This window comes from Microchirus variegatus, assembly GCF_963457635.1.
Source record: "Microchirus variegatus genome assembly, chromosome: 2".
In the NCBI taxonomy this organism is placed as follows: domain Eukaryota; kingdom Metazoa; phylum Chordata; class Actinopteri; order Pleuronectiformes; family Soleidae; genus Microchirus; species Microchirus variegatus.
The window spans coordinates 21,977,143-22,093,190 of record NC_139803.1 but is presented as its reverse complement, the minus strand read 5'-3'; the positions used below and the strand labels follow the sequence as shown (position 1 = coordinate 22,093,190).

The 116,048-nt window shown below is 41.2% G+C and overlaps 4 protein-coding genes across 6 annotated transcripts; 1 reads left to right on the top strand and 3 right to left on the bottom strand.

The window, feature by feature from the left end:
- Positions 1-1,854: 1,854 nt before the first annotated feature.
- rbpjb (recombination signal binding protein for immunoglobulin kappa J region b) lies at positions 1,855-48,687 on the bottom strand. 2 transcript variants are annotated; one of them, XM_083910377.1, is made up of 12 exons: positions 48,629-48,687; positions 21,684-21,722; positions 11,535-11,630; positions 7,936-8,101; positions 7,669-7,843; positions 7,260-7,295; positions 6,134-6,271; positions 5,030-5,142; positions 4,747-4,887; positions 4,255-4,410; positions 3,996-4,099; positions 1,855-2,307 (listed from the first exon to the last, which is right to left on the bottom strand). In XM_083910377.1, exons 1-12 carry the CDS (start codon positions 48,646-48,648, stop codon positions 1,983-1,985), a joined length of 1,509 nt encoding a protein of 502 aa, XP_083766503.1. In that variant the 5' UTR covers positions 48,649-48,687; the 3' UTR covers positions 1,855-1,982. The 2 variants fall into 2 exon arrangements, with proteins under 2 accessions (XP_083766503.1, XP_083766504.1); XM_083910378.1 differs by lacking the exon at positions 7,260-7,295.
- Positions 48,688-82,550: 33,863 nt separating this feature from the next.
- smim20 (small integral membrane protein 20) lies at positions 82,551-84,561 on the bottom strand. Its single transcript, XM_083904229.1, has 3 exons — positions 84,406-84,561; positions 83,784-83,840; positions 82,551-82,777 (listed from the first exon to the last, which is right to left on the bottom strand). The coding sequence occupies exons 1-3, from the start codon at positions 84,512-84,514 to the stop codon at positions 82,734-82,736; spliced, it is 210 nt and encodes a 69-aa protein (XP_083760355.1). The 5' UTR covers positions 84,515-84,561; the 3' UTR covers positions 82,551-82,733.
- A 168-nt stretch (positions 84,562-84,729) lies between these two features.
- On the top strand, positions 84,730-90,491 carry man2b2 (mannosidase, alpha, class 2B, member 2; the record flags this gene model as incomplete). Of its 2 annotated transcripts, none has more annotated exons than XM_083910297.1 (19): positions 84,730-84,864; positions 85,612-85,758; positions 85,960-86,065; positions 86,154-86,326; positions 86,413-86,528; positions 86,714-86,891; positions 87,006-87,204; positions 87,284-87,474; positions 87,551-87,722; positions 87,830-87,966; positions 88,058-88,335; positions 88,430-88,621; positions 88,691-88,934; positions 89,069-89,179; positions 89,268-89,460; positions 89,632-89,778; positions 89,875-89,987; positions 90,064-90,184; positions 90,282-90,491. In XM_083910297.1, 19 exons carry the CDS (start codon positions 84,730-84,732, stop codon positions 90,383-90,385), a joined length of 3,057 nt encoding a protein of 1,018 aa, XP_083766423.1. In that variant the 3' UTR covers positions 90,386-90,491. The 2 variants fall into 2 exon arrangements, with proteins under 2 accessions (XP_083766423.1, XP_083766424.1); XM_083910298.1 differs by having other exon boundaries at positions 84,796-84,864; positions 85,615-85,758.
- A 6,873-nt stretch (positions 90,492-97,364) lies between these two features.
- Positions 97,365-99,630, bottom strand: LOC310944255 (low density lipoprotein receptor adapter protein 1; the record flags this gene model as incomplete). Its single annotated transcript, XM_083909972.1, has 2 exons — positions 97,365-98,879; positions 99,033-99,630. 2 exons carry the CDS (start codon positions 99,628-99,630, stop codon positions 98,800-98,802), a joined length of 678 nt encoding a protein of 225 aa, XP_083766098.1. The 3' UTR covers positions 97,365-98,799.
- Positions 99,631-116,048: the final 16,418 nt, after the last annotated feature.

The window sequence follows — 116,048 nt, the reverse complement described above, 5'->3', positions numbered from 1 at the left end:
CATACTACACTCACACACACACATACACACAGATATTTGCTGGCTGGTGAAGTAGTGCTCAGGCAGACAAAACATGATGAATTGACCTGTACAATATTGCTGTTCTGTTTGGAATATTCTTTTTTTTCTTGATAAAACACATTTAAAAGGCCTTTTCGCGGTCGGTCGGTCGCCATGAACACAGATGAGTGCAACTACTCAGTGGGACAGTGAGTTAACAAAATGTACATGTTTCTGCGAAGAAGACAGGAAAAAACCCACAGTTTCTCGTAAAAGAAAAAAAAAAAGGAGCTTACATCGCTCGCGAAGACTTTGTACCAAAGGTGAGAGAATAGAAAAACATAGGGAGGAGGAGGAGGAGGAGGAGGAGGAGGAGGAGGAGGAGGAGGGTTTGAAGGCTGCTTTCGCTTTGCACGAGAGGAAGAAGATCTGCTCTCAGAGCTGCGGCTGATCATTTTTTTTGTGCTGTGCACAAGGTGAGTAAACGGCAGATAAGAAACAGGTGGAGCTATTTTTTTTTCTTCTTTTTAAACTTTTCAGTAAGGCCACATTCAATTAAAAGTGTCTGTCTATTTTTTTTTTTTTTTTTTGTCTTGGGATGAGATGAAAGAGGAAAAAACTACAAAGAGGAGTTTTTAAAAATGCCACCAGAGAACTACAGCACACACTGAACGCACCTCGCTCACACGGTGCAGCTTTAAGAAGAGACTAGTTTCACAACAGTATTAGATATGTGACTGGTTTGACTGTGTACACAGTAAGAACATACAGTACTAAGGCTATCCTTTGTAAGTCAATGACTACGCTTATTACATTACTTTGAAACCCACTTGTGTTCGTAACCACTGAAGTCTATGTTGTTTTTCTTTTTTTTAAACGTGTTCTGCAAATGTTGCTATGGCTCCACGTGAGATGTACTGATGTGTATATTTTCCAAAGAGACATAGCGCACATAGAGTATTGCAGGCAAGGCAGAGGCGTTGCTTAAAGCTTTTCTTTTTAAAGACTTCATAAAAACCAATGATAAAAAATAGGCCCTCTGAGGTTATTTCCCCAATTTTTAAAAACAAACAAACAAACAAACAAATAAACAACCTTCCCTTATGTAAATAAACAACCAAGACTTCTGATTTTTTTTTCCCCCAGAAAAAAAAGAAGAAGTGAGAGTATCAAAATAAGAGTTCGATCCAAAGACACACGTCTGTCGAAAGGTTGCAAAAAAACATACAGGTCAGGATTTTGGACCTCAAAGGGGGGAAACAAAGCCCAAGCTCAGAGGAAGAATAGAAACTATTTGGTAACAAAAGTGTACTATATGTTTAATACAAAAAAAGGTATGGAGAAAAATGTACCTTTACTAAAGCTTATACAAGATCCTTGGTCCATAAAAACTATGTCATCGTCACGATTTATGTGTGTCCCTCTGCATCCAACAACAATACATCCAGCCCCTTTCTGGAAAACACTAATTAATGCAAAGAAAATCACTATAAAACAAGTGGTGGGAGGAAATGAGGCGAGGGGCACGGGAGAGCAAAAGTAGACCATTTTGTTTTCCTTTGTACACGGTGGATGTATTGTTGTTGTTGTTGTTGTTGTTGTGGTTTTCCATTCTCACAGCCGTAGAAAGGTGCTGGTGCTCTGAGCCGGCAGGAACTTCACTCATTCCAAACACCAGACGAGGACAGGTGGGTCCCAACAAGTTAACCACAGGGGAGAGGAAGGAAAGAAGGAAGGGGGCGTGGTCAGGGACTGACTGACCACGTGGTGATGTTACTCCTCCTTCAGATTTCCCCTGAGTTTTGCTCCTTTGTCCCACTGATTTTTTTTTCCACTTCAGCTTCTTTGTATCCAAAAAATTAATACACAGCACTTTAGAGTGAGTCAGTTTTTTTGTTTGTTTATTATTTCCCATAGTCTTTATATACCCTCAGGTATATTTGCTCTCAAGGCATATTGTATTCAGCGGCCTCCTGTGTGCGTTAGGAGACCACAGCTGCGGCAGTGGAGGATGAAGATGTGACTCCTGCGTTGGATGAGCTGTTGGGGCCGTAGATGTTGGCGCCCGCCTCCTGGCTGTTGCTGCTCAGCAGACTGGAGTTCCCGGCTCGCAGGATGGCGCCAGCGGCACTGCAGTGTGGCCGCGGCCCGGGCTCCGGCGTGTAGGTGAAGGTCAGTGTGGTGGAGTAGATGATGCCGTCGTTCCTCACCAGCGTGACGGGCACCTGGACGGGCTGCCGCACCCAGCGCCAGCCCTCCCGGAAGGCAGAGATGTCGGGCACCACACACAACATGCTCTCCGCACACCTGTAACAACAAAAATAAAAAAGACGTTAGATGGTTTCTGTCATAAATGAATGAAGTAAAAACATTTAAGTTCAGGTGAGTGGCATCACGGCTGACTTACATGTGAAGGAAGAGACTTCAGCTGAAATTCTTCTCACTCACTTTGAGTAAAAAGGTGTCAAGCATGCAAATATTCAAAATAGTTTTGCTATTATGTACACTACTCTCCAAAAGTTTGGGGTCACCTACACAATTTTTTGTGTTTTCCATTAAAAGTCACACTTTGAAAAATGAATGCAAAATGAATAGGAAATATAGTCAAGACACTGACTAGATCAGAAATAATGTAGTACTTGGCGTGTTAAGGCGTTAGCGGCGGTTAACAGCATCACGTTAACCCTTGACATGTTTCCATGCCGACTGACCGGAAAAAGACGCGAGTGACGTCATGTTTACGATTGTTAAAATGAGTCTCTAAAGTAACGCTAAACTTTAAAAACAGAGGCACACATACACAGTACACAGGTGCGCTGGTTATTTGTAGTGTTTAATAAACAGACTGCTCCAGTTAGACTGTAGCGAGCTAATGCAGCTAACGGAGCTAACCGGTAAGCGGTGCCTGGACCCCGACGTCGTGGCATGTAAACATAACGTCACGTGTGTCTTTTTCTGGTCAGTCGTCATGGAAGCGCATCATGCCTTAACCTAGTGCCCAGCACTAAAATGATGATTTTAATTCCAAATAATAATTTTGCCCTTTCGTCAAAGAACCAGCAAAACTGTTTTTAGATGTGCTAACATAATTGCACAAGGGTTTTCAAGGGTTCTCTAATCATCCAATAGCCCTCTAAGGCAATTAGCAAACACAATGTACCATTAGAACACTGGATATGGGCCTATATACACCTATTTACATATTCCATTAAAAACCAGACGTTTGCAGCTAGAACAGTTGTTTATCACAATGTATAGAGTGTATTTCTGAAAATTTCCTTCAAAAATAAGGACATTTTTAAGTGACCCTAAACTTTTGAACGGTAGATCTTGGTTTAAAAAAGGTTGGGCACCCCTGATCTACGAGGTACCTCACTCACAAAATCTTGCCTTTAACTTCACGTGTGTTGCTGGGGTTGATACAGCTAAACAAATCCGATCCATCTATAAAACCCAACATTTTACTGGAGCGTAACCGTCTCTCCAGTCTTTCGGGTGCACAAGATGAGTATTTATTACGAGCATTAGGCAACTCCGCCGCGAGGCGTTCGCGGTACCTGCGGCTTTAAATCTGACTTGGAACCCTGTGAAAGCTTTCATCAATTTGGATTAGAATACTAATAACTTGCTTAAATTGTCATTATATTCCTTGAACCTAAAGCACAGCGTCCTCTGAAGCTTCCCAGATAAAATAAACCTTCAATTAGTTGTTACTGAGGATTCAAATTGGCCACAGTGGTTTCGTCTGTGCAGGCAGGCAGTGGATCTCATTTTGTGCAAGAAAAGGAAAAGTGGCCTCCAAGCAGCTTGGTAAATTAGGTTTAAAGCTGCAGAAGAAGGCAGGATTGATAGAAAAATAGATGATTGAGTGTAATCCTCAAGTCATTATATAACCAATACTGTGAGTGAATATGTACGACGTGCATTCAGGACAGACTGACATTGTTGACTTTAAACAAGCTTTAAAATTAAATTAAATAAAATAAAATACACACCTGTACATGGTCTCAGCCTCAACGTCGCCGAACCAGACCCGAAGATTTGGAGTGAAGTTCTGTCCCGTGAGCTCCAACATGGCGACATCGCCACCACCATTTAGCTGCAGATGAAGAAGACACTGAGGTAAGGTCACACAGACAAACCTGAAATCATATTGATCGTGTGTGTGTGTGTGTGTGTGTGTGTGTGTGTGTGTGTGTGTGTGTGTGTGTGTGTGTGTGTGTGTGTGTGTGTGTGTGTGTGTCTTCAGTGCACCTGTAAGCTCTCTACTACAGGCACGGGGGTGACAGGCGAGTGGACAGGGCCCATGCCCTCGTAGAAAGTGTATTCAGCCTTGTCTGTGCTGATGATTGTCCAGGAGGCGCCATCATTGATCATCTCCTTGTTTGGTTCCTTTGGGCATGGAGTGGCCTGAGAGAAAGAGGAGGAAGAAAGAGAGAGAGACGTGAACTTTAATGCACACAAGCAGCAAAAACGACAGTAAAAATGGTGGAGGTGAGTGGGGCACATGCTGTTCTTTAAAAAAAAAGGTCATCCTGAACTAAATTACCGCCATTACAGTGAAATAAAGAGCAAGGGAACTTAAAAGATTGAGCTCAAATTCCCTTTGAGTTCTGTTCACTCGCGGTCTACTTCTGCCACAATGAAGCAATCTTCTTCAATCGTATGTGAGGGGGAAAATGAGATTGACTTTGGCTCTGGGTTTGAGGTAAAGAGTGTTTTGGGAGGGCGAGACTTGACACTGACTTGAAACTGGATGATCCTTTCTTGGGAAAGGCACAGGTACATGCGCTCCGTGTCCTTCAGGTAGAAGGCACACTTGTGGAGCTGGGAGACCGGGTCGTCTGCGTCCAGCAACGCCGTCTGCTTGTCAACCTTTCGGATGATCTGGAATAAGAGAAAGTGACAAAAATGTGGTTTTACACTCATTCAAATCAACCAGAAATAAACAGACCACAAGCTAATCCCAGGCTGACTGAAGTATCTGACTATTCCTTAAAATGTTCCAAATATTTGGTGTTGGGTTTACCAATCTGGGCAGGGCCATGCCAGTGACAGAGCAAACCAGCTTGACTGTCTGGCCGTAGTGGATGTAACCGTCTCTCACAGTGAACTCTTCTCCTTCTGACTCCTCGTCATCCACTGAGAAATGAAAAACAACACCGCAGGAGAGAAGTCAGTTCTGCCACTGTCCACTCACAAAAGAGCAATCAATCACTTTCTTTGTCGCCTTTTTCCTTGTGGAAATGTTACCTGGCAACAGGAGATCAAATACTGCTATACTGAGAAACACACAGAGTCTGAATCAATACTGTGTGGACACATTAGGAAATGGATTGAATGGAACAGACATGTGTGTTTATTTAAACGTTATGCAGAACAGCTTCAACAGCAACAAGTAACATGAGAAAACAAATCAGTTACTACATCCTTTATAATCTACGACGGGGTACTAGGGCCAAACAAGGCCAGACAAAGAATTAAGTCATAATATTATGAGATTTTGAGAGACTGCGTCGACGCAGAGCCTTTCGAAGAGCCTCTGCGTCGTCTCCGACTGCACAAAATATTTTTTAAGTGTCCGTCACTCCGTCAAGGGACAACGGAGACGGCAAGGGCTGCGATTGGTCCTCAGGACAGGCCGAGCGAAGCTACTCTGTGTCGGCTCACAGTGCGCACTGAGCGTCCACAGACGCGGAGCTGATCCCCGCCGATAACGCCGCTGCCAAACTATAAATACGTTATATCTTCACAAATGGCCAATTTCTCGCCTCAAATCATCTTAAAACTGTGTTCCGTGACACAGAAAAGTGAGAAACGGCTACTGTTTCAACAACAACAGTCTTTCTCTCTCTTTCTCTCTCAACGCCATTGCTCACTGTAGCCTGAAGCACAACAACCTTGCGCAGCGACCCCTACTGATCGGGCGAGAAATTGCAGCGCGTGTCCGTCACCCCGACGCAGAAGTATGAAGGCTCGAGTCGTCTCCGTGGTGACGCAGTCAGATAACGCATACGCAGTCGGAGAAGTACAATGTGGCCTTTACTTTAAACTGATGCAGATTGTGAGACAACATGTGTTGGTGTTTGTGATGCAGACAGCGTGACCTCAGGCCACACGTATACAAACGTACACAGGTGGATGTAGAAGGCGCCCCACTGCTGAGAGCTGGCGTGAAAGTTGCCGCCCTCCACATGTAGATAGCGCGTGCTGACCGTTTGGGACCGCAGTCGGTTGAACAGTGCCACTTTGGTCCCCGACGCGATGCACACTGTGGACGGACAAGAACGACAACACAGAGCAGACACAGGTCGGTTAAGTAACGGTGAGACAAAACATGACCTGACCCTCTGCTCTCAGGTCGTCTGAGTCAGCAGTGACAAGAGTCTGAGCTGAGGAGCTGATGTGTGCAAGTGCAGGGGTGACGTGACAGAACTGGGCTAACAACACACACGCAAAACATTGACCTATGCTGCCCTCTAGTGGCTAGACATTACATTACTACATCACTGCTCAAAAGAGGGGTTTTAGATGAGAGCACTCAACATTTGAAACAAATATGCAAATGTAGGTCATATTAATAAACAGATTAGAGTATTTAATTAATAATTAAATTCAACGTGTCATCAGCTAGTATCATTTCTAATTATTATGAGTTATATGTGTATAACTTAATCAAATGTGTTGACATTTATTGATATTTCACACTGTTTATATTTGGATATTTAATATATAATATAATATATATATATATGTATATAATATTATATTTTTATAATCGTAATAGTCTTTCTATAAAGTACATTCAAAATGCATGTTGATTATTTATATATATTTAGATATAAGTCACTGAGCACTGTCCCGTTTTTGAAACTATAATCAACATAAGCATTGACTTGTACATTTTTTAAATCCATTCAGGTTTTACATCTTTTTGTGTTTGCTTCCATTGCCATTTTAATTTTCCTTTAGGACCAAATATCTGCCGTCTCACTAGTATCAACCATCACAGCTTAATAAAAAATAGACTCAGATCTCCAGATGTCATCCTGGTTAAATAAAAGCTCCCACAACCTAATATATTGATTTTGAAAGTAATAAACATGTGTCAATATAACCATTTTCACCTAAACTGATATAGTGAGAATAACTAGGGCTGTAAATAACGATTCTTTTCATAATTGAAGAATCTGTCAATTATTATTATTATTACAGAATGTCAGAGAATGTTGAAAGATGTTGATCTGTGTTTCTCAAACCTGGAAGTGATGATGTTCTCAAATGTCTTGATTTGTCTACAAACCAAAATGATTCAGTTTTAATGATTCATTTGTTATATGGAGCAAAAATATTCACATTTAAGAAGTCAGAGTCCCCTTTTTTAATAGTTCAAAAAACACTCCTACTGATAAATTAACAATTCATTTAGTATTTGATGAATAATCAATTAATCAGTTTAATCAAGTTTTTGCTCATTAATATCATCCATTATTCTTTGCTAATATACTTTTATAGGCATACAACAGTTGTTGGAGCTAAATACTGAGGAAACTTCCTCATTATTCACAATGTGGAACCAAGCAGCACTACGACATCTGTTTCAGAGGGACTTTTAACTGCAACACATCCTGTAGAAGTGAAGTGTAGTGTGTGTTTCTGCAAACTTACAGTCAGCATTTTTGAGGGACTGTTTCTTTTTGGAGGGCTTGGAGATGACTTTGATCCTCTTGCTGAGGAAGACACCGATGTCAGCGCTGTTGCCGTAGAACATCTTGACGGACAACATGAAGTGCTTTCTCTTGTCAGAGTCGGATATGTACAAGGTTTTCGCTGTGCAATAATTCTATGGAGGGAAAGAGATTCGTAATTGTGTTAAAATAAACAAGAGAGTGACGGCGAGTCCTTAAAAGGACAGCTGTGCCAAACGTCTCTCACCTTTCCCTCTAAATTGAGCTGTTGCATTTCTTGGTCGCTGTTGCCGATGCCGATGAAGGCACACGGTTGCGACTCCTGCTCCGAGCAGCCGTCTCGCTCCATCTGCTCCTTCTTTTTCTTCCAGCCGCTGCCCATCAGGTACACGCAGGGGGGAGGGCAGAAGAACCTGGACACGGGGAGAAGATAATATTTATCAGTTTTTTTACAATACAACAAAAATGTGTCTGGCCTGATTTACGCATGTAAATTAAATGTATGCTGTAACTGCAAATAAAACTAAAAGGAAGTGCCAACTGAACAATGTGTATCTCTTTATTCCCACCAGAAGAGGGCAGACCTGCACCAAACTTCAACAAGATAGCCAGAAACCTTTATCAATACACTTTAAAATACAATCCATTGCGGTCTTCTTTTGTCCAGCTAAACCTAATTTAACAGATGTTACCACGATCCGTCCAGCTCACAATGATTTGTTGGGGAATACAAACAAGCTGTTTTTTTTCTCCCCCCCCCTGAAATGCTTGGTCTCTAATGTCGGTAAAATAGGCCCATAACAGGAAAATGACACAACCTGGGCCTGGTTAAATGTGAATTCAACTCATTGGTGAAGCGGCACACTTCAAATTAATTCATGTGCGTCAGCGTAGAACTGGAAAGCGACCTATTTCGCAACAGCAGCGTCTGTCTCTGTGGGTGTTTGTCTGCTTTCACCTCCTATAAAAAGCTCAGACAGAAAGAAAAAAGGAAAAAAGAAAGGAAAAAAAGGAGGGGGAGACGGCACATTTGCATTCGCCTTGTGCCCACTTTTTTGTGGCTCACTTCTTACTGTATAGACGGGAGTAATCAGAGGTGAGAGACAGACACCAACACTGCAGGGGTTTTCTGGAGGGCAGAGGATGGTGAATGATTCATGTGCACACAGTAGTGAGTGGCGGAAACTTCAATATCAGACTGTGACAATGATACAGTAGAAATCCCTTTGGGACTGTTACAGGGAAATATGTAAAATATGTACAACAGCGACCTTTAGGGTTTAAAACAGAAACTGTAAAACACTGAAGTTAAGCGCTGTACTTGTGCTGTTTGTGTGCATATACACAAAGATAACTGCCCTATATTCTGTTTTATTTTTATAAAAATGTAACCTTTTTAGGGCCACATGGTGGAGCAATGGCTAGTGTTTGAGTTAGCATGTTCTTTTGTTCTGCCCGTGTGTATGTGGGTTTTCTCTGGGTACTCTGGGTTCCACCCTCAGTCCAAAAACATGTAGAGGTTGATTGGAAATTCGTTTCTAAGGTGAGAGTGAATGTTGTTTGTCTCTGTGTGTTTGCCCTGCGATGGACTGGGGACCTGTGCAGTGTGTACCCCTCATGTGGAGGATAAAGCAGGAGAAGATGAAGGAGTGAGTGTTCAAAGTCCTGTCTGCTTTCAGACATCTATATCTTTAACACATCTTGTTTTCCTTCTCTGGTTGAGATGTTTTTGAGAAGGGTAGTGAGGCTTTTTTTTTGAATAGGTTTGGTAACCTTTGGAATTGTTGACCCATAGCTGCAGCCATGTGTGTTTAAGAACTACAAGCTTAACTTGTTTTCTTAATCTGTAATTACATATGGTCATTTTGCAAAGTCACAAAGAAATTTCTTACGTAATTAAACAGAAAACAATAACTAAAGCCTTGTCAATGAGAAACTCGCAAACAAGAAAAACCGATCGCCAACAAACATTATGAGGAATTCCTCTCTGTCACCACCTCTCCCCCCGTCCCATCTTTGTCTCCTCTCTGCTCCAACTCTCTTAAAGGTGTCTGGCTTGGTTTACCAAGAGACAGCGCTGATGAGATCTGAGCAGTCAGGCAGAGGATGGAGAGAATTGAAGAGAGTTTCAAAATGAGCAAGAGTCAGGGGGAAGGGAAGAGGCTATAAAAGGTTTGAGAGTGAGGTGGAAAGGTGAAAGCTGAGTTTACAGGAAGGGTTTGAGGAAGAAAATAAAAGTGACAGAGTTCAAGAGAGCAAAAGTGAGAGAAATAAAAAAAGAAGAAGAAAGGTTGCAGCCACTGCAGGGAAAGTACATGAAAGCAAGACTCATAGGAGTGAAGTTGCACTGTGACCCGCATGCTCTTGTCCTTGACCCGAGCACCGTTTGACCCTGGTGTCTGATCTCGTTTATTGCCATTGCTCCCATTTCCTGTTCCTTCTGTCTCTCTCCAGCCTTCACCTGAACACACGGGGGATTTGCGCTCGTTTCCTTCTCTGACCTCCGTTGATACGGGAGGTCAGAGAGGTCAAAATAAACACACTGGTATACGTGTTTGCGTTTTCTAACCTGGCCATAAATCCTTGCAATGAAAGGGTTAGTCTTCTCAAAAATGAACAAGGATTAAAGGATTATTATTAAAGGAATAGCTTTAAGCATGCAGCACTAAAACTGCAGTGCGTAACTTTTAAATATTAACAAATGTGTGTTACTTTAAAGCCATTGTCAAATGAGTTCAAACTGACCAGGAAGAAAATGCTGTAACAAAAGTGCAGTGTGAAAGTGAACCAAACCAAATGAAGGTGTGACATTTTTCAGCATTTCCCGCCCAATTGAACCGAGTCCCCCAGATTGTCCTGATGTGAATGTGCCTAAAGTCTATCAGCTCCACACAACTCTCTCCCTGCTTCTCAGAATAGCAGTGTTTAGATCTTATGTCTTCCAGTGACACAGGAAGTGATTTGTTTTATGTCAAGACGAACAAAGGCAACAGCAACATTGCTCTAGGAAAGTGAAACGACTGCAGACAAGTTGGAATTTGACCTAAAATACAAAGAAGCATCCACAAAAAGTTTCAGTAGTGAATTCTACAGCTAAACCTCTTAGGAGCCGGATGACATCGTCAAGATCACCACCAACATCTCTCTGGAAAACTTTTACTTGGTTTGTGATCATGCATAATATGAAGTATAAATACTGTAGGGTTAGCTTACGCTAATTCTCGTCTGCAGTTCAAACATTACACACTGACAGAAGTGCACTAAACAAACGAGATGTGCAACACAAAGTCAGACACAGTAATACATCACACACTCGCACCCACACTCACACCCACAAGTGTCAAAGTGAGGCTACAGACGGCATCTGTTTTATTTAGCTTAGCATTAAGCCTGCAAACAGGTGGAAACTGCTAGCCTGTTCCAAGAAAAAGTCGGGGGGAACTTAACAACAACCCACAAAACCACAACTTGTTGTTTTTACACTGTGTTCAAATTAAACAAGTGAGATAACAATGTGCTGGGTCTCTGTTTTCTTTGGACAAGGCCAGTGTAGATGTTTTCCTCACTTTCCAGTCTGCTACACTAAGCTAAGCAGCTGCAGAGTGTAAGCGCTTCACTTGTACCACAACTATCTCTCTCTTCGAGTCCAGTTTCCCAAACTGAAGAAATATTCCTTCGAGAGCCATAAGAAATAAGTCTGAATGTGTGGTGTTAATCTGAGATTTGAAAATTGTCCAGAGAAATCATGATTTTCTCATACAAATATGTGTATTTCCCATCTATGAACCTCTAAATCAAAGTTTGGAGAAACAGTCACAATTGGATGAGACTCCAAGAACAACTCACCTTTTTTCATTGCCATAAGATTTCTGTGCAACTTTTGCGTGCAGGATCATGACAGTTTGGTCGCCTCGCTCTTTCAGGTAATTCCTCATTGCTTCTCTGCAGGTGAAGAAAAAAAAGGGAAAAGAGAAGTTCATTCACAGGTCATTTTGTGTGACATGATATAAAGTGTGTTGCAACCACGCAGGCACATTCAACATCATAGATACTATACGCAAGGACCTTTCTTAAGGTTCCCACACCTTGGTTGACATCAGACTTTTCAAGGATTTTCCAGGAACATTTCCCTCAAATTCAAGAACCGAACAGAGCTGGGAGATGGGAGGGCAACTTGTAGGACAACGAAAGAGCTGCTTCGTCTATGCTGTCCACTTTTATTGATCTGCAGCACAAATCTGCATCTGTCCTTGGGATCTTGGGCAAGCCAGTCTTTGTAATTTCCTTTGGTAAGCCAGAGATCTCGGAATTACCATTTCCAAGGCATCAAATAATTTGCTTGCCCTCGCTTAAAGTTGCTCATTCATTGTTCTGCAGAGAGACGGCATACCGTGTCCACAACACCGCTAGTAATTACAACATAACAAACAAGGGCGCATCAGCAACAGAAGATATTTAGCTTAGCTTCTTACTTGCAAAAAATTCAAGCACGGACTTCAAGGATCCGTGGGAACCCTGCTTTCTTTCCTGGTCAGTTTTACCCAGAAGAAGAAAACAGTTATTGACCACTAGTGTTGGAGTAAAGTTAAAGAAGCATTGTGGATAACAATAAATGAAATAATATTTTTCAGTGCAAGTTTGAGTTGGGTCCGTTAGACCCAGTCAATTAGGTAATTCTGGTACGACACCTCAGAGGCTTAAAGCACATGCTTAGCCCTACTGTCGCAATGACCTCTGCAGAGCCTCCGAGCCAAAAAAAAACATGTTCTCCCCCAGCTGGGTTCATTTGAGCTGAACTGTTGATGGCTGGCTCAGAGGGACAATGAGGAGAAAGGGAAGAAAGAGAAAGAAAGAGAAGGCCAAGAAAGAGATGGGATTGGGAGAAGGGAGGTAAAGAGAGAGAAAGGGGGGGAAAAAACAAAAACACCAGAGCTGAAAAAACAAAAACAAGAGCGCTGAGCTCACCAGCAAAGATTCCTCATCCAGTGTCAGAATGTTGCAACGTCTGAGCTCCGATTACTTTCAAACCCTCCCACCTTTCCTGCAACTGCCCACCTACTTTACACAAACAAGTCGAAATTTATTTAGATTTTTGGTCAGGCAAGCAGTGAAAACTAAAGGGGGAAAAAAAGGGGAAGAGGAGGAGGAGGAGGAGGAGGAGGAGGAGGGGGTGAGTGTCAAAGATCAGGCTGAGATGCACAATTAAGACGCATCACACGCAGGAACACGCACACGAACAGATGTCCGTGACACCTGACACGTGAGGGCTTCCCACTCAGACACACAGCTTTCCACTCTGCCATGCAATAGAGTGCTGCACACTCGCTGTAGACAGGGCCTTTTGTTATGAAAAGCAAGGGGCCCTCAAAGTGTTGGTGTGTACGTCTGACTGTGTGTGTGTGTGTGTTCTTGTATTTGTTACTTCTTTAGGACCTTTTCTGACATAAACACTGACCCTGTCAGGACCAGTCGTCCTCATGGAGACCAAAAACAGGTCCTAATGAGGCAGAACCCCATTTTTGAAGAACTTACTTAGGACTATGATTTAAACTCTGGTTTTAAGTTAGAGTTAAAGGTCCCATATTATACCCTATTAACCCAAGTTAAACTAGGTCCTGGTGCCCTAATGAACATGTCTGTGTCATGCTTTAGTCAAAATATCATAAGGATGAAGCACAATAGCAGTTCAATAACCCTGCCAAAACAGACTTTTCCAGAATGCTCGGTTTTGTGCCTGATCATTTACATGTGAATGAGACCCAGGTAAACACACATCCACTGCTTCCAGGGGAGTGTTGATCTAACTTACTATCCACAGCCATACTGTCACCACTTATCTCCTATTGTCATGCACCGTCGTCACAACCCCCGCTCCATATACCCCATAGTAATGTCCGTTTACCCGTTGTTACTGTGTTTCACCGTAATGCATAGAGTGACCACGATTTTGGCTTCTCGCGATCATAATAACATTAAAATTGAAGAAAAACGATTAATGCGCCGCGCGGTGCGGCGTGTATGTAAATTCCTATGCTAGAAAAAGACCTTGAATGCACCAGTGTAACTGCGGCTCCAACTGACGCGTGTGGATCAATAATATGAGAAACCCGACAGAAAGGCAGCCTTTGGTTGAGAAGAAATGTAGGACAACATCTACATCTTTCTGCAGTGCTTTCAAACGCATGCTCTTCATATTATTGATTTACACATGTCACTCGCTAACTGCAGGCACGTAACTGGTGCGTTCAAGGTGTTTTTCTAGCATAGGAATTTACATACGCGATCAACAACAAAGGGCTTGTGAAGCTTGTGAACATTTTTTTCATAAATAAAATATATCCACTGGAGACAAAAATCTGAGGCTGGAAGTTTGTGTAAAACACTGTGCTCCGCTGTGCAGCCACTCTTCCTCCCTCGCCTGCACTCTCGTATTTCACAGGGACAAGGGGGAGCTACGGTGGAGCTGTGAAGTACTCTGCCTGGCAGGGTGCCAACATTCACGGTGAAATGTCCGCACTGTCGTCACTTGGTCGGGAGGTGTAAACATAGCATGTTTTATCGCCTATACTTACACAAAGTGGAACCACTAAAACATGACTGAGTCTTGTTTTTTCACATTCTGGGGACTGGTATGGCCCCCTGAGTCCCAAATATCAGTACTAAAATATTAAAGAGTTGATTTTGCACAATAGGGGACCTTTAAGATTAGAGATTATGTTTTGTTTAGATGAAGGGAGGACAGTGCAGGGTCCCAAGAAGAATAGCTGCACAAACGTGTGTGTGTGTGTTTGTTATGGGGGTCAGAGAAGGCTGAAAGGGACTGTGGATGAGCACAGCATCCCCACATTATGCAACCTTGAACCTTAAAACCGTTTAAGTTCTAAATTTGAAGCCTAGAAATGCATCAGACTGTCTGAAGTAATAGCCTATCACTTGATATATTGTCACAACCTCAATTTAATTTCAGAACTCCAAATACTTGAGGCCACTTAACTGATTCGATGCACTGTCACACCAGCTCAGCAGCACATGGAGAACATTATATCAATATCGAGAAAACAATGTTCCGCACAACTTCAGCCAAACTCATTCACTCGAAAACATTTCAGAGCTTCAGAGGATTTGCATGGATGTGCTGTTTTTCTTTTTTGTTCTGTTTACATTACGTGACATAACCTTCCTCTGGGGGTTGACGTGAACGATACACTCACAAGTACAAACACACTTCACCCAGGGAGACGTCCTGAGCTATTTGCTGATTAATCTGTGTGAAGAACACACTCTGAATCTGCTGATGTGAGGCCTGCAGGGCACATGTCACCCAACGCCTGTGACGATGACTGTGACCTGCTGGTCTTACGGGAAGGATGACATCACGGATAAAGCAGCAAACACACACACACAGTGCTCACAGCCATTTATCTGTCTGCTCATTACAGATACCATGGGAATCACACGGATGTGGCCCACGATAATGTTAATATCACAGTACAGAAGGATGATAAATCACCATGTGCATCTGAAAATGTCCCTAAAACAGTCAAGTGCACGATTTAGATGAGGTGCAATTCCACCTCTGTCCATTTTCTCAGTCAGTTTACTTTGGTGTCTTGTCAGTGTGCCTGACATGTGGTGCTGGAGGGGGCTGTCAGAATTAGACAGTGAGAAGCAGACCAATGTCTGTCATAGGTATGGACCGATAACCCGTGTCAAGGTATCAAAATTAAACAAAAAAAATTTCTGTCATAACATGTCTAAGGTGTGAGTTGTTTTTACAACACAATGAGAATCAGAATTTAGTAACATGACAGCTGTAATTGCAATATCATACCATGACATTTTTGTTTCAGATTATCATTCCGTCCCATGCCTCGTCAGACCTGCTGACTTGTTGCAAGAATTGTTGAAGCAATAGCAACTAGGTGTCTGCCGTGTTCCCTGCAAAAACACTGGCAACGTGGAGAACAGCCTAGTTTGGAAGGTTTATTGTTTGAGCTTAAATTGATAATCATACAATAATACAGTTCTACTTGACTTGACTCTACTCAGATTGGTATCAGGCACATCATTTTCAATTACTATAGTAACTCCACGATGTGGACGGGGTCTGCGCGAAACTGTCGTGACTCTGACGCAGTCACCGAACTGAAATACGGTTGAAAGGGTTGCGATTGGGCTTATGATCACCAGCTTTCAGCAGTGCTGTCGCTAAATACACCAGACCCCTCTGTTAAATATTGAGATTTTAGACATGGCCTTGCTAAATGTTGGAGATTAAGTATTTTTAACTGATCTACACTTCGTCATTGTTCAATTCTTGTGTCGGACGTCACACTCATAACTCTTCCTTGCTTCAGTGGCCGGCAGTCTGTCAGACTTCACATTTTAGTATTGGCTCAGCTCACTTGGAACCCTCGTCAGAGCAGGTACTACAAGAGAACTTGGTACCATCTCTAATGGAAAAGCCAAAAACGTTCAGTCGGGTCGCACTGAGCTAGAGCTGTACAATGGAAAAGTAGTAGTGAAGGTAGTGACTGTAACTTGTGTGAAATATGCCTAAAATGTAAATATCAATAGCTGATGCCAGTGCTTAATCATTAGATAAATACTAATTAAATTAAAATCACAAAAGCACACACAAAGACCAGAATCAATCTTTAAGAATGAAAAACAAGAGTAGCAGAGGAAATATTATTTAAGCAGTCTGCATAATAACAACCATTTTTTTTTTTTTTAAGTAATTTTTAATCTAATTTCTTCCTCTAATTTCTTCCTCCATATAATTGAGGTACAGGAAACATGGAGACGCATGAATGAGAAGCACAATTCAGACTGTATATATTATGAATGAATGGTGTGCATCTTACACAATACCCCACCTTGACGGAGTTCAGTTTGTCACCAAAATGCTGCTGATTCACAATTGTGGTTTTCTCTAAAGTACATGACAGGAATCCCCCCAAAAAGGCTCAATACAGAATCTGCGACGCATCTCTGGTTTTTATGATCTATGTCATTTTACATTCGTGACATACTTGTGCCGCCACATACGCTAGTTACTCAAATCTCTCTTGTGTAAGTGAGGTTTTTCGTGCGACAGCTTTGGCTTGTGGTTAACAATGTTTCAGTGCTTACCAAACCATTCCACTGTCGCCGAGTACATGGGGGAAAGACCGTCGTTCCTTGTCAAGACTTTAGCTTAAGCTTTCACTCACAGTGGCTCTTTTCTATTGTCATGTCTTCTTTGGCACCGAAATGCACTCTCGGGCCCATAAAATAACCTCTGAATCGATAACAAAGATGGCCAACATGTGTCACTAATCAAGTGTCGTATAAACCCAGTGGTGGGTCTGGCTTTGAAAACTTTTGTTGTTCTGTTGTGTAGCCAAGCAGCGTTCAGAACCACACAACTTCATAATAAATTCTAGTGAGGAGCACAAGGTTTTTTCTTTTAAAGAAGACACTAAATATCTCAGGATGAATTTTGGGCAAGTGTTTATAAAACACAGAAATACTCGTCTAATAATCTTCTCTCATTGGTTTGAATACAATAAAATATATGCGATAATGTCTTGAAATGGGACATTTAATCGGGGCAAAATCCAGACATGAGAGATTAAAAAACATATTGAAAAAAGGGGGCAAAGGTCAATTGCATAAACAGGAATTGGTGGCAATGACACCAAAAACTTGTGATAAAAGCAGGGACTAATGTCACCAAAGGGTAACAAGTGGGACGTCTGACTAATCACTCATCTCCTACACACGCACTAACACACACACGCACACACACTCAGACAGAGATTAGGTCTCTTCCTGAAAACTGATGACGGGAAGGAGAAGTGAGAGAAATGGTGACCAGAGCACAGCTTTACTTCCTATGCTTGCAGACACACAAGCTGACATAACTGTTACAGCTGTCTTTTCCCTTTTTTTTTTTTTTACCAAAATTCGGATATCCCTTTGAATATGAACAAGGAAGTTCAAACTCAAACCATAAAAACACGATTGAGTTGAAATATATAGCCTATAAACTGCTACAGACTTTGTGAAGTAGGACAAAAACAAACTTCAATGTCCTCCTGACAAGTATCTGTCGTAATTAATTGTTGGTGTTCAACAGCATCAAGAGTTGGGTTGAGGCCATCATGTTTTTACAGTAGCCCACAATGAACATATTTTGAGATTTGATGCTGACTGAAGGCTAAGGGAAGGGTTAGGTGATGGATATTCAGTCATCAATAAATGCTACATTTTACACACTGTACTCAAAATATTAATATTAATCATACAGTGAAATTGACAAAAAAATACCACTTACTGGAAATTCAACACCTCCTTTAATCTGATTTAATCAGGAACTGACAGCGGCAGTAATTTCAGTCTTGACTGAACCCACCACACACACACACACACACACACAGAGACACACATATGCAGCACATGTATTAAAAAAAGCTGCCATGCAACAGAGCAAAACCAAAACAAAACAAACAACAACAAAAAAAAGGCGGTTAAGCAGCCACTGCAGTGTAAGCAGATTTGTGTTGTAGATAAGGTTATTTACTTTTGCCTGTTACACTGAACCAACAACACACGCACACATGTATTTAGGCCATATATGCGACGACATGCAGGTAAACAAAAAAAAAGAAGGAACTGAATCAGCATAGCAAAGAAGCAAACAACCACAAAGAGTGAGCTGTCAGACAGTATGAGAACTGCTTACAAGAAACAGGTTCAGTTTGCAGGATTTTTTTAATCAAACTGAGTACATTTTGTTAAGAAGGATTGGACTCTGGATAGTAGACTTTTAAAGACTAATATAATAATGTATAAAATAAAAAAGTCAACAGCAGAGTAATTACCCAACAGCCCACTACCATTTCACTCCACTTGCAAAACGAGATATAAACAAAGCAAAAAGGAACGGTTGAGAAAATTATGATATTCTTATAATATGTCCTGTTTTGTCCACAAAAACAAGACATATATAACTATATTATATATAATATTTTCTGGTTTCTATGTTCAGGAGTAAAGAGACAAACAATTGATTGTCAAAATAGTCGTCTCAACCACTTGAGAGGTGAGAGCAAAAAATGTGCCAGACAAATTTACAAAGAGCCAAATGCAACAGCAGGTGTTGCTGGGTCGTGTGTGTGTGTGTGTGTGTGTTTGACAGAGAGAAAGCTAAGTGGGGTGGGGGGGGCTAGTTTAAACTCAGCTACAGATGCAGCAGAGCAGACAGACATCTGTCCTGTACATCTGCCACAGCGACTACAGCAAAGCGGGGCCCCTGTGAACACACACTCACACACACGCAGAAAGCATGAGGGAGACGAGGCACGCTAAAACACGTGTGCGGTGAAATAGCTCAATTAGTATGAGTCGACTGGTGTGTGTGTGTGTGTGTGTGTGTGTGTGTGTGTGTGTGTGTGTGTGTGTGTGTGTGTGTGTGTACACATCCATTTTGTCAGGCCCCGTATTCAGCCACTTCAAACTACTCAAGTCCCTGTTAAAAAAAAGGGTATCTTAATTTGTGACAACATGTAAAATGGCTAAATGCTTCACATCTGACCTCCAGATATTTTCCCTGCGAGCCCAGAAGCACTAACTAGTCCAATGTTACATCACAATACATAATTTCTTTTTAAATTACCATGCATTACAACAGAGAGAGGATTCAAGACCGCTCGTGTTTCTTTTTACACAAATAATGTCAACGCACCCTAGTATTATTTAGTGTGTCATGTTCTTGGATTTATTGGTGTCATGCTGGTATTTACATAGCTGATGCCGCTAACTATCCAGGCAACACACCCACGGTGGGAAAACCAAGCCAGATCAGGATTTACCAATGCAAACACTGCTGTGGTGAGCTGAACTGCTCTGTACTGCTTGGTAGAAGCGTAGTTTAATAGGCTACAGCATCGACAACCAATGAGTAGGAAAATAAATCAATATTTTGAATACTGAATGGAACGTGACGCCGATTCCAAGACGTAATATTCACATTTGAGCAAACAGTGCATCATCAAAAGAAAATCATTCACAAATGAAAAGAAGCAAAAAAATTGAAGTTCAAGCATGTGATTTTAAACTAAACAAACCGCCCATCACTGTGGGTCCTATCGCGGTCTGAATTTAAGAATTTCTGACAAAGAAGCAGATAAAAGAAGAAAAAAAAACACTTTCTATTGAGTGTTTCCATCTGAGGAGTTGGGGTCTGCAGAGCTGGTTCTTCCTACGTTGCCTGGATGAGTAAACCCTTGTAGGGGTGGCTCCTCTCACAGAGAACACAGCTTATCCAGATTGTACGTGCACGTGTATGTGTCTAAATCAAAGATGTCTGTATGTCTTTCTGTGTGTGTGTGCTGATTTTTTTTTCCAGTGCGCATGTGTGTGTCATGCATTGTATTTCCAGTCGAGTAGCCTTCCTGACAGGGCAGCCCTGCAGGACCTAGGAGCTTTAGCTGCTGTAAAAAGACCCTGCAGGACACCGTTTTAGCTGCCTGTGCCACTGCCTGACAGAAACAAAAAACAGTGGGCTGCTGTTGCTGCAGGAAGGGGGCCGATAAGTGAGTGTGAGTGAACATGAGGACACTGCACACACAAAGAACAAAACACCATTACACACACACAGAGAGAAGGGGTTGTGCCTTTCAGCTCCTGGGTAAAAGAGTGTTTTGTGTCCATCATTTTTCTGGCCATCGAAACCATCAGACAAATGCAGGGGCCACTGGAAACAGAGGACTGGCAGCACATGAATGAAGGGGGGGTGGGGGTGGGGGGGGCACTTCAAAAGGTGCTAGGGCCCCTTTTTTCCAAAACCAAACTCGGCTTTTCCAGAAAATATGCAACCCCTCATTTTCCCCACTGAGTTACACGCGCACACACACACAACACAACACAAACCCCACAAACGCCAACAAGCAAACAAGTGCATATGCATGCACTCATTTACCCCACGACACGCACGCACACAGACCTCCAGAAGCAAGCCACAACATCCATCAGCATTCTCCATTCACCCAAAATGTTTCTGCAAATGACTTGGAACAAACATGAGAGGAGAAGAATAATCAAAAACTTGCAGCGCTCCTCGTCCCAGTTCTGCTGAACGCAACACGCACGGCACAGTGCAAACAGAGTTTAGACTGCGTGTTCCCGGGAAAAGGGTGAATTATTGCCCTACTGGCTCGTTTCTCCACAAACAACTGCGAGGCATGGGGTTTATTTCGACATATTAAAGCACACCCCAGAGGACTTTGGAGTGAAGGACGACAGACATCCAACTCATAAACAATCAAGAGCATAATAAAATATGGCGTAACGTGACGCGGATCGATAGATAACAACAGTCCATATGGGAGATGTAAGGATGCTTAGTTACAAAAAAGTAACAAGGAAGCTAGGAAAGTGTCAGCGGTGTTGTTGTTTTTCATGGCTGATTTTAGACTCATGACTGATAAGAACCAATCAGGAAGTGGATGCTGGTAACTGATTCATTGTCCCCGTTTCTGTTAATCCACATTAAAACCATAGTCCGTACACAGTCCGAAGTTATCTTCCAATTGACCAGGATGTAACAATTTATTAAACGGCCACTCTTCTCACTTGATTTATGACTTCAGTAAACATTGGCCTGCAAAGTGAATTGGTCTCCATCACTTGTTTCAGGTCTTGTTCGATAGAACGTGGGGTCAGTTCTGTAAATTACGTTCCCATTTGGAGGACAAAAGACGATAAAACACACAGGAGTAGAAACCAGTGTGAGTGACAGCTGATATTGTCCAATAGCAACATTATAATAGTTGAGGCTTCAAAACAGGAGTTTGTCTTGTAATAAGAAGACTACGCCCACTTTTCATATGTAGTCTATGACGTTTTTAAACTAAAATGGAGCTCGCACATAGAAAATGAGAAAAGAGTAGTGTGGATGTGGCTTAGGAGGAACACTATGAGTATCCTACAGCACTTGCTTTCACTCACCTTGTTAGGCGCTGTGGCTGAGGGCGCTCCCCGAACTTCCTGCAAACACACAGAGTGAGAAGAAAACATGAGTGGGCTGGTTATCAACCACACACACAGTAAACACTGCATGACACAATGGTGCACACAGAAAAAACACACTGGTACCCAAACCGTGGCCTTGACAGTGGAACAGTAATAGAGGCAAACGACCGGGCATGAGTGTGTTTTGGTATTTGTTACCTCTTTAGGACCATTACTAGCATAAACACTGACCTCTTTGAGGCCAAAACCTGGTGCTAATGAGGCAGAACCTCATTTAGATTTCAATTGTGGTTAGGTTAAGGGTATGCTTAGACCTTAAGTGGTTAATGTTACGAGATAAGGCTTTGATTTGGCTGCCAAAATGAATGGAAGACAATTCAGTCTCCTACAAATAGCTGTGTGTGTTGTGCTCATGGCTGCTGGCAGAATTAAAGCAGGAGTACAGGCACCAAACTTTATTCAAATGAATTCCTGAGAAAGCCGTGTCAAAATAAGTTAAGCAAGAGGAAAAAAACAAACAAAGTTTCCCTCGTTTCAAATTTCAGCAAACATAATATTCATAGTAGTCATGGTTGTGATCAGACTGTAGGACCTCAAGTGCAGGAGAAACATCTACAGCGCATAGACAGCAAGTCACAGGAACCACAACTATAAGGTTACAGTGACTTGCCAAAATGCTCAAAGGATAAATACACACAATTCATAAGAAAATACTAACTCTTAAGAAGTTGAAAAATCAGAGCGCTTGTTTTAATTAGTAAAAAATATACTCAACCCGATAAAGAGATTATTGTAATGGCTGGCCATGGAATTAGTAATTGAATAAACGGTTAATTAGTACCATAACATTAGAGAAAAAATTTAATTACCAACCCATCAACTGCATTCACACACTTATCTACAGAACAATCAAAGAGCTCGCATAATAAGTCATGATGGCAGGATGTCATATTAAATTGTTTTAGTCCCCTCCCCAAACAGCAATGTGAAATCAAAACATAGACCATAATGATGTTAAGCTGATGAATTTCTTTATGAACCTTTGATCAAACCTGTCAATGAAAAGTCTAAATGACTGATAAAATAGTAAGAATTCAACTCTTTCCTCAATGATTCTGCCATATTTCTGCTCAGTATTTAACACAGCCTCTGACATTACAGGTGTTTGCAATGCTGCAGGATATAAAGCTGGTCTGAGGCCCCCACACAAGAAGAGAACTAGAGGGTGACGTGTGTCACTTATGTGGAAAACTGGGCAGAAGATAAAGCATAATGGCTCATTTCTCCCATTAAGCCACGGCACCTGTTCAAATTGTCAGTAGGGGAGTCACGCTTCAGATTTCTTTACTGCAGTCAATTGAACCTTTCATGTGTTACCGCTCAGAATTACAGTCTTAATCCTCTCATTATTGCTTGATAGATTTTTCAAATAAAAAGTCGTCACACTCCCACACACTTGCTCTGCTCTTTTCTTTTCATCGAGACCAGTTAGTTTCACAGCCAGTTAGGTTTCACTTTGCGTTTCAGCGGAGGGTCGGAGAACGACTGAAAACACAAAGAAGGCGTCCGCAAAGTCTCACAATTCATTACTACTGCTAAAAAAACAACCAGTCAGTTTGATGGGATAAACACGTCTTGCCCCAGTGCTGCTGCTGTATTCCCACATACGCTCCGTCAGCCAGGTCTGATAGTATTGCTTGACAAAACGCAGAATACAAATAATTCTATGTCACTTCTGTTTACAAAACCCAAACGGAGGAAGAATGACAGCATAAAGGTCACCTAAAGTTAGGCACGACTGCTGCAAATAAGAATTATTTTCTTTATCAAATTGCTAATTAAATAGTGCCAGAACACTGTAAAAAAAAAAAAAAAAAATGAAGATTAGATTCCCACAGAACATTTTGTTATGTCTAAAAACAAAGAGATCCAGATTAGTAGTAAGGCATAGCATTACGCATATCGTGATTTATTTATAAATTAAAGCATGAATCTACATGTTTCTAACACCACCGAAACGCTTCATTTACAGGGCACATGGCAAGTTAATTACTTCTAGTGACAGTAAAGGTGTGCATGTCTACAGTGTGAGCAAGTCAGACTTTCTCCTGGTGTCGGATGTGGTAGCGTTGCATGCTGCAGATAAGTGTGTCAATAAATCTAGCATGCCATCAATAAACAAACAAACAGTGAGTCACACGGTCAGTTAGGTTTGGCAGACGATGTGATATTTAAAAAAATAAATAAATAAAAGCAGCACACAAACACGAAGAGAGGGATGAAATACTAAAAAAAAAAAAGGAATAAAAGGCAGGAAAGTAAAAACATGATTGGTGCAAGAGCCCGAAGGAGGGAGTGGAGGTGGAATAATTATAAAGGAGGACAATCAATAAGGTTCCCACAGTGAAACACTGATGCCTCAACAAGCTAATGGATTCCAGACGGCTCTCTTCTTTCTCGCCTCCTCCCCCTTCGAAACCTCTCCCCCCTCAAGTGCAAACAGTGAGCGATGGAGAAAGGGATACTGCAGCAGAGAAAGTGTAGAGAGAGATCGAAGGCGAATTGAGATGAGGCGGGAGGGGGAAGGCGGGTAGGTGGTGTGTTGTGGACAGAGGAAGAATTAGTTCTAAGCAGAGAAGTGCAAATATTTACTGGCAGTTGTTCAGGTAGAAAAGGTAAGTGATAGCAGGGGAGATGCCACGTGTCGGCAGAAGAAATGTTTCAAATTTCTGGAACATCCATCGCACAAAAGCAGTGATATGCAAACATCAGTGGGTTTTTTTGTTAGGCGGCGCATAAAGAGGCGCCAGTTTCTGTGAAAAACCACAGTCCGTGTTTCCGGTCGCCTCCTGGAGATCACGTCGTAACGCGATCGCTCGAGGCACAAACACCAACAAGAAAACACGACCAAACACAGGAAACCACCAAAGGTAGATGCAAAGTTAAAAAAGAGGCACGTCGACTGCTGCATGTGCAGGTTCTGAGGTAGCGCAGTCAAGTGCAACCACCACCACCAAGTTCAGGACAGTTCAAGGTGATAAGTGGAGCAAAAATCACCACCATTCCTTTGAGGTAGAGCTGAAACAATTACTCCATCAGTGAAATTCTGATTGTTTTAGCTTCTTAAATGTGAGTATTTTCTAGTTCCTTTGCTCCAGATAAAGAAGAAATCATTAAAAACATCAAGATCATCATTTCCAGGTTTGATGAACATTTTTTAACATTTTCTGTGATTTATGGGCCAAATATTTACTCTGTGAATCGAGAAAAGAATTGTTAGTTGCAGCTCTACTTTGAAAACACTATTATTGCTTATTGCGTTTTTTTCAATTTTTCATTCTAATTTTAATATAATATTAATGTACCCCCCTCACTTGAAAGGAGCCAACATTTACAGGTTAATCCGCATATTTGCATGTTACCAACGTGCCAAAAGTATTCCCATGCATTGTATTTGAAGAAGCTCTGGTGTCGTAATTCTCAAGCTCGGGAGGACAGTTGAGCTCGTTTGCGTCCTCCATTCTCACAACCACATTCGAGGTGAAGACGTTAACCCCACTTCTGAGAAACATAACGTCACCGTCTCATCTTCCTAGCAGGGCAAGAGGGCGTTCAAAATGGATCTGAGGTTACACTACGCTTAGGTTGTTTGTTTTGAACTCAAATTTTGAACTTTCTCCCAAGTTCACACAGATGTGAAGGCTAACAAAAAGCCAACCCATAGCCTACAGTAGGAGTAGGTCACAGAAGTATAAACTATTTGTGAATACTTTTTTAAAAAATCCCTCACGTGGTGCCCCATGACCTGTATCGCAGCACCAAATCCTGACTGACATCAGTAAAACTACCTGACTCGACTGTGACCTTGCGCTGGCCTCTCATGCAAACACAGACAGACTGAGTGCAGGTCAGCGGGTCGGCAGAGGAAAAGGAAGCTCTGCGTGAAGAGACGTTTCGTCTGATTTTGCTCTCAGTCCGTGAGGACTACTCTCCCTTCCCTCACTCCTTCCTTCCTTCTCCTCCACACCTCCTGCCTACTATCACTTATTCCACTGAACACAATGAGGGTTAGAGACACAGCGGCGAGAAAACAAACCATATAGGACTGGCTATAAAACAACAGATTGCAAGAGGGGGTTAAAGGTTCATTAAAAGGTCTCACTTATCAGTTTCAATAAAGATCACCATAAGGACATGCAGTTATGTACACAGGGGAAAATAAATTACTTATTTAAAGCTGGAGCAGTGTGTGATCCAGCATGTTACTAAAAGGAGCATGACACAAGTGGAAACATGATTTATCATGCTAACAAATGCAAATTCTTACTTGCATCTCAGAACTACATGATGTAATACTGGTGGAGTTTCAGCCACAGAAGCCATAAAAAGAGAATATGAGGAAGCAGTGTTTTCCATCCGTGATCTTGTTTATTGAGCATTTTAAAAAGCGTCTTGCTGCGTTTAAAGCACACACTTCTCCTTCTCCAGCATCTTTTAATATTAGGTTTTTAGTTTCGAGAGCCTTGGAGTGAATATCTGCTGGAAACTTTAATTGTCATTTTAAAAACCCCAAACCTGTGGCCCAAACCACAATTGCTGCATTGTTCTTAGAGAACATAGAAATTAATTTAATGCTCCATGTTCTCCAGAGAATGACAGTTTAAACAAACTGAGAGAGCCACCTCCAAGTGCACAAATCCAGACTTGTGTCGGGCCAATCTGCTTTTCCAACGTATAAACTATCAAACTAATTTCCTTTACTTTCCTCAATCCTTCAAGGTCTGTTTATGAACCCTGTAATGAGGCTTTTTTTGTACTTTGGCAATCTCCTATTAGTAACCTGATAGGCCCATTAAACTGCTAAGCCTATGCGCTGTTAGCTTACCCTGGCACATTGACTAATGGTGTGTAACCATTAAAAGTGTGCCAAGGCCAATGGACTGGTACAAGACAGGAAAGTTGTTCCAGTCACATGTGTGCAGTGTGAGTGAGGATGTCCTGACTGTGCTTTCACTGGGAAGTAAGCGCAACGTCACTGTTGGCTTACAGATAACGGCGACAGTGTAGAGCCTCTGTCGATCAATCAACAACACTCGCACTTTTGTTTCAACATCACTGAAAGACGCTCGCGCTAACGTGCTATTTGGTCAATACAAAAGCAGGGCAGTGCAGACTGCGAGCTGAGCAAATGTGAGGCAGTAGCACATTACTTAAGCCTATTTCACGCTAGAATTTGCAAGTATATCCGGGATTTGTGAATGAGCTATCAAAGGATGATTAACACAATTTCCATTGCCAGTGGTTTTTCTGCCTGGTGGTATTTTTTCACCTACACATGAATGAATTATGCCTTAAATTAACCAGAAATATTTCAAGGGCCATTGTATGGCTATGAATTGTTAGCAGTGGATTCCAAGATATGTTTCACATGCGATTAATTTTTCCCCACAAAATAGAATTTCGATAATTTGAAGCTTTGCAGAAACACATTGACAGCGTTGTGCCCGGAGATGATGAAGGGATTCACATCACTGCCAAAAATGAAAGAAATTAGCATGTTCAACCATGTCTCATGTTCCCACTGAAGCCGCAAAAAAAGTGTGCAATGCCGAGTCATTTTGCCAATTAAAAACATCAAAAGCATGTTTGAATAGTTTTTTCTACCAGTGGAAATGTGGTAGTCGGAGAAGAAAAAAAAAATCATGATCGGTGATGAAATGTTCCTAAGAGAGCTGTAAGGATGAATATCAATTAATCAAATGATATAACAGTTATCTGCAGCGAGCTAATTTTCGAGCCAAAAGGGCAGGAAATTTGAGGAATGACGTCGCATGTGAACTGTAGACAATGAACTGTAGTATTGGAATTACTTTCAATACATATAGGGCAGAGTTTGGGTCTGACATTTGTGTTCTTGTGCACAACTCCTATTATTAACGATTTGATTAGGACGGAAGCCCTTTTATGAACGCATTAACTTTGTGTCTTTGATGACTGTTACATACAGCTGTAGTCAAATTTGCAACTATCAAAAATGTTCAGAGTGCTCCCTCTATCCAAAGAGACTTAAAAAACAAACAAAAAAACACCAGACGGGAGTTCTAGGCTTCGTAGACGTACGGGTATCATGTATAATTGGATATATTTAAGTGTAGAAATACAGCTAAATGTGTTTTTATTAGTGCTGTATTTCTAAATCTGTGTTTCTTCACCAATTAATTTTATGGGCTGCAGCTGCCAGCTCAGACTGGCTTGTGACCGACAGACTGTGCGTTATCCACTGGTCCCAAGTTTTCAGTGGAAGAAGGCGAAGAATAAGAATAAGAAGAGGTCTTCCCTCTGTTTGTTATTCCTCAACTCACAGAGCAGGAAACATACTTCACACACAGTGTAAAAGAGCTTGATTCTGATGCAACCTTTGTAACAGCGGATGACATGCACCAGAAGAACTGTTCTCAGTGCGGTTTGGAACAGAACTGTAGCTTGAGAGCCATGGGAAAATTGATAAAAGCTGCTCTGTACTGCCAACAACAATATTCTGGGGGGGAAATAAAATGTTGATAATGTTATTGTTAGTAAGTGACCAATAAATGTTATGACTGAAATATATATATAGAGATTGATATTTTTTAGTAGATGCACTACTGTATATAGATGTACCAGAGTGACCTTTGAAATATATAAACATGGCTGCGAATTCTTAGCAATAAAGCCCAAGATATTTTTAACACAGTTCTTCAGTATGTTTATTTAATTAATTTTGCCTCCTTGCTTTAACCGCTAAATGAAATTTCTATTACTTTTGCAGCGTTGCAGACACGCATTGACATCACACTGGCACTTTAATTTCTCAGAGGCTGAACTCAAGAGCAGCCAGAGGGTGACAGATACACCACATATTTTTGTGGTAGCTAATTAAAACCCAACACCTCTAACCAGCAGCAGATACGACTCGAAGACGGAGTGAAACTCCACACCAAACCTCCCCTCAGGCCTGTTTCACAGAACACACAGACACATACACAACCGCAAATACGCGAGTCAAAGACAGCATCGTGTCTTGGGGGAAGAAGAAAAAAAACTCTCAAATCTCTCGTCAAATCTGGACAGAGGCTGACCGAGGATGAGGCACAGATATTCAGGCAGGGTGCACAAGCTTGTTACCTTCAGTTAATTTGGAGTGATTAACATCCTCACAGCACCACATTTACGCCTTATGTCTTTGTTTGATTTCAGGGTTTCAGCCAGCTGCTTCACATTGCTTGTAGCATTCAGTAGTGGAGATTTAAAACACTTCTGCACATTACCTTGATTTTTTAAAGTTGCACATTATGTAATAAATCTAAATCAACTGGCCATAAAACCCTCCTAATATGTCACAGAGTCTCAGGAATAATGTTCATATAACAAACTGAACTCACCAACAACAACAGTACAGACAAAATATTTGCATTAAAAAATATATTTTGCAGACTGCAAATCATGTTTATGTTTTGAAATCATGTTTTGGCATGTAGCGCCACCTACCGCTGTCTACCAATCATTGCAGTCAGTAGAGTCTCAGCTACCGAGCAACCACAGGTTGCCAGTTACGTCAGAAATCGAAACCTAAAAGACCTCGGTATTTTGAATTTGAATGTAGTAACCGTTTTTTTGCCTCATTACTTACATATGGCATAAGTTTTTCTTCATTTAAAAAAGTGATCACATTAACATTTTTGACAAGCAACAATCTGACATGTAAGCTTAAGATGAAGGAAATTAAAACAGGCATGTATTTCTATATAGTACAGACTTTAATATAAGGCTGCAACTAATGATTATTTATGATAAGTGTTTCCAGAACGTTGAGATTATGATCTTCTCCAATGTCTTGTTTAGTCCACAAGAATATTTCTTTGTTATATGAAACCATCAAAAATATTCAGTAAATCAGCAAAAATACCACAGAGCTTGTTTGAATTATTGAAAACACACACAAACCAAACCATTAATGATCGATTAATCGTTGATTTATTTTTTTTAAATGAATATTATAATCCAAATTGCTTTGTCTTAGCTTGTCTTTTTGACTGTTTTGTTCTCCTGAAAAGGGAAAATTTTAAATAAATAAAACATTTAAATAATAATAATAAAAAACTTAATATTCAGAACTCCTACTGAGAAAACAGTTCAACTTTACAAAGCAGTAACAAAAGTAGATTTTCAAGTTGCTGGTTAAAGAAATACTGTAAATAAAAGAAAATACTCTGGCTCCAGTTTAATCTCACACACTGCTCCAGTGGCAGTCAATCCATGCCCCAGGAATAAATACAGACCATTAAATGCAACCCAGAACACAGTTTCATCCATACATCACTTCTGTGTTCAAGGTAAGTACTGTGCGACTACATGTGCAATGCAGTGATACAGAGGTAAGTGAATGAATCCAACCTCTGCATGGAGCTCGGTGGGGGAACAGAGTAGGTTCTCACTTCCTTCTCTGACATGTTGTATGACATATGACTGGTATAGGTGACAAGAGAGGGAGGTGCCGGTTGCTATGTATAGATCATCGACCACCCAACGACTCTGCGCGATAACACACAAACACCGTGAAGGCACGTCAACACATGCGAAAGCAACATGGAGGCTCGACTGAGGGATTGTGAACCCCGGGCCTGTCAGTCATACAGTTATGTGTTAGACAGCTGTGAGTGACAGTGCAAACACAGTGCTGAGGGAAGGGGGGGGAAAAAACACCCATCAACACCTGAAGTCTCAGAAGACACAACGAGACAGGAACCCTGACATGTCCTCAGTGTTACACGCCAGGGTGAAAACGCACATGCTCTAAAGAAGAAACTCACATGTGCTTTCTGCTCTGATTGTCACAATGTCTGTTTTTTGGCCCATATATTTTTCTCTGAAAAACTTTATATTAGGGAACACATATCCACCATTAACTAGGTGCTTACCGACATGGATATAAGTAGAATACTAGCCCTTTATTAGTAAATATTTAGCATGTATTAACACCTTATGAAGGAAAAATCTGCATGCCATAATAGAGGTAGAATAAGGTTATGTAGAATAAGGTGTTAATGATTACTAATAAAGGACTAGTATGCTACTTATATATGTTACTAAGCATCTAGTTAATGGTGAATATGTGTTCCCTAATCTAAAGTGTTACCTTTTTTCTTTTCTCATCAATCAGATCAAATATAATGGTTTAATATTAAATAATAAATAAATTATGAATAACACGAATGGTCTGTCATTCCAATTCACATTTTATATCTGCACTGTAGTGCAACTATATGCAGTATGTTGAGTACAATTAATGTATACTTAATATTAAATTCATGACACAGGTAAAAAAAAAAAGAAAAAAAAAGAAAAAAAAAATTTGTAAAAACTGTCCGACTGATAAATAATTTCAAATAATCTGCACTGGATTGATATAATTGAATTAGTCATTAATTAGTAGTTAATAATTGATTATTAATAAAGGAACAGCAGGTGCCATTTACATTGTTAAAATCATTGACGTAAATCACAGGGTGGAGCAAAACATTTCCATGATGATGATAGCTATGGGAAATCATGCAATGGACATTTTTAATGTTAAAAGACACAAACCAGCAAAGACTCATCAGCTTTAACATTAAAACGTTTCTGTTGGAGCATCTAAATATAGTAGCTACAGTATGCCATAGTTAAACATCTACAGGAACTATTCCTTTTCGAGGGAACTGAGATATAAAGCAGGAAATTATTTCTGCACTCAGGAGTAGAGAGCCACTGGAGCAGGGGTCACCAACGTGGTGCCCGCGGGCACCTGGTAGCCCGCAGGCAGCCAATACGGTGCCCGCGGGCTCACTTCACTTCACTTCACCTCACTTGCATGTATCCGTATGATCGCAAAGTGAAATATCTTTGATATTGTTTATAAAAACTGGTAATCGTTAGGATTAAGCACTGGAATGAATGTGTATGCAGTTGAATGCATAATATTAATCATTTAAATGGTAAACAAACAAAAAAATATTATATGGTAGCCCTCAATATTATTTTTTACCCTTAAGGTAGCTCTCTGTCTCAAAAAGGTTGGTGACCTCTGCACTGGAGCATCAGCAAACACTTCAGACCTTGTTGCCCCTTTTCAGAGGCAAAGCTGACAAGACAGCACAGACTGCTGTGCCGGACTGCAACATGGGTTACGAGAAACGTGTGAAGTGCATTAAAATGGCTGCTCTTTAAGGTGACATCAACTGATTAAACCCTTCTCGACTTACGGAATTTAAAATCCAAACTAGAGCCGTCACTTTTCCAAAAAAAACATGTTCGAACACATTATGTGACGTTCTACTCCAATTTTAATATTGGCTCTGGAAACATTTTCCAGAAAAAACAAAGTTACAGTCAAATCATGACAAATTCTGTACAATTTCGTATTCTGCATCGTGTAAATCATAGGACCCCAGTTAAGTTTACTTGTCCAAAAACATACGTCATGTTATTGTGAGAGGTGTTAAAAATGCAGTGGTTCATTTACAATAACGTCCTGCACTCTTTCAATGTAAATATTTTTCTAACGTCATACTGTGAGGGAATGGTCGATATGTCTTTTTACTACAGGAGTTGCAAAATAGAGCTCCCATAATGGAATTATATTGGCATTTTTGTGCCTGAAGGGCCAACGAAAACAGACAAAGGCCCAGTAAAACTGATCTAAAGACCAAGTGAGCCAGTGTGGGGAAAAAATAAGGCATCAGCCATGATAATGTAGTAGCTGTGTTGCTCAAGAATGACTGACCTCAAATGAACAACCTGGGTGTTGGCATTAACCTATACCGGTTTGCGAAACGCAATCTATATTAGATTACACAACCGACGAGGAAACAGGAAATGCTTGCGTAAAAGCCTGATGACAATCTAATACTAAGAATGAAAGAGTGTATTGTGTCAATTTAAAAACATACAGAGCTCACTGGAAATCAGAGCTGCCCACTATGCTCAAAAGAAAATTATATTGATTATTTAGACAGGTATTGCCATTGAAATATAATTAATAATTGGTAAAACACTTTTTGTTATTTTAAACTACCACCACAGTGGAAATACCTTATCCACGACAGGCTCTACTGGAAAATACTGAACCGACACCATTGTCTGTACATTTTCATGTTTTGTCTAGATTCTACATAGACAAACAAATATGGACACACGTACATCCATCTTTTGTAAGGCTGGTGATTCCCCGAGGGACTGAAACACAACACACAGACACCAGACGCCGTCATTCATATGCTCAAGGTCAAGGGTTAGGAGGGGTGACCTCCAGGGTCAACTGGCAGGCAGAGTGTTGAAGGCCTGAAACAGATTATACTACCACACATTGATGGGTCAAAGAAGTGTGAAGTTAGTCCACGTTCAGTGTCAGAAAAAAATAAAAAACACACTTTGTTTTAGATGCAGAATGAGAGTGAGACAATAGTGGCACCAAAATTGTTATAAACAACGATATAATTTCATTATTGATTGAGAAATTATCGATATAATCACAAGCTTTTCTATGCAGGCGCACAATATCTGCCATCTGCCAGCTCTGACTACGGCTGCTGATGAGGAACAGCTCAATACTCCAATCACGGCCTAGAGAATCGACCAATACCGATATCAATCCCTTGTAACCAGCAGACGTGTTTAAAATGTAAAACTCAGACAGTGTAACAGATATTAGAGTTGGCTTGATACCCAGACTGATTTTCGGACACCAATATCAGTCCAATACAGTCTTTTTTCATCTTTTAAAATTACTCAAGTTTATTTCGGAAGCCACTAAGCTGTTTGAGCTTACCAAAAAACAATGATACAATTACTTATATTATATATATATATAGATTTGGGAAACACCGATTGAGATTTTTCACCATGTTGTGACATTTTTGAACCAAACAACTAATCAATTAATCAAGACTATAACTGACTGTAATGAAAATAATTGTTAGTTGCAGCTGTAATCATATCTGTGCATTCCTACTGCTGATTTAAAATCATGAAGTGGAAGGCCACTCCATAATTTTCTCTTCAATATAATTGCCACACAAAGCAGCTTCTTTCATTTATAATATACTTAAAATATACTTGTGATAACCTATAAAAAAATCTGCTTAGGATTTGGTCTGCATGTAATTAACCTGTTTTTCACACATCTGTCATGCAGGGTGGGTCATCACACTCTCTGAATATGAAACCAAAGTACTGAATGTGTGTGTGGACACACACAAACACAGAAGTGCGAGGAGAAAAGGGGAGGGCGGATAAGGGATTAGGGCCTATAAAATGGTGTCTAGTTTCCCAGCCTGAGGGCTGATAGCAGATATCACAACTCCTTGGAGTGGCTGTACACCTCATTATCAACACCATGCTTTCCTCACAGCTTCCAACTGGCCTTTATAGCCATGGGCCATCGTGGTGACACCGAATACACCAATACTGCTTTTACTACAGCCGAAAACAATGCAGTCATGTACAGTTACATGGGGAAATTAATCTGACACAGGCTTACTATCAATTAAAAGTCCCATTATGTCTGATAGTACACATACACGTTGAAAGCAAAAATGTCATACTTGCATAAAAGTATAGCGTAACTATGAGGTAATGCTAATGTGGAAATCACATCTATAACATGGTATGATGCTTGATTCTGAATGTTTCTTACATCCAGACTCATCATTAGTAGCAGATCTGATTTTCATCTAGATGCATTCTCTCATCTGTCAGGTGCCTGGGGTTCATGTTGAAGTATGCAACTGACAACCATCCTTTGTATACATAATAATTGACATTTGTCAACAAGCTTATTGATATATGCCAGACACAATAAGCATTGCAAACCGATAGCCTGTTGTCATCAAGCAAACAAGTTAAGGGGCTTAAAAAAGACGTTTGAGCAGTACCAACAAGCCTTCAAGCTTCACTCAGTGAAGTCCTGCCAACAATCAGCACGATATGAAAGACAAAAACAGATTGAGACATTGTGCTGCTTCTTAGTTACCTCTGGATGACGTGTTTTCAAAGCCGTCAAGACCAGACAGAGAAAAATGGGTGGAAATAACATGTCTCACCAAGCAAGTGAATGTGTTGTGTGTGGATGGGACTTCAGGCGAAGTGAGAGAAATTTGGAAATTTGAGCCTGCTGGCTACATTAGCCCTGGCAGCCTATTGAAAAATACCTGCATACTGATGTCACAGCCCCAACACACACACACACACACACACACACACACACACACTGTTATGCAGCAACAACACCAACATCAAGCACAGGCATCAGCCTCAAAATTGTCTAATACACACTTGCTTCCCCTGGCAGCGCGGTGCCATGCCGAGTGTGGCCTCAGCAAGGGTGTTACACACAAACACCCAAGTTTGGGCACTAAACTGGAGTCCTAATTCAACCTGAGACAAGCGTTTCAAAGAAAGGGGGTTGGAGGCAAGAAGGACAATGACAAAGACATAATTGGGGGTGAGAGGAATCTCCAAGACAGAGACCAGAGAAGTGGCTCAGTTGGAAGCTTGCTCTGTGCTTGGCACATGCCAACAATCGCATCGGCCAGTTTCATGTGTTTAGGGCACGGTCACTCAATTTCACCTACTTTGCTTACAAATACCCTAGGGCTGCAACCGTTAATCGATTAGTAATTGAATACTAAATAAATCGCCTCGTATTTTAATGTCTGATAAATCAGTGCAAGTTCTTACAGGTTCGGTGTATAACATTGAGGAGAAATGGACAAAATTGAATATACTACCCGTTAGCATGCTCATATAAGTTTATAACAACAATAAATAAAAATTGTTTATTAAAACAAGCCTTTCATATGTGCTCAAGGCAAGGAGCTGTCTTTGCAGACAATGTACTGGAAATAGTAACTATCACTGGTGGACAAAACCTTCAAATATCTCTAAATTTGAGGTTGTTGCGCAAAGCCACAGAAAAAAATGAGTTACTGCATGAGTGTAGGAAGAACATTTCCTTTAAATCTACTTCCTATCATTTCCCCACTCACATTAATCCACCCTGCATGGCCACCCGCCAGAGAAATTACACTGCAAGAGAAGAGGGAGAAGTGGAACACAATAATGCAGGGTGGTGTGTGTGTGATCAGAATCGCAAAGAGCCAAAAGAAGAAAAAAAAGAAAGATGTTTTATTAGAAATAAGTTAAATGTTGCATGAGTAGATACAAGCACGGATGAGGAGAACTGACTCTTGATGAGCTGTCCGACCCTCAAGGTTGACTGACTGCAGATGGCAGAGGTCTGGTAGCTGCTCTGAGACGCCCCACTGGGGGCAGAATCAAGGGCAGGGCTCGGTGGTGTGTGTGTGTGTAAAGTTGGGTGGATCACATCAGTCTGCACTTGCAAGTGCCTGCATACACACGCACGCTAACACACAAGGCACCAGCTCCATCTGTCTTTGACATGGGAGAGCTTAATGACAGAGGCAGAAAAGCCAAAGAAAAGGCTTCTCCGTTTTCTCTCTCTCTTCCTCTTTCCCTCTCTCATTTTCCTTCCCTCCATCTCTCTCTCTCTCCCTCTTGACCGCACTCTCCGACATCAATGCTCCATATGGAGCTCTCTGGACAGACTTTTTAAAACCAGTCTTGGCTTGGCACACAATCAATAAGACATCCAGACGCACTCACACTTGCACACACAACTGTATGTGTATTAACGTGTGTAATCTGGTGCAGCGACCGGAGCATACACAGAAAGTACATAATCCATTACTTTTTGGCATATGATACGCCCTGTACATGGAGTAATTGAATTTTCTGAAAGTGTGCTGTTGAGCCAACCTGGACTCACACACCCACAAAAATACAAATGCCATGCATTTTTCTTAAACAATAGTCTGTGAATATTTTTTTCAGTACACTTCCATGTACAATTAAGTCTATACTGTTTAACTGGATTACTATCTTACAGCCAGTAAACAAACTAGTGCTGGGCAATAGCTTAACGCACGTTAACGCATGATGCGTTTCCATGACGACCGACCGGAAAAGACACGCATGACGTCATGTTTACGTGTCGCAACACAGGAGTCCAGGCACCGTTTACCAGTTAGGTCCGTTAGCTGCATTAGCTAATTTTAGCGCCGTTTGGCGCACCTACAGTCAAACTGGAGCGGTCTGTTTATTAAACAAAAAGAGCAGTGCTACAAATAACCAGGGTACCTGCGTACTGCATATGTGTGCTTCCGTTTTTAAAGTTTAGCGTTACTTCAGAGACTCGTTTTAAAAATCCGGAGTCTTGTAAACATGACGTCCCACGCGTCTTTTTCCGATCAGTCCTCATGGAAACGCATCATGCGTTAACGGTGACGCCGTTAGTGCACATTAATGTGCCCAGCACTAAAACAAACACTAGTGGAAACTCAATTTGTTGAACGAAAAGTGTCCACCTCTGCTATGCTAAGTAGCAAGATGCCCTTGTTTCAGCCTATTCGCAAACTAACTATTAGACACTTTCCTCTTTAGTTGATGGCTGGTTGGTAGTATGTATGTCGGGTGCCATTCAGAGTGTCCCACTCATCCATTAACTTTAAAATACTTAATTCTTTGAACTGGTACAGCATAATCTCTGAAAAGTACCGGTCCGGATTTTGCCACATTATTGTTGCTGTTATTTTCTTCTATTATTTCTGGGTCAAAGCTTGAGGGCGGGAACTGAGTGCATATGCCTGTTTGGATCCTTTTGAACATATACATGCAATAGTAATCAACTCCCAACAGCATTATCTGGGCGTCTTAGTCTGACTTTGAGAAATTCCATCAGTACAATTTCTGTAAGACTAACAAAATTACGTGTGATACAGACATTATCTCACTAACTTGGATAAACTAACCTAGTGTGTTTGCATTCTGCCACTCAATTTTGATTTATTAAACATTCCTAATGGCAATTGATTGACAAATGGTTAATCATTAACATCCTGTCCCTTAATGCTAACTTTGATGACAGACTCTTGACTCTTTTGTCTATAATGCCTGCCACCTGGCTCCGTTCAGTCCTTGGTTAACATGGTGTTACCTAAATTTAGATTAGTCTGACACCTAGATCTACATAGAGGTCATCCCTGAACTGATGTGTCTCCATTCCACACAAAAAAATCAATAGCAAGCATGGTTTCACTTAACATAGGGTTAGATCCTTTCCTCAATTGTCTGCTAAAGTTTGAGCTCTGGATCTTTGGACAGGCACATAACAGAGGAAACAGTTGAGAGATGTGCAACGCCACATTATCACACATGAGACAGGTGAGAGAGACAGACCGCAAAATATCACCTTCTTTAAACCAGATGAGATGCCAAATATAGCCAATGGTGTGCATATGGCTGCTAAAATGACGCTATCATCACCTGCAAACAACCCTCTTTCATTATCGTATTTTAATTTAAGTAAAATAGTATTGCTGCTGTGTAGAAAACAGAAACCCAACAACATAGTTCAGTACGAACATGCCAGAATGTCAGCACACAAAAGTGGAAGTGGAATGGAAGTTTATATAGGATCAGAAAACATATAATCAAGTCATAAATCCAACCACAACAGCATACACTTTTAACACAAAGTCAAAATTAAATTACCTGGTGGAAAAGACAAGCTTTTTAAATCACTGAGTCTTGAAGTATTTGCAAGTCTGCTTTACTCACATTTAAGTAGCAGCATAAAAAAACAATTCAAGTGCAGTGCAGTGTGGGCAGTTTTAGGTTTTCGGCAGCCACATGAGACACACAAGACACATTTTCAGGCTAAGCGCAAAGACGTGCAGCATTGTAATCTTACAAAATTAGACACTGGTGACCAAAAAAAACTGCAGTGAAGTGACAAGTGTGACTGTAGCCAAAGAGAAGCACAGAACGGCTGGGGATTGGGGTTGAGGCAGGTCAGGTGCTCGGGGGAAACTGTCAGGAAGGAGATTGAGAGGGGTGTGAGGCGAGGGAGCCTTGAACCCTGAATGAACCACACCGCCTCGCTCCCTTCTCACTCTGCTGAGCCGATGACTCGATGCTGGAACGAAAGGGAATCCACGGGGAAGGATCGGGAAAAAGTTGACACGGACTACAGCAACAATAGTGAAGCATTGTGCTCAAGCACAGCCCAGTCTGTCAGTTAAGGAGCAGGTAGTGGTTAGTGGTGCTGTGTTAGCCTGAGTGCAGACAACGCTGCTGAAACACAGTTCTGACCACAAGCCAAAGTGTCAACATTCTCCGTCTTGAATTTTGAAAAGAAAAAAGACTTGCAAAGTCCTACTGAGATGCTGCAGCTTGTGTAGCTGCTTGCAGCAGTTCACTTATCTTGCTTTTTTTTGGTATCTAAATTGACAATTTGACCGCTGGGTGTCAAGATCAATTCCTGGCACAAGCACAGCAATATGATTTGGCAGTGCACGTGGTTATTAAAATGTGCTGCATGCTTTTATTATTACGACTTTGAACTGAAAGAACTACACAATGGTTAATCCTGAAGTCCGTCTCTCTTTCTGCAAAGGACACTAAGAACCTGACGGATAGAGCTGGAAAACAAGTCTATAATAAGGCAGTGACGCAAATCAGGGATCATTAATGTTATAAAAAATGTTGAATAGTTTCTGGTTGGGGTGACAGATGGCTAACCTGGTAGAGCTGGCGCCCCGAGCCCTTTTGCGGTGACATGAGTTCCAGTCTGGATTTCTTTCATTTGAATTATTATGAGACGATGACAGGACATATTAAATTGGTGGCCAGCTATAATCTAAGGAATTATCTTCCCAGAAACAGAACTTTACCTAGTATTAACTAGTAGCAGTATATATGCAGGCATGTACTGTATGTGACGCTGCCAGAGAAATACACCAAAAACAGAGAAGATGGCATGGTACATATCCTTGTGCACTATAAAGCTTGTGCAATGTGTACAACTCCAAACACAAGACAACGACAACAACAAAGATGGCAACAGCGGATGCAGGGCAAGAGAGATCCTCACTGTTTTCCCAAAGTTGCATGTGCAAGCATGGTGTTTTATTGTTTTTTCACTCTGGTACCAATTTTCCAAAGACTGTGCTTTAGGACTCCCAAATGCTGGTTCCATGTGGATAAAAATCCGATAGAACACGAAAGATTTGCAAATTCCTCTGTGTACGGGCCTTAAGAGACAAGTGGGTGTGAACTGATGTCGATCAATATGTAGTAAAATTATGCTTCAAAGCAGCAAAAGGAGAAGTTGTAACCAGAAAAATTTTGACAATGTTATCTGAATATGACTTTCAGTAAGTGCTGCAAACAATGAAAGATGGACAAAGAAATATAATCTTAACGAAGCAAGGAGCAACTGTATGAATCAGCCCAAAATTAAATTCACTATATACACACCGTCTTGTAAGGTGCGCATCAGTCAAATCAAGCAAATTATCCCGTGTCTTGCCCCGTCATTGCCTAAAGCAACCAAAAAGACTACACTGCCTCGAGATACATAAGGAGTAGAGAGATGGAGAGAGGAAAGCGAGTATGATCTTCAGCTCACAGCTCACATGCTGTGAGATGATCCTCAACAAACCAAATCAAATGTAAAAGACAGCGGTACACTTGAGTGTGTGTTTACAGTTTGGCAATGACTGGAAAAAAGTTGCCTGGTTTCAGTGTTTTTATCACAATCATTAGGGATGGGGAGCTTTTCCCGCTACTTGTTCCTTGTCAAAACATGCCATCTTTCCAAAGTAGTCGAGGCGAGAGGTGAAAGGTGACTTCCTAAACCTTAGCTACACAAGCAGTTGTGAATAATGAGCACAATTTTAATGCTGGCAAATTGAATAAGTTATCTATCAGATGCTTTGAAAGGCTGAAAACCCCGATATGGTGATAAAGACACATTGCTGCTGAGTTATTTTGGATAAACGATTAGATATTAAACGCCAAGTAAGCTTTCTTCCATGAGCTCATGAGAAACCTCATGTACATTCTTCGGCAGTGTGTCCAAAGTGATGGCAACAGCAGAGAACATCAAACTGCGGCCACAAGTGCAAGACGATCAGCCACAACACGAACAACCCTTTCTTCAAGGGGGGGGGGGGGCGCATTGTTTGCTTAACCGCAATCAATAAACTGTTCCACACAATGACACACTCGTCTATTACTTCATTGTGATTCTAAGCAAAGGCCAAAACCTCCTGACGTCAACAGCCACAGGAATGCCACCAGGCAGATTCTTTACTCAAACTCTGCGGCAGCCTTAGTTAAACAAGCAGACAATGCAGAGAAACATTTGAAGATAACAGTTAGTTTGCCTTTCCTGGAATCCCAGCCGCAATTTATGTTCCTTTCCTTGAATATCCCTCCTGACACTTGATAACTCCTTGTGCCCTTTGTGTTCCTTCTCTCTCGCTCTCTCTCTGGGTTAACTCTCTCTTCCTTCTTTCTCTTGGAGTAAGGGTTTGGTCTACTTGTGTCACCAGCAGTGATGGAACTTGGGTTTGGGCAAACACCAGCAGGTGTCCCTGAAGTGGGGCTGGTTAATGATTAAAGGTTTTCTGATGTGGAATCAATAACAATATCTGGACATAATGGAGATTCAGAATGATACTTTTTTACATGATCTGTTTTCACAAAAAGTTAACCTTCAATGACATAGCTAGGAAGGATCAGTCACCAGCACAATCAAGAGCCATTTGTCTGAAGAGAATGGGACTCATAGAGCTCTGTTGCAGAGTCCTTCATTAACAATCCCAAAGATGCACCAACAATTTCTTTCAGGAATGGGTTACTGCTGGCTCACTGCCCGCCACTCCCTGCTTATCTACTACAGTAATAGTGGCAGTTGCTTACAGCCATGGGAGGTGGTGTTCTTAGGGGCTTTCCCAACACGGGAGATCCTGTGTATATTTGTGACATTCCTCTGAATGGATGAACCGACCCTGTGTCGAAGGAGAGACAGAATGAGACGCTTAAACAATGCTTCAGAGCCCTCAATATCACATGTGAGAATAATAACTGCGATTTTCTGGGCCAATAGCATGAGAAAATAGTGCTTTTCTCACGAGTGTGGTTCTCTGGTGGATTCTATCCGAGCAGAATATTGTCTTTTTCTTGCAGTATATCAGGCCTGGTATGAGCCTCATGTTTTCAAAAAGACAACTTCTAAATACAGATCCCTTCTGCCATCCCCGAGGAGAAACAAATGAACAATCATAAAGGAAAAACAAAAGGGGAGAGTGGAACTAACACACTTGTGTCAACAGCGCTCTGTTCTCAACATTTTTTCCTCTTGATTTCAGCTGCGCTAACATCAGCAGTATGTGAGCGTTTGCTCACTGAACTTGAATGAAAGCAAACAGGAGTCAGACAGGGGGGAATCAGCTTGTGTTTTCTGAATGAAACATCCTGAATGTGAAGGGACAGTGGGAGCAGAAACTGCTGACACATTAGAAACCACCGTTCCCTTAGCAAAGATGTAATCTATACAAAGAGAAAAAGAACAGGGGAGGGAAGAGGCAATGTTGAGACAGAGGAAATGCTGAGGGAATGCAAGAAAGACGTCAAGCAAATGCAAAACAAGAGTCTGCGGAGAGGGACGTGCTTCCACTGTCTGTCACATTTGCCTTGTGCTAGCTTGCAGTCTCTCTGGTCCGCTTGTCTGTCTTAGCTAAGCAGTTCAGCCGACGCCAACAACAACACCAAGAGGACTTGGGCCTCTATCAAACATGACGCCAAGGCTGTTTTTAAAACCACACTGGCGTTAGATTTTCATCAGAATGTTCCGTCCCATCCCGTTTGAGGAAAACAGCAGGGACATTTTTTCGGGAAAAGCAAGAGATTAAAAACAGTATGGCCTGAATGCATTTCAAGCCTTGAACAAGTAAATAAATGGCCCCTTGTTGTGGCTCTTGTGCGTGATATCTAACCCTCTAATCAGGCCCCAGGCTTTGAGAAATTAGGTAACACAACCCCCCCTCCAAGCTACATGAAAAGAGTCACATTATCAATAAAAAGAGCTGATTGCTGAGAGTAGGGTTGGGTATCATTTGGGTTTTTCCAATACCGGTGGTAAACTGATACTTTCAAAGCAGTATCAGTTCTTAAACAGTGCACTTTTTTGTTCGTAAAACACAAACAATATTAAAGCTGTAGTGCAAAGCTTTAAAATATACAAAAATATATACAAAAATCCCCTTTACATTCAAATTATTGTCAAACGGGTTCCCACAGCGCTACTAAAGCCTATAAGCTCCAAACTATTCTGTCAGTTTTTCTCAATATGGTCATGTTTTGTTTTTGTTTCACCCAGTGACATTTCAGTGCTTCTCAGACATTGAGACCTGGGGTCATCCTTTCCAGAAAGTGCTGCAGGCTCACCTCCTTGACTGATAATGCTACGAAGCACTTATGAAAAGCTTCATCCTAATCCTCACTGGCCTAACTTGTGCTTCTCTGTCACTCACTGCAGAAGCTCAGTTTATGTCTAGCTGTGTTTTGGCAACAGAAGTGAAAAGGTGGTGCTTCAAAGGTGCTTTTTTTAAATTATTTGGACATCATTAATGCCTTAAACCTATAACTTAAACAAACAATAAATTGACATAATAAATAAAATAAAACAGAACCCAGTTCCAATAATTTTACAGTAAATAACAGTTTTGTAACATATTTAGGCTGGATCAAAATTAAAATGTAAGCAAGTGGGCGAGGCTGCACTGCTGCAAAGCATGGATTCTTTTAGGAAACAAGTTAGTTTTTTGTGTCATGTTGTGATCCAGTCCGGTAGATACCGATCACATCGATACTGATGCCATATTAGCACCAAGTTTCAGTATCCATGATGTGAGGAAAGGTACGGGGACATACTATGCTGGTATTTCTCTACACACTTAAGCATGCGACTAATGACCAAAAATAAGTAGTGCCGAGCAGGCCCCAATCCAAGGCAAATTACAAAAAAACATGCATTTTACATGTCTCCTGTGGTTGTTACCCTTGAGACACGTGGACACAAAGATGAATGGGAAACAAGATACTGAAAACAACTGAGTCAATGAGGGCGTGTGTTGCTTTAAAAGCCCCATCATCACTCTACCAAACAAGTTGAATCTGAACCCTGGATGGAACCATAAGCTTTAGGGGATATTTCAATCATGTGAAGTAATGGGCATGCATAAACTTCCAAAACAAAAGGCTACTGTACGCAAGAGAATAAATCCCCCAAAAGATGTCTGGCGGTGGCACATTCGCTGCGGTGCTTTGCCCGTGTCTTCTGTACAGCTCAACCCCCTGGCTTGTAACTCCTGCACGGAGCACACTTTGAAGGTTTTCACAGCTCTGGGTGGATGTAAGGGAGGCGTCCGAGGGCCGGAGGATCCTGAGGTGACACAGGGACCATGTAAGCTTTTATCATCTCCATCATTTATCTATCCATTTGCACTGGAGCTAAGGTGGCAGACTGAGAGTGTATGTGAGTGTGGGTGGACATGGGGCGGCTGCTTTGAGGGCAGTGGTGGGGTGGGGGGGTGCAACTCAGCATGTCTTTTAACTTCGGTCTAAGCTTTTGCCACCATAAAGGTCAGTGCTTTGACATCTGCTGCTCTCTCTGAACCTCTACTTTCATAAAGGGAAGCAGGGAAGAAGAGACGACCCTGGGGAATGGATGCACGCGCACACACACATTAACACATAGACTTGTTCAGCGGCGACACAGCCACAGAGCTCAAACCACACGTTCCTTCTAACAAATACAAGAACACAAGGTTTGTGTCTCAAAGAAAGAAAGGCTCAGTCGTATCATTACTCCAGCACAGAGACGCTTGGCTTTTGCTCTGAAAGACTCCATCATTCCTTTTTTTGGCAGAGGGACACAGAGGGTTGAGCTAAATGGAATCCTGTCCCTCCGGGGCACAGCAAAGGCAAAGCAGTGTTGAAATAAGTGATTCATGCTTTTATCATTCCAGGTGAACAGTGCTGCTCTTTGCGCGATCACAATCGGTTTCTCTGGCAGTGTGGAGGGGGAAAAAATACAAAAGCAACACTGTGATTTTTTTTCACCTCACCTTCATGGATAATTATTTGGATATTTTGCCAATTTGAGTTAATGTGACAATCTATGCTGCTATACATGCCAAAAGTGCATTAGGATACAGGTGTGCAGCATTCAGATAGTGTCATTTAGAGCTAAGAGAATTAGACAAATGAGTGGCAACTAATTAGCAGTCTTTTTAATAAATTGTTTAATTACACAATACGGTACTTTAAAACCAAAGTGATGGAACACTTGTGAATCTCAGCTTCTCACATTTTAATATTGCGATCCCGGGCTGAACAATTTAAGTTAAATATCCAACTGTGATTTTTCTGACATTTATTGCAACTGCGATTTGATTTGCAAGCTTCCTTTAGCACTTTAAAACCATTGAAGCATTAATTCATGCTACCGAATAAATATTAATATAATACTCTTTTCACTGCTTAAAGGATAAGAAATTGAGGATATAAACTGTACATATGCCTGTTTTTATCAATTAATCTTTTATTATTTTCTCATGTAATCAATCAGTTTTTGTCAATAAATGCAGAAAATGTTGTAAAATGGTGATCTGAGATTCTTAGATTTTAGGATGACTATGTCAACATTGAGTTAGCTGTCATATAGGAGCAGAGAATACAGAACATATTCATAGTTTGGGGGGCTTAAATCAAATTACTTGCCTAGTTAAAACCCACTTTAAACTATTAACAAAATATTTAGCAATGAATTTAGTGTTGTAATCCTATAAATGATTATTTGTGTCTTGGGGATTTGCAATTACAATTTCAAGACAATTAATTGTTCAGACTGACTTCTTGCTCATTATGAGATTATGTTGTAATAAAAATAAATACAGAACTAGTCCTTTAACTGTTTTATGAAAGTGTTGGTTTAAAATAAATTTTAAACTTTGAAATAAACAGTAGCTTAGTCCATGCTGAAAAGCTCTTGCATGCATAAATATAGTCCTTCATAAAGCAAATGTTTACTGTAAATGGTCAGACTGATTAAGTAACAACTAAGTACAACCCTGCACTTCCTGTATCAAACAAACATGAGGATAATCTTCACCTGAAAATCATTTGTTGATAAACTATTTTCCAGCAACAACCAAATTAACACATATGTCCATTTACAATTTAAAAGACAAACCTATACAACTACAGCCTCTGTTAGGCTGCTTGGTCATAATACCATTAACAAGCCTGTGGTTGTGGAGCCCCTCCCTATGTAAAGCCAGAACCATTAAACAGTACATGGGGCCACAGGGCTGTGGTCAGCCTCTGAGATGTCTCCAACTGTTGTTATGAACATGGCCTGCCATCAGCTAAAAAAAAAAGGACCCCTTATGGCACTCTAATTTTCGGATAAACCTCTCTGGCCCAAGCACACCCACCCCATCTTCCTCCCACACACTAACCTCCCCAATCCCTCTTCCCCACTTGCAAAACACACATGAATCTGGAGATATCATCTGGACAGGTGGCCAGCCACACAGAGCTGACCCGCATGCCCTCTTGCTTGCTCCCTCCCTCCTCTGCCCCCTCCCCCTGCACACCCCCAGCCCAACTGAAATCAGTTCAGGTCTGCTGGAAAGCCCCAAAGGAACATGCATAGTAAACCACACTCAAATCCACCTCCCTTCCTCCTCCAAACACACACACACACCTCCATCAAGCCGAGCTAAAGTCTGTCACCCACTGAGCTGTCTGTGGGGATTATTGCCAGGACAGGGGAAAAATAGGTCTGTTTCTAGCAGATGTGAAGGTAAATAATGTATCAGTGTTTAGTTTACCGACACCAAAGCAGAGGAGGAAATATAGGCTCACTTCAACACACCAGTGTATTGAATAATATTAAGCAGATTTTACCGCGTTTGGTTTAAAACGCGTACTAAATTAGTGCATAATAAACTAAACAGAAACACAAAAACATGGGGAAAAAATCTTCAAAACATTGCATACATAACAAAAAAAATGCAATACAACAGACTAAGCCAATAATGTTTAGAAATCATGTGACTGGAATGTAACTTTCTCTTCCACATTTTTAATGGAAATATGACAAACAAGAGGAGATGCATGTGGATTGATACGGAAACCACATTCATAGATGTAAATACGACTTCATTATTGGATGAAATGTGTCAACAAAACAGGAGCACATGTACAGAGCTACTGTAGCTCTTCCTTCACATCATTTATGTGGTGACCTGGGTGGGGTTGCGCCAATTCAGCAAAAGTCTACTAAATTCAGGATTTAGTAATTAGAGCCTTAAGAATTACTAGCTAGTTTGCAGCTAGTACTTTACTAATTTTGGTGGCACCACAACATAGCTAGTAAATACATAGTAATGCGCAGGTGGTTACTCGTCACAAAAACTGACAACAACAACAAGCCGTCTACCCAATCAGTATGCAAAGCAGAATGTAAACAGTGGCCCTGGATGCCCCCATTGATATCCTTGTCAACATCACAACAACAAAATGTTGACTACCAGCCAGAGCAGAGACAGTTTCTAGTACCGTAAAAATTAAACATCATTATAACTGTCATGTTGTCATTTTGGTTTGCATATGCATTGTCATTAAAAACTTGTGGTGGCAGTTACCCATGGTGAATGACAGTAGTGACCTCGTACTGGGGGCTTGTATCTTGAAATGTGTCCCATCCACAAATCCTACCACATCAGGGAAGGTTGTGAAATGTGTGTCTCACCACATCCTGTCGGGGTCATCTTGACCATGTCCACATATCTAAAATGCATTCAGGCTCTGCCATATGACTGGCTGACTACGGCAGACAAGTACAAACATGTGGGACCATTATAGCAGAAATCATGTTATTGTCCAACTGATTCAGTGATAGCTCAAGACTAATTTTCCCATTTAGAGCCTTAACCGACTCACACAATTAATGAACCAGTTATTCACACACTTTAAAATTAGAAACTGCAACAATGTATGGCTAATCGTGACTTGGAGACACATCGTGACAAACCAAATCGATGGCTGAAGATCAGAATCGTGCTTTGAGATAAAGCACACAGCGGTTGTTTATCGTGAATTTCAACCTTAGATGCACTAAGTGTTACGATGTGCTTTTTCACCACCTTTCTGTTTACACAGGTCAGGTCTGTTCGTGTAGTAAATACTACTTCCAGCACAGTCTGCTCTCTCTCAAACGTTACTCGCGGAGCTGCTGTTGTTTCAGTACACGCTCTTCACTCACTGTGTTGTAGTAGTGTCGGCTCTCAGTATTTACAGCAGCACGCCGTGTGTAGGTTTAAAAACACACAGGCGAAAGAATTGCTGCCTCTTCCACAAAGCCGCAACGTGTTTCAGTGAGACACCGCTAGCCGATGCCTATTATCGGACAGCTAGCTGTATAAAGTCGGGGAACCCGATTCCTGAACATGTTGCCCGGCTAACTGCTGAGCACGTTTCGCCAACAAACGCAAGAACGGGGGCTCGTACGAGTGCTTTCTATGCAAGGAAAGGGGAAACCGCGTGTCACTGTTGAGTTGTTTCCAAACGGGGGTTGTGTTTAGCTCCCTGGCTAGCCTGCTAGCTAACAGCTTGCCGTTGTCTGGGGGAAAAAGCAGACCACCGAGGGTGAAGTATCGTTTAGCTGGGGCTAGCTCGCCAAACACTGCAGCAACAGTCAGCTCAGGCAAGTAGCGATAACTGTGCTGAGGGGGGGAACACTCGCACGTAAACACACAAGCGACTTATTTGGGCTAAAGCAGGGGTTTAAACAGTGCGGTGTGACCAGGCGAAAGCACGGCGGCTTACCAATGAGCATTTTCACATCATTAACTTCATATTCTCCACAACTCCGCTCCCCACTACCAACCCCTGAATCTCAGACTCACCCTGTCACAACAGGCGCCATCTTCCACAAACTCTCACCAAAACTCCAATACTCGCGATATCCTTCTTCTCCCACAGTCCAACAATCCGCCGAGACAACAGAAGCAGACTGGAGGTGTAGGGACGAGGGAGACGGAGAGAAAGGAGGTGGGCGAGGAAGACAGAGAAAGGGGGAGGCGGCGGGTAGTAGCAACAGAGAGAGGGAGAGAGAGAGCAGGGCAGACGCCACAACAACAGGCGTGGGAAACTTCCAAGATCGCGCGAGGCTTGGAAAACTCTCACAATAGGCGAGCACAGAGGGAGCGTCGCCTATCGCGAGATGTTGCGTCAAAGCATAGTAGTTGTTTATCTTGTGGCGTTGAGATACTATTCCCACGTGTTTACCAGGTAATAAATTACAGCTCCGATAGGTTTAGAGGGGGAAACACAAGTGGTGAGGAAACCCTCGGTTTTCCCAGGCTCTCTCTCTCTTACACACACCACACACACACACACACACACACACACAAGTTCGTGCATACATTCTTCTTAGAGCACCGCATTGATTTCCAATCATGTGGACAGTCTGTGCAAAGCGTTAACCACAACAAGTTAATCTGACCACAATTTAAATCTTAGCCCTAAACTGAACCAGTTCCACAGGATTGATGTTCTGTCTCATACCAGAAAACGTCCCAAAGAGAACATACACACAATAATGCACACATTTTATAGCATGCATCCTGTTTCCTTATGGTCTCTGCAGTATTCAGCATCAGCAGCTGCAGGGCTGTAGCCGAAATATCACTTTTATTACCTCCCAATGGAATAGAGATTGAGGCTGAAACAATTACTGGATTAATCAATTATTAATCGATTACTAAATTAATCGTCAACCATTTAGATAATCGATTAATCGGTGTGAGGGTTTTCTCATTATTAAAACAAGATTTCTGATTGTTTCAGATTCTTAAATGTGAATATTATCTGGAGTCTTTGCTCCATATAACAAAGAAATCATTCAAACTGAATGCTTTTGGTTTAAGAACATCATCATTTCCAGGTTTCAGTAAACACTGATCAAAATTTTCTGACATTTTATGGACCAAATGATTACACAATGAATTGAGAAAATACTCGACAGATCAGTTGCTGCTCTAATAGAGATAGTAGAAGTAGGGAATTAATATTTTTTTTACTAAAGTTGCAGTGTACAAGTTCTGGTGATATTTGTCTCTATCGGCGTCATCTGTCAAGCAAAACTATCACACCTGACTGAGGGAGCGCTTGTGTGTAAACAGCAGCAGCACAAAGGCAGGCGGGGATAAGAAGCACTTATCTCATCAAACTGCTGAACAATCAGGTTTTTTGTCTTCTGAAATTTTTTATGGGCTCTTCTTTTACTTCCAGTCTTACCCCAAAACCTGTTTGCGGTTGCATCACTTTACTTGCGCAATGTCGTCGTTGATGTTCAAACCCCTCCCTGTGTGCAGCGCGGGAATGTCGCCGGGTGACAGAAAGTCTAAACACTGCCAAACTAAACACAGACAAAGAGGCGTGAAGCCTAATCAGCATTGTGTGAACTCATTTGACAATGGTTTGAATGTAACAGACGTTTGTTTGTTGTTTATTTGTTTGTTTAGAAGTTACACACTACAGCTTTAACTGCTCTTCTATGACAATTTGTGGGCAAAAGGATTTTGTCATTTTGAGGTGCAGGAAACAATGATAGGTATATTTTACGATTTGCTGACATTTCATTTAAAAAGTAATCAACCCATTAATGAAAATAATCATTAGTTAGCCATAATTACAAGCACCAAAAGTGATGAGACTGAAGAAGAACACGCTGACATAAAATTAAAGCAAGAATTAAAGGAGGGTTTCTGCACCCCACATTTACAATGCCATAGGGTATCATTGCACTTTCTATGTTGAATTTGGAAACAATAACATGGCCACATATGAGCAGAGCACAGTAGTGCATTGCCATCACATTTGGGGAGTCCCATGACTCAGTCAAAGTACAAGGGAGGCTTTTATTGAGCGTGATCATGCATGGAAATGTGGCATGAGCTTTATAAGCCTTTCTTGTTTGTGCCTACTTGCCTCGAGCTCTCCCCCAGTTAGATAGCGTCTCCAAAAGTTTGCGTTCCATCCCCACTACAAATAGGTCAGGTCATTCTTGTTTATCTGGGAGGGGTCAGAGAGCCGTAAACCTTCATGTAGGTCTCCAGCCCATTGTGTGGTGTTGTCTTCTGCTACAGCCTTCATTTGAATCTGTTTGGCATCTTTGTTCACCTTACGAGAGGCTCTACTTTTTACAGCTTCAAAGAGAAAGTGGAGGCCTTTTGAAACTCATGGCAAGTTGGTGCTTTTGTGGCTGTTAGAATTTAAAAAAAGGACAAAAACAAATATCCTTTTAAATCATAGAGCCTAAAGCCCAATTTATACTTCTGCGTAAAGTGCTCTGCGTAGGTTACGCAGAGCATCTGCGTCGTCTCCGACTTCACAATTTTTTTTTAAAATATTTTATTTTTCCGTCACTCCGTCAAGGGACAACGGAGACGGCAAGAGCTGCGATTGGTCCTCAGGACAGGCCGAGCTAAGCTGCTCTGTGCCGGCTCACAGTGAGCACCGAGCGTCCACAGACGCGGAGCTGATCCTCGCCGATAACGCCGCTGCCAAACTATAAATACGTCATATCTTAACACACACAGCACATGTTTAGACTCTAAATGGCCAATTTCTCGCCTCAAATTATCTTAAAACTGTGTTCCGTCACACAGAAAAGTGAGAAATGGCCACTGTTTCAACAACAACAGTCTTTCTCTCTCTTTCTTTCTCGGACGCCATTGCTCACTGTAGCCTGAAGCAGAACAACCTTGCGCAGCGGCCCCTACTGATCGGGCAGGAAATTGCAGCGTGCAGACGGATAACGCATACGCAGTCGAAGAAGTATAATGTGGCCTTTACCCACGCTGCACACAGGAAGTGATTTGTTTTATGTCAGGACAGATGCAGCCAATAGCAACATTGAGCTAGTAAAGTAAACTGGTTGGAGTATGAGTGAAATAGGGACAGGAATCGGTATCGTCCGCATCAGTATCGGTCCGATGCTGGTCAAAATAACTGGATCAGCAAAACCATTTCAGCTGAGTCATGTTTGTGAGAACAATATTTGTCACACAGCTGGAGAATTATGTCTTTTTGAAATGACTCAGCACAAATGTGTTGTTAACAGTTTCCTACGTTCATAAATGGTCTAAAATGACCGAATCTGACTAATATCAGTATCAGTTTTTGATATCGATATCGGACACAGAAAAGTGGTATCGTCTCGCATCGCTAGACTGAAAACAAGTTTCTAAAAGCATGGTTACTTAGGGATTACGGTCGCTCAGTGGTAGCGCGAGTTGTCTTTCAACTCGAAGGGGGTGGGTTAGATTTCTGCCTCCGCTAGCCTATATGCCAATGTGTCCATGGGCAAGACACTTAACCCAGTGTTGCTAGCACCGTGTGAATGGGTATGAAAGAATGAATGAATAAATGAATGTAGTGTAAAGCAGTAGTTAGTCACAACTACTAACTACTAAAAGACAAAGTAAATGGTTTCAATCGTTATCGGAAGTTTTAATCGCCAACATTACCTCATAATGTCCAAGTTTCCCCTTAGCAACAAGTGAGCGGAAGTTAGGGAGCTGGCTTATATTTTAGCGGAAGTTGTAAGTGACTATCTGTGCATATAGTCAATTCTATAAACGTATACACACAAATGCTCCCTCAGACAGGTCTGATAGTTTTGCTTGACTCAGTCCATAACAGCCGACCCACCAGTGTCCATGTGCACAGCTACATCAAAGTGTTTCTACGTAGAAAGAAGCAGATGTGATCTCCTCCTCTGTGTACACTGTATAAATCTACACGTCTCAAATTTTTCAGATGTGCAATTCATTTTGATGGAGCTTCACTGTTCCACCAGAAAAAAAACAGAAGAAGGGGGAAAAAAAGAAGCTGGGAGAGAAGAGTTGCAGGGATGAGGTTTTGCATGAGAGTGTGTCTGGCCCACAGCCCGCACTATGAAGACACAGAGACGAAGACCTCATCCTGCCCTCAACCATTTTTCCTTTCCCTTTTTTTTTTTTTATAGTCGGCAAAAGAACCTCCAGATATATTCGGAGTCGAATGGGGAAGCATAAAGTTTCCTCAAATGTTTTACAGCTGAACTAAAAACAAAACAGAGACTTCCCAAGTGCAAGTATTGAAATCACATCCTCTTTCTGAGCGCACACTGCATCAACCTTTAAGCACAGACGAGGTGTCACGTCAACTCGACAACGGCGAGACTTCAACCTTATGTCTTTTCTGGCTGCTGCAGCGCTGAAACACATGATTTAAAGCTTCCTCGAGGCTCATCACAATCACATCTTGTTACGCCCCTTTGCTTCTGATTTTTCCCCTTTTGTTTTTTAAATCTCAACCTTCCTCCCCGTGTTGCACTCTCGCTCTCGTGAGAAGTAAAAAAAAAACATTTATTTTAATAGAAACGGAGCCAATTCAAACAATCACGACTAAGCCTTAAGCCTCAGGTCTATAAATCCACTTACTTGACTGTTTAAGCTTGTGGCTTAGAAATAAAGAAAGATTGAGACAGAACGAAAGATCCGTGTCCTTGTGTGGAAATATATCTTCCATCTGCGTTACCTCTATGGATTTGACCTACATACTGCTAACTACATGCACGTCATCTGCTTTATAATATTGTCCGTCATTCAAAGCAAGAAAGTGTGAGAGCAGATTCTCATAATCTCTCAAGTGCGGCGCTGAAACTCTAATAATTAAGACGGGAAATTATTTTTATCTTCAGATTCACGGACTGCAACGAGAAATGAGAGAGAAAGTGAGCCAATTAAGTGCCGTCTGAGTGTTAAAGTCGTCCGTGGGCTGAAACTTCCTCAAACACACACAAGCACAGTCAGAGCGAGAACCGCTGACAGACAAAGGTGGGTGAGAAGACACTGGGTCAAATGTCAGACGGGTGAGCAGACAGCAAGTCGATAAACGGAGACACGAACGCTCGGCTGTTTGCCAGACAAGAAAAAAAAACAGGAAATCTGAATTTTCTACTTAAATGTGACAATGTTGAGCTTTTTACAAGGTTTCAGGACGCAAATATAGACTAAGTAAATACACTGAGCAGCCACTTTATTAGTTAAACCTGTTTGATGGCTTTTTAGAGCAACTATGTGATGAGCTGTCTTGTTTTGGTGCACCTGCCTGTTGCTCTCATAACTGTCGCTTCACTGGCTTTAAACTTCACAGATGACTTACTGAGGTCACCGGTGAGATATCGGTTAAAAAAAAAAAAAATATGGGTACTTCACCAGTCTTTACAAGGTGAGCTCATTTGAACTCTGCACAGTCACATTCGCAGCCTGTTAACAAGTTCAGAATACTCTGTTCATCACTTTGTTATTCCTGTTTGAGTTCATAACTTCCGCTTGAACGCAGAAACAGACAAAGGAAACTACTTAGCTGTGCGGTATAGTGGCAGAAAAGTAGCTCAACGTGTTCAGCTGAAGGCGACTCTTTCACTTCACTCATCACTCACTGGGGTGAAAGGCAGGGTCACACCTGGTAAAGTTCGCCAGTCTATTGCAGGGCCAGATATACAGACAAACAATCATTCACTATCACACCTACAGTCAATGTAGCGTGTCCAATTTAGCTAATCCCTATATTGTGCGGCCCATGTGTCCCGTGTCATGTTGGCATAAATTACACAATCACACCTGTTTTGTTCTGCCATGCTGGGGCTCAGTTTGACATTTTACGACTTTAAAGGTCCAGTATGTAACATTCACAATGTAGCCACTGAAGATACTATCCATTAAGGCCCTGGTAAACTTATGCACCCAGTGCCCACAAACTCAACGCTTTGATTCAGATTTTGGAACTGAATTTCTGCCCCACCAGTAGGTGGAGTATTAAGCTCCGCTAACCAATCAGACAAAAAAAAAACATTTTGACAACAGAAGAAGTAGTCGCCAAGTATAGCAATCCAAACCTCGATCTGGCGACCCTCAAACCGGCTGATACCACGACTCCCGAATCAGACGTGTCCGTCCCAGGGAGCTGTAGCATTCTTCTCTTCTTCTTTGGTAGGAATGTGTCCTATTCTCTGCATCCAGACTTGTACCGCCACCTGATGGTAAAGTGGGATACTACAGGACCCTGACGCACCACCACACCATTTCCACACCATTTCCACACCTGCACAAACAAACAAACCGGAAATATACACTACCGTTCAAAAGTTTGGGGGTCACTTAGAAATGTCCTTATTTTTTAAGGAAAAGCTAATTTTTTTTCGATGAATATAACATTAAATGAATCAGAAATACACTCTATACATTATTAATGTGGTAAACGACTAACGTGAAATGTCTGGTTTTTAATGGAATATGTACATAGGTGTATAGAGGCCCATTTCTAGTGTTCTAATGGTACATTGTGTTTGCTAATCGCGTTAGAAGGCTATTGGATGATTAGAAAACCCTTGTGCAATGATGTTAGCACAGCTGAAAACAGTTTTGCTGGTTCTTTGACGAGAGGCAAAAATATTATTTTGAATAAAAATCAATGTCTTGACTATATTTTCTATTCATTTTGCAACTCTTTTGATCAATAAAAGTGTGAATTGTAATGGAAAATAGAAAAAAATTGTATAGGTGACTCCAAACTTTTGAACGGTAGTGTACGTTTCAGTCTGTAGGTGTCTCACCAGTAGGTGTCACTTATTCTCACACACTGGACCTCTGCGTTTTCCATCATCACAACAATCGGAGCCATGATGATGACAAACCTTTCCCTCAGTGAACATCACAAGACAAAAAGTCATGAAGTAATCCACTGGTGTGTTCCGTGTGAGGCATCTCGTCTCGTGTAAGCAGAGGGAAGGGCGTCCCGGGTCTGTCTCACTGTGCAGCCACATGGGAAAACCCAGGGCTGGAGGAGGGCAGACAGTTTATAGAAATGGACACATATACAAATGGACAATGTCATTACAGTAAGGTACAAAAAAAAAAAACATCTCAAAGCCGGACTGTGTTGACTTTTCTTTTAAACCACAACAACAGAAAGAGCAGAGAACTGACAGGGTGATAAGTTAGCAGACTGTCAGGGGAACTGCAGCGTGTGTTTCTTTTGAAACTATAGGCATGAGGAAAGAGACGTTTCCCCTTTCCTCATCCTGCGCAGTTCACGGCGAGTTCAAGCTGCCAGAATGTATGCGGGGTGAGAATTGTGCAGACACGCCATTTGGTAGCTTTGAAGCAGACTGTGTGTGTGTGTGTGTGTGTGTGTGTGTGTGTGTGTGTGTGTGTGTGTGTGTGTGTGACATCGGAAAATAAGCAATATTATCTGATCGACTTGTCTGACCACAACAGCTTGGTAACATCTACCTTTTTGAAATAAAACCCCCCCGGCAATTTAAAGTGTAGTGAAAGGCCTTGCGATGTGTCGGTGTGATAAGCGATAGCAATTTCTAATAAGGAGCAATCAATCTACAGCACATATTTATTTACAGCTTTTAATATTGTTGTAATGGAGCTTGATTATGGGCTTTCACAATCACAGGGTCCTGTAAATCCATTACCCCGATGGTTATCAGCAGAAACAACACGCGACATAAAGATACGAAAATCCAAAAAAACAGCGTGTTTTCCCCCCTCAGTTACTCTTAAGGAGAGATCTCAGCTCTGCGACCACAGCACTTTTGAAATCACTTTGCCGAGGATTATTCACAGCCCCATTCCATTCTCCTTTTCACTAGAGGGAAGCCTTTTCATAAAAAGTTATACGAGTCCCCATCTGCGCACACTTGGCTCGGTTTCCCCCCCGTCGCCATCTTTTTAAATCAGCGCTCGCCTCTGGGTATTTAACTTTGATTAAAAAAGCAGAGTTGATCATGAGCGCTGAAAAAAAATGTGCTCAATGCATTATGTTATGAAAAGCATAAAAAGCAGCCCCAGCTGCCTCATGCCTGTATTTTATACTTGGAAAGTGTCCCCTGAAAAAACATGTGACATTGTCTGAGGGGAGTTTTGAAGTGAAATATGTCAGTGGGCTTCAGTGAAGTGAAATTCCACATTTGAAGGCCTCCGAATATATGTTGCATCACAAACTGTGATTTATTTTAACTGCACATCCTTGAAATTTTAGTGCTTCTTTTTGTGCATTTACGAATGACATAATCAACCTTAATAATATTAAACTAATTTATATATAAGTAGAACTAAGTAGCTCTACTGTATGAAGAATTTACACCAGTTCCTCAGGCATTAAGGTCACACTTACTCATTATACTAATCTGGCAATGGCTTCAATTCATTCATTTGCACTGCATTTGATAGGCTGCTAGTTTTGTGCAAAAAAGGTAAGTAACAAAACCACCAACATTTGGGTATAACAGTCACAATTGGCTCTAACAAAATTAACAATAACAATATAAACAACATTAAGGTGCAATGGCCACAATAGGCTATTTTTGCAGAAATATAAGTAACAGTACCAATAATATTCAGGTACAATTGCTGCAGTTGGCTCATAGTACAAAATATTCAGGTAAATACAGTACATAGGCTGCCTAAAATTACAGCTGTACTAGTATTTGCCAAAAAGGTACGCAAAGTGTCACAAAGTGTCGCAAAGTGCCAGAAATAGGCGGAGATACGGTTTTATTTACGGCCTTTTTAATAATACATTGATTATTTATGGGCCGTGGGCCAGTCCAATTTGCTTGAAGGGCTGGTTCTGGCCCCCGGGCCTTAAGTTGAATAGCATTGCTTTTAGATCTTAAAGATTAAGAGATATGAATAGAAAAGATATAAAAAGTCAGTGTTGTGAACCGATTTGTGATTTTTACAGTATGTCACACAATATATGACATACTGTAGGGCAAATTGTGCTCATGATGTCCTATGTAAGACTTTACTTTCTGTACTCGGTTTAAAGGAAGCAAAACAAGTTCTGTTTTCTTGCAATGTCCGTAAAAGACCACGTGAAAGCCCACTGGTTTTGTTACTCTATTAGGAGACCGAAGCACTGGGAATCTACAAGAGCAGCCAAACAGGATTCATGGTTGTTGGTTTCAATTCTCAAACGGTGAGTAAAGCGTACGTAAAATGCTCTCCAGTCTCCCAACAACTACCAGTGAGACTCCCTTAAGCGGCGTACTGAGCGTAATCCCAGTTTCTCAATTGTTATATAAAGACAATACAGGCCCAGGGAATTTAAGACGAGAGGTTACGATGCACATACATTCATCAAATGCTCCTTGGATGAACTAGTGTTTCAATAAAAATCACTGGAAACCTCACATGATCAGATTCCATCGCTTTATGTGATCATTTTTCGCAGCTTAATGGGACGAGACAAGTGAAAAGAGCACAAAAGAGACAAGTTAATCGCGAAACACGCAAAGAGGAAATCTGAGTTGATTTGTCTTCTTCATCGCTGCCGTCTTTGATGACTCAGCTTTGACACACGCAGTCACTTTCGCTTCTGGATCACTTCATTGGATATGCTAACTGTGAGTTACGTCCACGTTCCACCTCGGAAAATCTGAGTCCATGCATGCAGCCCCCAAAACACACACAAACACACACACACACACACACACACAAAAGAAGTTCCTTCTTCGCCCCGTTACAGCGTGATTTATGGAATCTGCGCATTGAAGCTGCAAGAAACCTCAACACAAGTGATTATGTTTGTTGTCAGGATGTGGTTGAAACATCATCCTCCGATCCCAGAGATTCAGTACGGTGGTCGGCCAGGCCAGGAGCCAGTGTATTCACATACACACACAAAAAAATAACAACAACAAAAACTTAAAACCCGTAAGAGACTAATCAGGAAGAGGGTCGAAAAATGTCATAACAGTGGAACCTTCCAACAAAAGTAAAGCTGTCTCCTCGGAGTGAATACTAAACTTGGACAATAATCTCATTTTTGGCCTGACGCCTTTATCAGTTAAGACTTCTGAAGAAAGGCTTGGTGAGGTTTTCGTAGCAGAAGCAGCCTGATAATGTTACAAAACAGAACAAAAAACAAAACAAAAGAAAGTGACAGGCTGTATGAAACAAAAAGATGGACGGGCAGTTATTAGTGGGTACAAAGTACTGAGGTCAGCTCTGTCCAAAGCATTTTTGTTTCTTGACGACATCGCCGACGAATTGTTCCAGGAAAATGAAAAGCAGAAGTTGTTCCTGGGATTATTTTACAAATAGTCTTGTTAGTTGTGCTCTCTTTCCCCTGCACATCTTGCTCTTGTGAGCTTGTAAAACATGATCTACAGTATATTTGGCTGCTGTTGCAATTGTTTATAAAGTTGTGTTTAGTTTCACTTTTGCTAACGGCAGCGTATTTGCCTGGTGGGGGTTTGGAGGAAACGAGCTTCAGCCAAGTGAACCTCGCAAACCTTGACCTTTACCTCTGTAACGCCCCCACACACTCTTGCTCTCGCTCACTCATTTGCAGTCACTCACTCACTCACACACACAAACACACTACGTTTCCATCCATAGTCAAACTACGGTTGTCGCTCAAATATACCAATTAACTGTAATAGCGTCCATGTCAAGTATAGAAGCCGATAGAATTGATCGGTTGACCTGTTAAGCTACAGACCAAAACATCTCTACAATCCATTCACTTAACTGTAAACTCCTCTTCAGTTCAAGAATTCACTGGGTGGATTTCACCATGTTGTCGTCTTCTTCTTCTTGTGTACAAGTTTCCTTGTTATTAGTGGGTCAGAGGTCGGATAGGACAACTGTACATCGTACAGAGCATTTTGGTCAGTTTAGGTTTCAGTTTGAAAGTATACATTCAATGGTAAATTAACTCCCTACCACATTATCTAAGTGTGTTAGTCCGACTTTAGCACAGTTAAAGTCGGACTAACACGATATTTGATTCGATCTAATGCTGCGTACCATTTACTTCGGAACTTGGAAGTCAGAACTGGGAGCGATTTCACCTTTCTTCGTGTTCCAGTTGAGAAGTCGGAAGTGCAAACGTATTTCCGGTTAGCCATTGTTAGCAATATCAGTTGACACAAACAATGTAGCAACATGTCTACGGACATGAATAAACACGACTATGTGTACGACTGACTTACTGCGAAACAAATACGACAAATACCAAAGTATAATCTACGCAAAAGAAAGAGATGGGTGGATCCTTTTGTCTCTATTTCGCTATTCTATTTGTCCGTCAACGGACGAAATGGAGCAATACCACCAGAAATCGTGGGGGCAGTATAGAGTCAATAGTCCATATAAATATTGAAAATGCTGCTTGTCATCGATCTCTCTCATCGGCAACACTAACAAGTACATTTCGTGGTCTTCCATTCCACCGCCACGAAATCCACCAGTCTATTTTGGATCAAGCACAATAAAAATAACGGTTGCGATGTTTGTCGATGCTAACCCTTGGTACTCAGCACTCCCTCCCTCCCTCCCTCTAGAGGAAGTATTGTGTAAACGTCCATAACGTTTGAGACGGACGTAAAACTAACGAAAATGGAGTATGAATGGGCTGGTGAAGCGGCGATTTTTCGTGTTTGTACAGAAGCGGCCATCTTGGAATCCTAAACATGACTTCGACCCTCCGACTGCAGATGGAACGCACCATAACACACTTTATAAGATTCTGCAGTCTCTCCCTCATTCACAAATGAAGATGAAGGAGTGATTTTATACATAAACAGGCCTAGCAACTGCACTGCTGAGGTCATGACCTTATGCACCACCCCACCCACTCCTCCTCCACCATCTCCCAGGCTGTCAGTCAGTCAGGGGGCTGATAGAAGCAAAGAAGCCGAGGGTCAGTGAGGGGCGTATCGGGGCAGGAAGAGGACTGTGATTAGGAGGAGGCTGAACAAATCCCTGACCTTCATTTCCATTCCTGTCAGCAACACTGCTGCTCCAGGGGAGAGGGAGAAGGTAATGGGAGGGAGGCCCCTGCAAATATTTGTGATGGATCCACACCCTCAGACTGGATAGTGGACATCTATATCTCACCAGCTATTGGACAGATTGGTGCAAGTTCTTGCCCAGACGTCCATCTTCCACATCTTAGCTCTTAAAAAGGTGATTAACACCATTTGATTGCAACATAACCACAGAGCTGCCAACGACAACGTTATGGTGCTTGGATTATCTTGTCTTATCTTATCTTGTTCTTTAGTGTGGTTCCTTTTTTTCAGTTCATTCATCAGGGTGGATGTCAGTTCATCAAGTGAGTGCTGTCCAAAGTTGTAAAAAGCATTTTGCTTCAAACATTTACAGCTGAACGATGACTGTGCGTCATAGGGTTGCACCAAAAATAACACAGGAGTCTGCGTCGCTGCCAAAAATAAATATTAAAGAACAATTTAGTGTGTTTAATGCTAATGGAAGGTCAAGTACAGCCCCATCATGGTCGACTGAAACAGATTTAGAGACAATTGTGAAGTTTATTGACAAACATCCTTCTGTTGTCTCGTTCTCTTTTAAAAGGGAGTTCATTAATGAGCTGGAAAAAAGCAATTTGCACTACGGTCCTTTTTGACAGCTGAGCAAACACCTTCCACTGATGAAAGCCATGACATGGTGTTGAAGGTTCTTTACAAAAGCTAGAACGTGAACCTATTTTCAGTCTGTTTGTGTCAGTTGCCCATAATCTTACTGAATAATTAAACAAACACATGATGAGAACAGACGCGCAGGAAATAGTTTAATTTAGAGAATAATGCTAACAAGTAATTGAAAGTCAGTGTTAATGGGGCTTTTTTTTCACAGCTTATAGAAGCATTTTAAATTTCTCAATTTTTGGGGTTCTAAAATTGAGAGTGGACAACAGGCGTATCCAGAGCAGAATTGGGATGAAGACGAAGGCCTACACTCTTAGAAATAAGGGTTCCAAAAAGTCACATTGAGATATTCCTGGAATTGTTGTCTCGTGGAGCTCAGCTTTCTCCCTAAAAAAACGCGAGAGTGCAGACGAGGGCAATTGTATCCGGAGGAGCAGAAGTCCGCCAAATGTTCTATTCTTGGCTCCACAGTGCAACACAGAGTTCTATACAAACTTTCAGCCTCAGAGGATTTACGTGTCCAGTGGATACATTTTATACTGTATATGACGGCAATGTGCCCGGCTAGAGTCGGCAACTGATGGCTTTTCCAAATGTTAGCTGCCGGAGCCTCAGTGACGCTGACGTAGTTTCCTGTGTCTCATTTGCATTTAAAGAGACAGGCACTCAAAACCGAGCATTCTGAACAGGGCTGTTTTGGCAGGTAATTGAACTGCTGTGATGCTTCATCCTTAAGGTAGTTAAACCAAAGCATGTCACAGACATGTTCATTAGGACACCAGGGAACTAGGTTAACTTGTAGAAATAGGGTATGATATGAGTCCTTTAAGCCACAGTTTGCATGTATGGTATGGAGTATGGAAGGCCAAAACACACACATTGACTGGGCTTCATAGGAGCCACACAAATAAAGTTGGATTGATGACAAAAGAACATGTGATGTACTCACAATGAAAATCCTTCTTTTGGCCACATGCAGGCACCATGTCCGGCTTTTCAAGGATTCTGTGAAATCAAGTGTGTTCACCAGGAAGACTCTGAAAAAAAGCATCACATGACAATTGTAAATCCCCTATTTAGAAAGAAAAACCCTGTTCACACTTCAACCAGAAACCATTTATCTGCTTTAGGGAGATTTTTTTTTCTTCCAAAGAACAAAATTGAGCAGAAAAATTGAGACGTTTCCTCGATTCATCTGCATTTGTGTGACATGGAGTGACTTTGGGCTGAGCCAGAGACTGTGCAACATGAGGCCCGGATACAAGGACAAGTGAACGGGTGAACAGTGGTCGTAGTGTGAACAGACGGGTGAGGAAATGGGGTGGCAGCCATTCAGCGGGGGAGCTTTGGAAATGCAGGTGCCTTACTTGTCCTCTGATAAAGCCTCTGTGAGCGGGCAAACCTGTGAATGAGTGTCTGTAAAAAAAAAAGAAGAAAAACAGATGAATGAGGTGCACGTGAATAAATGAATGAGTGAGTGAATGAGCAAACGAGTGGCTGGAAGAGTAAGCACACTGTGGGGAAGCTGGGTGGGATTGTGGATTTAGTGGAGGTGGGGAGGCCGAAGAGGGGGAGGAGGGAAAAAGGGGGGGAAGCAGCAGAGAGAGATGGTGAAGAGGTTTGGAGGGGGGGGGGCACACAAATCAGGATAGAAGTGGGGAGTGAGGTGGTGAGGCGGGTGGGGAGTTTTAGTCAGGCCTGTTTCAGACAATATGACATGGCACACGCTATTAATTCTGGCTCAGCGGAGAGAACCCTGCCTCGCCATCTGCTCAGGGTCAGGGGCGTTCGCTGGGGTTGGCGTCACATCCACCCTCCCCACACACACACACACACACACACCCCTCCCGTCTGTACTCGCCTGGCAGACACCCGGCCAGGCCCGCGTGCATTTCCATAAAACAATTGCGAGCCAACCTGCTCCTGTGTCGGGTGGGTGGGGTTAAGAGGGGAGTGCAACGCCGGCTACAGCCTCCCTTTAACAATGGCCTGTCAAATGAAAAGGCCCTTGGTGAACTTGATATACATTACAAAAGAGCCACACCACGGTCGGCCCCAGCCTCAGCAAACCTGCGGTTGAATTTGAGCTTGGCGTTCGTTCGTTTGTTTGCAGTCTGCACCCACTCCCCCCCCCCACCCCCACCTGACCCCACTACCTCCCCACTAAAACTGCATACACACACGTGCGCGTGGCAGCCTGGTGTTAAATTGAGGTGGAGGTGGTCGTAGTGTTTTTGTGTCTACTTCTACTGTGAAATTATCATCAGTTACTGAAAGAAATAGTCATTGCTATCATATCTTTATATTGTTGTATGTATATATATGTTGTGTTCTATGAGGGTGGGCTAAATGTAGTTTATTTACACAAGTATACATTTAAAAAAAACATTTATACAATTGTAGAAAACTACATGTTAAATCTACACTTAAATATCAATTTCAAATCTTAACACACGGCGGGTGTGAACCAGTGCTCAGGTGTTGTCAAATTTTAAACATTTAGCTTTACACTTACACTTTTAACATTTAAGATTTAGCAATTTAGATTTAACATTTTAGATTTAGCATTCTAGATTTAGCATTTTAGATTTAGCATTCTAGATTTAGCATTTAAGATTTAGCACTTTAGATGTAACATTTTAGATTTAACATTCTAGATTTAGAATTTTAGATGTACATTTTAGATATATATATATATATATATATATATTTGTTAGATATATTTTCAGCTACTCTTTGTGCTGTTGGGTCTATTATTATTATCTTTTATATTTTACGTCATGAAATATCAATACTCAAATGTACAAATACTGCATTCAACATTAAAGAAGTAAAAACTTGTATGGAAATAAAAAATACTTGTATGTTTACATTCCGCAATCAAATAATATTTGAATGTCATAGCGGAAGAGTATTAGGTTACTAAATGACAGATAATACTTTGATCAGCATATAAAGACATAATACTTCAAATCACATGAATACAATGAGTGAATGAAGCCGGCGTGGAGAACAGAACAGTGCAGTAAGAGGGAAAATGTCTCCCCTTGGAAACAGAGAAGCTCTTGTTCTCTAAAGAATGCCGCTGCGTGCAAAAGGTGGCAAAGCTACTAAGATATTGGGTCCCTAATTCTGTTTCTTAAGAGCAGGATTAGGCACTAAAACAGGAGACGATCAGACGTCTGGAAGAGGCATCACCTTGTCGACACGTGACTTTCTCTCTGCTCTTTTATTGTGGGCCTCAACCAATGAATCCATTCGCACGTCCCTCACTGCCTACAGCTTGTTTAATCTTGAACAAAAGAAAAGTTCTTGATTTCTTTGACCTTCTTGGTGCTTGAGTGTGTGTGTTTTTTTTATCAAGCAGGCATGTAGATGGGTGAGGAGTTTAAGTCCCTCCTTTGCCACTGCACTCCCCCCACCTCCAGCTAAATCCCTTAATCTGCTCTCGGACACGTCTGGAGGGCAAAACAAACAAATAGGGATGTCCCCCCCCACACACCCACCCACACACACACCCCCCCCCCCCACACACACACACCCACACACACACACACAGATCCCCCCCCGAGACCCCTCATCCCCTTCACTGAACATGACATCACTGAGAGGAGAGGTTGACATTCAGCCTCTCAAGGTTAATGAAGTGAGGTTGTGACCACGAAACTGGCGATTCAAATCACGACAGCAAAAGTCTGGGAGGAAAAAAGAAAAAACGACAACAAAAAAACCAACATCCTTCCAAGCCAAGACTGAATAGTAAAACTACGACAATGTAGTTCAATCACAAGCTGTTGTCTTTAAAAAAAAAGACATAATCATAACTCCATAGCGCCTCCTTGGGTATCTTCTGATTGTTGCATATTAATCTCACACATACAGATAATTTGCATAAAACACCACTCGATAATGTCACCTTACTTCCTCCTACTATTAGTTTGTTAATATAAATCTGTAAAGGCGTTGCTCAGGGTTCTGTTTTAGATCCTCCGCAGTTCTCGGGATACACTGATAGTACATGCTCCTGTTTAATTCAATTAAATTTGATTTGTATAGTGCCGAATCAAAACGTGCTATCAGGAGAAGATATACAACAATTGTATCAAGTTATAAGTTTAGGTTATATGCAGATGATATGACCGTGTGGAAACGTATATACAGAGGTTTTGAGAATGTGCAGTATAGAGAGTGTCTTATATCCTTTTTTTTCTATCTATAGGCAAGCTGATGAAAAAGACTACTATACAAACACACCTGAGCAGAAAGTAGTCAATTTCTTTTAAAATATGACTGAATTTGTGAAATTGTCAAAGTTCCCATGGCTTGTTTTTATGAACAAAACTATAACTTTTGCACAATTATCGCTACATCCATTCTTTAAAAACAAACAAAAAAAACATGATTTTGAAAATGAATCATAACTTTGACTCATTTGACCTATAACGATTTTTCATACGTATTGTTTCATTGAATTCTGTTTTGATGTATATGCATTTCTTCTGCTAAAGTAAAGAATGAATGAATAAATCTTTAAAGGTCATCAATCCAAGGCCTGTTAGCTTGTTAGGGCTTTTTTGTTGTGTGCACATGTTCCTACTTGCTCATAATTGTGCGTCAGGTGGTCTAAATGAGGTTTACTGGCCGTTAAATGGAAAGTGTGTCTGTGTGCGTGTGGAAGTGGGGGGGGTGCATTGTTCCTGCAGGAGGTCAGAGGTGAAAGGTCTGGAGATGAACATGGGGCAGCTGGTTCTTTAGCTGATGACCCTGAAGCCTCGTTTATGTAGAATCAAAACGCCACGATTCACGTCTAGCAGGAGGGGGAAAAAAAGTAGCTATTAATATGAGTCTCTGTTGTCTTTACTCAGCCATCTGCCTATAAACCACCCTTATTATATTTAAATAAAACATTCATCTCTAACCTCTTCCTCTCCTCACTATACGAGGTTACCTCCGACGTCTGACTGGGTGGGAGCTGCGATGGGCCAAAAACAGTGATGTCACTCCTGTTATTTTCAAATGAGCTCATTGGCTGAAACCACAGAGCTGGCGTCCAAGTGTCAGGGAACAAGCGTCCCGAGTGCTGCTTAGTGGCCTGGTGCTGAATTTCGTTTTGCATGAGATCCAGAGAAAGAGTCTGGGACATGTTGTCTTTCTTACAATTTAGTAGCTTTGCGTTGTGTGTGTTGTGTTCTATTTTATTTCTTTATAAATGAGGATGGAGTGTTTCAAAGGGACTGAAGGATGTTAAAAAAAAAAAAGAAAAGAAAGTGACACCAAGACCGCAAGTGACAGGAAGACTGAATAACACTGCTTTTCACATTTGGCTCAAAGGAGCAGATATGGAGAGAGTGTGGAGGCCAGCAGCAGCCACTCTCTAGATGACCGTGACATGGAAAGAGTGACACAAGTGTGCAACATGTGCCAGCACACTGATAAAACACCAGCGGCTCCTCCTGTGGTTCCCGTTTAGACTCGTGGCTGCTGCAGCTCCCGCTGACTTTTACATGATGATGGTTGTGGTGAAAAGGCAAAAAAAAGTGACTTTTTCCACACTTGAACATTTAAATTAGCGAAAAAGAATGTGCCGTTACATCTCTATATCGTTGTTTCACAATCACATTTTATGTGCTAAAATTGGTAGAATAATATATACAAGACCATTCCCTGTATTAATAACATTTCACTAGATATTCCCTTCCTCACAATATCGCTCTATGTTTTTTTCAAATCAGACTCATTGGACCAACTGTGTTTTTTTTGCCTTTGCCTTAATAAGGTATTTTCTCATAAATTACACATGACAATGAAGTTGGAGGTGAGAAAAAATTGCTTCTCCCCTGAAGAAAAAGCTTAATATATATATGTAGGGTTATATATATATATATATATATATATATATATATATATATATATATATATATATATATATATATATATATATATATATATATATATATATTTATATATATATATATATACTCACCAACCCAAGTTTGTGAATGTGGAACTTTTCTTTATTTTAAAGGAGAAACACATTTGTTTTTTTTAGGATTTGTTCTAATACAAACATCCCAAATTGAATGACGTGCACATCAGTTTGTAGAATGGGAATTAGTGGAAGATACACACACACACGATGGCTGCCAAGGACAGTCTCGGACAAACACTCACACGCGCACACGTGCACACACACGCACACGCACCCACACACACACACACACTAGTTTCCATGACTTCAGAGGACATTGCATTGACTTACATTAGACTTTTACTCTAACCTGGAGCATAATTACTACTGACCTTAATCTAATCCTAACTTTAACACATCTTCACCTTAAAATGTAGTCATTTACATTAAGTGGGGACTTGATTTTTGTCCCCATAAGGAAGACATGCCCCCATAATGTGACTAAACAGATTTAGTTCTTCTTAGCACACTGCATTATCCTTATATATAACCTTAACCATAACCACTTAATGCCTAACCCTAACATTAACCTAACCACAATCCAAATCTCTACAAGCCTAACCTCCTCATAAATGAGGTTCTGCCTCATTAGGACCATGTTTTGGTCTCCATAAACACGACTGGTCCCGACAAGGTCAGTGTCTATGCCAGAAAGTGTCCTAAAGAGACGACACACACACACACACACATACACACATGGTCGAACACATCCAAATGCAAACAGAGAACAAAGAGGCAAAAATGCGAATGAGGTGATTTTTTTTGCTGCTTTCTGGTTTTTCAATAAACTTATCTGTGCTTCACATCTTTGTGTGTGTGTGTGTGTGTGTGTGTGTGTGTGTGTGTGTGTGTGTGTGTGTGTGTGTGTGTGTGTGTGTGTGTGTGTGTGTGTGTGTGTGTGTGTGTGTGTGTGTGTAAGGGTCAGTCTGGGCAGTGGTCCAGACTGCTAAAAAGAAAAAGGGGTGAGTTTCATCACAGGAGGTGGGTCTGGGCAAGGTTCCAATCAGCCTTTCACATAAACACGCACACACACGCACTGAGCTGGAGGCAGTGGTTCTTTGCTGTTGTTGCCTGCGGGCAGGTCTGACCCCACAGACACGGAGAGAGCTGGAAATATGAGGGGGATCAAGCAAGTTGAGAGCAGAGGAGGGGAGGGAACAACGGTCAGGAGGTGGGGTGGTGGTGGTGGGGGGTGGTGCAGAGAGAGGACAGGCTGATAAGGTGGAGACTGATGGAGACACGGAAATGGGGCCTGATAAAGATTGATGGAGGAACACTGAGAGAGAAAGACGGAGAGAATGAGGTGTCAGGAGAGGAAAAAGCAACGGAAAAAAATGGGGAAAATGGGAGGATTGGGGGTGCGTGTATACGCTGGTGTTTGTTGTGGGAGGTGTCGGGGGGACGGAAGAATCTAGGGAGAAAATGAATGGAAAAGTCAGTGGAAAGTGTTATTGAAAAAGGAACACGGGGTGACAGACAAGGGCTTCAGGGAGAGTGGAAAAGGGATAAGATAAAGGAGTGTAGGCAGGACGTGTGTGTGTGTGGGAGAGAGAGAGAGAGAAGGGAAGGGAGAGGAAGAAAGGGAAGAGAGGATGAGAAAGAGAGTGATACACATTCGTGGTTTGACAACATACAACGCGCCCTTTAATTGAACTGATGGAGAGAGGAGAGAGCGAATGCCAGAGAGAAAGAAATCACAGAAGCAACAAAAAGAAGCGGGACACAGAAAAGACGGAAAAGATAAAAACACAGAAATAAAATAACTGAGTCAAAGAAATGAAGACATCAAATATCTCAAACATTTACGTGAATCAGAAAAGTTTTGGGAGCCCTGAAACCTCAATTTTCTTTCTTTAGTCGCCCTGGTTTTCTTCATTTCTTAATTTTCTTAATGTAATGTATACTCATTCAAATAAAGCTTTATTTAAAAAGGTTTGTACCCAGTGCACATGCCGTACGCGGATGCTCTAACGTCTTCTTCTGCGGTCTTTGGTGTTTGGGTTTCGTGTGGGTGAAGACATTTCCCGAAACGGAGTGCCGTGTTTACGGAAAACTTTTCCAAAACGACAAAAGAAAAAGACTGTTTACGTTTCGTTGTGTTTCTGTGTGGACAAGGCCTAAATCTTACACACTGGACCTTTAATGCGGACGAAGCTGCAGGGAATTGAAAGCTTCAGTGAGAGCTGTTTTGTAAACTGTCGCTGCTCAGAATCAAACTCAATACATCGACGAAAACGATGTGAAACGGATTTAATTCATTTATTTACACGCTCGAGAAAAGTTGGCAACAATCACAGCGGAGCACTTTGCTTCTATACACAGTATCATATATGGGCAATATCTGAGCTTTGTGCCTCAATAACTTTGTTCTTCAAAAAAATCTGCTTCAACACAAACAAAATAAAACAGAAACTGTGGGAAAAGAAACCAAGGAGAGTTGTTTGAACACACTCGACAAAGTAATTGCTGTTTATTTGCCAAATGCAAACTTTGTTTAGTTACTACTTTCGAGTTGTTGTTGACTTCGCTGCTCTTGTTGGCCCCAGGCATAACAAAGCCCCTTTAACCACTCGAGAGCCTCCAAGAATATTCGAAATGTCTATTTGCAGCCCACAATCTCTGTTTATGTTTCAGTTTGGTGTTTTGGGTCAGTCGCACCACCCACTGCCACCCACTCAATAACGCGGCTATTACCAGCAGGGTTACTTGTACACAGTGAGTCAAAAATGCAGACTGTTACCAAATCTAAAAATCCAACTCGCTCCTGTATAAAAGCTCCTACAGACCGGAAGTTCCAATTAATGCTCTTTTTTGGTGTGTATCTGCGCCACCACCTCGAGTGTGTACCGCATATGTGTGCCTCTGTTTTTAAAGTTTAAAGTAGCGTTACTTTAGAGTCTCATTTTAACAATCGGGAGTCACATAAACATGACGTCACAGGCGTCTTTTTCCGGTCAGTCATCATTAATCAAACCATTAATGTTCCCAGCACTAAAATATATGCACACTGCAGTATTATGTCCGTAAATGTTTATGCCTATGTCACAACGACACAGCTGCGACTCAAATCATGCTGTAAATGAAGTACAGTAGTTGTGAAATTCTTAATGGCAATGGGTGCCCCAGTTCAAAATAGGGCCCCATACAGGCTTGAGGCGGCCCTGTGTGAGATATACAGCAAGCAAGACAAGAGAGAGAGGAGAAGAAAATTAAAGAAAGAACGCCTGTGTTGGTGTCAGAGTGAGGTGTAGAGTTTCCTCAGACTTGTTTTCCTGACTTAGCCGTTCTGTTAGCCCTCCATCTACTTCCCCTGAATATCCTCTCACACACACTCACACACACACACACACACACACACACACACACACACACACACACACACACACACACACACACACACACACACACACACACACACACACACACACACACACTGTATCACAGCAGATAGAGATTTTTTGGAAAACTGAGCCCAGTTCCCTCAGGCTAAACCAGTGCTCCGGTTACACCACCACGTTCCAGAGCACAATTCCTCAGTGCTTGGCTGAGTTTACTTAGGCAGATTCCTCTCTCGTCTACATGCTGCACAATCAGCCCCCCTGAGCACTTAATCTCTGTTATTGGAACTCTGCTCCTATCAATTCCCTTCTATCTAAATATTATTGGAGGCAGAGATAATACAAAAAAAAATAAAAATTACAATAAATATGTGAACATTCAGAGTGCAGAGCAAGAGCACTTCCTTCGCGGTATGCATTTAAATTGAATGTGCGTTGATGTGTGAAATGTGCATACACTGTATAAACCACTGGCTAACACCAACTTCTGGTACTAATTAAATGTAAAATGTAACATTTGGACGTGAGAATGTTCCCATACGTCAGAGCAAAGACGCCTTTTATCTCAAAACCATTAAAGATCCATCAGCTTCGCGATGATTTGTCTGTGGTCCACTTATGGTCGCAGTGATTGCTCGCTCAGAAAAAAAAGATGGCGGCGAGTGAAAACATACATCGTCTTCGTAGAGTACTCGCATGAACTGTACTGTGAAAGCAACTTGTAATAGCAGGAACGATAACTGCAGACATGAACAATGATGGAACGGTATTTAAATTAATAAATACAGATTCATACATTGCAATATTATGCAAAACGAAAGCGTCAGATTCAAACGTACAGATGCCAGCAGATTCACACTTGAACTTTACAGCTCTAACTCCACATTCTCCATGTTCTCAACAAGCTGAAATGATGCAGATTCTTTATGATGTAACCTTCGACCTCCAGGAAGTTTATTTGCAAGTCTTTCTTGAATCGTATTGATTCTGAAGTTATGTGTCAAGTCAACATTATGTGACTTTAGAATTAATATCCGATCAGCGAGAGGAAATGGAAACACTTCCCTTGATGTTAAAAACTGAGTCACAAACTGATTTTTAGCCACTTCACAAATGGCTCTCTTGCTAAAAATGTACACCTCCCTATTTTTGATCATCATTTGACAGCATTTCCCAATAGTTTGTGAACTGTTTGCTATCCCGCGACAAATTTAGTATATATAAAATCAGCGTTATTCAAACTGGCAGGGTCACAAAAGCTGCTGGTTTACTGCTGCCTCATTTGGAGTTTGTGTCACTTACTAATCACAACAGTTTTCAAACACCAAACTAAAGCTTCCGGTCAGAAAAGGCTGCGTAACGATGGCGTAATGTGTTATTTAGCTATTGTAGCATTGAATGACGACAATGAACAAAGCCATCGAACATAACACGACAGACCACAGCACAGCGGACAACAAAGGAGGACGCCCAGCAGCTCGTTTTTTTTACCTGCTTGGTTTGTGACTGTTTGTCTCCGCAAGAAGTCAAGCTTTGTATGAGAGGAGTGATGCTTTTCTGTTTCCTAATCAGCTGAGACGGTGCCGTACCATTTTAATCTGGTATCCCAAGGGTACCAAAAAATGGAATGATTGGGGCCAATTATTTTGGTCTAATGAAAAAAGATATGTACTGTATCATTCCACTCGGTGCAAAACATGGCTTAAATGGCAGCGCCTTCGAACCACACATAAAAATTACTTTAACGCCTCATCACCCCAGTAATGACAGCGATGACAGTAATCACACAAATTAGAAAAAAAATGAACTTGAAGATAATCAGGCTAAAATAAGCAACCAAACTTGCCTTAGTAAAGTAAGTAAAGGAGAAAAAGTGCACATGGACAGATTAGAAGTGAAATACTTTGGATGATTTGCTTCAGTCACTGCAGCTTGCGGTGTGTGTGATGTATTCCACATTACATACTGTACTGAAGGAAGCAGGAGGAAGTCAGACATCACTGCAGTAGGATGCATTAGGAATCCAGAAGCCGCAAGTACAAGTTGGTTTTCCTTCGCTCTCTCTTCACCCACCCCCCGGACCCCCCCCCACGCCCACCCCCTAGCCAAACCGCACCTTCTGATACCTCAACCTCTCTCCGAATGATTCATTCAACCATCCACCCACTAAAGAAACACTGAAACAAAGAGTGAACGCAGTGTAAAGCAGCCTATACTTTCCCAACCACATGCATTTGCACACAAAGCCGAGCACTCACCCCCCGCCTCCCGACCCCCACCACCACCACCACCACCACCTCGAGAACACATGGTGTAAGTTTCGTGCACCCACTTGCGTGCCCACAGCATAAAAGAACACACATACTGCGTTGACTCATCCACACACACGGCAAATACCAAATTGAACTCAATTGTGCTCCTCATATTCCGCACCATTCCACCCACCCCCCCGTCCGACTCAATCTGCAGCAAAGTCCAAAGACAACACCGCACGTCCAGAGTGGACCTGAGATGACATCATTCCTCTATCCCCCGTCGCACCCAGTCCCCCCCCCCCACCCCTCCACATCCAACAAAGGGCTGAGCTCCAACACAAATCATCCAACCCTGTCCTTAATGACAGGGTAAAGCTAAGTGATGCCAGAGGGCAGGAGAGCTGGAGGTGCTTTGGTCTGGGATGCTGCCTGTTCATTCCATTCCTCCCCGAAACATGTGGTTTGTACTCGCGCTCTCTCTGAATGGTGCAAAAAAAGGAGGGATGGATGGATGAGGAGAGCAGGGAACAGGGGAAAAGGGAGACCACAAAGTAAGCTCGTTGCCCAAAGGGAGAGATCGTTTGGAGCTCAGGTGGGATATGATTCTGCTTTCATCTGGAGGTGGCCTTTCTTCCGTGGATGGCATTAAATAGCAGAAATATACCCTGCGGACAGAATATGAGGATGAGGTTTATTCATGCAATTCAATCGTTTTTTCGCAAATTTCCGACTGACATCAGTGCATATGGGTGCCATTTAATCCTGTGGTTAGGTTTAGGGTTATGCACATGACATGACCATGGTTTATTTTTGACCCTCCATCACGCACACGGCCAAGGAGAACAAATGTCGGAAATACTGAAGTTTCTTGAGCAGTTATGGAAAGAAAATCCTTTCCAGGGCTGTAAAGGATTTGATATGACAATTTCCACAATCTTGATTTAAAATTTATGCTGGCTCAGGCGTTGCGAAAACCCGGCAACTAATCAGAGCCGCTGAGTTTGAGTCCTTTAACGACAAGTTCAAGTGACGCATCGTGTCATCGCGAGCGAATCCAAGCCTCGTGACAGGAAACCTCAAGTCAACTATCCAAACAAATCAAACGTTCGGGACGTTTGTGGGCCCAAGGTTCACAATGAGTCATACGTCCGTACAACGTAAACGAGACATTAATAAAGACATGATATAATCGAGTCCTTATGAGCAAGTCCAAGTCGTTAAGTATAAATTAAAGTGAAAACAAATATGAAGTTCAGGGAAAGATCCCAAGGGAATTTCTAAAGGCAAGATCAAGTAAAGCCTCTTGTAATAGTGAGTCCCCTTTACTTAAGGACAACTCAGAAGTACTTTAAGTCAAAGTCAAGTCTAAAGTCTTGTGTCAGAGTCTTCAACCAAGTGTCAACTCTGTCCAACTAAGCCTCAAGTCAGGTTTTGCAACAGTGCTTTGTAATAGCGCTCAGTTCATGAGGAAGAGTCCATGTCAAGTCACAAGTCATTTCAGAGAGTAATTCAAACACTAATTCTTGGAACGACAAGCCATGAATTCATCAAGTAAGTGTTTAAGAACAAGTTTAGATCAAGTCATATGATATAAGTCTATGTTAAGCCTCCAGTGTTGTAATAATAATAAGTCACAAGTTCAGTCCTTAAGTCCTTGAAGACTCAGCAGTGAAGTGTCACCACCATGTTTTTTGGAGTTTTGATGCTAACTGAATAACGGTTCTCCAAGTCTCTAATTCTTAAGGGCAAGTCAAGTCCCAGCAGTGATAACCTCAAGTCTCTACATACGTTTGGACAAATCAAAACAAATTGGCTGCAGGTCCAAGTAAAGTCTCAGCAGTTATGCCATCAAATCTTAATGAACATGTCCAATGACAGGCTAAATCCTTTACTTAAGTCCTTGAGGACAAAATCCCATAACAAGTCTTTGGAGAGAAGCCTTCAAACCTTGATTCCTGACAAACAAGTGAAGCCAACCATTCCAGGATTAGACTGAAGTCAAAACCTGAAATTGAAATGTTTTTACGTCCATGTGTCAGGTGTCTTTAGGTAGCCAAGCAGTCCAGTCAAAGTCCTCGTCTTAATTGTGTAAATTTGTCTCAAGTCTCCAGCCTTGTAAGCAATAATTTGAAACATATTAATAAGTTTTGTCATATTTCCAAAGAAGTTACTGAACTGAACTTTACTCATCAGCAAAAAATCTCAAAAGGCACTTGTTCCAAAATACAAGAGGCCTAAGTGGTTCCTCATGGATTTTCATCCCCAGAGCTCACATTTGACTACGTGCGGAAGGTACGAGATGCACTGAACAGACTCAGTAGATTCATCACCGAAGAAAAAACAAAAAAAAACACAGATTACCAGCCTTAGTCATAATCAGGACGATGACGCTGTGTCAAATCTGCTGGAGCGCTCAGAGAGATCCAGGTCCCTGTTTGATATTAACCACACGTGAGTCTGGTGCTGTGCTGTAAACCTGTCATTGTTCTGGGTCAGCTCCCTGAGGATGTCCTTAAGGCTCACACACACACACACACACACACACACACACACACACACACACACACACACACACACACACACACACACACACACACACACACACACACACACACACACACACACACACACACACACACACACACACACACACACACACACACACACACACACACACACACACACACACACACACACACACACACACACACACACACACACACACACACACACACACACACACACACACACACACACACACACACACACACACACACACACACACACACACACACGGCAACAGGATTTCTCCTGTTCCTCCTCCTCCTCAGTGGGGAACGAGCCAAAAGTGGACAGCCTGTGTTCCATCAAGACGTCCAAAATTCCATGACTTTCCCAGAATTCCCATGCCGGGCCAAGTCGTATATTTCGTTGTTATCCGCGAGGCCCTAATGAAAACCCGCAAGGAACACAGGGGGAGATTTTGCGAGCTTACCCACCATACGCCATTTACACCGACATGAAAATACAAACTGAGAATGACTGATCCCGCACGACAGTGGATGCTAAATATCCACTCAAACAATTCCACTCACGACAGCTGCTGCTGTTCCATATAGGACATAGCGCTAACTTACTGAATTAATTTGCTCTGTACATAAACCACTAATAACAGGATACACTTCATCTCGCAGCACTAAAATAGCAGGGTATTGTGAGCATGTTCAGCACGGTGAATCACTCACTGGTTTCACTGGCACGTCAGAGTCCAACTAAAACAAGAGTCTGTATGTCATACTTGATCATACTATTACACTATTATTATTTTTTTATCAGTTGTTATTGCATTACATGCTGTTTAAAAGCTCAATGAAACTACATACCTTCTGTATTGTTCACTACGATAAAACTTTTTAAATGCTCTCTCGTGGGTTATACTGTTTATTTTGATAAAATCCCTCAGTTGGAGGGAAAGTGGAGTGCAGTGCCAGGAAATATGAATGAAAACTGAACCACTGGGTTAAAAAAAAAAAGTGTATAAAAGAGCTTTTTTTTTTTTAAATGCAAGTGTAGGCCACAGACTTACTTAAAGTTACGTGTCAAGTATTAAGATGCCTTATAAATCACTCTCCCTCTCTTTCTCCACCCCTCTCCTCTCAGCTCTTTGGAGGAGCAGCATGATTGCCTACAGATCTGGCCATCTTCGTCAGTTACCCTGCCTAAATCAACAGTCGCCCTGCTGTTTTAGTGCGTAAGAAAATTTTAAGATTATAATGGGACTGTAAAACGGAAACCTGCTATATAACGTGATTGACGGCCAAGGCTTGCACAGCCTCAGACAGTGGTGCTGTAATGGTGTGTGTTTAGGATAGGGGACAATAATATTTCAGCCAGTGTGTGTGTGTGTGCGTGCGGTTGTCTGCTAATCAAACAGCTCTGGGTTTAAAAGTCACTGTAGTTTTCAACATTTTTTTGGTTCCACAGATTCAGTGGAACTGTAGCCGTCTGCACTAAAGTCTGCCCATAACAAGGATTTTCCTCTCCATTGACAAAAGGGAAATAATAAAGTTTTTCCAACCTTAAACTACAACTAATTGCCTAACATTTCCTCTACAGATCCATATGTGGATATGAACCAAGAGGCAGGATTTTGGCTCATTCAGAGCAGAATTTCCTACTCATTTTATTCAGACTTGTTGCTCAGATGGGCAGTGAAAAACACTCACTCACTCGTCTGAGGAGCTTAGGCCAGGGTCAGGCTTTACGCATCCGCAAGACCTAATTGTCATCATCCGCCCATATCCTTGTTGGTGCTCATGGACCGTATATTGACCACCACAAAGTACCTCGACATCTTGTGCTCTTAAGCCGTGTTTCCATCACGGTACAGTTCAGATTGGTGCAGTGAGGGATGGGTTTGGCATGCGTTACGACTGAGAACAGTACCTTTACTATGTAGGTGGGGTGTGCTCTGTGCCCGAATGCGTGAGTGAGATATGTAGCGACACGTCATACTGGTGCGACGACAACGGACGATGACATCAAACGCAACACAACAGACAACAAAGGAGGACGCCCAGCAGCTCTGTTTTTTTCTGGCTCGGTTTGTGGTAGTTTGTCTCAACAAGACGTCAAGATTTGAATGAGAATAGACTGCGAATAGACCACAAAGATACGTACCGTACTGTTCCAGTTGGTGAGAAAATAGCTCAAAGGAATGGTACCAAAAAATGGGATGGTTGGGGACGGTTATTTAGGTCCTATTCCTGATGGAAATGCAAAAAATATATATTAGCATTCAGTCCTGAACCAAACGCTCCACTCGGTGGCTTTAGTCCTGTTGTTTTGGTTGAAAAAATACAACAAATAGACGATAAAGAGACGGTAACCACTGCCTTTTGTGTCACTGTCACAAAAGCACAACACATTTATGATGACCCCTCCAGTATGTGCTACATTTTTAGCATGCTTCCCATGCTAATGCTAACCATAAAAAAAGCAAGGACTGCTCAAAACATGTCATTTACATAAAAATAAGGTATTGTGCTAATTAGCATTCTAAAATTGTGAAACTAACGATGTTACGAATGTTAACTCTAAATTACAAGATGAAAGTTTTTTAATGAGTTTGGCTAAAAACAGACTTTATGAGGCTGAAGCCACATGACATGTTCTCACAGATTCTTTGGTGGGTGGCCAAATGACTGCACACAACGCTAAGAACCGAAAGTTCCCGAAAGATGCTAAATGGCGCGCACATGCGCACACACACAAAAGACACATATTTGAATCATCTGCCCCTCACCGCCAGCTTTCAACGCACACGGCTAAAGAACCGGCACACCGCAGACACGCAACTGCAATGCCTTCACGACTGGGCAGCCGAGATGCAAACTAAAACAAACCATAATTATCTATTTGTGATGCTGCTCGGGGCAAAGACGAGCCCGAACACAAAAGTGCGCTCACACACGACATTCAGAGTTCCAGTAAGTTCCAAAACCACAGTTGAGTCTCTAGGGGACACTGTGTTCCTCTTAACAGGACTCTCTTGCTTTCCATTTGAATGACACACACACACAAGTGTAACACTAGCTCGCTGCAGACCACACTGTCACTGAGGCAGCTTGCCTCGCCTGCCTGCTGTGAGCCTGGCCGCTGCCTTTTTCCCCCCCCTTGACATTGCTTAAGACTTATACTATCTGTTTCCACAGCCGTGCGCCTGCTGACCCAAGAATGTGGACACCACTCTGGTACATTGTTTTACAAGGCCAAGCAGTGTATTTGAGATGTGAAATGTAGACTCTTGAGGAGGAAAATCCAACTGTGTCTGTGTGTGTGTGTGTTTGCTCTCGTGCACTGGGTTTGCTTTGAGTGGTAATCTGCGATATTGTTTTTTGTAATGTCGTGAGTGAAACGTTGCTTCGGTGATCGGCATGCAATATACTGTAAATGTCCTGCTTTAATCAGACACAGACACTTCTGTGTGTATAATACGTCTTGTGCGCTTCAGTAGTTTCTTTCAAATAATTTTTTTTTTTTTTTTTTTTAAATGAAGTGGAGCATTAGATTAGGGGAATTCCACCACTGAGGGGAACTCCACTAATTTAACACATGAAAGTCTGTTTATTGGCTTTGGAGCGCATCTCTGAAAAGGATGTACTGTTTTAAAGACAATCTACATCAGAAGCACTTTTGTTGTCCATTAGATCCCAATAGCAACATATAAAATAAAAAAGATTAATCACGTGTGAAAGCTGTAGAGTCACATAATTATTTTTTATTTGACCCAGTTAAATGGATGGATGATTTATCAGCCTCTCAAAATGTGCATGTTACTGGTTTACATACTGTGAGTTGTTTTTTAACCCTTGAATGAGCCGTGAGTGTGCAGTTAGCAATACTACGCTAAAGTGCTCTTTTTTTTAACACTTTCTACATCAGGGGTCTCAAAACTTAATGAACTGAATCTAGTCTGGTCAAGAGTAGGTTGGTCTAAAGAAAAGAAAATGTGGGGGATTAAAACAACTATTCAGTAGTGGGTGACCTTACATGACCTTAATATCATAACACGATATTCCATCATGATGTGGCAATAACTACAATTATGATGATATTTTACTATAAAAAAGGGAAAGTGTTTGTTTTAATATTGTATGATGCATAGTTTGCAATAAAAAAACAAAAAACATTTATGATGCATTTATGAAATGAATCCATAAATAATAGAAACAGACTAAATAAATAAATGAATGAATGAATGAATGAATGAATGAATGAATGAATGAATGAACAGAATAGACAAGAATAACAGAAGAAATTGGCCAATCAAAATTGTGGAATATCTGCTGTGGCGACCTAAATAAGACAATATAACATAATATAATGTGTATATATATACACATATACATATACACATATACATACATATATATATATATATATATATATATATATAATATCACATCAGTTATCGCTGTGTTTACTAGAAAGAGGAGGTTGTGGGCCACATATGGACCGCAGGCCACGAGTTTGAGACCTCTGCTCTCTGCCATTTGTTTTATTTGTTTCTCTAACTTGGCGGCTCTAGTAAGAGGTGTTCAAAAATCAAATAAATTGAATGATGTCACTTAAGTCAGCACTGATCAGGTCTGAAAACAGAGTTGAATGAGTTACACAACATGAAAAGTGAAGCTATCAGACTCCAGCCAACACCTAAAGGCTACATTAGCAGCAACAAGCACAGCAAAGCCTGGATTTGAACTGGGTTCTCGTTGTGGTTCTGCTATGTGGGTGGATGACAAAAGATTAATCCGTGGTTAGACACAAACATTTGGGAGTAACTCCTTTTTCTTGTACGCACATCAGCCGCTGTATTAGGAACACCTGTTCTTAATCTTGTTAAAGCAAACATCTAATCAGCCAATCGCACGGCAGCAGCTCCACACATTTAGGCGCGTTGACGTGTCCAAAATGACCTGCGGACGTTCAGACCAAGCATCGGAATGAGTAAAGATGACTTTAAATGTGGTATGGTTTCAGAAACTGCTGATCCACTGGGATTTTCATCTTTACAGCGTTTCCTAAGAACGATCCAAAAAGGAGAAAATATCCAGTGAGCAGCAGTTCTCTGGGTGAAAATGCCTTGGTACCAGAACTGACAGGAGCATGGCAAATAAAACCACACCAGGTTCCACTCTCGCTACTTAATTAGTGTCTTGTGTACCTAATAAAGTGGCCGGTGAGTGTATATTTTACCCTCACGAGTTTATTGCATCTTAATACGGGATATCCTTTGTCTTTGATGGGGTGCACACAGCACATAATTAACCGTGTACTAACAAATAAACAAGAAAAAAGAAATCCCCCCTCCATCCAAATTAATACCACACTTTTCTGTTTCCCATTACTGAGTGTGTCATGAAGAGGCTCTTGGCGCTCTCCAAAGTTCCTGTTTTTGTTAAATTGTTTCTCTTTTCCACACTTGACAAGGCACAAGGCATCTGCTCGCGTTCTGCACACCATCCCGCCCCTTCCCGACTGCTCTCTCCAACCCCGTGACCTGTCTGTCAACTCCTGTTCCCATGGTGATTAGCTCGAAAAACCCTTGGCCAATTATCTGCCTTTTCTTGAACACATGCTGTACAAAATGCTCAGAGCAACAAGCATACCGCTGCTCTCCAAAAACCTCTTCAATAGCCCAGAGATTTGTGTGATTGGTTAATGGTTGGATAGTTAAAAGTTCTGCGGAGGCGACACTGGACTCTGACCCTTCTGAATGTTTTATAGTGACGGGTGTCTGTCTACATATTCAGCTGAATGAGACAAGGCCTGCATAAAGACAGGCAGGCAACGCAAGAGCAATAAAAGCCTGGTACAGGCTGGACGCCAGCTTCAGAAAAGCCAGACACGAAAGAAAGTATGTCTGACATGGAGTGCCACAGTGATTCAAGCACCGATTCACTGAAAGGCATGAATAAAAAGCTGCAGGTCTCGCTGCAAAACCTGTAACTTACTTTGCCAGGCAAAGTAACAGAGATTGAGTGTCTTTCTATTCTGTGTGAAGGTGACGCGTCCCCTCAAGAATGTGGTTCTCTTCCTCTTGCCGGTCGCTTCAATTTCCCCTTTGGTTGCTTACTTCACTCACGCAGCCGAGGAGCTGTCGCTTGAGGAATCTGGAAAACACCAGCGGGGAATGAGAGGAATTTCTGCTTTTCGTTTTTTCCTTAACCACCCCCTCACCCCTTGCTCTCTTTACTTTGGACGCCTCAGCGCAGCCGGGCTCTTGAGTTTTCTCTTGTAACTGACTGTGGCCCAACAATAACAACCTCTCATAAACAATGGTGCTTGTTGATTGGGGGGTTGAGAAGGAGAGTGGCCGTTGCTGGCCCATACAGTCGGTTTTGCTGGCAGTGGGCCTCACAAATGGTCCTAAAAGTCCTTAAGTACAGGCTACATAGAGGACGTGAAAGATTTAAGGGCAACTTTAAAAAAATGCACCATCTCTGAAGGGCCATAAACACATGCTTTGGCCCTTTCTTAATCCATCTTTCCTCCAAAAGGACTTTGATGGACCAAAGTCTGAAAGGGGATGCTGGTCAGTGTCAGGAAACCACAAAAGTACAGAGGGAAAAAAATGGTAGTTTTGGAATTCTCTGCTTTTACAGCAGCCGTGGACTCGTAAAGGGAGTCTGGATCACATTGAGTAGGAGTTTGAACAAGACGACCATGAAGATCTGCTCCATCCTTTCAGCCTATGGGCAAAACACAGCGAGAGTCACATGCCATTTAAAAACTTTGGTTAAACCCTTTGTTTGTGATGGGCAAATGATAATGCGGAGTGATGTGTCCTGGAATAACTCCGTCTCTACTGTTTCCATTTTAGAAGATGATCCTGCACATTACTGGACAGTGTCCCTCATCTGCTGAGATGTTTTTATTACTCTTGCATCAACTAAATCAAAATAATACATCAAAACAGATTCTTGTGAATGGAGTGGGTAAACAAACCACGGTATTTTATTTTAATTTCCTACAGGCTGCATACCACAGCAAGGCTTTTGGATACGGAGTTTTTCCAAAATAACTCAGATGCACAAACAACTGACACAGTTCAATGCCTTCTGTATCAACAGCAATGCATGGGGTGCCCCCTTGTGGACAAACAACATAGTTGAAATGTAACTTTTAGGGCTATTTGTACTGTCTCTTAACCCAGTTTAGCAAAAAAGAATACATATTTAGATACATGTTTCAGCTTAACATTTTATTCATTGAATAAAGAATCATTCAGCGTTCATTTAAACATTCTGGACATCATTCTCCCCCACACACAGAAACACACACACACACCAAGAAAAAAAGGCAGTCTTCATTAACAGCATCAGTGTCTGGAATAAGTGAAGTTCAGCCTGTCATTGCTCTTCATTTGGTCGCAGGTTTGAATGGATCAGACCAGATCTTCACACCTGTAGGTGTAAGAAAATAATAAAGTTAAAGAGGGGATACTGCACGGTAAGAAGTTAAATCAACTCTGAGTGTTGGGCAGGATTGATAAAAGGAGCAAATAGTGTACACACACACCAGATGTTGATGCCTAATAAAGTAACCGGGTGACATTTTCGGGCCTAATACTGATCATGTGACTCTGTGCAGGTGCACAGTGTGTCTTTGCTGATTTTCTCCTTGGAAGGGTTGCACCTGGTGGGTACTAAAATGTTTTTTAGGGAGCAACAGCTGGTGTGCAGAAACTTTTTGTGAATGTTTTTTTAATATGAGATAATCTTTCACACACACAACTGTTGATGCCAAACTCCATAAATGCCTCCACATACATGTTGTGCTTCCTATTAAAAATATACAAAAAAATATATAAAAATACATTCTTCATGTATTCCCATGCTTTATCGTGGAGGGTAATAGATATCATTAAAATTGTGTAAGAAGCAGCATAGAAAATAACAAAAGGACATACTTTATAGTTAGAATCATAGAAATATAGATTTCAAACTATATAGCAAAGATACAGTGTGTGCTGGTGAGAGCAAAGGACAATGTAAACTAGTCCATTAATGTAAAACATTTAGATTGTGTTTCCCAAACCTCAAAATGTTTTTATTATTAAAATAGTTGACGATTCATTTAGTAATCGATTACTTGCTCAGTAAGTAAAACTGGCAACATATGGTTTTAAGAATGACATCAGACCAAAGGAAAAAAAGGAAAAAAAAAAGAAAGCACAAAGACATGGAGCCAGTACACTATGTACAAGATATACACATGCAACAGATATCATTCAGAAAGTCCAAAAGGTGCTAATCAATAACAAAACTGGACTAAAAGTAAGAAAAAAAGCAAGCACCATGCATCTGTAATGTTCTTTCCGACAATTCTGCCTATTTAAAATGTACAGACATTATAAATAAATATACCATTAATAAACTGCCTCTGTTCAAATCAGTGTTCTGCTCTTACCCACAGGTTGAACATCTGCCTGGTTGATTCCTGCACGGTTTTTCTTCTGGACTTCTCCTAAAGAAGAGACACCAAATGTGTATTAGAAAATGTTTTTGGCCACCTTTCTTTAATTGTCTTTATTTAATAAAATATAACAATTTAACACATTCTGAGAATCATCTGTGTCTACACTGCGCATACTATTTCTATATTTTATTAAAGAAAGTGTAGAAACTGATCATTAAACAGGTAATATTAAAAAAAATATAAGGTTTACACACACTTTTAAATATAAATCGAAACAAAGTATACATTTATGTAAACATTTTATCAACATATATGGTTTGGAAAAGGGGAAACCTCTGTGAGCAGATATAAATTATAGTTGTGTCACATAGTAAACGGTGTAATCAAACTTTTACACAACAAGGGCATTAACACAACAATTAACTCAGTTCAAATTAATAAAATACGTCACGGAGGTTAGTGAACTACAAACGCTTCCTGTTAGCTACAACGGCTAGCTTAGTTTATTTCTAGTCAGCGAATAGGATTAGCACAACGCTAAAACAACATTCAAACGCATTGACATTTACATGACATTAGCCTGGACAGTGTAAACAGTAAACGGAAAACTTACTGTATTCCTCTTTGTGTAAGAGCGGGTGGTAGAAAATGGGGTAAAACACAGCAGCCACCGCCGTCACAAAACCCCCGAAAATGAACGCTCTTGTCACATTTCTCGACATGTTTGTGTTTCATGAGAGTGAACGCTTTCTCGCTTCCTCCTCTAAGCGTAATTGTTTCCGGCGGAAAGGTCACCAACAGCGGTTTTTTAAATAAACCAATATGGTCAGTCTGGCTTTCCGTAGAGAGCAAAATCACGTGCCATAGCACAACAATAACAAGGAAGAGGATTTTTTTTAAAAGCTCCCAGTCATTCTTCAGCTTTAGAGGCTAAAAAATGATATTATTAGCGGTTAGTGTGTTTGTTTGTTGTTGCTGTTATTCACATGGAGTTTCAGGCGAAGACAAACCTATTCAGACATTTGTCATTCCTCACAGTCACATGGATGTGGGCTGGGTGTACACTATTCAGGTGGGTTTCTGTCTTTGTCTTTTCTTTCCCCTTTTCTTATATATTATCCTTGATTATATATTTAGTTGTAGTTCATCTCCTACATGTACTTTATACTGTATTATACACTGTATTTTACACTTTGTCTAATTCTGAAGAGATAACATAAAGATATAATATAATAAACATTTATATGAAGGGTTAGCCTAAATTGAATTTATTGTATATATACACATATATATAAATATATATGTGTATATATAGCCTAATATGGTTCACCCTAACCCTATTTATCTGTAATTACATTTTGCTCCAACCTTTTGTGTTGTGCTGTGTCAATTTGAATTACCCATATGGAGAATAGAGGCTCCAACAAATGATTATTGTATCATTGATGAACCTGTTGATTATTATTTCCATTAATGAACTCCTTGTTAGGTTCATAAAAGGTTAGAAAATGGTGAGAAATGCTCAAAATGAAAAAAACAAAACCAAAGCTTACTGTCATCGAAGAAGAATGAAACCAGAACATATTGACAGTCAAGGAGCTGAAGTCTTAAGTCGATGTAGTCGTCTTTTATTAATCGATTTGTTGTTACAGCTCACGGTGGACCCACAAAAGTACCACTTATTTAAGTGTTACCCACATTTAAGGTACCACGAGTACCTTAAATGTGTACTCGTGGTACTCGTGGTATATAGTACCACGAGTACCTTAAATGTGTGTATTTTTGTATAAATATACATTTAAATATGCATTTCCCATAGGAGAGTATGCATGCCTATGCAGCCAATGTGTACAGCAGTGTGACTGAGGAGCTGTCGAAGGCTAAAGACCGCAGGTTCATCGCTGTGGAGCAGGAGTTCTTTCGACTGTGGTGGGACACTGTCGCCACAAACTCTCACAAGAGACAAGTAAGGATGTGTGAGGCAGCGATTCTCTGAACTGGCATAAAAATAAATGCAGGACAAATTCAGGAAGGTCCCTAGATAGTCTGTGTTGCATGTAAGAATAACAAGATTTTAGGCCCCATTTTTATAAATAGAGTTGTTCTCTAAAAATCAGTGGGGTCTACTGTGCTCAGTACAGAATTAACATGTCATGGTTCGATTCAGGTGCGACAGCTTGTGAAGGAAGGTCGACTTGAGTTCATCATCGGGGGCCAGGTGATGCACGACGAGGCTGTAACTGATCTGGAGGACGAGATACTGCAAATGACAGGTTGTACTACTAATTTCTTTGCCTCTGTAAAACCTGCAGTTGTGGCGACGACTGTCAGTAGTAAACCATAATCTACCTGCTGTTTCAGAGGGACATGGTTTCCTCTACGAGACGTTCGGGGTACGGCCTCAGTTCTCCTGGCATGTGGATCCTTTCGGAGCCTCTGCCACTACTCCAGTCCTGTTTGCCCTTGCAGGATTCAACGCCCACCTCATCTCACGCATAGACTACGACCTGAAAGACACCATGCAGAAAAAACAGGTATTAGTTGGTGCCACAGTTTTGGAATTAAACATCTTAGCTTGACTTGGTAGTGAACAAGTTTGTGTCAAACTTTTTTTGTACAGAGTCTACAGTTTGTATGGAGGGGCTCCCCCTCTCTCAAAGAGAAGCAGCAAATCTTCACCCACATCATGGACCAATTTAGTTATTGCACTCCATCTTACCTGCCATTCTCAAACAGGTACAGCATGTTTCGACTTGATTGAGTCAGTGTTTGTGTCTGCCAGCACAAGAGGCTCTTACAGACAGCGTATAAATGAATAAAAATGCATTATGATAATGGGTAACAGATACTTTAAGGCTGCATTAAGCTGGTTACTGAAATACATAACTTACTGAGTTGAATTTACCATCATTATACTGCAGCTCTGGTTTCTACTGGAACGGAGTTGCCTTGTTCCCAAACCCTCCTAAAGATGGAGTCTACCCCAACATGAGTCTGCCTGTCACTAAGGAGACAGTACACGCCTACGCCCAGACCATGGTGGACAACATTAAGCAGAGGGCAGCCTGGTTTAGGACCAATCATGTGCTCTGGCCATGGGTGAGTTCTAGTTGTTGTTTTTGTCACATGGCTCCAGGTAAAAGTCTAAAAACACAGGAAGTAATGTGGGAGGTACTTTTTAAAGCGGCAGTGTGTAACTTCCTTGTGTTTTAGGGCTGTGACAAACAGTTCTACAACTCCTCTGTACAATTCAACAACATGGACCCTTTAATGAAGTACATCAACCAGAACAGCAACGAGTTTGGGGTGACGGTCCAATATTCCACTGTTAGTGAATACTTCCAAACCATCTACCAATCGGATCTTGTGTGGGACGTACGCGGGAGTGAAGATTTCCTGCCGTATTCCACTGGTGAGAACCTGTTTCCTAAACTCTACAATGAAGGATCATCTGTTCTTATTCAATAATGTAAGGTGTTTTTCTTTCCAAGAACCGTACCAGGCTTGGACTGGATTTTACGCCTCCAGAAATGTTTTGAAAGGAGTGGCGCGACAAGCGAGTTCGCTGCTGCACGCAGCCGAGACGCTCTTCACCCGGTACAGAATCAGCTTCCCTGACGGACCTGTAGCTCCAGACTGGGCCCTGACCAAACTGAGAGCACTTCGCTGGGCTGTTTCCGAGGTAAGCTGTCCAAAAATGTTCCAGATCCTTTTTTTTTTTAATTTACGTAAAATTCTGAACCACAAAATCATTCCAGGTGCAGCACCATGACGGTATCACCGGCACCGAGTCTCCCAAGGTAGCAGACATGTACCTGCAGAATCTCACGCAGGCCATGATGGGAGTGGAGGAACTTTTTGCTGCTCTGATTCTGCTGCCTCACAACCTCGACATCTCCAGTGTCCTCGCGAGCCGCTACCACAGGAAAGGTGGCGCACAGCTTCCTCAAAGCATGCTAATATTAGACTTTCAATTCATGTTTTGAACCAAATTGTGACATTAGCGTCAAGCGTAAAGAGTTTTCTCGTTATGTCAGGTGTTCATCACACTCTGGAGCAGCATGTCATCGTGTACAACCCTTTAGCGTGGAACATCACCACCCTCATCAATGTCACAGTAAACTTTATGAACGCAGTCGTTTTTGATGAAGACGGGCGGCCCGTGCCTGCACAGGTAGTGTTATATAGTCATGTAGACATGGTGGAGACAATCTGCCTAATATCTGAGTAGTCACTTCACTCCATAATCTCTTCCTCTGTTGCAGATCCAGAGATCAGCGCAGTCCAACGTGACTTATGATCTTTTCGTCGTGGTGGAGCTGGGAGGCCTTCAGCACAGGAAATACCTGATTAAGCTCTCGGACAAGTCTTGCTCTGGGAGGTCCAGATGTGGCCGGACGTACAGTGCTAAAGGTGTCCTGTTTGAGAGACTCCGCGTCCAGGACTGGGCCAAAACGGGGAGGAGGCTTCTCCCGGTTCTGAGTGAATGTTATAAGCTGATGTTTGATCAGGACACAAATCTACTGCACAGCATCACCTATCTGTAAGACTCTTCACTAGGACACTCGTAGTGTAAATCATCATCGTAATAAATCACTAGGACTGTTGCTATTGTTCCTCTTTGTCTATCTTCCTAGTGAGGAGAGAAGGAGAGTGAGGGTGACTCAGGATTTCTGGGAGTATCACGCTAATGGAGACGTAAAAGTGGGGCCCATCTCTGATAATTACATCTTTAGTGCTAACGGATCAGCTGTACGCGCCTACCAGGCTGTGGAAATGGAGATTGTCCCAGGAAAGATTGTATCTGAGATCAGACAGTACTTCTACAGGTCAGTAACAGTAACTCTTTAAGACCTGTGAACTGTGACACTTCATTTAATAAATGTAACGTCTTCCAGAGATGAAAGCGATAAAGACTACGCTTACTCCATCACCACCCGAGTGCCGGAATGTTTCGGGACCAGACCTCGCTGTCACAGACTGGAGCAGACTTATTCGCTGGGGCCCCTTCGTCTCAACACCGAGGTCGTCCTCAGGACCAGCACGGATCTGAACAACAACAGAACCCTGTTCACAGATGACAATGGCTACCAGATGATGAAGAGGCCATACAGGAAGTTCATTAATAACACTTTAGCCAGAGTAAGTGCTTCGACTTAGGCTGCAGGGGATGTAATACAACAACTTAAATTCTGTATTTTACCCCAATGTCTTTCTATTAACGCAATAAGAAATTTGATTGACAAAAGGAGTTTATGTTCACATGAATTTTGCAGAACTACTTCCCCATGGTTCGGACGGCGTACATTGAGGATGACCTCAGCAGACTGGTGCTGGTCAGCCACAGAGCACATGGCGTGTCCAGCCAGGCCAGTGGACAACTAGAGGTATAAAAACACTACGAAAAGCACACACTCAACCACTAGTGTCTGCACATGCACAAACATTCCGTTTTTTTGTTTTTACGCCTCACAGGTCATGCTGCATCGGCGACTTTGGAACAACTTGCCCTGGAACCTCGGATACAACCTGACCCTCAACGACAGCTCAGTGGTGAGACCCACGCTGTGGATGATGCTGGGCTCCGTGAACACCACTTCCAAGCTTTACCAGAGGGAGGCGGTAGAGCTGCAGCACAGACCTGTCGTCATGCCCATAGACCAACCTCGTGAGTGCTCAGTTTCATAATGACATGGCGGTACAAAATGGCAAGGCTCTTGCCTTAAGTACAAGTAAAGCTATGAAAAATATTATTTTAAGAACATTATATACTTTTCCACATACTAAACCTCATACTAGTCCCTGCTTGATTATCTCACTATTGTGTTTTTTCTTTCAGAGAAGCCCTGGCAGGACAAAGAGTCCAAAGGAAGTTTCCCTGTGCGGTCAGTGGTTCTGCCGCCAAACCTCCACCTGCTCAGCCTCAGTGTCCCCGGATGGAACTACAGCTCCAATCATGACATTCACCTCAGTCACGTTCACTCAGGTCAGATACAAAAACACTGGAAATCACAGTCTGTTTGTCCGTACACTGAACGATTCTGTGAGATTTTTTTATTTTGTTTGTATGACATTCATTTAGGTAAAGATCTGCACTCAGAACCAGACTTTGATCGGGTTCTGCTGAGAATCATGCATCTGTTTGAGGAGGGAGAAGATCCTGAGCTTTCAACGCCAGTCACTATAAACTTAAAGGTATGAATATGAATAACATTATTAAAGATATCTTAAACTTATAACTAATGTAAAAATGCATCACCTGTGTGAGCAGGAAGTTCTGCAGGCCATAGGTGAAGTCAAAGTGGTGGAGGAGCGTTCTCTCACAGGAACCTGGGATGTTGCCAGTCTGCAGAGGTGGAAGTGGAAGACTGTAGATAACCCTGAAACAACAAGTAAGACACGGAGTTCAGTCGCTGTCATTCAGTGCATTTCATTTGTTTTTGTTTTTTTACAAATATGCATTTTTTTCCACACATTTCCTTCTTTTAGAGAATAAAGAGATTTGGAGTCATGGAGAAGAAGCTTTCACCGTCACCATCTCACCCAAAGAGATCAGGACCTTCTTCATTCACTTCAACACCAAAGACTTTTAGGCTGAACCGTCTTCTGTGAAGATCTTCACACTTTTGCGCTTTTTAAAGATTGGATTCTTTGCTGCACTGTTATTTGCTGCTATTTGTTTGCACATGATTAGTAAAGAGGCACTGATGAGACGCGAACACACCCATTTTGAGTCACAGTTGATAAATAAAGTGATTATTTTTGTCTTAATCAAATGTCTGTCTTCACTCAGTATAGTCAAGTTTGGACCTGGATTAAACGGAAATAAAACAAAATGGTGGCCAATTTGTTCCCCTAAAGTCTTAGAATGAGCTTCCTACTTGTTGCTAAAAAGGTGTTAGGATTTTAATGTCCTAAATGTACGGAAGAGTATTAGTGCCACATACGATAAAAAAAATACAATAAAACAGCATGAATTCTGATACATTTCTCAGAATTCTGACTTTAATATCAGAATCTGATTTTTTAATCTCAGAATTCTGACTCTTTTCTCAGAATCAAACTTTAATCTCAGAATTCGTCTTAAATCTCAAATTCTGACTTTAATCTCAGAATTCTGACTCTTTCCTCAGAATCAGACTTTAATCTCAGAATTCTGACATTAATATCAGAATCTGACTTTAATATCCTAATCTGGTTTTTAATCTCAAAATTCATGCTGTTTTTTTACTTTCTTTCAAAACTATTTGTTATACATACACACTAATACCTTTCCACATAAACGATATATGATTGGTTTATACAGAAAGAGAAGAAAATAAATCCCATGATATTGTATTTCCAGTAAAAGGTACCACCCCCAGACCACTAGGGGTCCTCACACTTCCATGAACTGAACCCCAGGAGGCTTCAACAGCATCATCAGGAAGACAACAGTGAAAGACCGCAGCTCTGAACCACAGATCAAAACAGCAGCAGATGATAGGGTTTTAGTTCGTCATGATCACCAGCGAGTGACAAGATAGAGTCTGATGTTTGGATCAAGATGAGCAGCAACAGTAGCAGCAGCAGCAGCAACAGCAGTGTGAGTGTGTGTGTGTGTGTGTGTGCTACATCCTCTGTGTGTGTTTTCACAATAGCGTGCATGAAACACACCAGCGTGTGTTAAATCATACTGCACTGCACATCCTTTCATTTATGTGCAGTCCATGTTGAGTCTTTGTTGTGGATAGAGATGCAGGATGCTGTGAGGAGGTGTTGCCTGTGTTGCTAGGATACTAGACTGGGAGGGGCCTGTTGGGGTGGGTTACTTAACATTCTGTACTGTAACTGTACATGCATACCAATAATTGTAATGTTCTGAATACAAATATGATTAGTTATGAATAGCATATTCCACACAGAGCATAATCTGGTTATGACTGATTATTACTTATAAATCTGTGTGTGTTTGAATAGAAAAAGGAGAGGGAGCAGAAGAGGAAGCTGCAGCACTTCCTGAACGACCTGGCCTTGCTTGGATCTTTACAGGTTTAAACACACAAACTATGTTATAATTCACAGCGTGGAAAGCTATTAAATCCAATAATTCTCTTCCAGGGTTTTAAATACTTCCAGCCATGGCTCAGAGGGAAAGAGGAGCTGCTGCTCACGGTCGTCAACGAAGATCTGGTCAGTTTCTCGAACAAAAACTGACGTATTTTGACAGCTGGAAAGATCCCAGGTCTAAATAATCAAATCAATGATGGCTGAGTTCCATTCAGCTTCCACACTTTCAGGGTGAATGCAGGTTCACTGACACACTGACACACATGACCTGAACGGAGCCAACGTTTACAGTTCATGAAGTAGTGGTGTACTGAGTTCTGTCACACAGAAGGGGGTTCGATTCCCTGATTATGTGCAACCTGCTGCTCTTACGTTCATACAAGGCAACGCAACTCAAAAATGCTCCACGGGATAAAAACATAATCAAAGAAAGCCGACATATGGCTGCTATTATGTGGTTAAAAAACAGCAATGGCGAAGTGATGAAGTGAGGAAGAGAAAAAAAAAGTAAGTGTTGAAGTGAGAGAAAAATGGAGGCAAAAATACTAATAAGTAAAGAGAAATGAAAAACATAAATAGTAAAAGAACAAATGTTATAAATAAGAGGGGCCATGACCATTTAGAGCTTTAAATACTAATGGACAATAACTCCTTGCACCTTAAATACAGTCTGCACTTTAACACTGTCTATTTATTTATTTATACATTTATATATGCACTTTACTATATATATGTGTATATATATATATATACATATATATACATATATATATATATATATATATATATATATATATATATACATAGCTTTGAAAATGTGTTTTTCTTCACATACTACTTGTGTTTCCCCCAAATTGCATTTTGACTGACGGTAAATGCCACCTCCCCTGCAGGGTTGGCGTTCCCCGGGCTTTGTGGTGTCCAGAGCCACCTCCTCCTCCTCCTCCTCCACCGGCTGCTCCTCCAGCAGCATCTGTAACAGCAGTGACATCTCCCCGAGCAGCAGCGAGCCCAGTCTGGACAGTCGCTGCAGCTCCCCTCTGCCCGGTGAAGCTCCGCATCCACGATACCCTCTGTCGCAAACACGCGCAGAGAACACGCAGCCACAGAACGCCAGGTGACTGATATGTGTGTGTTTATAAAACATGCATGTAAATGTGTTAACAATGTTAGGAAGTAGCATCTCGATTGATATTTGTTGGTGCATCACATCTACAATTATGAAGAGATAGGCAAATGTTGTTTTAACGTTATGAAGTGTTAGTGTTAAAGTAAATATAATTTCTGGTATGTGAAGGCCACCGTAGTTTTCCTCCATTTAATTTATTGCAATCTGCAGTTGCACCATTAGATGTCACTATTTCTTACACACGGGACCTTTAAGTTACCACCATAATAGCATTATTAACACCGAGCGTACTGCAGACGACTCACTTTGCATTAGCGTGGTTACGCAACGGTTTGTGCTATCGGAAAAATTCCAACGGTTTCTGGAACCTGGGAAGTTGCATGTCAAAGTCAACGTGGGGTTATTCCGGTAATTTCACTTGTGCTTTTGCAGGGAGCCGTGTTGAGTTGGAAAAACGCCAGTTGAGACAAAAACTCTAACAAATGCTATTTTAAAAAAATTTTCTACTGTTCAAATTTAAAATTTAACACGCAAAATTTATAACAGTATATACAATCCACAGCCACTTTATTAGGTTCACCTGTTCACTTTTTTTGTTAACGCACATAAACAGCCAATCACAGGGCAGCGATCTAACTGGCTATTGCTCCCATTGTCGGCAGTTATAAACACACTCCAAGTCTTGCTTTGGACAACTGTTCTTTTCATTTGCGGCATCAAATGATTGGAAGTTATGACAAAAAAACACTAAAACTGGATGTTTGCCATCCCTCTCTGCTTTTAAATGCCATATAAAGACAATTCCTAATGAAACATGTAAATCTTTGCCTTGGTAAAATAAAGGTAAAGTAAATAAATTGAATAAAACAATGCTTTTAGTTGTCAGAATGAGGGGAAAAAAAGGTGATTTAAAGGACTTTGTACGTGACATGGATTTTGCTAACTTTACAAACTGCTGATTTACTGGGATTTTCACTATTCCAAAAAAAGAGAAAATATCCAATGAAAAATGCCTTATTGATGCCAGATTTCAGAGAAGACCAGACTGATTCAAAATGAAAGAAAAACAGTAACTCAATACGTTATACCTAAAGAAGTAGCAGGTGTGTGTATAATTATTTGCACGTAGACTGTGGACTCACATTGACCTCTTTCTAAATCTGTAGAAAGAGCTCCAGCAGCGAGCACCATCTCCTGCCTGCATCTCCCAGTGAACGAGAGATCGCAGTACCTGTGAGTGATTTTTGTGTACAGCACTTAAAAACAGCTCAAAGGTCAACACTGATTTATTCCTCACTCCGTCTCACAACCTCCACTGAACAGGAGGTGAACTGCACTCTGTTTTTACTGGCCGGCTACGTCAAATACGGACGGCCCCACGCCTGGATACGCTCCAACCACGAGCGCCTGGTCAACATCGGAGGCACCGACTCAATGGTCAAGGACACGCCCATGAAACTCAAGTCCATCTCTGACTGGCAGACACGAGGTATGGAAACAATGTGAGGAATCCAAACAGGAGAAAGTTATTGTTTCACTGCGCTGATTCAATAATTACACCATTTTCCATGAGCTAAATCAGACACAGATGTCATGGCTTGAGTTTGGGATTAGGATCGTGGAAAAACAAATCCTCCACATGCTTTGCGTTTGAAACGTACTCCTGTATATTCTGCAGAATTTCTGCTGATGATTTAGAAGAATTAAAAAAAAATATGATATTATGTCCTTTTTTTATCTGCAGGTATTCGAGTGTGGGACATTGTGAATGAGCTGGTTTGCCTGTGCACTATCCCTTCTCCTTCAAACCCCTTTGCCCTGGACATGCGTTACATCAATAGTCTTCCCCTCCCTGAGCTGTTCCTCGTCACAGGTGCTCTCCTCAACTTCCTGGAGATGTATGTGGTGTACGGGAACCAGGACGAGCTGCACTACAACAAAGGTTTGACAGATAGATCACAAATCCCTTGATTGGAAATAAACTATTTCTTTGTCATTATTAGCCAGCAGGTGGTGCTGTTTAGCTACACTTGATCATGCTCAGGCACACAACCTTCACTCTACACTTTTATACATGTAAAGTTGAGGTGGTTGCTAGACGATTCTAAAGGAGTCACTTTCCAACTTTGTGGCAACAGTTTAAGGAAGGAGCCATTTTCTATTCCAATATGACAATACCCCAATGCAAAAGCACTACAAAGACATGGTTTAGTCTGGAAGAACTTGACTGACCTGACCTGAACCCCATCGAGCACCTTTGGGATGACCTGGAACAGAGATCGTGAACCAGACCTTCTCGTCCAACATCAGCGTTTGACCTCATCAATGCTCTTGAATGGGCACAAAGTCACATAGAAACCAATGTTTTTTAGTACTTCAAAAAAACAAAACACACATTTGAGTAAAAGTAAAATTTGAGGGTTTGGAGCACAAGGGGCCTAAGTGACATCTTGGATGAAAATAAGTTATATATATCATTTTAAAGGTCTTGAGCTCTATCAATTGAGTTTAGAGCAAAATAGGCATACGTGCACTGAGCTTGGTGCACCAAATGAGTAAGTCAAGCTTTTGAACTCAAAGCCCATGACTGCTGACATAATAGCTAGCTAATGCAAGCTAGCTCCGAGTTAGCTTGTCCTGATCATTTGATCAGTATTTTCTAGTGTTTAATTACCGTACAAACTGCAAGTAGCTAGGTTATTTAGCCTAATCTGGCAATTGGAAAAAAAAATCTTTAAAATATGGATTCTGTGAAGTCTAATCTCTATAAAAGTATAGATCGACTCAAATATGTTGTTTTTAATCAAGTAATTACAATCAATAATCATTTGTTTAAGCTCTCCTGTAAAATTCTGCTAATCACTTACGCCCCCTGTGTTCCAAACCCTTGAATTACAAATTTAATAAAGCATCAGAAAGCCTACTCAATTACAGTAACGTGTAGTAAATGTAATTCATTACTTTCCATCTCCGGTTAAAGGCCCTTATCCACATGGGAACAGAACTTTCCCCTAAACGATCTTTTATTTTTGGCTCTCAGAACGTTTTCCATATAAACACACCATCATTTCAAGGAATGTCTTCCTACACACAACAAATGACCCTGAAGGCAACACTGCCACAGATATACACCTAAAAACAAATAGACAAAGAGGTGAGAGGTGGGGCTTTGACGTCAGCATTTTTCCAAAATTACATATTAGTTGTATATGTAAAAACAAGGATGGTGTTTTAACTCTTGGACCTGTTTTGCTGTGGTCTCAAAATACTGGTTCTATGTGAAAACAAAGCCAACACGTGTGTACAAGTAGAAGCCCTTAGAGCCGTGGCAAAGTTCTAACCTGGTTTTTGTCTATGTCTAACCACAAGTGTCTCATATATATTTTTATATCAAAGATACAGTGCGTCTTTTCCATTGTGGGCTATGGTAAAAAACACAGTGGTGCCTGAGTAGAACTGATCCAGTTCCTGTTGCATAATGTAACTTCTTAAATAGATCAAATAAAGTAAGGGATTTTTATGTTTTTTCTCCCCTCAGTGGTCGAGGAGTTGAAGCCTCTGAGGCGTCTCCACGTTCACTCCCTGCTGGAGCTGCAGCGACACCGAGAGACGTTGAGGCCGAGCGGCGGTGCAGAGGTTCGGGACTCATTTGGGGAAGAGTGACCGTAAAGCTGAGATCCCCACTGTGCTTTTATTAACCGGAATTCCACCACATGGACTGTCAGTAGTTGAATTCTGTTTCACGTTGATTACTATTCTCCCTCACGAGTTGACTCGTGTCAGAATTTGTATTTTGTGCACTGATCAAAGCTGTCCTGTCCAGCTGGAGTTGTATCCACATAGTTTAAATGGTTTTAGTCACATGGATCAGATGCAAGTCTGGGAATTGACTCGCATGACAGGGACTAAAAATACCTGGAGCTCAGTGAATCTCCTTCTCCCACCATCACCTCCACAACCCTTCAATCTCAATTACTTCCTTCCATGCAAACAAATGGAGGAATTCTGTTTTCATCAGGCCAAATATGACATTTTAAACCCAAGTGTTTATTTGTGGAAACATTTTTTCCAGGGTCAAAGCTGCACAGGTTAATCCGGATTGAATATTTGTCATCTTGAAAAGCATGAGAATAAGACAAATCTTGTATAAAAAGTTTTAATATTCATAAAATACATATTTAATTCAATATGTACAACAACGAAACAGTACACTGATAAAATACATCTTAAGCAGGCACTTAAAAAACACTCTCTTCTGAGAAGAAGCTGTGCCATTTGTTAAAAAAAATGCAGCAAGAATAATTAAAAAATAATAATAGTAAAATTAACTGAAAAAAAACCCAACAGTTAAAAACACACAGGCGTCATAATCCCTTTTTTAAAAAAATGGCAACACTTGTAGCTTAGTTTTGGTTTAGAAAACATAAAATAGGAGTATGGTAGCCTTGGCCTCCAATTCTCAGGTCTCTCATTTGTAAACTGGAGACATCACCATCACGCACGTACGTTACGCAACAGAGCACAGGCCAGTAACTCGATTTGTCACTTTAATGGGACTTAAAGCTAGTGAGAGCACCTTTTATGGCTTTGGTAATGGGAACAAGCCAAGAACTGAAAGCACATTGTAGCATCTGCTAATGAGGCTGCACCAAATGCAAAGTCATGGTTGGACATGGAGAGGAATTTGGGTCTCTTTTAAGAAGATTCCCCCTCTATTGGAATGCAGGTGCACGGTGACGCATTCCTCACGAAGGCTCCACATAGGAACACAGTGTTTCCACTGTTTCGGATACAAACTCACAACTCAAGGAAGAGTGTTTTTTCCCCTTCATGAATGTAAATAATGCATCTCTGCAGGACAGTCATGATCTGTTTTTGCAGGATGTTGCAGAAATGCGGGTGGGGGAGGATTTTGTTGACCCAGCAGGTTCTGTAAAGGTCTATTGTTTATAATTACAGGAGCTGGGCCTGCTGTACATCACGTACGCACACAAACGGCCCCCCAACACCTGTGATTTTCATGAGTTGGAATATAACTGATGTGTCCAGGTGTTAAATTCTACAGCTAGAAAAATGGAAAGTGCTTAGAAAGTAACTATTTGTGTGCATTAGATTTGCAAAAGGACATGCCAGCATTTCTTATATGTAGCTTGGCCCCGACGCAATGTAATCAGGTCTAAAGCTGTCAGCGCATAAATTAAAAGTATAATTTTGGCCACCCAAATGAGAAGAAATAAAAACATTTTAAAGTCATAATCTGCCACAAACATAAATTAAATTAAAAAAATGTCTTCAGAAACATCAGGACTCTCCTTCGTCGTCTTTTTCCAGTTTGGCCTGTGGTTCATTCGGCGGACAGTCAGCACCATTGATAGGTTTAACGCTCAAACACCTTCAGTGGCTTTAGCGTCAAGTATGGACTTCTTAAAAAGACAAACAAGCCAACCATACATAAAAAGACTTCAATCAGTCTGGTCCTCAAACGCCTCGCAGCCACTCAAGTCCTCAGATTACTGTTGACATGTAAACAAAGGAAGCGGTCAACAGCATCTCGTGCTACACTGCACTCCACACGTGCGAGTGCAGAAGTCCACTTTGCAGCGTCACAAACCTTCAAGTCCTCACACTCACTGATTATAGCAACATCTCCACACTAGTTTCATACAGTAACGGCAAGTGTCCAAATACGGACTTTCCCACCACCCAGTTGATTTCCCACTTGTCCCTCTGTCGGTCTTGAAATGGCTTCTCCCTTACGTCAGTGCTGTCATCCTTGAGGTTGTTATTAGATTAATGTGTTCTCATGTTTGCTGAGCTAAGGATGGACGTTCAGTTCCAGCTGTCAGACGTAGATCCTCGTCTGGTGATGGTCCTCACGGGAGACATGGAGCCTCTCTTCTTCCAGCTGACTGAAAAGAGAAAGACACCAATTTCAGTTAGGCTGGTGTTTAAATATTAATTATAAGCACAATAATTTGTGGACGTTGATCACCCTCTGAGGCTATTCATTTACGCCACCTTCAGGACTTTGTGTTCATTACATAAGTCATATGTCGCCTTACCTTTACTCAGACTTGCAGGCAGGGTTGAGCTCTTGGTGTTGATGGAAGAGTTGGACGACTCCTCCACACGTTTTCCCTTTGCCTCGACAGACTGCGGCGTGGCCGAGTCATCCTGCTGCCAGTCGTTCAGCGCCCGCTGGAAGGAATGAGCCAAACACGCCTTCATGTCCCGCGCCCGCTCCGCCCGGCTGCACCAGAACACCCGACACTGCAGCTGCTTCCCGTGATGCTTGCAGATGTACAGGAAGACGTTGGGCCGGTTGGGATCCGCGGCGCAGTACGCAATGTCCTGAAGGTAAGTCTTTGTGAGCTGCCGCCCCGTACTCAGCTCTTTGACCTCGACGTATCGCGGGCGCACCACCAGGGCGTGGTCTTTGCTCAGCTTCTTCCCGTTAGTGATACCGTCCAGCATGTGGCTAATCGCGTCCTGGGCCTGTTCTCGGTCGAGGGAGAAGATTTTTTCCGTGCCCAGGTAGTGGACTTTGAAGAGAGGGTCGCCATGGGACAGAGACTCTGTGCGGTCGCGGCGAAATCGCCGACGGAACGCGGCCGGAGAGTTCTTCAGGGTCTGCACGAGCTGGAAAGTGCTGAGAGACATTGCGCGTTTCAGGCTGGTTTTGGCGGAAATTTTAGCTGAGGCGTGAATGCCTATTGTTGAGCCGGTCCTCTTCAGACAGAGCTTCTCCCAATGATACGCTTTCCTTCTAAATGGAGTGGAGCTGCATTCACTGTCTTTATCTGCAATGAGAGAAACACTGATGTTAGTGAATCCATTTTAAAATGAAAGTAACAGATGCTTACATGTCCACCGAGTAACATTTAGGACAGTGAAGGCATTATTATATTGCATATCTTACAAACAGACATGCAAGGTTGTCTGTGACGCTTCCACTTCGGCGGAGCTAACAGCTAAACTAACAGGTGGATCTGTGTTTGTTGGAATCTGTCGTCTCACGATTACAGGTCACCGACTCTTACACACTTGGCCTCTAGAACGTGCGATCCTCCGTGAACGTGACGTTAACTGCATCCTGATAATGTTTTGTTTACACACTAAGGCATTTCATAGGAATGAAGACACTCTTCATTGTTATTCTTTTTTGGCAAGTCCCTGATAAGAGAATAAAAAAAACAAAAACAAACACGCACGCAAGTCGCAAGCCCAATGCGTACCGCAGGATGGAAAAACACACAGCAACATTAAGAGTGGAATAGTTGGCCACCGCTGGCACCATCCAATCAATATTTACAGTCAGGTTTGGCTTTTATCCTCACATGAATCTTAGGAGACAAAATAATGATCTGGAAACGAGCCAAGGTAAATAAAAAGACACGTGGTTGTGACATTAGATGCGTGACAAACCTGCTGTTAACTACTGGGCAACTTCTGTGACCTCCTTAACTCAAGTATTATGCAACCACGTCTGCCCCCCCCAGCCCCATTGTCTCCAATGCTACAACCTCACAGAGGCAAATATTTTCCTCCATTGTGCTAAACATTATTTTTTCCTCCTTCTCATTTCTTGGCCATTCTTTCAACATCCTAACCGCCCTCCTCAGGAGCGACTTGGAGAGAGGACCGCCAACCGTTTCAAGTCGGTGGCCATTGTTAGCGGGACCCCTCCTGCAGGAAGCAGCTTTGCATTCCCACCTCCTAAATATTTCTCCTGCAAACAATGGCATGCTTTCTGAGAGTATGTCACATCACCAAAGAGAATGGAGTTGACCTCGCACCCAATTCAAACCCCAGGACATGCACGTACATTAGTACAGAAGCAATCAATTGTTGCCTCTAAATTATTATTATTATTATTATTATTGTTATTATTATTATTATTATTATTATTATTAATAACCTAATAAGTGATTAATTGTTCTCCATATTCAGCTGTTTTTAAAGTAAATATTTGTGTTGTTTCTTTCCATGATGACACCAAACCAATGTAAGACATTAGCTACTGTACAATAGACCCTTTCACTTGATACAGTCCAAATTTAGAACATAGTAAAGTATTTAAATTCCTGACCAAAACTGTTATCAAAATATGAAGCAAAAAATAATAAACACATTTGAGGTTAATTAAGAACTTAAGCAATTTGAATCAGTTAGCATTCATTAATCAAAAATAATAAGCTTTTTTAAGGAATGGTTAAGTATATGCTCTAGGAATTATTGCCGAATTATCCACTAAAGGATGCTGATTAATGACAACTGATTTTAGCCACATAATCTCAGAAATAAACGAGATAACTTAAAAAATACCATATTTTTAAACGTTGTACGGCTAGTTCCAGAGTGTCCCCACACTTACGGTTAAAACTCAAATGCTGTCACACGTTTACCAGAGCATTTATGGTGAGGAATAAAGGCGTCAAATAAAGGATTAAACTGTTAAAATAATTTAAATGCGTCTTACCTGGGCACACTTTCATGAAAATGCCGTCCTCGTGCAGCTCAGGTGATCTTCTCAAACACACCGGGCAGGTAAAGAGGGAGAGACACTCGCGCCGTCCACACACACACACACAAGAAGAAGAAGAAAAGTCACGTCGCTGTCCGGGTGTCACGGAAAAGTAACCGCGGGGTAAACACGCTGCGACCACGCGAGACACTTTCTGTAGCGGGGTGGATGTGGAGCTGCTGGAACCTCTGCTCAAAGCGTCTGTCTGACTCGAGAGTGAATAAGCTTCACGGCCGTGGGGAGGAGGATTTAAAACCAGCGTGGGCGCGAGCTCGTCACACACGTGGACGAGCATTTGCGTCTGAGCAGTGAGGAGGAGGAAGAGGAGGAGGAGGACGAGGAGGAGGACGACGGAGGTGATGATTTACAAGAGAGGAGGGATTTACTGACACACTATTGATCACTGACGGAGGCACAGAGAAATAAAGAAAAAAAAGCATAACCTCTTGTTTTTTTTGACTGTTTCATTCAAATGTGCGTCATTTTCTACACATGTGGTTCCTTATTTATAATATTTATACATTTCTGGGTGTACATTTGACTGCTTTTTAAAAAATCTTCTGTGTTGTTTGGAGCAGAAATAAAAAAAATGCATAGTTTTTTTTGTTCAATAATCAATCAAGTGACTTTTTAAGTGGAAGCTACTTTTCATAAATTACTGTTTGCAAACAAATAACACAAATAGATCAAGTCGATTACAAATTAAAGTGAACGTTAAACACAATTTTACATAACTTGTGAATTTTAGTTTGAAACCAAATTCATTTTGTGTGATACCCAATGACACTGGTATGATCATATGATAATTGTAATGGATGAATTTGATCAATAAACACTCAATTAAATAATGTAATTTTGCAATTAATTAAAATCAAACCACATAAGCATTGAAAACCTGTAAAATGCATGCGATTTGTGGCGGTGAATAAGTTGAGATCTTTTTTTTTTTTTTTACGAGCCTGTGACAGCATTCTCTTCCATGTGAAAGTTTCACTTGACTTTATTTCAGCATGTGTGTGCAGCCAGCACCATACTGTGAACACAAGTGAAACCAACTACCTCTCATTACCATCACATTGCGTCACCACCCGAGTCTAATGGGGATCGTTGGGCTCAGCTGCTCAGATCGGTTTCAAGTGTTTTTGTCGGGCATTTGGAACAGTGGCAGAGGAAAACTTTAAAACGCTTCCATATGTGTAGGCTCCTTTATATGTGTGTGTGTGTGTGTGTGTGTGGCTGGGTGGGTGTGCCTGACGTAGGGAAACAGTAGGGCCCCTGTTTCTCCTGGGTTTGGCCCAAAAAACATTTAGCTTGTGGACGTCACACTCGCCTCAGTGCCTAGCAGGACACACTGGAACTATTCTTGGGGCACCAGTGACATAATGGACCATCTCAGACACCCTCACCGACGCCCACCCCCACCCCAACCGTCCTATGCATCTCAGCGGCCATGCGGCAAGAACAGTGTCAGCATCTAAACCAAGGGGCGTACCTGCAGCTGCACCTCCTGGAACTTGTGAAAACATGTTCTGCCGCGTTGCATTAGAGGTACAGCTCTTCATCTGTGTGCCCACACGGAGAACCATGCAGTAAAAACAAACGCAGAGTCCTTAAAATGCCCACTCGTTTTGACAAAAATAACATTGAACTTATAATAAAATTCTTCCATTATCACCACTAACCCTGTTTTTAATGAAGGTAAAGTGTGGAACACTAAAGAGAAAAGACGTCTTGTACTTGTACAAATAAGAACATCTTTTATGGCATGTGAAGGCCACTGTCGTTCCCTGACACACTTTGGAAAAGGATGAGTGAGTGGAGGACAATCCACACTGGGTGCGTGCGTAGTGCACGTGCAGTATGATGATCTTTTCAATGTCACGCAGCTCTGTTGTTCACACACAAGGCTGCTGCATTTCTACTATATTTGACATAGTTTTTTCGCCTTTGAAAATCATTTAAATATACTTTTAAATACTCCATTAGGCCTACAAAATTAAAGAAACGAATACATTCAGGGAAGTGCTTTTACTTTGAAATGCGTACAGGTACAGGCAGATATCCAGACCTGGCCTAATTCTTACACACTGCACTGTATTTATGCATGTTTTCCACTTTGGCTGATTATTGAATATATGAAGCGAATATTGGAGAGTTAATTCAGTGATGAGCAGTAGTTTGGAAAAACTTTACCACAGAAAAAAGGTAAGAAGGTCCAACTTGCTGACATGCGTAGATAAAAAGTGCCAGTGGCCGTTGACACACGGCAGCCTTTCTTTGCTGCTTCTATTTTTCTAACAATATTTGCTTCTCTTAAACCAAGAGATGTTGTAGTTTTCCTTATCATGTCCATACATTCCTCCTCTTATCATTCACCATTTCCACCTTTTTTCCATGTCAGTGTCATCCTTGAATCATTTCCTCTGAAATAATTCACATTCACCCGTAATCGATGTGCCAACTTTTCCGCCTCTGTCAAGAGCAATAACGGGATATTTCAAGAATCTCTCTTGTGAAAGAAACCCACCTATTCTTTATTAAAAGCCATCGTCGTTCTGAAAAACATGTATTTCTGGCTGTATTTGTTTGGTTAGCAGGGTTCTATCTTTACCCACGTGAGAAGAATGACTCAGTGGATAACACCAACAGGCCATAACTCAACAAGTTCTCGTGGATTGTTGTGAAGTTCTGTGCAGACATTTATGGTCTCCAGATGAAGATCGATTCTTCTGAGTTTGTTGATCGTCCAGAACTTGACATTTATGATTTAGCGTGTGCTGGCACGAACGTTTGCACAGACATTAATGGTTCCCAGAACATGTCTTCTATTGATCACCTGACTTTTCCCCAGTTTCATATTGAGGGCAAGATTTTTGTTTACTTTAGTGACATAACTTATCAGGATGAATTATACTACTATACGCCGCAGTCTCTGTTTTTTCACTCAGTGCCATCATGAGGTCAGATTAATTTAGTTTATGACCAGTTACCGGAAAAACTAATGTTCACGTCAGCTTGGGCTGTACCTTGTGTTTAGTGCTAATTATAGTTTGCATGCATGGGAACACACCAAACCGAGATGGAATAATTTTCTGGTATCATTTGCACATAATGAAAATGTTCCTTGGCATTTTGTTCACCAGTAGTAAAGTCAACATGTACGTGAAGATTTTAACATTTAGATCAGCAGAACAGTGGCCGTGGCAGTAGAAAAAGCTCTCAAAAAACTCACAGCAACAGAGAACGTAAATGTTTTTTATTTATTTAGCACTTTTCTAGTCTTGATGACATACACTACTGTTCAAAAGTGTGGGGTCACTTAGAAGTGTCCTTATTTTTGAAGGAAAAACACTTTTTTTCCAATGAATATAACATTAAACGAATCAGAAATACACTCTATACATTGTTAATGTGGTAAACGACTATTCTAGCTGCAAACGTCTGGTTTTTAATGGAATATATACATAAGTGTATAGAGGCCCATTTCCAGCATACCACCGTTTGGTAATCGTGTTAGAAGGCTATTGGATGGTTAGAAAACCCATGAAAACCCTTGTGCAATTATGTTAGAACAGCTGAAAGTCTTGCCGGTTCTTTGACGGAAGCAAAGTTTGAAGGTCAAAATTATTATTTTGAATAAAAAAATCAGAAAAAATCAAAAAAGTGTGTCTTTTAATGGAAACACAAAAAAATTGCATAGGTGACCCCAAACTTTTGAACGGAAGTGTACTGGAAGTCCATTTCTGTGCAGCACTCTAGTAATTGTCTTCTTTGAGACTACAATTCTTGACTTGGCTAAGTCATTCACTAGTGTCTTGACAGTTGTTCCGGGGTCTTTAGACACATCTTCCACCAGTTTTCCTCCCAGAGTCTTTGAATCTTCCACTTTCTACCTTTGCCAGGCTTGTTCTATATGGCACTCTATGAATTTATTGATGATACTTCTCACTTCAGTTTTTGACACTTGGAAACGCTGCGTGTGTCCTGCCTTGTGAGCATCAACAATTGGGTTAAGTGTCTTGCCCAAGGACTCAAACCCAAAACCTTTGAGTTGAATGACGGCTCGCCGACCACTGAGCTTCTGTCGTAAGATATGTCAAAATTATAATGTAGGATTTAGTGACACCTACGAACCACTACGCCAACCGCATGGCCCAAATTCCAATGATGAAATACAAAATGGCTTTTCCTTTCTTGGCCACTGTAAAAACATGTTCATATAAACGGTTCAAAGACTCATAGTTCCATTAATAAAAACATAATTATCAATGAGAGAGTTTCCTTTCATCTCAAAACAAGAATCTGGACTTCCAAGAAGTCTATTTGTGTACACAAAAACAATAGGGAGCGCTCACTTTAAATGTCCTTACTGAAAGCAACAAGTTGGCAAACCTTAAAAAGTACCACTATATTAATTACGCCTGTCCAAAAACTTGTTCATGCAAATATGTAATCAGCCAATCACATGGCAGAAATTCACTGTATTTGGGCATGTGGACATGGTCACTACGATGTGCTGAGGTTCAAAGAAAGCATGAGAATGTGGATGTCCATGTACAATCATCTTTGTAAGAGAAAAACTTACTTATTATTCAGCCTTCTCTAAAGTTATCAGCTCCCATTCCTAAGCACAAGCCTAAACAACTGTTGATAGAGAATGGTCTAATAAAGAGAAAACATCCAGTGGGTAGCAGTTAAGGTTAGGGTCTGATCAAAAATGTATTGTTGATTCTTGAGTTAAGAGGAGAATCAACAAACTATTTAAACTATGACAGAACCACTTGTTCCAACCAAGGTCTGAAGAATGTACAACACATCAAACTGGACGATGCAGAAGACCACAGCAGATCAGTCATTCCTGCCACTTCATTAGGTCTCCTGTGTACCTAATAAAGAAGAAACTGTGCAGCAAAGACAGTAAGAACAACATGATTATGATTTTATAAGATACATAGATCAGAGGAATATTCCACGAGTGAGTTTCACAAGAGTAGCAAGGCAGGTTTGCAAAAATATGTGGTCTGCCATCAGCGCCGTGCCCACAGCTCTGGTTGTTATTCCATGTCTTGAGAAGACAAACACTGCTGCTAATGTTAGAAACAGTGCAAACAGAGAATATAGGAAGTCAAAATGTGCCCTTATAAACCTGTGTCCATTCATGCCCGCTTTTCATACCAACTTCTCTTTTTCCCGCACTGCTGTAAATCAAACGTCACATTTGAATTTGCAGACGTTGTGACTTGACAATGAGATTCTCAAGAGACAATCATTTACTGATGTGCATCTACAGTCAACAATGGAGTCAACAATCCAGTTTGATACATCTGAGTTCTATTGAAGTTAAAAGTACATCACAGTCTGTCCCTGGCACCAAAGTCATAGACAATTCTGGCTAATTAGCACCCATGGCTATTATGGGCTAACAAGGCCACACCCCTCTCTGAATGAACAGAGACAGACTGTGTCACGTTTGTGCTTTTAACAGTGACCTGGACATTTTGTTATACATAGTTAAGCCACTTTATGAGCACGCACACTCTTAAAGGGTCTTGCAGAATTTATCACAAGCAATTTATACAGTCTTTTATTTTTTTGTGAGTATTTTTTGCATCTGATATCTGATACCTAGTATCAGATGTATCAGTATCAAATGTCAAATTGAAACTGGGTTAACTCCAGGTTGAATAAAGGTCATATAAAAGGGAAAAAAACAAAACAAAAAAACATAGTATGTTATCTGATTGTCAATGTACTGTGTTTGTCAGCCTCACCATCTCTAGTCGTATCAGTTCTTTGTTATTTGTCATGTTGTTATTTACATTATGCACATGTGTACCGTACAGTATGACCTATATTTAACTGTGACAATGAACAGCACGAGACGTGGATATACGCTGCTCGCTCTGCATTGCTCTCCAAAATGTATAACAAAGAACATGATAGAAGGAGGAGGAGTTGGTTCATGACAGATGTCCTGTACAACAAGTGCTTTCAAGTGTCATAATTGCAGCACAATTATCTGTCTTCATCTGTTCTGGTCTGGTGCACTTTTCATGGCAAGTGCAATGGAAAATATATTAAGTGTAATTAATTCACTCTTAAACTCTGTGTTCTCTGTATGAGAACAAAATGATCCTCAAATTTTTAATGAGCCTGATTGTACAGATGTGTTTGTGTGGGGAAAAAAAGACAGGAGTGAAACACAGCTCTACTCACAGTGCTGTAACATGAAATGAATCATGCATGTAAATACCAGATCTAAATGGGGTCAGTGGCACATAAGGCTACAGAGATTATTAATAAATTACTGAATGAATGGTCAACTATTGACAATCGATGCATTCATCAGTTTAAGTGATTTTTCAATAATCAAAACCAAACATTCTGATTTTGTCAGTTTCTTAAATGTGAATATTTTGCCTTTTCTTTGCTCCATATAATAAAGAAATCTCTAAAAACGAAATAATTTTGGTTTGTGGGCAAAACAAGACATTCAAGATAAAGAATAAGAGAAAAAAAAATAATCGTTAGTTGCAGCCCTAGTGGCGCAAAATGAAATTAATCATGGAATATACCGTTTTATCATGCACTGTGATGAAAAGCATTAACAATAATTTGATTTTGATTAATTATTAGGAAAATCCCACATTTATACTGATCACCAGTGTCTGGAATATATTACATAATAGTTTAATAAAGAAAACAAATGTTGCAGGATGTCGATATTCCTGGGAAGCATCAAGAGAATGAATGCGAACGAGCCTATTGTCAAGTAGCACACATCCATTGGTTTGACCCATTCGAGTGCACAAAAGCAGCTCCTCTAGTGAAAGTGACTAGATTTAATCATGAGGTGTGGAAATCCGAGTCTTTATCTTCACTCATTGGTTTCAACTTCCTGAACAAGTTCAACGAAGCTCTGGTTTCAGTGAAATGAAGTGGATCAGTTACAGAGAAGAATCGTCATCAGCTTGGACTCATTGCATTTGCTCGTCTCATTGTTGGTCTTCCTGTTGTTGTTACTTTCCTTATAAAAGGATCATCATCAAACTGGAGGAAATTACTCAAAGAGGAGAAAGACAAGAAATGGGCGGTTTTGATATTATATAACTTGGGAAATAGAATAAATCAAAATTAGAAGCATCCTTTCTTACTGTTACTGAAAATCCTTCTTCATCACAGACACACACATTCTACTTTTCAATTCAACGATCCTTCAGTGCAGTAAAGCAGCAGTAAGGAGGGGGCAGTTTCCTCAGGATGCTAACAGCTTGTGTGCTTCTGTGAGTTTGGAGGTTAAACTGTGATGCATATCACAAGACGCTGGGTTTTGTGGAAGTACAGCTCTTTGTTTTGTTCACCGTTTGTGGTCTGTGAACATAGAAGGGTTGTTGGTATTATATTAGGGCTGAAACTAACGACTATTTTCATAATCGATGATTATTTTTCTCAACAGGTTATCATTAGGTCCATAAAATGTTCATAAATGTTGATCTGTGTTTCTCAAACCTGGAAATGATGATGTTTTCAAATGTTTTGTTTATGTCCACAAACCTAAGTTAGTTCAGCTTTAATGATTTATTTGTTATATGGAGCAAAGAAACCAGAAAATATTCACATGAAAAAACCCTCAAACAAATAATCAACTGTCGAAATAGTTGACAATTCATTTAGGAGAAGATTAGTAATAGATTAATTGAGCACTTGTATCAGCCCAGTGTTTTATTATTATTATTATCATAAATAGGGATGGGAATCACGGTCCAATACTGTCCAAAATCACTGAAATGGATATCGGACAGATAAAAATGTAAATTCCAATACAATCCAAAAATCCTCTATCGTGTACTTCACTACGCACAGACTGTAAAATTGTAAATAAAAATCAGCAACAGCATTTTAGCGGAATCATGTTTGGGCTGTTTATTCTTTTTGAGAGAACAATATTTGTTACACAGTTGGAGAATTATGTCTTTGAAATGACTCGGCACACATGTGTTGTTAACAGCTTTATATGTTTATAAATGGTTTAAAATGACTGTATAAGACTGATATCAGTATCTGTGGTATTGTCCCATCCATAATCATGAACATTAGATTATATAATATAATTTTATCAATTACTTTATATCAAATGAACTAATATCAGTGAGAGGAAAGATGCTTTGTACCAGCTAACATCTATGGTAGCATTAGCATAAAGTGTCATTGCCTCGAAGCTACTAGCATAGCTGTAGCGGATTCATTGGGGGGGGGACGTAGCTCCAGTAAATATCTCATTAGTGATTGATATCAGCAGCAACAAATACATTTGGATACATGTAAAATGTTTATATATTCTCATTAGCAAGTGCTAATCTGTGTGCGTTCGTGTCTACATATATGCCCGACAGCTCTAACACGTGCGTAGTAGCCATAAGGCTAGTATTGTTCGTGACAACAGAGCAAAAGTAATGCTCGTTTACACATCAACACGTGTCAATGTAAGTCAATGTTTTCTGTAAACTTCGTTGACCCCTATTTTGAACTGCTCTGAAATAAGTGTGACAAGAAGATAACCTTTGGTTATTGACAGACTTAAGGATGAAAAACAGAAACTGCGTGGTTTACTGAGATGTTATCGTGGAACAGAAACACGAGCCTTGTCAGTGACACTTTGTTTTTTTTTTGTGTGAATGAGTGTAATTTATCCCAGATTAATGGGATTAACCTGATCCAAAAACACTAACTCGACAGTGACATGAATTTTATTTCCCTTTCCTTACAGGAAAGCTGGTTGTGTATTAATTTTACCAAAAATGTACCTATTGTTTAATGTTCTACTGCACATTCAGGCCAGAGTCCCATGGTGAGCGAGTGACCTGACCTTCAAAAAAGTCACATGACTCAGGCCGTCTGAGGGAAGTCATGAGGGGAATTGAAAAAAAATTAAAACAACAAGCTACCTCTGCCACTGTGACTCCTACTCACAGCTGGCTGCATATGTCCTAATAAGGAAGTTAATGTCTGTCTGTGTGGAGCTGAGGGAATGACACCCCTGTCTGTTGTTTTTTTTCTCACCCTGCGATCTTTGCATGACGGTTGCATCAGTCTGCAGATGAGCTCATTTCCTTTTTTTTTTTTCATCTCTTCGCCTGAACAAAGTGGCTGGGCTTAGGTAATAACCAGACAGAAGATAGAAGGAGTCTGCCTGGGGAAATTCTAAAGACGTATTCTCGAGTGTCATTCTGATAATGGGCTTCTTGAATTAGCTGACAGCAGGAAACGTCCTAGAATAAATTAAAAGACTCTTTTGGACTCTTGTGGCCATTGTATCTCCAGATTTGGCTTTTCATGATAAGCAAAATAAAGGCGTCAAGCCACTTGAATAGCTATCGCCACAATAGTTTGCCAGCACTGGGCGTTGCTTTGTATTCACACACACACAGATTGGTGCAGATATTCTTCTTAGGACACTGCATTAATTCCCATTCTAATCATTAGCCCTAACCTTAACCCAACCACAATTCAAATCTTCGCCCTATACTTAATCAATTTCTTAGAAATTAGCTTCTGCCTCATTAGGACCTGGTCTTGGTCTCCATGAGGATGACTGGTCCTGACAAGGTCAGTTTTTATGCCAGAAAATGTCCTACAGAGGTAACAAAAATACAAGAACACACACATTGGTGTGGTGGAGTTACTAATTAGAGGCTAAATGATGTCTTTAAATGGCTGCCATGTATGCTGGATATAAAGGAAGCGGTAGTGATTCCTCTTTTGTTTTGACTGCCTCTTATTTTGACACTTGTAGCTCTTTTTTAGATAAGCTGGGATAAATGTAGTGATGACTGCTTTGTTGTGGAAATGCTGCTGGGCTCAGAGGCCAATCAGAATCTAGACTAAACAGGAAGAGGAGGAGGTGACTTCCTGTACAGGCCTGAGAGACTTGTTATTATAGGGGTTGGTACTGAATCTACTGGAAGAACTTTCTCAAGAAGAAAACAATAGCTTACAAAAAATCAGAAGTAATTCAGGTCAGGCCGAAGTACTTGAATGAAAAGGAAAATCAAGTTACCGTATGAATACATTACCACATGGAATTTCTAAATAATTCAGCATCAGCATATTTGGAAATGTGGATAAAGCATGTACAAACTAACTAACTAACACGACTAAGATCAGTGAGCCAAGGTCATCAGAAATATGATACAAAAACACATTTTCCAAGACAGATTAAGAAATAATAGGCATATTGATCTGGAAATGATTCATCATTCACTGCATGGCTAGTTTAAGCTGTGGGCCATGGGCCTTGGAAGTTACATTACATTTTAAGGGGCCTTAAAAAATCAGTGTATACTGTATGTTTAATTTACTTCTCCTACTTGTTGCATGTATGTTGCACAAGGCCATACATACTGGAATTCTTCTATTATTCAAATCCTTTGGTAGATTTTTTTTTTTTTCTAGGATCATAACAGCACAGACACTGAACAGAACGACGTGACCTTTAAATACACAGCTTTAAATTAATCCAACGCCGCCTGTATGTTGTTTTACTGATGCTACTAGAACTTGGCCGTTAAATCTTTCTTCCAGTGTGACCTTCTAACGGTGACGCACAGGATACCAACTTTTTTCATTTATTTAGACTTGTGAAAAATGTCAGTCTTAAGTAAGCACTATTCATTGAGTGCTCAATAAAAGTGAGACGGCCTTGGCTTTACTCTTTACAAGTGCTGGAAATTAGTCTGCAACAATGTTAGAACTGAACTGACATATGGCAAGTGATGACATCACTTCCTGTCATGTCCTATATAACAATCACATGGCTCCAATATACAGAAAAAAGAGCAGTTTTAGCTGCTATTCCCATTAGTTTTCCTTTCCCAAATGAACATTTCCACGGAGAAATCACTCAGTTTCCACCTTAATTGGTTCAGTGATTCTGTGGCTGTTGTTTGAGTCTTGAGGAAGTTGAGTCATTTGTATGTTCTGCTTCGGCCGCCCATAGACGGGGCGTAACACAATCTAAAACTGAAAGAGAATAATCTTTTATTTTAATTATTCAAAAGTGGAACTGACAGTACAAGGCCACAGCACTGACGAAGCAGCTGTTACAAAAACTGTAAGTGAGTGCTTTCCAGTCACAGTGCCTTCACTCTCCCTGTTAAGTGGAGTAATTTATTAATTTCTTAACATTCCAACTTTGAATCACACGGAAGGAAGTTGTTCAGTTCAAAACTGACACCATAGAGCAAAATACGCAAGATTATGGCAAACGACAACGCACTATTCATCTGCCTATTAATTATAAACATAATAATGCACAATAAACAGCCAGATATTTAAAAGTTAACAATTACACAACTTAAGGAAAAGCATCAGTCATATCCAAAAAAAAACAATTTTCTAACTCATTTCTAATTCTGGACACATTTTTCAGTTTCCACCCTGAGTTAAATATGTACTATTCTACCATCCCTCATATTCTCTGGGTTGTTGTCGTATGTTTCATCTGTGAATGCCCTAGTGAGAGGCCCCACTCTTACTCATAATCCACTGACTAACACCGTCTCCTGTGTCTCTCTCTGCTTTTCTCTCTGCCTGCGACTGTGTTTCCTCGTGTGCGTCTGTAAAAGCTGTCAGGGGCGTCTTTACGCGCGTCATCAGCAGAGCCGAGGAGGCCGCTGATGAAAACAGTGGCAACGCTCTCTGGTTATTGTGCTTGCGTCGTACAGAAAAGCAGCCGTTAGTCAGTCTTAAAGAGCCACACAGTCCTGCTGTAGCTATTAATAGCCGCATACTGTAGACGGCCTTATTCTCTCCAGGAGAAAGCCAGTCCAGAAAAATCACTCCCCTTTCCCCTGCTCATTTCCTCCCCACCCTTTTGCTATGCAGAATGCCATGTACTGTGAAAAAAAATAACAACCTCTCACCAAAATTATTTTTAGCCCCAGAGCAACCACAGTCGCCTCTTTATGCCTTGACTGATGTGTACGATCAACACAAATCAACCCGACGGAATGAGGTTAACAGCAAGTTCAAGTCACATCCAGCAGGTTCTTGGTGTGAGAACAGTGAGGTACATGTTATACTGCTGATTCACTCACTCATCATCCATTACTTCAAACATGACTTAACCTGCTGTAGTTTTTGTGTCGTCTGGTTTTTAGAAGCAAATCATTAGACGACTCTGGAACATACAGTTTTCAGAAGAGATTATATCACCATAATAAATATATATATATAACAAAAGTTTTTAAGCATTTATTTACACTGTATATGGTCCAATATGGAAGAAACAATATTACCCTGTTCTCTTTGACACATGTTCTGTAAATAATATTTATCATATTCCACAATGATCCACAAAATAACTGATGCCTGACGTGTACTTTTTAACATTTAAAGGTACACTGTGTAACACGGCGGAGGGTTTATTGGAAAGTATATTTGTATAAGTATATATATATATATATATACACACTATACCATATACATTTTTTACAGCAGCGTTGAAGGACAAACCAGCCAAAGGGTGGTTTCAGTTTTATTTAAGTTTCATTTAGAATGCAGAAGGAATGTAACAGAGCATTATTATTGCTGTTTTTTCCACTTTTTAACCATTTCTGTGGAATCAGATTTGATATAAAAGCAACATTTGAATTCCCCATTAAAATTGGAAATAACATTTCTATATTTGGTGCGTTAGAAATCGAAAGCAGCCAAATATGGCGAGTACCAGTTCTTCTTCCATCCAATCTTCTTCCAGCGCTTCAGCAGGGATTTCATATGTAGCACTTCTTGCCCTCGGGCTGTGGGTGAGGTCCAAGTTTACGGAAATGTTTCTTGTAGTACACAATTTAACAGCTGGTATCAGTGAGGTAAAAAACATGAAGGATCACCTAATTTATTAGAGCCAATGTCATCGTTACAACTCATAAACATGATGCTTGATTTAGAGAGAATCATCTCATGAGCTTCTTTGAGGAAAAAAAATGTTTTCCTGACCCTCACATGATTATTTACTGAATTTATGTGATGTTATCCACACAAAGCACACACTCTCACACTGTTATTTTGTACGTAGTTTTCTTTTCTTCAATTCATTACACGGAATGTGCTATGTAAAGCTCCAGAACACTGCTAGTGTCGCCAACCCCTATGACTTAATACCCCACGTTTTCAGAGATCTGGGGTTAATCCCTTAACCTTAAGGTTCCTGCAGTCTCAACCCTGTCCCACACTGGAGGATAATTGGCCAGATTTCGGTCCGGTTGACCTGGGTCTTTCGATAATTGCTGTGGGTGACTTCCGATTTTAGACTGATCTGAACAGATTATCTGCGCAGATGGGCGCAGAACTAATCAATGAGAGTGAGTTGACCAGGAAACAGATGTTGCATACTTTAGTTTGGAAGGGTAACTTGTACAAGCCAAGCTGATTCTGTCTTCTCAGCCATGACTACAGCTACTAACTGACAACGCAAACAGTCCACCTCCATGTCTGTTTATATTCTGAAATCAAGTTAAATCACGCAAGTTTCTGTGAGATCCCGAATCCCTTAAATAATTTGATTAAATGTCAAGTATATGGTCCTGCGTCTTTGACTGGACCTTCTAGTCTGTGCTTTCTCAGGATTAAAACATTGAAAATTGGTTACAAATATAGCTGTGTCTGTGGTCTCCTACGTTTCATCTTCTACCATGTTATCCTCGTATGGGGCACTGGTCCCAATCCCAGCTGATAAAGGGCGAAAGGTGAGGTACACCCGCCAGTTCATCATAGACCACATTAATAGAGACAAACAACCATCCACTCTGAGTGTCCAATTTTCCTAATCCCCAAATCTGCATGGTTTTGGACTGTGGGAGGAAACTGGAGAACATTCTCCGCACTTGTTCTGACATGGTCGCAAACCCGGGTCTTCATGCCGCAAAGGCAAGAGTTCTAACCACTACACCAACCGTGTAACTGACAAACAAATGCTTACTACCCAGACAAAGTGAAACAACAACCTTTCCTCTATGTGAAGGCCACCATAGTTACATGACAGGCTTCGGAAAAGCACGCAGTTCCTTTCATATTAGACAAGGGCCTGTGTCAGTCTAGCGTCCCACATGTGTGTACACAATCTCATGCTCCATTGCAGTAGCTGCAGTTTCTCACCAGGTATATTTGTGTATCCTGTGTATTCTTTGAGAGCTGAACTTTTACACGTGTGGATCCTGGCTGACCTTTTCATGAACTGTGGCTTCAAGCAAGTTTCCATGATTATTGTCTTCTTTGCGTTGTGCTACATGGAGAATATGCATACAACCGGAGGGTCCGTGCGAAAGAGGATGCATGTGAGAAAGTTTACATCGTACAAACTCTTCTGGAATCTTGCACACATGCAGCTGTGTAGGGCATGACCTGGCTATAACGGCGTTAATGGTGTGTCACCATTAGATGTTACAAATTCACAATGTTTGGACCTTTAAATTACAGAACCTTGTCATGGCTCTCCATGGAAACTATGCTACAAAACACTACAGCTGGTTAAGTCAAGTAAAGATTGATCAACCTA

What these genes read in the sequence shown, in the direction of transcription:
- rbpjb (XM_083910377.1), bottom strand. Translation starts at nt 48,648, where the DNA reads ATGGCGCCTGTTGTGACAGG. An exon ending in GAGAACATCATCACTTCCAG is followed by an intron (nt 6,272 to 7,259) that starts GTTTGAGAAACA and finishes GTCCGTCCACAG; the next exon opens with TGTGCATCGCGTCGGGGACC. An exon ending in GAGGCTGAGACCATGTACAG is followed by an intron (nt 2,308 to 3,995) that starts GTGTGTATTTTA and finishes TTGTTGTTACAG; the next exon opens with GTGTGCGGAGAGCATGTTGT.
- smim20 (XM_083904229.1), bottom strand. Translation starts at nt 84,514, where the DNA reads ATGTCGAGAAATGTGACAAGAGCGTTCATTTTCGGGGGTTTTGTGACG. An exon ending in CTTACACAAAGAGGAATACA is followed by an intron (nt 83,841 to 84,405) that starts GTAAGTTTTCCG and finishes TCTCTTCTTTAG; the next exon opens with GAGAAGTCCAGAAGAAAAAC. An exon ending in GGCAGATGTTCAACCTGTGG is followed by an intron (nt 82,778 to 83,783) that starts GTAAGAGCAGAA and finishes TTACACCTACAG; the next exon opens with GTGTGAAGATCTGGTCTGAT.